The sequence below is a fragment of the Mytilus galloprovincialis genome, chromosome 10 (genome assembly GCF_965363235.1).
Source record: "Mytilus galloprovincialis chromosome 10, xbMytGall1.hap1.1, whole genome shotgun sequence".
NCBI classification, from domain to species: Eukaryota; Metazoa; Mollusca; class Bivalvia; order Mytilida; family Mytilidae; genus Mytilus; species Mytilus galloprovincialis.
In genome coordinates this window covers 6,682,849-6,827,027 of record NC_134847.1, presented here as the reverse complement: position 1 = coordinate 6,827,027, position 144,179 = coordinate 6,682,849, and the positions used below count along the sequence as shown (strand labels likewise).

The 144,179-nt window shown below is 32.7% G+C and overlaps 5 protein-coding genes, 1 long non-coding RNA gene and 1 pseudogene across 9 annotated transcripts in view; 4 read left to right on the top strand and 3 right to left on the bottom strand.

Annotated features, from left to right (window-relative positions):
* The first annotated feature begins 5,926 nt into the window (after positions 1 to 5,926).
* On the top strand, positions 5,927 to 17,892 carry LOC143049753 (uncharacterized). 3 transcript variants are annotated; one of them, XM_076223466.1, is made up of 5 exons: positions 5,927 to 5,996; positions 9,073 to 9,156; positions 10,119 to 10,278; positions 12,311 to 12,484; positions 13,799 to 17,892. In XM_076223466.1, exons 2-5 carry the CDS (start codon positions 9,106 to 9,108, stop codon positions 17,026 to 17,028), a joined length of 3,615 nt encoding a protein of 1,204 aa, XP_076079581.1. In that variant the 5' UTR covers positions 5,927 to 5,996; positions 9,073 to 9,105; the 3' UTR covers positions 17,029 to 17,892. The 3 variants fall into 3 exon arrangements, with proteins under 3 accessions (XP_076079581.1, XP_076079579.1, XP_076079580.1); XM_076223464.1 differs by having other exon boundaries at positions 5,941 to 6,046; XM_076223465.1 differs by lacking the exon at positions 5,927 to 5,996 and adding an exon at positions 6,053 to 6,156.
* Positions 17,893 to 25,244: 7,352 nt separating this feature from the next.
* On the top strand, positions 25,245 to 27,018 carry LOC143048946 (uncharacterized). The gene is made up of 3 exons (XR_012969951.1): positions 25,245 to 25,391; positions 26,267 to 26,435; positions 26,780 to 27,018. It is a non-coding gene; the product is annotated as an uncharacterized LOC143048946 (long non-coding RNA).
* Positions 27,019 to 54,764: 27,746 nt separating this feature from the next.
* Positions 54,765 to 62,128, top strand: LOC143049752 (uncharacterized). The gene is made up of 2 exons (XM_076223463.1): positions 54,765 to 54,854; positions 59,904 to 62,128. The coding sequence occupies exon 2, from the start codon at positions 59,955 to 59,957 to the stop codon at positions 61,929 to 61,931; it is 1,977 nt and encodes a 658-aa protein (XP_076079578.1). The 5' UTR covers positions 54,765 to 54,854; positions 59,904 to 59,954; the 3' UTR covers positions 61,932 to 62,128.
* Positions 62,129 to 66,132: 4,004 nt separating this feature from the next.
* On the bottom strand, positions 66,133 to 78,562 carry LOC143049750 (ammonium transporter Rh type A-like). The gene is made up of 10 exons (XM_076223461.1): positions 78,341 to 78,562; positions 74,248 to 74,440; positions 73,507 to 73,657; positions 72,671 to 72,815; positions 72,017 to 72,180; positions 71,317 to 71,454; positions 70,229 to 70,362; positions 68,694 to 68,875; positions 66,936 to 67,089; positions 66,133 to 66,327 (listed from the first exon to the last, which is right to left on the bottom strand). Exons 1-10 carry the CDS (start codon positions 78,480 to 78,482, stop codon positions 66,315 to 66,317), a joined length of 1,416 nt encoding a protein of 471 aa, XP_076079576.1. The 5' UTR covers positions 78,483 to 78,562; the 3' UTR covers positions 66,133 to 66,314.
* A 3,925-nt stretch (positions 78,563 to 82,487) lies between these two features.
* Positions 82,488 to 85,172, bottom strand: LOC143048844 (uncharacterized; annotated as a pseudogene).
* A 15,086-nt stretch (positions 85,173 to 100,258) lies between these two features.
* LOC143049749 (pyruvate dehydrogenase E1 component subunit alpha, mitochondrial-like) lies at positions 100,259 to 114,472 on the bottom strand. The gene is made up of 9 exons (XM_076223460.1): positions 114,379 to 114,472; positions 108,355 to 108,405; positions 106,566 to 106,739; positions 105,309 to 105,435; positions 104,788 to 104,879; positions 103,732 to 103,980; positions 102,567 to 102,703; positions 102,187 to 102,295; positions 100,259 to 101,533 (listed from the first exon to the last, which is right to left on the bottom strand). The coding sequence occupies exons 1-9, from the start codon at positions 114,427 to 114,429 to the stop codon at positions 101,369 to 101,371; spliced, it is 1,155 nt and encodes a 384-aa protein (XP_076079575.1). The 5' UTR covers positions 114,430 to 114,472; the 3' UTR covers positions 100,259 to 101,368.
* Positions 114,473 to 128,958: 14,486 nt separating this feature from the next.
* The window catches only part of LOC143049740 (steroid 17-alpha-hydroxylase/17,20 lyase-like), a 19,701-nt gene continuing 4,480 nt past the window's right edge, over positions 128,959 to 144,179 (top strand). Inside the window, exons 1-7 of one of the 2 annotated variants that reach the window (XM_076223437.1) lie at positions 128,959 to 129,137; positions 133,280 to 133,428; positions 134,485 to 134,562; positions 136,786 to 136,884; positions 138,320 to 138,413; positions 140,804 to 140,959; positions 141,830 to 142,041. In XM_076223437.1, coding sequence (XP_076079552.1) covers positions 133,281 to 133,428; positions 134,485 to 134,562; positions 136,786 to 136,884; positions 138,320 to 138,413; positions 140,804 to 140,959; positions 141,830 to 142,041 — 787 coding nt within the window. In that variant the 5' untranslated portion in view covers positions 128,959 to 129,137; position 133,280. Of the gene's footprint in view, positions 129,138 to 133,279; positions 133,429 to 133,649; positions 133,669 to 134,484; positions 134,563 to 136,785; positions 136,885 to 138,319; positions 138,414 to 140,803; positions 140,960 to 141,829; positions 142,042 to 144,179 lie in introns of those variants that run through there. The other variant, XM_076223438.1, reaches the window with a different exon arrangement.

The window sequence follows — 144,179 nt, the reverse complement described above, 5'->3', positions numbered from 1 at the left end:
ACCAATAGGGATATATGTAAAATCGATTTTGGATTAACAAAACTTGCAGCAATGTTGACCTCCCCACCCCCAAACTATTTGATTTAAGTTTGTTTTTATCCTACATCGATCTTTTGATGTCGTCCCTTAGTTTACATGACTTTATTTATATTGTGTTTAGGTTTGTTTATAGGGAACTACTTATGATAAGTCAATGGTATTTAGTATGCAGTTGTATTAGCATTGGCACATCTCATTTCCATTGAGATTGTTTTGCAATGTACTTTCAGTCATGGTTCATTGATATTTTTAACATTTGCATTATTGAAATTACAAAAAAGCTAGACCTATCTCTGTGATAACAGTTTTTTTGATTGCTAGTGTAATTTTCAATAATGCAAGTGTACAAAATTTCTAACTGATTAAAAAAAATAATACAGTTTTCCCCCTCCTTTTTAAATGCCCAGGACATATTCAACTGTTTAAGGAAAGTAGAGACAAAATTATGAAGACAGAAGCAGGTCTAGTAATCCCTTGACCTGTCTTAACTTTTTGTTTTTCTGTCAAATTTTTCGTGGCTTCTATGAAAGGGAATCATTTAATATTTAGTCTGATAATGTTAAGTTGTAGCCAGTAAGTAATTTAAACATCTAACTTGTAGCAAACTCCTTTTTACTAATATTTTTAAATTTTACAACACTCACTGCACAAGAAAATTTTATTCAAACTTTTCTTGGCTACTTTTGGAGTAAATGATTTCAATATTAGGTTTGGGAGTGACTATTTATGCTCAGTTATTATACATGTTACATCAGTTAGTTGCATGCAGTTATGCACATCCATACCTGGTATTATTGTTCTTGTTTAAACTAACAAAAAGGTTGAAAATTTCACAATTTGCATTTGTTATAAATATGTCATTTTGCAAAAGAACATGGATTAGGAAGTTGTTTTCATTTTAAGAACATGTTCCAATTGTCATATACAAGTCAACAACACTTTCAATAGGGTTTGTAGTTGGCTTGTTCCAAGGCAAAATTTCTAACCATAATCAAACATGGCCTTATTTATTCTCAGCCACCATTCATGTTCAATTGCTTTACAAAGCATACCAAATTAATCGACTCTCGCCCTTAATATGCATGAAATATTTGCCACTGGAAATATTTTCATTGAAAAAAGTAAATCTTTTGTCCTATATTTTAAACTTTTAACAATTATGACTGGAAGGAACAACGGATAGGGATTAACATTCTACAAACACACTCCAGTTAATATTTCATAAGTTCTGTGGACACCATCCCCATGTAATTGATTATTTTAGGGCTCCTGTGTCATTTACATCCATTTCATTTGAACCCTTGTAGATAGTTGTCTCATTGGCAATCATACCACATATCCTTATTTTTATAACAAGACATTTCAAATTTGTATTTTATACATTGTGTTATTATTTTCTATATGACCTTTAACTGGTTTTGTCACATTTCTGGATACGACACATGTTATAGTGTTTTGTACACTATAGATACTTGATTTGATACACACAACTGAATTTTACACACGTTCCACAGATGTGACACTTTTTCATGTAAATGATTGTCACACTCAACCCTAGAAATGACACATATTCTTGTGTGTTACACATGTTACTGGAGCAGAGCAATATTACTGAATGTAACATGTTAACTTGTTGACACACCTGTTCACAGAGGTGACACATGTACTTGTAAGATACTTGTAACTGGAGTAGAGAAATATTATACGTACATGTATATCGGATTTGGCACGTGCTAGTGTGTGTTTCACATCTTTCTTGTTGTCACACCTGTTCAGTGAGGTGACACATGTTCCTGAGTGTTACAAATTTTTACATGTTACCGGTTGCCATACCTGTTCCTTGAGGTGACACATATTTTGAATGTTACAAACAAATTAAAATCACAAACATACTGAACTCAAGAAGAAAATTCATAACCGAAAGTCCTTTAATAATCAAATGGCAAAATCAAAAGGTAAAACACATCAAACGAATGGATAACAACTGTCATATGCCTGACTTAATACAGGCATTTTCTTGTGTAGAAAATTTTGGATTTAACCTAGTTTTATAGCTAGCTAAACCGCTCACTTGTGTGACAATCACAACAAATTTCAAATCCGATTATATTGACAACGATGTGTAAACAAAACAAACAGACAAAAAAGGTAAAAATGTCAAAATAGGGGTACGCGGCAGTCAAAACTGTGTCATAATTTTAATTACTATAAAAACACAAATATAAAACAAAGAAGCACAAAAGGGCAAATAGACTGAAATATGACCAGATGTTACAAATGTTAGTATATGATGCATGCTACTGTTTATCACACCTGTTCAGTGAGATGACACATGTTCCTGTGTGATACAACTGTAACAGGAGGAGAGACATATTACTAGATATGGCACATTCTACTGTATGTACCTTATTACCGGTAGTCACACCTGTTCTTTAAAGTGGCACGTGTTCTTTTTTTTACCACAGTTGACATGTTAATGGAGTAGAGAAGTATTTCTGGATGTGATACATACTACTGTGTGTTACATGCTACTGGTTGTCATACATATTCTATAGTAGGAGTCTAGACACATGTTAATTGATTCAGGATGTGATACATACTACTGTGAATTACATGCTACTGGTTGTCATACATATGCTATAGTAGGAGTCTAGACACATGTTAATTGATGTAAATGTAACGTTTAATTGAATGATGATTAATAAATGAAAAGTAAGATGATAGTCCTTTGTCTAGTGGTATATATTACAAGCATATCAGGATGAGACCAAATTAATGTTATATGAAAAAAGAGGGACGAAAGATACCAAAGGGACAGTCAAACTCATAAATCTAAAACAAACTGACAACGCCATGGCTAAAAATGAAAAAAGACAAACAGAAAAACAATAGTACACATGACACAACATAGAAAACTAAAGAATAAACAACACGAACCCCAATTACGAAACTGACATGTTGAGCTTAGAGTATTTTTTTTACACCCAAGTACACTAGGTAACAGTCCACAGGAAGACATGTGATCCTACTTTGATACAGTATTCTGATTCTACTCTTATTCCAAACCGATTTTGGGAATGATACCACTAGATCACCAAAAAATATAAACGATTAACTTGTAAAGGCATGTGTATTGAAAAAAAATATAAAGAAGAAGATGTGGTATGATTGTCAATAGTTCCTCATCAAGAGACCAAATAACACAAATTACAACTATAATAGGTCACTGTTCGGTCTTCGACAATGAGCAAAGCCCATACCGCAGTCAGCATTTAAGGATTTGGGTTTGGGTTATAAAGGCTAGCTTTATACGGTATTGTTTCATGCAATATAAGGGTTGTTTCATTTTCATGCAATATTAGGGCTGTTGTTTCCTCAACAATGAAAAAATCCATATTAATTTACATGTTCTTGTCCTGAAGATGCATATTAATTTGCCACTGGACGTAAAGCAGCCAGACATCATCAGCATCGTCCACAACAATTAAAGATTGATTGGTATTGTTAACGTCCAGTGGCAAATATTTTATGAATGTTAAGGATAAGAACAAATTAACAATACATCTAGTAGGTAGGTCAGGTAACGAGGTTTTACTATGATAAAAGCAGAAAATTTGGACTGCCACTAAAAAAATAGGGCCAATAGAAAAGTGACAAAAAGCCATGATTGTCATTGCAGAAGGTAACATACGGACCACCCAAAGAGTTGTTAGAAGGGTTCTTAAAGTGCAGAGTGCATCGCAATCTCTTGACACAAGTCATCAGATGTAACTTGAAGTCTTCCCCGTTCTAACCAGACGTGGCTTTGTATATATCTTGCATAAGATACAAGGTGTCCCACTTTGGCAAGTTATTTTTCTGCTGGTCGCAAGGAGACTAAGAGTGACCATATTACTATTCCCCTATTACCTCTGGGGCTCCTCAATGAATGGTGTCTCAGTAGCGGATCCAGCCATTTTTAAAAAGCCGGATAAAAAGAGGGGCGGTTGCAATTATGTGTCCCAATTAAAAGCATTGATCGTCAAAAAAGGGGGTTCAAACCCTTGGATCCCCCACTGTGTCTTCTGTTTGTATATTGACTTTGGGCATATACGTGACTCAGTGCACAAATTCAGTTGACGTGCATAGGCGGATCCAGGGGGCACTGGGGGGCCCTGCCCCCCCCCCCCTTTCGTGGGAAAAAGTTGGTTGATTATATAGGGAATCATTGAAGCATGACTGGAGCGGGCCCCCTCTTAGGTCAGTCAGCGGGCCCCCCGTTAGGAAAAGTTCTGGATCCGCCACTGACGTGCATATGCAGCGTGATGTATTCAGTTCCCAAATCGTATATACTAGCAAGGATGTATGTAGTAATTTCATATAGTGGCAGCTGAGGGTGAAACAAACAATTTTTTTTTCTCAGAATCAAAAACAAATTATTTTTTTCTCCAAAAACTGGAAACAAACTTTTTTTTCCATAAAAAACCATAGCCCCCCCCCCCCCCCCCCAGAAAATCAAATGGTTGCTGCCTAAGGCAGCCGCTCAGTACTCGATTTGATTTTTAGGGGGCTAGGACGAAGTTTGAAAAAAAATGCAGCTAGCTAGGACAGGAGTTTAGTTGACTTTTAAGTAAAAAATAAGTCAGTATGAGCAACTTGGCGCAAACAAAGCAGAATGACAGTTTATGTAAAAAAAAATGTCAGGATAAATTAATAAAAAAGACAGGACCGAATAGAGTGACAAATAAAATGGCAGGACAGAGATTAGTTACAACTAAAAAGAATGCAGGACAAACATTTTCTTCCCATGTGTTTTGAGTTACAAAGAAAAGGCAGAATGAGCAACTTGACAACAAAAAAATATGATGATGGCAATTTATGTATAAAAAAAAGTCAGGATAAACTAATCATGCTAATACACAAAAAAAAACAGGCAGGACAGAATAGAGGGGTCCTACTAAAATGCGCCCGGTAGCGCTCGGGTGAAGAAAAGGCGTCCGGGGAAAAGATTACGCGCCCGGGGAAGAAAAATAGCGCCCGGGGAAAATATATAGATATTTTATTGGCATGAGACAACTTTGTGTTGATGAAATAAGTTATGCACATTATTTTTTTTAAATTTTAGACAAGTAATTTTCAAATTCAGATAATAGACATTTGTAATAAAACAAGTATGCATGTTTCAACTTTAACAATAATATAATTTATGAATACTATTTCGAACGACTGATTATAATGGATCACAGTTTATGCGGAAGATTTATAAAATGTAAGACATCAAAGGCATGTTTTTTAAAAACGATATCAAAATGAAAAATGTAAAAAAAAACGACTTAAATTTCACAGATAAATATTAATTTAATCAAAATTAAAAGAGTTACACATAATACATCTGCAAATAAAGCAGTACTATACATGTACCGTAGTTAAAACAAGGGGGGTAAAAAGCAGGAGTTTGGTTTAAATTTAAAAATAAGCATTAAAACCCTGATAAGCATAGCCATTGAAACAGTTTTAGTTTCATAAAAAAGATATAATAAATGTATATCAGCATCTGCATAAAAAGTGTTCACCATGCAGTTGCGAAAATATTAGACTTCAGGCATCATATCCACATTTATATCAAGGACAAAACAAGCAATGATTATTTATTCTTTTAAGGAAAACATTTATTGTTTCAGTGAATGAAAATAAAACGTCAGGACAAAATATTTCACCCTAGCCCCGCCCCCTCCAAAAACCAAGTGGTAGTTGCTATAAGTCTAACTCATGATATAAAATCATTCAGGATAATAACACACCAGAAATACATATTCTATTGTTGACATTTTTTGTTGAAATTTATTTATAGGGCGAGGTGTCTTCGGGCCGAAAATACACAACACTGGGCACGCTTGTTTGTTCGTAGAAATCCGCCATATTGGAAATGATGTGGATATAAATAATCATATAGGTTTCTCGATTGTTGTTGAATATAGGTAGACTAGGAATATGATGATTTATCAGAGATTGTATGAGTGTAACCAATGTAATCAATATAACCATTATGGCAATGGGGGTTACAAAACAAGGTGCACATTTTGTGCCTAATATGTAGCTACGGTTCAGAGCCTATGAGGTTCATAGATGATTTCCTGGGTAAATCCGTAAATCTTAGCTATAGAAATACAAAAAAGTGAGAGCTTTGAACTCAAAATCTTTAAATAGTTGTCACTCCCAGATTATGTACATGTATACAATACGATCTGATCAAATTTAGCTATAACAAATTATTTCCAGATAGTGTCAATCCTGAAATCTCAAGCTTAAAAACATCTGATCCCGAAGTCCCAATAAAGGTCCTATCCCCTCCCCTCCTCCCCAAGTCCAAATAATTATGACATCTTGAAAGTCTATTATATATTTTTCTTTGATACCTTACATCGACAGGAAGGCCTCAAGGCCCTAATCCAAGATGTCATAATTATTTGGACTTGGGAGGAGAGGGGGGGGTAGGACCTTTATTGGGACTTTGGGATCAGATGTTTTAAGCTTGGGATTTCAGGATTGACACTATCTGGATCCGAGAATTCTTTTTTGGAATTTAGGGATGTCAGGATTTTAATTAATTTATTTAAATTTGGGACCAAAGGATTTTCGTGTTTTTAAGCCCAGGATTTCGGGATCAGGACCCCTTCTACACCCCTATCTTTATGGCAGTGTTTGTGCGTACCCGCATGTTCCCGGGTCAACATGAATGAACTAAGCAAAAGTCAGTACGAGCGGGGGGGGGGGGGGGGGGGGGGGGTTCACGGGTATTTTTTAACAGTCTCTCCTGGAACACTTTCATCATGTTCATACATATTCAGATTTGATGCTGCTGGCAGAGGTTTATTTTTAACATACATGTGTCAAAAGAAGTGAATATTATGCTATGGTAATATTACCTGTAAAATAAAATTTAAAATTCTGACTGACCAAATCCCTATACAAATGAATAAATTTGAGGATCATGCATGTTTAATGAAGGAGATCTATGTCACGGAATAAACGTTCCTTCATAATATAAGTTCCAAATGGAAACAATATTCTGGAATATTATTTCCATTTGAATAAACATTACACTAAATGTTCCTAATGGAATAAATGGTATGGAATATTTGTTCCAACAGGAACATATATTATGACATTGTTTACAAATGTATAACAAAGTTTCCAGTGGAACTTCTCATACCTGCCAACTTTCACAATTTAGGCGTGTACTACACGATTTTGACCCTTTGTCACGATTGCACGATCGTGTTCCTGAAAAACCTCTAAAACACGATTTGGTGAAAATTTACACGAAAAATATTGTTGTTCCCGATTTTGAACTGTGTCCAATGGAGGAAAATCGTGTTCAGCCATCAAATTGTGCGTTTCTCATGATCAAATTAATCAGCCAATCAAAAACGGTTTTCTCTCAAGATTGTTTTAACATGCTAGATATTGAATTGTGTTGTATTCCTCTGTTTGTTGGTCAGAATTGTAAAAACGTGAACATGGCAAATGATTTTTCAACTGCAAGGAGGTTCTTACACTGAATAAGAATAAAAGCATGGCTGATTGACAAACTTCAATGATGCAGTACTACCATGAATATAATAAATAGTAGTTTATTCACTAATTTATTGACATAACATGTACACTTACTGTAACATAATTTTATTTATGTATTCAATCATTTAAAGGATAATGTACTCTTCATTATTTTCCACATGGAAACCCCCCCCCCCCCCCCCCCCCCCCCACATCAACATGAGGAATCCCTTAAATGAGGTACAACCCTTAGTCAAGGGGTCACTCTTGTAAAAATTAAATAGGAAAATGTAGATTTGTTAACTTAGAAATGGGAAATTCTGACATTATATTTGGAACAGCTTTTCTAAATGAAGAGTCCTATTATTTTGAATAATAAAGAAGATATAAGGCCAAGAACATATCAAAATTCTTGGACATGTGTTGACCATATAATACCAGATAGACAATGATAGATCATAAGCTGTACAGTTCTTTGGGAAAAGTTTCTTCAAATAATATGAATGTTTATTTGTACTTAAAAAGTGGTTTTTAATGTCCTAACATTGAGGGGGGATCCCTATGTGTTGTTCCCAACCTGATAAAAGTCCTTCTTTGTGTATAATTTTAAATTGGAAAAGTCAACAACTATTTAGTATCCTTACACATGAAAATAATTCCTGGTCTTACAGCTACATGTTCATATTTTCTGCTGATATAATAACTAGAATCATGCAAATAAACTTAAAAAAAGGGATGTAAGCTCATCTTACAAATCATGCAAAAATGACACTTTTTCGCGCAAAATAGTCGTCGCAAAGAATTTTAAACTTTGAAATTGTTGTCACGCGCTAAAACCCCCATGGGCATTTTCAAAAGTTGGCAGGTATGACTTCTGTTACATGTAGGTGGAACACACATATACATTGACAACTCAACAGTCAAGATATAGATTTTTTTTTTAAATCTAAAGAGTGATAATCTTTAGGGATTAATTACTGAAACCACACACTTATATACATGTACATGTAATGTATTCATTAAAACAAAATATAAATAAATAATTATTCATTGAATTAATGACACACAAACCTGACAATGAATATTTATACATGTATTGATAAAAAAAAATGTATTTTACTTCTCCCGAAATTCATAAAGTTTTTAAACAATATATATTCCATCATTCAGAAAAAATACAACAATTTACTGACACTGTTGATCTACTGCCTACCCAATGTTTGTAATACAGTCACAGTCTTCACGCTGAGTGGCTGCCCAGGCTTAAAAAATTACTCTTGGGCCTGTAAAAATCATACATTGTATCTGCAGGCCAGCAGAATCTAACTAAAAAAAATTAAAAATTGGGCTCCAAGCCTGTAGATTTAACAGTTCATCGTGAAGACTGCAGTCATGACAGTAGGAACAAACTATAAAAATAAGCCTTGTGACGTTTATTTAAACCTCTATGAATTCTTGTACATTTTATTTATATATATAGTTGTTTTTAAATTTCAGATAAATGAAGAACCAACAACACTAACTGCAGCCATGGAAACAGATACATTAGAAGAATTTGATAAAGACCTGTTCCTTGAATATGTAACTATTTATGGTTTGAATTATAGAATCTATACCATTTAGGACAAATTAAATATTAAAAGTTTAATCAATGCTTAAGGTGGCTCGCCGGTCTAAATCAAATTTTTTATTTAATATAGGATTTCGCTTTATTTTTGTATAAACATGATAAATGAACTATATCTAATCCTTAATAGAAAAATAAAATAAAAAAATGGGGTCACCATTCATTTACGCTCACAATCTGCCTTTGAAAGAAGCATACATTTTTGTAAAGATACCTTATTTCTGTTGAACTAATCATGCTAATAGGAGAAATAGAGGTGATATATATTGAAATAAAAAAAGAATTTTATTTCAGAAATCGCTCAAATTTGACAAAAGTTTAGTTTAAGTACAGCTCATTTGAAAATTATGATAAAAAAATATAGGTCACTGACGAGTTAAAAAAGATACTTCAATTTTAATGCCAAAAAATGGCGTTCCTGCACCAAAGGGAGATAATTTGGAGCTTTTTCAGTTATATCTACATTTTAAAAGTCATCTCGGGCCAACCAACACGAATTGATTTTCTAAAATAATTTTTGTACCATATGATAAAGTAACAACTACTAAAAGTAAAAAAATAAAATTTGTAATGAAAAATAAATGTTTAATTTTTATACCCTTGAGCCTCGATATCCTTAATTGAAATATACATAGTTTGGGACAAATTTGAAATAACTTGAAAGTAAACAAAATATACATAGTTTGGGACAAATTTGAAATAACTTGAAAGTAAACAAAATATACAAGTACCATATATCATCAACATGTACATGTATTATGTTTCAAACAACATGACTACCGGTAATAAGATATATATCACAATACATTAAAGAAATAAACATTGTCTTGCATTTACAAATTAATTTTGTACTAAATTATGGTTTCTCCACAAACATATGTCAAATTGTAAAACATCTGTTTTGTTTTTTTTGCAGTCAAGGTTGACAACAAATAAAATGCTATTAGCAGTCACACTGGATACCGGTACCATGACAATGACTTCTTTTGCTTCACAACTTGGGAACAGCTTTCTACAGCAGAGTGTGCAGTATGCAGGAGTAGATTTTCTAGATGAACTACAGGAGTTTCTGTCAGGTGAAAATTATTCCATTTTATGTCATTTGGTATAAAGCTTCTTTTGGTCAAGCCTTACCATGGTCTTTTTGTATTAGTTAAAGTCCTGTTTGCAGAATACTTATGTCATCTTTTAACATGTTTACATGTAACGAAAACAGACTGAAATTATAATTACAACAAGACCAACCTCCACCAACACATCAATCCTCATGAAAAACCCATATATGATCACACTGGAAATTATGATCCTGATCGATGGCCTTGACTAGGTATGGGCACAAAACACATATATAATCTAACATGAACAGCATAGTAGAAATTGTGATCCTGATGACCTTGACTCAGATACAGACACAAGATACATTGGGTTTTAACCAGTTTTATGTCTACACAAACCTCATTCTTTGCCTTTAAGGTAGATTCATGGTATACCGCCATCTTGGATTGTACAATCACAGTACAAAATCGGTCTAGTTATTTGCCCAAATCTGCAAATTTGGAGACAGATTTGCAATTTAATGGTTAAACTGTTTATTTATTTAAAGAAAACTTGTTGATTTATTGTATTATTCAAAATATTTTAACAAATATCAATGTTTTTGGTTTTTAAAATCATTTTTTCAAATGAGCCATTTAAGGGGAGATAACTCTTTTAGTTCGAAATTTATACATGACTAATAGGGGAATTTTTTATTTTTACTTGTAGTAAGAAAACAAGTTCGGTGACACCAATTTTTCTTTTTATATTCTTAAAACATATTATGAAACCTATCTTCTCACAATTTATTTCAAAATTCTATCTCATGGAAATTTTTTTATGCACACTAATGTGTTTTTTCATGAACAAACTAACCAAATTTAGGCAATTTTCAAGGTTCATAGCTTGAAAAATAAGACTGTGACCCATACTTTTTATTATATTTTTGAAAAAAGCATAGTAAAATCTTCATTTTCGTAAATTATAAGAAAATTCTGTCTCAAAAATGTATACTTATGATCTACCTTAAAGACAATACATGTGTGTTGGATAGCCTTTTTATGAAACAATGACCGACATGACCTATCAATAATTACTGTACTTGTACTTTTTTTTCGCGGGTACTTATTTTCGTGAATTGTGTATTTCAAACAAGTTCGCAAGAATTTTTTTTTGCGATTTTTTTCCAAAGATAAAATTTTAAAAAAATGTTTGATTGTTATAATAATTGCCTCATGTGTAAATATGAACTGTATTTTAAAAAGTAAAAGAGTAAATTGCCGTTGTGTATACTATATTAAAAGTAAAAGCGTAAATCGCCGTCTGGTATACTGTACTAAAGTAAAAGTATAGCCGTCAGGTAAAATGTTTGTAAAAAGAGTTCCAGTATATACATGTAAATGAATTGATTTCAATTTTAATTCATTAGTTTGTCTGTCATACGTTCTAATTATAATAACAATTTTGTTTGTCAATCAATCATTAGCAACAATAGAAAAGTCGTATGGTTCAAATTGATCTCAAGTCATTATTTTTCTTTGATCCTTAATTGGTTTCTACTTGTCACCTGTTGATATCAATCTAGTTTGTTTATTTCTCGGATTAGCAGAGTTGTCAACATTAACATTTACATGTCATTGATGTAAGGTCAAGTTAACATTCATTAACACTCATATCACATCTTCTTATATCTCTATAGATGAACAGTAACATGAGTAAGTTTTCAGTTAAAAATAAGGATTTAGATTCGCATGTATTTATTTCGGCGATTATAAACCAACTGCGAAATTCGTGAAATTAAATACACCACAAGTACAAAGACAGTAATCAATGTATGTAATATGGTAAAAAAATCCTGCACAATATCCCTACCAACTTGATGACTATTATAAATATTTTAAACAAGTAAAAACTGTTTTTTTTATATATCTGACTATAATTTAAAAACCAGATTCAAAATTTGCTGTTTAAACTACTAGCAGAAAGCTACAATTTTGTAGTTATTTTATATTGAAAAGTCCTTACAGTTTTCTGAGAATTTAATGATTTACAATTATATATTATATATTTCAGACCACTATAAGACAAAGAAACTGAAAATAGAGAATAAGTTGTTGAAAGATGATAGCAATGATGAGGACCAAACAGTAAGAGACAGAAAGAGAAAGCAAGAGGGATCACCAATGACAACAGACAAAAAGCAAAAAGTGACGGAAAAAGACCTTAAATCAATGTCTCCAAAAAAAGGTATTGTGATACATGTGATAGGTAGACCAACAATGAACAAATAAAAAAGAAGATGTGGTACAATTGCCAATGAGACAACTATCCACAAAATGACACAGACATTAACAGCTATAGGTCACCGTCCGGCCTTCAACAATGAGCAAAGCCCATACCGCATAGTCAGCTATAATAGGCCCCGATAAGACAATGTAAAACAATTCAAACGAGAAAACTAACGGCCTTATTTATGTAAAAAAATTAACGAAAAACAAATATGCAACACATAAACAAACCAATTTTGCATTTTAATAGCAAGTTATAAATAACTGAAATGACAAATGTAAAACAAGTTCAACATGAAACTGGTTTTCTTTTCCGGACCATTGTTAAAAAGAGAACAAGGAGACTTGCGTTGAAAAATTGGAAATAAATCCTTTGAGTGACATGTGACACCATTTAACCACATTTCATTTCATAAATAATACAATAAACACACCTATATAAATTAGTTTATTGTTGCACTCAGCCAATGATTGCTTTTCTGTTTAAGCAGTCTGCACCAAAAACTTTTTCAACTACTAGTCTGAAGACCAATATTCTGACATTTTTCTTATTTGGCCAAACAAAGTTTTGCAAAAAACTTACTAGTCCTAATGAAATTTTACTAGTCTGGGGCATCGGACTAGTGGCTAACCGTGCAGACTGTTTAAGTAGCAATTTTAAGGTGAATTCCGAATATTGTCTGATCAGATAAAGTCCAAGAAACATGAAAAAAGAAAACAAGATGGATGAAATTTAATTGTATATCTTTCGGCAATGATGAATTTTAATCACCAAAATTTTTGTTTTTTAGCAAAATGCGAAAAAATAGGGACTGCCAGCAGAAACCTGAAATATAATGTTTTTGAATTATTTTACCACTATTTTACCTCTATTTTACTTTGGTTGACCTAATGAATAACAGGAATATATACAAAAGCTTGAAATATAGTCCTTTTCTACCATGCTATACTATACACACTATACTTGACTTTATTGGTAATTCATATATTTTCCCTTTGATCTTACTGCCTAATATTTTCGAGTATCAACGTACTGGCTGTATCACTGAAAATATTAGGCAATACATTGTGTGACGTCATAATTACCGATAAACAGAATAATAGGTAGTTTCTTTTTGATACTGACTATATCATGTGGAATATCTAGACGAGCCCGTTACTATTATTCTATATTTATCGGACAGTTATGGTCAATATTCACAGTATGCAAGAAGGTTGAACAAGTATTGTCAAATGTTTTAATTCATTTTTTTTTTACTTTTTTACTTTTCAGACATGACGAGACTTACAACCATTCAAACAGATAATGCAATGTCAAGAAGTGGAAGGAAAATAAGAACACCAAAATGGTTGCTGGGAAATGAAATATCAGTAACAACGGGGAACGAGAAAACTACAAATGTCGCCATTACAAAATCTAGGTTTAATGAATCAGCTGATCAAATACAGAGTTCAGTTTCCAGGACAAGTTCAGTTCTTAAAAATGTAAATAAATCAGAAGCAACAAAGGAAAAAATAAATCCAAACAAAACTTCTCTTTTAATCGTGAAAGAAATGAAAGTTGAGATCCATGATAAGAGCACCAGTCAGGAAAGCAATAAAAATAAAAATAAGGAGGACCTTGTAGATAGTAAAAATAAACAGGATGTCAAGATCCGTAACAGTGAACAGAACACAGAGAAAAGTAATAATACTCAGGACACTACAGATAATGGACATACACAGAATATCGAGAACACTTACAGTGCACAGTACACCATGAAAAGTAATAATACTCATGACACTACAGATAATGAAATTATACAAGATGTCGAGATGATAAACAAAGATGATGATATTGACCAGGAGATCAAAGGTTATAAGGTCACTGACAATGGAAAAGAGATCAAAGCAGCTGAAAGCTGTGAAAAAGAGGCTAATGATAAAAACAAAATACCGGAAATTCCAGTGGAGGACAATGGACAAGATGAAAACCATAGAGACATTGAACACGAGAAATTAACATCTAATGATTCTGATGAAAAACTTTTGCATTGGGCCTATGGGGTTGCCATCGACTGTGAAGACAAAATGAAAGAAAACAAGGGAATATTTAAATGCCGAAAGTGTGATGAGGAAATGTCATCTTCATTGGAGAGGGTTCGACATGAAGTAAATGATCACAACTTTATTGTAATGTTGAAAATGAAAGATCACTGTGCTAAACCATATAAATGTCCTTTATGTAGAAGATGTATGAAGTTTGAAGAATCTATGCGTACACATATCGTTGAGCACGCTACTGCAGATGTAACAGACCTCACTTGTAATGTTTGTAAATTACAATGTATTAATAAAGTACGGTTGAGAGATCATATGTTAACGCATGGAGAGGCAAAATTTCCCTGTCCGAACTGTGGAAAGAAGTTTAGGATGAAGAAATATGTCCGTCGTCATATGATTGAAAGCTGCTGTTCTAAATTTTCAGCTGATAAAAATGAAGAATGTGAAAATGAGCTACCAACCCAAGCAGATACTAGGATAGACAGAAATTTAGCAGTTAATAATTCATCTGATGATGTTACTGTAATGAAGGTCAATGATAATGGAAGTCAGATTATGTCGGGTCAAGTGGAAAGCGTATCCGTATCAAAGACTGAAGATTCATTGGATGAAAATTTTGCTGTTGGTGGTGATGCAGAAACTTCAGATTTATCTGGTGATAAATCGTCTTTGAAATTGAACAGTGATGAAATATTTGCTGATGAAAATGAACAGGCTGAAGGGAACATTATATCATCTTCCCCACTAACCTGTGAGATTTGTCAAGAAACATTTATGAAGAAGTGGAATTTACAACGCCATATGTTTCGAAAACATAGTAATGAAGATTTTAAGTGTGAAGTTTGTCAGCAAGCTTTCAAGAAAAAGTTTGCTTTGCATAATCACTTGGTACGAGAACATAACTTTGACAAAGACTTTAAAGTCATTTGTTCAAAGGCTGAAGTTCAAAGTGAAAAATTCAAATGTAGAGAATGCAATGAAATATTCTTTTCTTCAATGGAAAGAGTCCGTCATGAGCTTTACGATCATGAATTAGCTGTTCTTGAGAGGTACACTGGACCTGCTAAAAAAGGGAAATTTAAATGCCCAATATGTAAAAATAAAAGAGAGACTGTTGAAACCATGAAATCACACATTCGTGATCACTTCGAAACAGATGTCAGTGAATTAACATGTAGCGTTTGTAAGTTGCAATTCAAAACTAAAAACAGACTTCAAAATCATTTACCAATACACAGTGAACCAAAGTATCCCTGTCAGAAATGTGGTAAAAAGTTTCGTATGCTTAAATATGTCAAAAGACATATGCTAGAAACACATAAAATTGCAGGATCTGCACTCAAAAAAGGGAAACAAGATCTAGACAGTGAAAAGACTAAAGAAATTAAGAAGCAGAAGAAAACACCAGGAATTTGTGATGTTTGTGGGAAAGTGTTCTCTTCACTTGCGTCAGCTTTACAGCATAGATCAGTTCATACCCAAGAAAGAAAACATTCATGTAAAGTTTGTCAGAAAAGATTTCGATTAAAATCTGCTCTACGTAATCACATGAGACTGCATCAAGACAATAAAGACTTTGTTTGTGAAGTTTGCGGAATGTCATTTAAGATGGCGCAAGGATTGCGAATGCATCGACTTCGGTACCATGAAAGAGTACAGTATAAGTGTGATCACTGTAACAGGAAGTTCAAATGTATAGGTGGCAAAAAGTATCATTTTCTGAAAGAACACAGAGAAATTGCTGAGCTGGCAGGATTAAAAATGTATCCATGCAATTTTTGCGATCGTATTTCATCTAGTCATCAGGAATTCTTACGACATGAAAGTTCTCACATTGATAATAAAATACATGTTTGTGACCTTTGCAATAACAGATTTCCAACAATTTCACAGCTGAATGAACATAAAAAGTCACATTTTGGCAGACAGAAGAATTACATGTGCTTAATCTGCTCATTCAAGGCAAGCTCGCCATATAAAATTAGGCGCCATCTTGCCTCCACAAAACATCTTGAAAATTGTTCAGCTAAAGGTTATAATTCAATAGCAGCAATGAACATGGATGATCCTGATATTGTTAAAGTACCGATGAAGCGAGAAAGATGTTTGTCTGAAAATGATGTCAAAAACGAGGATGAAAATTTATCAACAGACTTTAGTGTTTCTGAAGTAAATGAACAAAAATTACTTAATCAGATGGATATTTCAGTAGGAGAAGATGGGAATTCACAGACTGAAGATAGTGTTGTAGAGGTCAAATATGTAGAAATTCCATACAACATAGAAGAAGGCTCTCATATTATTTACTCAGAGGATAATAATTTGGTCTATAGAGTTATTGAAGATGGTGAAACAGGCAGTTTAGTTGAAGGGGAAAATACTATTATTTACGATACCTCAATAAATCAAGCTGTGGAATCCATTTTGAAACTACAACAAAGTTCCTCTACAAATTTATGATTTACTTTTTGTGAAGATAATTATAAGAATCAAATAACCCTACAATAATGAAAATTCTAATTTTGTTTATTTTCTATCAGTACAATTTGACAATTGCCCACCACTCTTGCCCAAAGTTGCTTCTGAACTAAGCTTTAAAAGATGTTTGATTGGGAGATCTAATAATCATTGTAATTACATGTATACATGTTTTGTACTTGATTGATCTTTCAAAAAACACCTCAAGGATGTACTTAGGTGAGGTAGGGTGAAAATTAATAAATCAAGAATATAGAATTGATACTATAACATGTATAAGCTGGTAGAGCATCCGTTAAGGATAATAATAAGCTAAAAATATTGATAGGTCATGGACCTCCTTTTCCAGATATTTGGGATTTAAAATATGGTGGGAAAAGGCTGACTCTGACTTTTACCTTATATTGCATTAATATTATTTTGGTCTCAAACCAAGAAAGAAAATCAAGAATCTTCTAAAATTTTTGTAAATGACCTTTCATGAGCTATTAAGTCTGATATATATATGAAAAAATAAATGGGTGTTGTGGCATGTATCGGGCAAAATATTTTACCTTGTATTGTATGGAAAAACACCAAGGAGTCGAACATTTGACACAAATTCCAAAACCTCACCCAAGTACATCCTTAAAGATTAAGATTAACAATTTTTTGCTCCATTGTCATAATATTACGCTCCCTGTCCTGGTAAATTGTTTTTATGAATATTAGACGGAAAATTTGATTAATTCCCCTAGAAACCTTATCATGCATGCATGGCTGTAACATGGATTTGTTTTATTTATTGTTGATTTGAATTGCAAATATATATATATATTAATGTTTTCATTAAACTATTTACTTCAATGTTATAATTTGACGCATTTAAATTTCAATGTTTATCAATTTAGCATGCTTACTTATGATTTGCATACAATTGTTAATGAATTTTAGAAAACCAAATATATTATAAACAAAGAATATTTTTTCATGAATGAGAGAGTTGTTTGTTTCTACCAGCTGATAAAAAATACCAATTTCCCGTTATTTTCCAAGGCAAATTTATAAAGAAGTGAAGTTCATGAAAACAGACAAAAATAAAATGCTATCAATCAACAAGTGAAAAACAACTGCCATATTCCTGACCTGGTACTGGCAAAAAAATCATATGTTGAGAGTAAGAACCTCAGTGATAGAAGTTATAGATGTCTTTAGCTTAATTTGCACCCAATGATTAATTTCCATTCAAGACTAGCAACATCACTAAAAAAACTCGTATTTTGATGTTGGTGTCCTCTCAATGAAAATGGATGGTTGTCAAATGTGGAATGAAAAGATAAAATTGAGGACGGAAAATGGACAATGTATCCAAGAGAAGACAACAACCAAGGACACAATAGGTTTTCAACGCATTGAAAAAGTCAGTTTTCCTACTTATAAAACATCAATTTAATGTCATATATTGAATTATTAGTTATCTTGGTGTAATCAGTGGTGTACAGAATTTTACACCGTTGTTGAAAATTTGTACACCCTGAGGCGCAGCCAAATAGGTTTATGAATTTTCAACAGCCGTGTTAAATTCTGTACACCCCTGATTTCACCAAGACAACAAATTTATTTCTTAAGAATAAATCCTTTACTAATTTTTAAACCAGGATGTTAAATTGAAAAATAGTAATGAAAAAATTCCAGTGTAACATTTTTTCAACGTGATATTTACACTTACTTTATTTTTTTATTTTTGGGAAATTCGTGTTCTTTTGAATTTTCATGAAAAAATATTAATTTTTTTTTTAACAATCAAGTAACCAGTGAAGGCATATGTAAGATACGTTATATCTTATGCTGCAAAAATACTGCAATCTGTTTGGTTAAATTTTTCTATTCAATTTTTCTCCTCAAATTTTTTTTATTTTTTTATTTTTTTTACTATTAATCTTTATTTTTTTGGACATTTTTTGGTTAAATTTTATTTTCCCGGGTAAACAGGGGTGGGGTATTATTTACATCGGGGTATTAAATAACCAATCAGATTGCAGTATTTTTGCTGCATAAGGTGTAACACCACTAATTCGGACCCGTCCAGAAAGCACATACCAGAAAGTAATACATATTTAACGCAAAATAGTTCCTACGCATGAGTGTAACTTTCAAAATTTGTAGGATATTTCGGTATTTTTGGAATCAAATGAAAGCTGAAGGACTGGTGATCATTGTAGAACACTTTTGGACTTTTAATTTTAAATATTAAAAAAACTGCACCAAATTTTAAAAAGAGGGTACGTTTTGTCTGTTTGTCAGATCTGAAGTACCTGTTTTGGTACATCCGAAGTTCCGGGAACCAGTTCTTTCTTATATGCCATTAAAGGTATATGTTGATTTTTTCAGTAGAAGACACCATAAAGTACTTTGACATGCAATGATTGCCACTTTATTTGAACTTAAAATGAAAGAGGTGTGTCTGCTTGAAATGGAGGAATTTAACATAGAAAGCTATGGGACCATGAATTAGTGGTGTACATCAATAAGATATAAAGTATCTTGCATATGCCTTCACTGGTTACTTGATTGTTTTTGAATATATATATTTCACAGATGACTTCAATCCCCTCAATCCCTTTCCCCAAATGTGACCTACAGAAAAACATTCATCACAGAGTTTGAACTAGTTAGCATTTAAACCATGACAGGTGCTGAATGTAGATCTTGATCTTCGTACCTTTCAGGAACACGTGAGATGACCAGTTTTTATACGACCGCAAAAAAAGTTCGGGGGATTTTTTGTTTACAATTTTAGGGGATTCATTTTATTTTTTTGATTTTTCAAATTTGAAATGTTTCAAAAGTTTCAAGATGAAATCTTCAATTGCACACTGATAGTAATAAGCAATAGATTTACAAGAATTTTGACCACATTTATTTTGTGTTAGAAACCTATATTATGTCAAAAACTTGATCACAATCCAAATTCAGACAATATCAAGCTTGAATGTTGTGTCCATACTTACCCAACTGTTCAGGGTTCAACCTCTGCGGTCGTATAAAGCTGCACCCTGCGGAGCATCTGGTTTAGGTTGGGTTCGAGTTGCTCAGTTTTCGGTTTTCTATGTTGAGTTTTGTGTACTGTTGTTTTGTCTATTGGACTTACTTTTTTTAGCCAGGTTGTTGGTTTTTGGTGAATTTTAGTATCCTTTTGGTATCTTTTGCCTCTTTTTAAACAAATTTGTTAAAAGATAGATTACAGTGTCCAAAGTTTCCTGAAAGGATCAAACGACTGTTCACTACAACAGCTGACAAATTTTCGAGTTCTTGTTTGAAAAATCCTGGTCTCCATGCTTTTTCATGCAACTCTACAGCCTCTTGTGATATTCCGTCGGTAGGACTTCGTCCCCAAAATGTGCCATGCTACAACATTGAGAGACTGTTTGAATCAGTGGGTGTTCGTTTCATCAATGTCTAATGCTTGATTAATTGGATCTGATTTTCAGCTCACATATTTTCTGTTTAAAATCTAGTCGTAAAGCATACAGATCTATCTTTTTCTAGGGACCTGTTTTGTCTTGAATTGGTTGAAAAATTATTTGATATAGACTCAAATTGTTTCAGATGTTAAATTTTCGATCTGCTGATAACATGATTACATTCTTTTCCTGTGAATTCTGTAGAGACTGAGGTTCTTTGTTTAAAACTAACAAGACACACATTTAACAACAAATCATTACCATAGCCGTATTGGTAAAACTTTTAGAAATTTTTAGTCCTCACTGCTCTTCAACTTAGTACTTTATTTGGCCTTTTAAAAACATTTTTGATTCCAGCGTCACTGATGTGAGTCTTTTGTAGACATCCATTTTTTTCTATTGTAATGAAATTCGACTGTCATACAAATTAGATCGAGGTTAAGGTTGGTTAATCCACTATTTTCTATTTAAAGGAAATACCTGTATAAATCAGGAATATGACGGATGTTTTCTGTTCGGAAGAGGTAATGGAGCGTTTGATTTTGGATAGACTCATCAATAAATGCAACAGTAGTATACCGCTGTTCGAAAGTCATAAATCAATTAAGAGAAAACAAATCTGGGTTACAAATAAAAATTGAGATGACCTCGAATAAAAAAAAATAAAAAGCCAAAATAAGACTACGAAATTGTGCATTGTGGACCAACATTCCTAAATGTATTGCCAAGCATACCTACGGTAATCTTTTAATGAGGTAGAAAAGCTATAGTATTTCAAAAATTAGAGTTTTGTTAAACTGTTTATTTATAATCTTACCATATCAATGATAGTTCATGTAAACACAGAAGTTCTGACAACTGGGCTTGTGATACCATCGTGGAATAAAAACTTCACCAGCAATAACATTACTTTAAAGTGCTTAATTGTTTTATTGTTGTCAAAACATCAATAAATACCTTGTCCTGACTTAATAACAGAAAATTGACCATTGTCACAAAACACTAATTAGTTTGTTTAAAAATCATTCTTTTCACCATTTTTACAGGAATACTTGGTCTCTTTGTTAATTATTTAGACAGGAAAGAAGTATTAAAACATTGTCTATCTAAACTAGAGACTCTCAAGAGCCTGTGTCGCTCACCTGTATTTACTGACATAATTAATAATAGTATTAGATATAAGATGTGGACAAGTTTGGTTACATTTTGTCTTGGTAGTTTCAGAGGTGAACATTTTTGTAAAAGTTTACAAAAATTTAAGAAAAATTGGTAAAATTGACTATAAAGGGCAATAACTCCTGAAGGGGTCAACTGACCATTTTGGGCATTTGACTTATTTGTAGATCTTATTTTGTTGAACATTATTGCGGTTTACAGTTTATCTCTATCTATTATAATAATCAAGATATTAACCAAAAATGGAAAAAATTCCTTAAAATTACCAATAAAGGGGTAGCAACTCAACAACGGGTTGTCCGATTCATCTGAAAATTTCAGGGCAGATAGATCTTGACTTGATAAACAATTATAACCCTTGTCAGATTTGCTCTAAATGCTTTTGTTTCAGAATTATAAGCCAAAATCTATATTTTACCCCTATGTTCTATTTTTATCCATGGCGGCCATCTTGGTTGGCTTGCCGGGTCAACGGACACATTTTTAAACTACATACCCTAATGATGATTGTGGACAAGTTTGGTTAAATTTGACTTAGTAGTTTCAGAGGAGAAGATTTTTGTAAAAGATTACAAAAATTGACGAAAGGGTCAATTGACTATTTTGATCATGTTGACTTAATTGTAGATCTTACTTTCCTGAACATTATTGCTGTTCACAGTTTACCTCTATCTATAATAATATTCAAGTTAATAACCAAAAATGGCCAAATTTCCTTAAAATAACCAATTTAGGGGCAGTAACCCAACAACCGGTTCTCCGATTCATCTGAAATTTCAGAGCAGATAGATCTGATAAACAATTTACCCATTGTCAGATTTACTCTAAATGCTTTGGTTTCAGAGATATAAGCCAAAATCTACATTTTACCCCTATGTTCTATTTTTAGCCATGGCGGCCATCTTTTTTGGTTGGCTGGGTCACCGGACTTCAAACTAGATATCCCAATGATGATTGTGGCCAAATGTGGTTAAATTTCGAACAGTAGTTTCAGAGGAGAAGATTTTTGTAAAAGTTAACGACGACGACGACGGACGACGACGCCGGACGCCGGACGCGAAGTGATGAGAAAAGCTCACCCTTTGGGCCAGGTGAGCTAAACAGGGAACATTAAGTTTAAATAAATATCAAAGGTTATCTCTGTAATCACCTTTTTAAAGAAAAACACAAAGTTATATACCTTTAAACCCTTATGATCGATGTTAAAATGTTATAGTTGTATTGAATAGACTTTTTACTTGATACTTAAATTCAATATGGAAACGAACAGTTATAGCATATGCTAGAATCTTTTGTGACTTCATGATGTTTTTCAAAATGTTTGATATTTTTTTACTGAATTATACAATTTACAAAATTAATGTAATGGGTAATTTTATGCTCTACTTTGCAAAACTAATTGTAATTTAATGCATTACTTTGATAAAGTAATTGTAATTTAATGCATTACTTTGATAAAGTAATTGTAATTTAATGCATTACTTTGATAAATGCATGTAATTGTAATATATTGCATGGTTTTGTCAAAGTAATTGTAATATATTGCACTACATTGCAATGTCATTCGCTCCATCCCTGGTGTGCATGTACCTTGTCCTTTTTTGCTTTGTCATGAATGGGAATATACCCCATATACCTCGTTTTTCTATTAAAATATCTAAGCATACGAAAAGTAAAAACCGATTATGTATGTGTTGTAGAACATTCTATATGATTTCTGTAGGTTATTTTAAGTTTTTTCCCTGATTGTTTTACTTATATGATATTGAATATGAAAAAATCCCAATTACTATAGATATTGAATTCGCTTGTTTTAATTGTTATTGAGAATACATGTAAATTTAGTCATGGATGTATTAATCCCGAGGTTTTGTAGCTCACGCAAAGCTTGCTGCCTCACCAGCACATAGCATCGTAATAAGCTTCGTATACATGCAGAAAGAAAATAGTAGTAGAGTTGATTCATTTATTTTCGTGGGTACTAATTTTCGTGGATTTAGGAAATCTTTCATATTCCTGCATATTCAAATTCGTTGTTTTTTTGGTAAAGTGTGCCTGCATTACTTTAGAAAATTTAAATTTCGTTGAACATTTTAAATCGTGTGTCCCCTGAACCAACAAAATCAACGAAAATTGGTATACAACGAATATTAATGAATCCACAGTATTTACATACTGAAATTCTTATTTTTTCTTCTTTATGTTGTTATTATTGATACATAAAAAGTAAAACTACAAAAATACTGAACTCCGAGGAAAATTCATAACGGAAAGTCCTTCATCAAATGGCAAAATCAAAAACTAAAACACATCAAACGACTGGATAAAAAACTGCCATATGTCTGACTTGGTGTAGACAGTTTCTTGTGTAGGTAGCTTTACGTCCTAATACCATTACTCAGGTGATGAGGTTTTTGCTTTGCTTTTATATTGAATATTACTTTGTTGTTAAGTATTTGTAATAATTACTATTGTATTGTATCGGATAATATTTTTTTTATTTTGTGCAAGTTTCCCAGTCAACAGACTAACAGTGGGCCAACGTTGGCAAATTGTCGGCCCGTTGGTCGACCGTTGGAGTTGGTTGCACAACATTGGCCCAACGTTGGCAAATTGTCGGTCCGTTGGTCGCAAGATTATGTTGGCTGCTCAACAGAGGCCCAACGTTGGCAAATTGTCGGTACGTTGGTCGCACATTGGTGATGGCTGCACAACATTGGCCCAACGTTGGTATGTTGTTGTAAATTCATAATATTATCTCATGCTGGTTATAAATAATCGGGCAAATGTTGGCATTATGTTAGGAGCGACATAGGGTGGATATGAAATTTTGTTAATAAAAATTGATTAGGGAGCTACCATTTGATTTTTATGGCGGGGCTAGGATGAAAAATTTTCTCCTGCATTTTTTTTTAGCTGTAATCTCTGTCCTGCCTTTTTATTTTTCACTCTGTTCTGTCCTGCCTTCTTTTTTTTTAGTTTATCCTGACTTTTGTTTACCTAAATTGTCGTCCTGACCTTTTTTTTTTTGCAAGTGTCTCATCCTGCCTTTTTTTTTACTCAAAACTCCTGTCCTGCCTATTTTTTTCAAATTTCATCCTAGCCCCCCCCCCATAAAAATCAAATGGTAGCTCCCTTATGAAATATTTTACACTTTATTTCTCTTGGGAGGCAGATAATTTCGATTGCTGCAGGCTTTATGAAAAGTTAATGTTATACCGTTATATATAAGTGTTTATCAACTGAAATTACATTTACAATTCTATGTTGGGCCAATGCTGTGCCAACGTTGATCATATATTATAATCGTTATATAAGCCAGGTAAAATTTATACTGGAATATCATTTATGTCATTACTGTAATAAAAAAAAAGTATACCGTAAACATAGATTGCCTGGTTAAAAGTTTAAATTTTTTGCAATCATTTTTTATAATAACTTTATTCACTTTAAACTTTGTGAAACATAATGATTTAGCAATTATATGCAGAGTGATATTTGATATAGCCAGTCTGTTAATCAAGCACATTCTGATAAGGTTGACCATATGTTCGACCAATTTCAAAGATAGTTGCTATGGTTATTAAGTTTATAAGAAATCTGAATGTAATGGGATGGTCACTTGTGTGGTTATTTCCTGTTGTGTATGTGTAACAAAGCAGTAAAATGAAGAAAACAATAGAGAAAATCATATCATCTGAGGTTGAAAGAGAAAGAAAGTAACATGTAAGTTGTAACTTTAAAAAAATCTGATATATATATACGATTAAGAATGACAAACACAATATGAATTTTGTAATTTGAGGGATGTTGTTAAAAATTAAAACATATACATGTATTAATTTCAATCATTTTATAATGTTGATCTTGAAGTTTGTACGATACGCGGGAATTATTTGCTAGATTTTAAACCATTTCAATCCTATTAATCATCATGAAATATTTGCCACTGAACATTAGTATTTTCAAACAAATTGTAAATTACCAATATTTTAATAGTGTTTTTTTCTAAAATCTATAACGATAACATTTATGACCATTACTGAAGTTAATAGAAAAAATCTGTCTTATGATGGATGTTTCTTAATTTTTTTCCGTAATATTTCAGAAATGTGGCATAATGATTTCTACTTCGAATTCATTGAAATATAAATGAATTTGTTAGTTTTATTGTATGTCTAAACCGCATACAAACATATACGATATATTTGTGAAACCTGATCATCTACACACTTACATGTGTAACAGTGTTTTAGATATCAAATAGAGTATTTATTTCTTAATCTTATTAAAAAATCTTATCTAAATTCATTGCAAGAATATGTTGTAATTTGTATATAATTATACGGACTCGGCTGAATTTAGTTTTTTGTCCTCGGTAAAACTTTTGCAAAACAAAACCGATATTTGAATAATTTGTAGGAGTAAATATCAGTCACAAAAAGCTGACGTTTGAAATATAAAAAATAGGGGGGGGGGGCGTTAAAAAATACTATACCACGGATATTTATAAAAGAAAAAGACTATAAATTATTGTTTGAATTACTTGAAATATCTTTTCTTTTTAATATACAATTTTACATTCTAATATAATTTTTTAGGTCAGGTGTTTGAGTACTACAGTACTAAATCAGAGTGCAAAAGGGGAAAAAAGAGAACTAGACATAATAAAAATTATTGACAACATCCTAGCTAGAAAATACATGGGAATTGAGATGGGGAACAATGCATTCTATCATTTGATAGCCCAGAATGGATAACTTTAAGAAAGTAAGTTAACATAATAGCCATCCTTTATATGCTACATCTGATTCAAATTTCACAGATATATATACATTGTATATATGCATAACATGTTTAATACTACCGTTAATGCTAGTGTATTTAGATTTGACTTTGTATAATTTCAACAAGTATTTCTGACCATTAGACAAATTACCAATATTAAAAAAAGAAAAAAAGATTGGTAATTTTTAAGATTTTATTTTGTATTAAATAGTGTTTAATATATCTAGAATATATACATTAATTTATATAACATATCTAGTAGGGAGATTACGCACGCATGCATTAGGCAAATACACAGTTCAAATTTACTTATTACTTTATTACAGAGTCGGTTAGAAAAAAACGTAGCTCACTGCTGTCAAAGAGAATTCAGATAAGGAGCTAGAGGATGCAGCTAAAGATTGGCTGCGGTTTAGCCTTGACAGAGAAGGTGGCAGGAAACAGAGGAGGGAAAGAAGGAATAACATAAATAATAATGACACTGTTGAAATTCAAATTGATTAGGACCATACTCGTGGTGACGACCAGTGATATCAAATTTAAAATAAATACAAATTCATCTTCTGAATTATTTAATTTTCAATCTGGATCTGGAACCAATACAACTTAAATTACATCTTATAAAAAATATTTGTATGGGCGACTTACCATAAGCCAGACGTCATTTGTGCAGTTAACGAAATAAATGAAATTGATATGAAAAAAGAAGATGTGGTATGATTGCTAATGAGACAACTCTTTACAAGAGACCAAATGACACAAAGTTTATCTGGTCGATCCACCAAACATTGTCAAAGAAATATCTTAGTGTCACCAAAATAAATGAAATTAAAGAGGCAAAATTCATGAAAAATACAAGGACATTAACAACAATAAGTAATACACAAATACAAAATTGCTACCTTAAACCTTGGCAGTTTGGAACACAAAAAAAGATCAAATATCATGTGCTCCGGTATATTTATCATATCCAGCTCCTCATGCAGCATCCATTGTGATTTGGTTGATGCAATGGACGAACGTATTGCCAACATAAAAATGAGAAATATCTACCTTGGACCAACATAGTGCCAACACAGAAATAAGACATATTTACGTTGGACCAACGTAGTGTCAACATAAGAAAAGATATTTCTACGTTGGACCTACGTTGTGCCAACATGGAGTTTCGTTTTTCATACAATGGGCCAACGTTGGCTCTATGTATTGCATATAACCGTACAACGTTGGGCCAACATGAAGCCATCATGTTGGGCCAACGTAGGCCCACTTTGCACTTATACGTTGGGCCAACGTTAAAATACAACGATGGGCCAATGCAATGATATACGTTGCGCCAATGTTGGGCCAACATACTCATGTTGTCTGGGAATTGGTTTTATGCTTTGGGTTACCAAGTTAACACAATTGCCGTTATTATAGTTAATAACTTAAACAGTCTAGTCCCACATCTGTTTGTCAATTAACTAGTGAGGTAAAAGTCACGTAGATTAATGGTAAATCTATAGCTCACATACATTGAAATGACAAAGACTGAGTGTTATCTAAAGCTACTTATTAACTTTCTCTATTACTTCAAATAGGTTTCCAGTTTTCCGAAAGTATCAAATGACGTCAACCAAAAATATACATATTTTAAGGTTATCTCAGTCGTCAAGATTAAACCTGTTATATGTACCTTATATGTCATACAAATCGATTGCATGTATATTGTAAACGTGATCACTTAGAACATTTTGTAAATGTGCATCATTGTCATTAAAGGTAAGAAATAAGGTTTATTTTATTCATTTTTATTTTTGATCAGAAGACATTTTCTCGCTGTCAAGTGACATCTAAGATATAGTAAATATTTTGTCAAAATTTCAGGAAAATTAAACGAGCCAATTTAGTTTTAGTCAAGAGTTTTAATACTACCTTGGGTATATATTTAAAATGTTTGTATTCGAAAGCGGAACCAATGTCGTGTATGACATGTTTCTTCTACACACACTGATAACCAAATACATGCATAGTTTGAACTGAATATAGATATTGAAGAGGTTTTGTATTATAACCCCCTGTTGTGAATATAACAAACCAAAATAAAAGAAATATACTGAAATTCACTATATGCGTCGAGGTTATAACAAAAAAATGAACAGTAAATAAAATAAGTTAATATAAAAAAATCTCTCAACAATTTCTCTTTTGTGTACATGCAGAAAATTTGTGAATAAACTCATCATATATACCAGGATTCAGTTTTCATATTTACGCCAGACGCGCGTTTCGTATACCAAAGACTCATCAGTGACGCTCGAATTAAAAAAGGCAAAATAAAGTACGAAGTAAAAGAGCATTGAGGACCAAAAATTCTTAAAGTGAGCGACAGAAAATGGCCGTTGTTATGCTGAGCACAGACTATAAATAGCACAAATGAGCTATGTCACTTTCGTGTATGAGTTTAAATAGTTTCTTTTGTAGAGAAGGCGTCCGTCGTCCTCCTCTCGTCCGTCGTTAACTTTTACAAAATTCTTCTTCTCTTAAAAGAAGGACGAAAGATACCAGAGGGATAGTCAAACTCATAAATCGAAAACAAACTGACAACGCCATGGCTAAAAATAAAAAGGACAAATAGACAAACAATAGTACGCATTACACAACATATAAAACTAAATAGTAAACAACACGAACCCCACCAACAACTAGGGGTGATCTCAGGTGCTCCGGAAGGGTTAGCAGATCCTGCTCCACATGTGGCACCCGTCGTGTTGCTTATGTGATAAATCCGGTAAATAGTATAATTCGGTAGGTCACATACATGAAAGGGAAGGGGATTGTAGGTACGACGGAAAGAACTTATCCGATATCATTTGTGAAACGGTTATTCCATAACGGTCAACCAACTCGTGATGGCGTCCGTAAAATTAACGAAGTGATGATTTCAACTTCACCATTTGGTGAACTCTTGATTTAATAGCTTCCTTGTGAGCAACAACCCTCTATCAAGAAAATCATGATAGGAAAAGCAAGCACGGGAATATCGTATCAATTTGGAGATATATACTACCGTATGCAGGTGCTGCTGGAATATTGCTACTTAGAAATGGAAAGTTCACAATTGGAAAGCTGAAATCATCTCTTTTGTCGTAAAAATTTGTTGTCAACCGACCCTCATTGTCAATTTCTAGATGTAAGTCAAGGTATGAGGACGACTTAACTGTATCTGTTAATTGTATCCTTTATATCTTATTCAATGGGATAGATGCCATCTATCCTCTTGAGCAAGAGATAAACTACTGGACCGAATTTAACCAAACTTTGCCACAATCGTTATAGGGGTATCTAGATTGAAAAATGTGTTCGATGACCCAGCCAACCAACCAAGATGGCCGCCATGGCTAAACATAGAATATAGGGGTAAAATGTAAATGTTTCAGATGAAGCGGACAAGCCATTCTTGGCTTTCTGCCCCTGAAATGGTAATTTTAAGGAAATTTGGCTGTTTTTAGTTATTATCTTGAATGTTTTTAGCTCACCTGGCCCGAGTGGCCAAGTGAGCCTTTCTCATCACTTGGCGTTCGTCGTCCGTCGTCGTTAACTTTTACAAAAATCTTCTCCTTTGAAACTACTGGGCCAAATTTAACCAAACTTGGCCACAATCATCATTGAGGTATCTTGTTTAGAAATTGTGTCCAGTGACCCAGCCAACCAACCAAGATGGTCACCATGGCTAAAAATAGAACATAGGGGTAAAATGCAGTTTTTGGCTTGTAACTTAAAAACCAAACGATTTAGAGCAAATCTGACAGGGGTAAAATTATTTATCAGGTCAAGATCTATTTGCCCTGAAATTTGCAGATGAATCGGACAACCCGTTGTTAGGTTGCTGCCCCTGAATAAGTAATTTAAAGGAAATTTTGCTGTTTTTGGTTATTATCTTGAATATTGTTATAGATAGAGATAAACTGTAAACAGCAATAATGTTCAGCAAAGTAAGATTTACAAATAAGTCAACATGATCAAAATGGTCATTTGACCCCTTTAGGAGTTATTGACCTTTATAGTCAATTTTTAACCATTTTCCGTAAATCTTAGTAATCTTTTAGAACAATCTTCTCCTCTGAACCTACTGGGCCAAATTAAACCAAACTTGGCCACAATCATCATTGGGGTATCTAGTTTAAAAAATGTGTCCGGTAACTTGGCCAACCAACTAAGATGGCCGCCATGGCTAAAAATAGACCATAGGGGTAAAATGCAGTTTTTGGCTTATAACTCAAAAACCAAAGCATTTAGAACAAATCTGACAGGAAGTGAAATTGGTGATGATTTATCTGCCCTGGAATTTTCAGATGAATCAGATAACCGGTTGTAAGGCTGCTGCCCCTGAATTGGTAATTTGAAGGAAATTTTGCTGTTTTTTTTGTTATTATCTTGAATATTATTAGAGATAGAAATAAACTGTAAACAACAATAATGTACAGCAAAGTAAGACCTAAAAATAAGTCAACATGACCAAAATGGTCAATTGAACCCCCTTAGGAGTTATTGCCCTTCATAGTTAATTTTTAACAACTTTCATAAAATTTGTATATTTTCACTATAATTTTTAACTGAAACTACTGGGCTATGTTCATAATAGATAGAGATAATTGTAAGCAGCAAGAATGTTTAGTAAAGTAAGATCTACAAACACATCACCATCACCAAAACATAATTTTGTCATGAATCCATCTGTGTCCTTTGTTTAATATTCACATAGATCAAGGTGAGCGACACAGGCTCTTTAGAGCCTCTAGTTAAAGATAGAGATAAATAGTAAACAGCAATAATGTTCAGCAAAGTCAGATCTACAAATAAGTCAACCTGACCAATTGGTCAGTTGATCCCTTAAGGAGTTATTGACCTTTTTAGTAAATTTTCCGTAAATTTTTGTAATCTTTTACAAAAATCTTCTCCTCTGAAACTACTTTGAAAAATTTAACAAACTTGTCCATAATCATCATAAGGGTATCTAGTTTAAAAAATGTGTCCGATGATCCTGCCCGTGAACCAAGAAGACCGACATGGCTAAAAATAGAACATAGGGTAAAATGTAGCTTTTTGCGTATATCTCTGACTCCAAAGCATCGAGAGCAAATTTGACATGGGGTAAAATTGTTTATCAGGTCAAGATCTATCTGCCTTAAAATTTCAGACCAATCAGGCAACCTGTTGTTGGGTTGCTGCCCGTGAATTGGTAATTTTAATAAAATTTAGCAGCTTTTGGTTATTATCTTTAATACTATAATTATAGATAAAGATAAACTGTAAAAAGCAATAATATACAGCAAAGTAAGACCTACAAATAAGGTCAACATGGCCATGGGAAATTGACGCCTGAAGGATGTATTGCCTTTTATAGTCAGTTTTTAACAAATTTCATAAATTCTGTAAATTTTTATAAATTTTTATAAATATTTTCCACTGTTACTATACTGTGCCAACTTCATTACAGATATAGAGAATTGTAAGCAGCAAGAATGGTAAGTAAAGTGAGATCTACAAACACATTAGCATCACCAAAACATAATTTTGTTATGAATCCATCTGTGTCCTTTGTTTAATATTCACATAGATCAAGGTGAGCGACACAGGCTCTTTAGAGCCTCTAGTTAAAGATAGAGATAAATAGTAAACAGCAATAATGTTCAGCAAAGTCAGATCTACAAATAAGTCAACCTGACCAATTGGTCAGTTGATCCCTTAAGGAGTTATTGACCTTTATAGTAAATTTTCCGTAAAGTTTTGTAATCTTTTACAAAAATCTTCTCCTCTGAAACTACTTTGAAAAATTTAACCAACTTGTCCATAATCATCATAAGGGTATCTAGTTTAAAAATGTGTCCGATGATCCTGCCCGTGAACCAAGAAGACCGACATGGCTAAAAATAGAACATAGGGTAAAATGTAGCTTTTTGCGTATATCTCTTTGTTAAATATACACATAGAGCCTCTAGTTTTTCCCCCGTGAAATCTTTGTTTCTCCAAAACAGTCCAAAGAAATAAAAAAAAAAATGTTTTTGTAAAATTTTATAGAATACACGAGAATAAAAGAGAATAAAAGAAAAGACAGAAGAAGAGAAATAAAATAAGGAAATACAAAAAAAGTTTTTGTCAAATTAATTTTTAACCGTTTACACCAGGTTTTAAATAGCTATAAACATCCTAAATAATTATCTATGTATATCTTCATAGTCAAACGACCAAATTTTGCAAATTCATATTAACAAGTGCATATTGATTTTCATTTTACAGCATGCCTAGAAAAAAGAAAATGTACTAAAGTAACAAAACAAATCATCAAAATGTCAAAGTCAGATAGAATAAAATCACTTGAATTTTACGCATATCTGTGTCAGAAAGTGGGATCAGAAGAAATAGTAAAGTCAAGGCGGTTGCTATATACTATAGGAGATATAGCCATGGATAATAATTATCCCCGCATAAGCAATGGTAGTAAAGGGGAAGGACTTAATTTTAAAGGTAGTGACACCGATGTTATGTTTATAGAACCTGATTTTAGAGTATACGAATCAATGAGTGATGTCATTGATCGTTGGGGAGTGTCATTGCTCATGGACACCAACGAAACGCCACCATGTTTCACATACCTCAATATATTACCTAAATATGGCGTAACGTTTGTGTTTACTGAACAAGTGCGAGAACAAAAAAATGGTAAGATGTTACTTTCAAGCGAACTTTTCAAAATACATCGTTTAAGACATTTAGTATTAACAAAACCTATGTTAAATAATATTCATGGTCCATGTATATCGGATGATTTAGAACAGAATGATATTGCATATTGCATCAAATGTGATAAATGGATATCACAAGCACAACCATGGATCAGCAGACCACGTACAGAATGGCCACCACCTGATCTTATTTCACAAATAATATCATTAGGCGTCTTATTTGTTCCTATTGGTTGCAAAGGATCCGTTAATGAAAATTTTGAATGGAGGATATCGTTTTCAGTTGCAGAAAAGATGCTGATATTTTCCTTCTGTCATACCCAGTTACTGTGCTATGCTTTATTGAAAATCTTGTTGAAAGAAATAATAGAGAAGTTACCAGGTTTAAAAGGGTTATTGTGCTCATATTTCTTAAAAACTCTAATGTTTTGGATATCTGAAGAATTGGATCTGTCTGTTTGGCGACCAGACAACATTATTCCTTGTTTTATTGCATGCCTACAGAAATTGTTATACTGTGTAGAGTATTCAACACTATTGCACTATTTTATTCCTAACAATAACCTTTTCTATTCTCGGTTCGACATAAGTAACAAACGGAAATTAGTCGGTCTTCTTCAGAATGTATATCAGAAAGGCATTCACTGTTTTTCATCTTCAGTAACTCTCCATGATTATCCTATTTCTTCATGTAATATGAGAAGGCAATTAAGCCCAAAAACGATATTGGCACAAGAAACAATTCATCTTTTTTCCTTTGGAAGAGCTAAAGGAAATATTTACAGATTGATGAATAACATTATGCATCATTCCAAAAGTTGTACGTCGAGAAGCATTTTTAACTTATTTTTTGCAGATGCACACCATTTCGTATCTGAGACACCAAGTATTCATTGCATACCTACTAACAAACAGCAATACTTCAAATACAAACTTTACCGTAGTCAATTATTGATTGGTGTTAATTCAGATGCTTTATCAGGATGGCTGCTGTTAGCAACATTTTTCTATAGTCATAAACATTACACAGAAGCATTAATCATAACAGACCATGTCTTGTCAAAGTACACAGACAAAACAATTCCTGTTCCGGTGGAAACATCTTGTAATATCGTTGTATTTCATGAATTACATGATAATGTAATGGAATTAATTAAATATGAAAAGACAATCACTATAGTAAAAAACTTAACAAATCTTGACATCAACCTTGATTCGAAGTCATTGGCGGTTTTACCAGAATTGCAACAGGACGCTCAGGACCCTTTTATGGTATATGCTTGCAAACCAATGGCACATTTCATTCACTTTCTGAGCTATTACTATCGTGGAAATGTTGATGCATACGAAAATGCATTTATGAGACTATTACGGGAATGCATCGATAACATGAATAACAAACAAACCGGTTCTGAGCGTATGGGTAAAATGTTCCAGTTATTTTATACAATGTACTTCCTGGGAATTTCTGCACAGATGATTGGAGAATCGGATTTGGCGAAAAATATCTTTCGGTCAATAGCTATATGCGATGTCTATAATTCCACTTCTGCAGCATCTAGACTGTCGAAACTCATTTGAAATTATTTGTTTCAAAGTCATTATATATAAGGATAATGATTTAACTACTTAAAACGTGGAATAGTAATAAACAATTAATTTGATTAACATTATTTCACTGTATATGAAAAATTTTCACGATTGAAAAATAAGGTCATCACAGTTTGGCGACATTTTGTTCAAGCTAGATCACAAAATAAAGATCGAGTGATGTTCTTACCCAATATGTTCTTTTTTACTGGATGGAGGCGTTTTAACTGTCAATTCCCGTTCGAATGGTTTTACACATGTATTTTTTTGGGTCCCATTATGGCTTGCTGTTTGGTGTGAGTCAAGGCTCCGTGTTGACATATAATGGTTTACTTGTACAAAGCTGAGTTGTCTCATTGGCACTCATACCACACCTTCTTACATCTAATTGATTATAAACAAGAACAGAAATGCATTGTATTATATCATTTGATGCAGTTAAATTGTCTTATGGGAAAAACGCTTGCTCTCACTGAAGCTAACGGTAAATATTTGAAAGGATTGTTAAACAAAACAAATTCATTCGTCATTCGTCAAAATCGTCCCTCGTAAACGTTCCTACATAATTGAGATCATATTTCATAATAGACCAAATACATGTAACAATTTAGATTGAAATAATACATTCTAATTTCTAAATTGAAGAATATTGTTATAGTTGTTTGACCCATATTTACTTTTAAACGAAATACAGAAGGCTTAGTGTTCTACGCAAGAAAAAGAAACCGATAATGGGTTACGGGCGAAAACAGATTTCTTTTTTCATTTTGATGATTGAAGGTGTTTAATTTAATCAAAATTGTTATTAGTAAAACAAAACAAATGTCAACGGTGATGTTTTTAAATTAGACAAAGTAAAGAAAGAAAAGATAATTTAAATTGTTCATTTTAAAACTTTGAAGTTTCAGACAAAGTTAAACTTGGAGTTCAGTATTTTTGTGATTTTACTTTTCAAATTGATTGGATTATAATTTTAGGTCATTTTTTGGTTAAAGTTGAGATATATAAACACCGTAAGATGGTGACAAGGGAACGTCACCATCTAAAAACGGATAATTAACGATAGGAAATGAAAAATCATCCCTTTTATCATAAATTTTAGTATTGAGCTTTCCATTAGTGATATAGATATCAAGATCGAGAAAAGGGCAGTGGTCATTTTTAGTATTAGCTTTATTTAAAGTAAGTTCAACAGGATAAATTTCATTAATATACATACTGAAGTCGTCATTATTGAGAGCCAAAATATCATCCAAATATCTAAAAGTATTATTAAATTTGTTTATTAGATGTTGTTTCGATGGGTCTTTGCTTATTTTTGTCATAAATTGTAACTCATAACAATACAAAAACAGGTCCGCAATAAGTGGTGCACAGTTAGTCCCCATTGGAATTCCGATAATCTGACGATATACGGAATCCCCAAAGCGAACAAAAATGTTATCTAGTAAAAATTCAAGGGCATATATAGTATCAAAGCATGTCCAATTAACATAGTTTTTTTGTTTATTGCTACTAAAAAATGACCTAAAAGAGTTTGAACATATATATTCACATTCTGATTTTTTGAATGCCCATTTAATTAGGTGTATGAATTTTTTCTTAATGAGAATGTGAGGCAATGTGGTATACAGGGTAGAAAAATCAAAACTTTGAACAGATTCAAAATCACCAATATAAGCATGCAATTTATCAAGTACTTCCAACGAGTTCTTGACACTCCAAAAGTAATTTATTCCACTATTTTCGAAGGCCTTATTTGAACAATTTATTATCAGGTTTTTAATTGTACCAAGTGTGCTGGTAAGAAGAATAGACAATTTAGTAGTTGAACAATGGCTTGAAGACGAAATAAATCTATATTTGTAAGGGGTTTTGTGTAGCTTCGGAAGCCAATACATAGTTGGGACTTTCATTGTATTTGGCTCTGCTTGTAAAGCGGTGGCTAAAAGTTTATGTTTGTTACAGATTTCGTTTTCTGAAAATGGAGTCAGTTGGAATGTTGGTGAATTGGTGATTTCCTTTTTCAGAACCTCAATGTAAAATTTACGTCAAACAATAATAATATTATTAGCAGCTTTATAAGACAATACATGTATGTTGTATAGCTGTGATATAGCCTGCATGTGGGTGCTGATGTGGCATTAAGCAATCATCAATCAATGAATGTATGTTATGAAACTAAAACTCACAATAAAAATCCTGCACAGTACCCTGACCAACAGAATGACTACTAAAAAATGTTGGAACTAGGGAAAAAGACAGAATATATATATAAGCTGGTTCAAAATTTGCTGTTTGTATACTACAAGCAGAAAGCAATTTTGTACAGATATTTTCATTTGAAAAGTCCTTACAGCTTTCTGAAGATTTATCTTTTGACATTTATAGCCCAGATGGTCGTATGGTCCAGCGGGACGGCTACAGTGCAGGCGATTTGGTGTCACGATATCTCAGTAGCATGGGTTCGAATCCCGGCGAGGGAAGAACAAAAAATTTGCGAAAGCAAATTTACAGATTTAACATTGTTGGGTTGATGTTTAGTTAGACGAGTTGTATTGTATATATATATATATATATTTTACAAACAAGTCTAAACAAGTGACTTATATATATATATATATATATATATATAAATTTCAAGATTTTGATAGTGTTGTTATTTGAATAGATTGACGTGATTCATTTTACATCATGCTATTACCCCTAAAAGATATCTGTTATCCGAAATATCTAATATTTGTTCATTTTATAGTTATTTAATGGTGATGTTGTACCCTTTTTGACTTGTTATATATTCATGAGTAGTGTACTGTATCATATTACATAATCCATCCCCTGTAAGATTAATCGGTGACTATTTATTCAGTCATTTTATATATATATATATATATATATATATATATATATATATATATATATATATTTCAGACTATTATAAGACAAAGAAACTGAAAATAGAGAATAAATTGTTGAAGGATGAGAGCAATGATGAGGACCAAAAGAAAACAGTAAGAGACAGAAAGAGAAAGCAAGAGAGATCACCATTCATAACAGACAAAAAGCAAAAAATGGCAGAAAAAGACCTGAAATCAATGTCTCCAAAAAAGGGTATTGTGATACATGTAATAGTTAGACCAATTTATACTGGTTACATATAGTTTTATTAGGGAACATAAGTATTGTCCTCCACGCTGAGGGTCTGGTCTGGTCATATTTGCCATTCATGTCTTAAGATGAAAGCTATACATCCTTAACGATTAATTGAGATTTAAGACAGATTTTATTTTTGAAGAGAAATAATTTCGGTCATTTCATTGACTCAATGTTTAATCTTGTGATCACTTGTTTTTGTTTATAATTCCTTTCCTGTAATAAAACTGCCAATCCAGTACGTGATAATACTGAGGGCCCTCCTAATAACTACAGGAAACATTGGCTAATGATCACTAATCATTTTTTATACGACCCCAAATCTTTTGCGGTCATATATTGGTATCACATGGTCGTTGTCGTAGTTGTCCAAAGACGGATGGTTTCTGAATAATAACTTCAGTATAAGTAAATAGAAATGAATTAAATTTTAACACAATGTTTATAACCATAAAAGGAAGTTTGGGATTGATTTTGGGGGTTATGGTCCCTAAGGTTTAGGAATAAGGGGCCCAAAGGGGCCATACATCAACATTTATCTAGTTTCTGGTCAAAAAGATATGTATTAGTATTTCAATTGTTCTGAAATTGTTCCAAAATGTTTAATACCATAAGTAAAAGGTTATTTTCAGGGGTTTATTGGGCAAACAGTCTAGGAATAACGGGCAAAAAGGGGCCAAAAACAAGCATTTTTCTAGTTTCAGGACAATAACTTGTGTGTAACTGTTTGGACTTCTAACATTTTACCACAAGGTTCCATAAAACACAGGGAAGGCTGGAATTCAGTTTGGGGTTAATTTTCCCAAATATATGTAGGAATAAGGGGCCAAAAAGAAGCATTTTTCTAGTTTACAGACAATAACTTGTGTTTAAGCATACGGATCTCTATAAATTTTTACCAGAAGGTTCAATATCATTAAAGGAAGGTTGGGATAAATTTTTGGGGTTATGGTCCCAATAGTTTTGGAATGAGGGGCCTAAAAAAGGGGCCCAAAATATAATTTTTATAGTTTTCAAACAATTACTTATGTTTAAGTGTATGAATCTCTCTGAAATTAAACCACAAGTTTCCATACCATGAAGGGGTAGTTAGTATTGACTTTGGGGGGATATGGCTCAAAATGTTTCGGAATTAGGGACAAAAAAGGGGAAAAATAGGTATTTCTAGTCAATAGACAATTAAGTCAATTTAAAAGCAGTGTAAGGGAGGTAATTCTAAAACTTATACAATGTTGGATATGTTTGGATTTACCTCCCTTATACTACTTGCATATTATGTATAAAGAAATGTCAGGTTTTGGACTAATTGCAAAAATAAGAGGGTGGTAGTAGTTTTCAATTTTTTTTACTTCAAATCTCTCAAATTCCAAATTTTTGAAAATTTAAAAGAAAAAATCTTTAATATTGATTCTGATGAAAAACAAATATTGCGCAATAGATTTGTAAGATCTTGATATTTGTTTTGTGTAAGAAACTCATATTATGTCAAAAATTTGATCGCAATCCAAATTCAGAGCTGTATCAAGCTTGAATGTTGTGTCCATACTTGCCCCAACTGTTCAGGGTTTGACTTCTGCGGTCATATAAAGCTGCGGTCTGCAGAGCACCTGGTTACCTGTGGTTTTAATTAACACCTGACATTGATCACAAGCTCAGAATAATATCTTTCACAAATTAAAGTTCTCTGACAAATGTATTCATTATTTCATTACTTTTCAGCAAAGTCAATCATTAATTCAGATTAAAAAATAAAACCTTAATTAAACTGATGTAGAAAAAAAAAATTTTTTATGAGTAACACATGTGCTTTATTTACTATGTAATAAGCATGCATAAAATTGTCTTGTGCAAATTAATATTTAATCGTATTTAAAAATGCAAATTGATTTCATGGTAAATGAAACGAGTGCAACTTTGATCTGTTATATTCAAACGCTTTTAAAGATAATAAAATTAAAAAGCAAACAATTTCCTGTCAATTTGATAAACAAAACAAATCCCGGAAATGAATCCATAACTATTTGTACTTTAATATTATCACAAAACTGGTTTTAATTTTGTCAAATGGAAAGAAACGGAAAGCAATTTCACTAGGAAGTTGGCCTCAGCTGGCCCCTAATCAAAAACATGTACTAGTTCAGTGAAAATTGACATCATACTGAACTCAAAAAGTTATAAATGAACTAAAATTAAAAAATCACACAAAATCGAAAAGTGAAGTAATAATGCTCATTCTAATGCAATTTTAATGTTATTTTTTTTAGGGTTGTATATTGCTATCATGTAGTCGTCTGTGTCCTCAACGATAGACATTTATTTTCCAGACAATAACTTTAGTAAAAAAAATACAAAAATTTAAAGACATTTCTTATTATCCTTAGTTCCTATTGTACAAACAATACATTGTAGTAATCTGGTTTCTTTTTCCTATGTCAGACAATTGTGGTCAATATTGATAGTATATAAGGGACGACATCAAAAGATCGATGTAGGATAAAAAGCTTAAATCAAATAGTTTGGGGGGGGGGGTTAAAATTCTGCAAGTTTTGTATATATTTAAAATCGATTTTAAGATATATCCCTATTGGTAAATCAATTTTCCCCAAATTAAGTTAAGAAAGGGGGGGGGGGGTCAGTGAAAAAAATATGTGAATTAAGTTTTTTTATTCTACATTGAACTTTAAATGTCGTCCCCAAGAAGGTTGTCAAATGTTTCATTCTTTCGTGTTTTTTGTTTTTTTTCACTTTTCAGACATGACATCCATTCAAACAGATAATGCAATGTCAAGAAGTGGAAGGAAAATAAGAACACCAAAATGGTTGCTGGGAAATGAAATATCAGTATCAACGGTGAACGAGAAAAATATATATGTAACTAAAGCTCGGTTGGATGAATCAGCTGATCAAATACACAGTTCAATTTCCAGGACAAGTTCAGTTCTTAAAAATGTAAATAAATCGGAAGCAACAAATGAAAAAATAAATCCAAACAAAACTTCTCTTTTGAAAAATATCGTGAAAGAAATAAAAGTTGAGATCGAGGATAAAGGCACTAGTCAGGAAAGCAATAAAAATAACAAAAAGGACGAACTTGCAGATAGTATAAATAAACAGGATGTTAACAAAGGACAGAACACCAGGAAAAATAACAATACTCAGGACACTACAGATAACGGAAATACACAGATTGACAGGAACATAAACAGTGCACAGCATGATAAAGATGATGACATTGACCAACAGATCAAAGGTTTCGGCAATGGAGGGGGTAATAAGGTCACTGACAATGAAAAAGAGATCAAAGTAGAAAGCTGTGAAAAAGAGGCTAATGATAAAAATAAAATACCGGAAATTCAAGTGGAGGACAATAGACACGACGAAAACCATAAAGACAACGAACACGACGAAAACCATAAAGACAACGAACACGACGAAAACCATAAAGACAACGAACAAGACGAAAACCATAAAGACAACGGACAAGACGAAAACCATAAAGACAACGAACAAGACGAAAACCATAAAGACAACGAACAAGACGAAAACCATAAAGACAACGGACAAGACGAAAACCATAAAGACAACGGACAAGACGAAAACCATAGAGACAACAAACACGAGAAATTAAAACCAAATGATTATGATGAAAAACATTTGCATTGGGCTTATGGGGCTGCAATCGACTGTGAAGATAAAATGAAAGAAACCAAGGGAATATTTAAATGCCGAAAGTGTGATGAGGAAATGTCATCTTCATTGGAGAGGGTTCGACATGAAGTAAATGATCACAACTTAATTGTAATGTTGAAAATGATAGATCGCTGTGCTAAACCATTTAAATGTCCTTTATGTAGAAGATGTATGAAGTTTGAAGAATCTATGCGTACACATATCATTATACACACTACCATAGATGTAACAGACCTCACTTGTAATGTTTGTAAATTACTATTTATTAATAAAGTACGGTTGAGAGATCATATGTTAACGCATGGAGAGGCAAAATTTCCCTGTCCGAACTGTGGAAAGAAGTTTAGGATGGAGAAATATGTTCGTCGTCATATGATCTGCTGTTCTAAAGTTTCAGCTGATAAAAATGAAGTAAATGAGCATAACTTTATTGGAATGTTGAAAATGAAAGATCACTGTGCTAAACCATTTAAATGTCCTTTATGTAGAAGATGTATGAAGTTTGAAGAATCTATGCGTACACATATCGTTGAGCACGCTACTGCAGATGTAACAGACCTCACTTGTAGTGTTTGTGAATTACAATTTATTAATAAATTACGGTTGCGAGATCATATGTTAACGCATGGAGAGGCAAAATTTCCCTGTCCGAACTGTGGAAAGAAGTTTCGGATGAAGAAATATGTCTGGCGTCATATGATTGAAAGCTGCTGTTCTAAAGTTTCAGCTGATAAAGAAGAAGATGGTGAAAATGAGCTACCAGCCCAAGCAGATACTAGCATAGACAGAAATTTAGCAGTTAATAATTCATCTGATGATGTTACTGTAATGAAGGTCAAAGATAATGGAAGTCAGATTATGTCCTGTCAAATGGAAAGCGTATCCCTATTAAAGACTGAAGATTCATTGGATGGAAATTTTGCTGCTGGTGGCATGGGGATGCAGAAACTTCAGATTTGTCTGGTGACAAATCTTCTTTGAAATTGAACAGTGATGAAATATTTGCTGATGAAAATGAGGAGGCTGAAGAGAACATCATATCATCTTCCCCACTAAAAAAGGGAAATTTAAATGCCCTATATCTTAAAAATAAAAGAGAGACTGTTGAAACCATGAAATCACACATTCGTGATCACTTTGAAACTGATGTCAGTGAATTAACATGTAGTGTTTGTAAGTTGCAATTCAAAACTAAAAACAGACTTCAAAATCATTTACCAATACACAGCTAGTGAACCAAAGTATCCGTGTCAGAAATGTGGTAAAAAGTTTCGTATGCTTAAATATGTCAAAAGACATGTGCTAGAAAAACATAAAATTGCAGGATCTCCACTAAAAAATGGGAAACAAGACTGAGAAAAGACTAAAGAAATTAAGAAGCCAAAGAAAACACCAGGAATTTGTGATGTTTGTGGGAAAGTGTTCTCTTCAGTTGCTACAGCTTTACAGCATAGATCAGTCCATACCCAAGAAAGAAAACATTCATGTAAAGTTTGTCAGAAAAGATTTCGATTAAAATCTGCTCTACGTAATCACATGAGACTGCATCAAGACAATAAAGACTTTGTTTGTTATGTTTGCGGAATGTCATTCAAGATGGCGCAAGGATTGCGAATGCATCGACTTCGTCACCATGAAAGAATACAGTATAAGTGTGATCACTGTAACAGGAAGTTCAAATGTATAGGCGGCAAAAAGTATCATTTTCTAAAAGAACACAGAGAAATTGCTGAGCTAGCACGATTAAAAATGTATCCATGCAATTTTTGCGATGGTATTTCATCTGGTCATCAGGAATTCTTACGACATGAAAGTTCTCACATTGATAATAAAATACATGTGTGTGACCTTTGCAATAACAGATTTCCAACAATTTCACAGCTGAATGAACAATGATGAACATAAAAAGTCACATTTTGGCAGACAGAAGAATTACATGTGCTTAATCTGCTCATTCAAGGCAAGCTCGCCATATAAAATTAGGCGTCATCTTCCCTCCACAAAACATCTTGAAAATTGTTCAGCTAAAGGTTATTATTCAATAGCAGCAATGAACATGGATGATCCTGATATTGTTAAAGTACAGACTAAGCGAGAAAGACATTTGTCGGAAAATGACGTCAAAAACGAGGATGAAAATTTATCAACAGACTTTAGTGTTTCTGTAGTAAATGAACAAAAACTACTTAATCAGGTGGATATTTCAGTAGGAGAAGATGGGAATTCACAGACTGAAGATAGTGTGGTAGATGTAAAAGCGTAGAAGAAGGCTCTCATATTATTTACCCAGAGGATAATAATTTGGTCTATAGAGTTATTGAAGATGGTGAAACTGGCAGTTTAGTTGATGGGGCAAATACTATTATTTACGATACCTCAATAAATCAGGCTGTGGAATCCATTTTAAAACTACAACAAAGCTCACCAACAAACTTATAATTTATTTTTTGTGAAGATAATTATAAGAATCAAATAACCCTACAATAATGAAAATGTTTTTTTTTTTCTATCAGTACAATTTGAAAATTGCTAATCCCACCACAAGGCAAGGAAACTCTTGCCCAATGTTGCTTCTGAATAGAGCTTTTAAATATATTTATGATTAATTTTTTCTTAGTTACTAGTAGGGTTCAAAGTACACAATTTAGAAGTATTTATTTTACTTTCATCTATTTTAGTGGCAGATCCAGAACTTTTCTTAAGGAGGGCCCGTTGACTGACCTAAGGGGGGGGGGCGCTCCAGTCATGCTTCAATGATTCCCTATATAATCAACCAATTTTTTCCCACAAAAGGGGGGGGGCCCTGGATCCACCTATGTATTTAAGGGACGACTTATACTATTTTTCATATAGAATAACCTTCAGTCATTTGTGATTTCGATTGGGAGATCTAATAATTACATGTATACATGCTTTGTACTTGATTGATCCTTAAAAAAAAGCCTTAAGGATGTACTTATGCATACCCGTAGCCAGGGGGGTTCGGGGGGTTGGACGACCCCCCCCCCCTTGAAAACAAATAATGAATGTTAAAATCAACGTTCAGTTCGAATTGTGACTGTTAAAGTCGAGTTTTTGAGGCCAAATAACCCCCCTTTGGAAATTCCTGGCTACAGGCCTGCTTAGTTGAGGTTAGGTGAAAATTAGTAAATCAAGAATTTAGAATTGATACTATAAGCTGATAGAGCATCCGTTAAGGATAAAATAAGGTAGAAATATTGATAGGTCATGGACTCCTTTTCAAGATATTTGGGATTTAAAATATGACAGAAAAAGGCTGACTCTGACTTTTACCTTATATTTGCATTGATATTATTTGAGTCTCAAAACAAAAGAAAGAAAATCAAGAATCTTCTAAAATTTTGATAAATGACCTTTCATGAGCTATCAAGTCTTTTACGAAAAAATAAATGGGTGTTATGGGGCAAAATATTTGACATTATTTGGTAAAAACAGGAAAAACACCAAGGAGTCAAACATTTGACACGAATTTCAAAACCTCACCCAAGTACATCCTTAAAGATTAAGATTAAGTATCTTAAGTAAGCTCCATTGTCATAATATTACCCCCCCCCCCTGTCCTGGTAAATTGTTTTTATGAAAATCAGAGGGAAAATTTGATCAATGCATGAACCTCTTAATTAATTCCCCTAGAAACCTTATCATGCATGGCTGTAACATGGATTTGTTTTATTTATTTTTGATTTGAATTGCAAATATATATATATATTAATGTTTTTTATTAAAATATTTATTTCAATGTTATAATTTGACTCATTTAAATTCAATGTTTATCAATTTAGCATGCTGACTTATGATTTGCATACGATTGTTAATGAATATTAGAAAACCAATGATATTATAAGCAAAGAATATTTTTTCATGAATGATAGAGTTGTTTGTTTCTACCAGCTGATAAAAAATACAAATTTCCAAGGCAATTTATAACGAAGTGAAACTTCATGAAAACAGACAAAATAAAATGCTATGCTATTACCCAACAAGTTAAAAACAACTGCCATATTTGTGACCTGGTACAGGCATTTTCCAAAAATATGATAGGTAGAGAGCAACAACCTCAATGATAGAAGTTAGATGTCTATAGCTTAATTTCCATTCAAGACTATACATTGTAGCAACATCACCAAAAAAAACCTCATACTTGGTGTTCTCTCAATGAAAATAGCTGTCAAATGTCGAATGAAAAGATAAAATCGAGACGATGTATCAAAGAGTAGACAACAGCCAAGGACACAATGGGTGTTTAACGCAGTGGAAAAGTAGTTTCCTAATAGACCACTTTCGAGTTCATCCGTCACCGGAAAAAAACTCGTCAATTATACGCGCCTTTATGACGTCATTTACCAGATAGAGGGGGTCGCCTGTATCCCTGCACTATTTACGTTCATCAAGCGTCTTAGTGATCGTCATTGTGCAGGATAAACTAGAAATAATGGTTGTTCTGTAGGTACTTAATGACAATTCCCTAATGACATCAATGCTGATTGTCAATTTTGAGAATTCAATTTGTCGTATAATTTGTACAATATAGAATTATAGTTTTCCAACCACTCGCTCAACATTCGAATGGAAGTGACGACGCCCCTAAACGCACAAATGACGTTCACTAAAACCAGAGTTTTTGACGGAAATGCATCGAACTCGAAAGTTGTCTATTTATATAAACCATCAATTTGATGTTTTGTATTGTACATGTAAAGTATCTTACATATATGCCTTCACGGGTTACTATATATGCTTATGGAATATCTATTTCACAGATGACTACAATCCCATCCCTTTTTCCTCAAATGTGACCTACAGAAAAAAGATTTATCACAGAGTTTGGACTAGCATTAACACCATGACAGGTGCTAGATCTTCTTACCCTTCAGGAACACGTGAGATAGCTCCGGTTTTTAGGTTGGGTTCCAGTTGCTCAGTCTTTGGTTTACTATGTTGTTATTTGTGTTGTTTTGTCTGTTTGTCTTTTTCTTGTCTAACCAGGGCGTTGACTGGTTAGTTTTTAGTGATTGTGAGTGTCTTTTTTGGTATCTTAAGCCTCTACTTTAAACAACTTTGTGAAAAGATCGATTACAGAGTCGATTGTTTACTAAACCAGATGCGCATTTTCTACTGACTTTTTTTTTGAAAAATTCAAAAATGCAACTCTACAGCCTCATGTGTTATTCCGTCGGTAGGACCTCGTCCCCAAAAATTTGCCATGCTTCAACATTGAGAGACTGTTTGAATCAGTGGGTGTTCGTTTCATCAATGTCTAATGCTTGATTAATTGTATCCGATTTTTCAGCTCCCATATTTTCTGTTTAAAATCTAGTCGTAAAGCAAACAGATCAATCTTTTGTTAGGGACCTGTTTTGTCTTGAATTGAAAAATTATTTGATCTAGACTCAAATCGTTTCAGATGTTAATTTTTCGATCTGCTGATAACATGATCAAAAACTTTCTTTTCCTGTAAATTCTGTAGAGACAGGTTCTTTGTTTAAAACTAACAAGACACACACGTAACAACAAATCATTACCTTAGCTGTATTTGGTAAAACTTTCAGAAATTTTTGGTCAATGCTCTTCAACTTAGTACTTTATTAGGCCTCTTAAACATTTTTGATTCGAGCGTCACTGGTCTTTTGTAGATTTTTTTCTTTTGTAATTCGACTGTATTACAAATTAGATCGAGGTTAAGCTAGATTAATCCACTATTTTCTATATGGGTCAATTTCAAAAAATTTCGAATTTTGCTGGGTCTTCCAAGTGCTCCACGAAACCTCTTTCTAAATTATTAACATCTATTTTATCGGCAATCAAAGACAGACTTCAAAGTCCTTCAAAGTTATTGTGAAACTGCCTATTCTAGAGGTGGGGTGAATCAGATGTGGATACTTAAAAATTTTAAAGATCTTTTAGAGTAAATACAATCAAACTCTCTTTCATCTTGTAACAGTATTAAAACATTTGACTTTTCTACTCTTTACACAAGTATTCCACATTCCAAACTAAAAGACAAATTGAAAGAGTTGGTATTGCTTTGCTTATAAAAAAAAGGATGGCCAACGTAGATACAAGTATCTTCAGTGGCGGATCCAGAAATTTTCATAAGTGGGGACCCACTGACTGACCTAAGAGGGGGCCCACTCCAGTCACACTTCAGTGATTCCCTATATAAGCAACCAAATTTTTTCCCAAAAAGGGGGGGTGCCCGGGCCCCCTGGGCCCCCCTCTAAATCCGCCTCTGATCTTGTCTTAGGGAGGGATAAATTCTACTTTGTAAAGGATCACTCTGATTCAAACAAAAAATTCAAACAAACAAAAAACTGATATTATCAAGATGCCTAATTTCTTGATTGACAACATATTTGTTACGTTCGGAGGACGGGTTTTTCAACAGACTGTCGCATTCCAATGGAAACAAATTTATTGTGCCCTCTACTTGCCGACTTGTTTCTTTATTATTATGAGGCTGACTTCATGCAGGAAGTTCTTAAGAAGAAAAATAAGAAGTAAGCAATATCCTTTAACTCTACCTTCCACTATATAGATGATGTTCTTTCACTAAATAATTCAAAATTTGGTGACTGTGGAACGCATCTATACCATCGAACTAGAGATAAAGGATACTACAGATACAGTTAAGTCGGCCTCCTATATTGACTTACATCTAGAAATTGACAATGAGGGTGAACAAAACTTTACGACAAAAGAGATGATTATAGCTTTCCAATTGTGAACTTTCCATTTCTAAGTAGCAACATACCAGCATCACATACATACGGGGTATATATCTCCCAATTGGTACGATATTTCCGTGCTAGCATTTCCTATCATATTTTCTTGATAGAGGGTTGCTGCTCACAAGGAAGCTATTAAACCAAGAGTTCCAAATGGTGAAGATGAAATCATCCCGTCGTAAATTTTACGGACGCTATCACGAGTTGGTTAACCGTTATGGAATAACAGTTTCACAAATATATCGGATATGTTCCTTACGTCGTAACTACAATCCCCTTCCCTTTTATAAATGTGACCTACCGAATTAGACTACCGAATTTGTTATCACATTAACAACACGACGGATGCCACATGTGTAGCAGGATCTGTTTACCCTTCCGGAGCACCTGAGATCACCCCTAGTTTTTGGTGGGGTTCGTGTTATTTATTCTTTAGTTTACTATGTTGTGTCATGTGTACTATTGTTTGTCTGTTTGTCTTTTTCATTTTTAGCCATGACGTTGTCAGTTTGTTTTAGAATTTATGAGTTTTACTGTCCGTTTACTATCTTTTGTCCCTCTATTGAAATTGAAAAAAATATTAAAACTTACTTATTCAAACAACTATCTACATAAGCAAATCAAAACAAACTTTACTTAAAGAACAACATATCAAAATATGCAATATTAATAATGACATACAAAAATTTCTTGAATCATTTTTTGATAGGTGGTACAATATTTTGTCTCTCCTGTTACCATTTTCAAAAGAAATTTTGGGTTATTAAGAAAAGGTTTAGGTGAAATTTTAAACTTGTTTTACGTAGCCAATTAGATGGTTTTCAAGAGAATAAACTTTTATATATATATATCCTTTCTGTGAAATAATAGATTGTTTGCCAATTTTCCAGGTTGTACTGAAAAATGCCTCTAAAAAATGTTTTCAAAGGTTGTAAAAACTACCACCAGTAATGCAAGTCTAAAAAAGCAATTCATATTGTTCGGCATTTTTTCTCTCTTTCAAATAAACCCAACATCAAGTAAGTCCCTCATAAATTAGTTTACTTTTCTCATTTCATTGGTAACAGGAACGTACGTTATGATATGTCACCATATAATAGCCTATCCTGTTGCCTTTTTGTCTAGCCTGTTACCGATATCAGTATTGCACCTGCAAATGCTCAACTGGGAAGATTAAGACGGTATAACCTTAAGATGAGTCCAAACAACGAAATATTTCATTCATTTTGCAACTATATTTTAAGATAAAAAATTTAAAGACGTTTCTGTCTACAATTGTCCATCATGTTACTGTAACCATAGTAACAGAATAGACATATTTCCTCAGTTTTGAATGCTGTTGTGAAATAACTACTCCATTTGGTGAAGTGATTATGGTTTTCTGTTGTAAATTTGGTTTCCAACACCATGAACACGTTTTTGCACTTGGTTGGTATAATTAATCAAAATTTTTGTTAACAGTATAAACATATAAAAAGTACCCTGTATTTTGTTTCACTAAATGTCGCGTTTTAAATATTAATGTAAACACGGTAGGTATAGTGTCCGGCTAGGATCGTGGTTTTTCGAGTGATTTGATCGGGTTTTTTCGAGTGTGACCACTTTTTTTTTCGAGTGAATATGATCAAAAATGTAAACAAACAGACTTCTTTTCTAACAAGACATGATATAGAAGCTTGAGTTTGATATACAAGGTTATATATGATATGTTGGCATTTAAGATATAATGATAGTATCATTCTTACTTTGTTTTTCGTTTAAAAAGTAAAATTTAGCCTTAAAATGCTTTTATTCCAAAATACCGAATAAAGCCATTTTCTTGCACATACCAATGCAAATGTCGACGGAAATGCATACATGGAATCTATATATCCTTAGATATACAGACACTTTACAAAAACTATTGTTATTGCATTGAAAACGACATTTTGAGAGTAAATTCAGTTTTTCATGACCGGGATTTTTCGAGAGCAGTTCGGGCTTTTTCGAGTGTGTCCTTTTTTTATCGAGTGATTATACATATTTCTTATAGCTAAACCTAATGTGTTTACGTTTAAAAACTATAAAATAAAGGCTTAAATTAAGTACTTCCAAGGTACATGGTGTATCAACACTTGCATTTTATCATGAAATATGTATCGTTCATTTGTATATATTCTTTTCTCACATCTAATAAATTGCATGCACAGTATATCTCCGTGATGTCAACAATCTAATGTGAGTGTCCGGACCATATAAGTATTTGGACCTCATGGGATAACTATTACTGAACATCAAAATGTCGACTTGGAAGATAACTTCCTAAAATGTCTTAATGAACTGTTAAATAAGAGTTCAACTGTTTTACTAACTGACAAAAAAATATCGATATAATATAGAGTCTAATAATTGATACTAGAGACGGACAGAAAACAGATACACCCAACTTAAGACAAGTAATTGAAAGACAATGGGTTTCAACTTGTAACTTGTGCTGTTTTGGGTAGCCTTTGAACTATAAAATAAATACATTTCATGTAACTGTCATTGTTATAGATATGTTTATTGTATTATTGAATCGTTTCTAATGTATACCTATATGGTTTCAAATTGGGTTTCCCCTTGGGCACTTATATTTGTCGCCACTTTATTACTTTTTTCGCCAAGTAACATAAATATATCTTTCGTTTGAATTTTTTTCTACCCCACTCCACCCCTAAACCGTTAGTTTTCCCGTTTGAATGGTTTTGAATTAGTTATTTTGGGGGCCCTTCATGGCTTAATGTTCTGTGTGAGCCAAGGCCGCGTGTTGAAGGCCGTACCTTGGGCTATAATGGTTTACTTTTATAAATTGTTATTTGGATGGAAAGATGTCTCATCGGCACTCATGCCACATCTTCATATATATATCTATCATATGGTCCGACAATATGAGTACAGTTTGACCATATGAGTATACGCATATGGTCTATACTCATATGGTCGTGACCATACGCGTATGGTCTTTATACTCATATGGTCGGGAACATAAGCATATACAATTCGAATTGAGACGTATACGTACATACATATATTGTATAAGATGAGATGTATGTTTGTTCTCAAAAGAGATGTATGTTCTTACAAGAGTATACATCTTAGATGTTTCATTATCTATTTGTACATGATAACTTCCTTTCAATAAATGAAAAGTGTCTAAAAAGTGGAAAATATGAATATTAATCAAGACATTACAATGTTGGTCCTGATGTCGTTCGAAGCACTGAACAATCTATCTGGAGATAGCATATGATATACACATTTTGTATTTGTCTATCATTGCTAAAGGATCATATTTAGGCTAATGAACTATTCATTTCATTGTTGATTTTATCTGAAATTTTATTCAAATTTTGTGGTCAATGGCAATAAAAATGGGGTGGAATTGGATTAAGTGTGTGTGTTTTTATGTTTTTTTTCTTTTTATTAATAGGTTTCTTTTTATTAATCTCCGGAGTTTACCACAAGAAATATTATTAACTTTGAAATCAGAAGTAGCATGAAATGAAGTTAAAGTTCCCTGCATAATGTTCTGGACACCGTTTTGTCAAATATCAAGTTATTTCTAAATGAACACTGGAAAGCAGTTGTATAACGCTCTCCAAACAGAATGTGTGCATTAAATTGAAGAAAGATTCATTTTTATATATTTTTGATTACTTATTGGGAATATATAATATTGTCCTTCACTTAATTACAGTTATAAACTAGAAAAAAAAGTCATTTTTTAAAGCCTAGAATACGGTAATACCTTAAAATTTTCTGTAAAAAACCCGGACCATTTGTCTAAAAACCAGAACGAATTCACAGTTAATTGCTCTCGAAAAAACCCGGACAATAACAAACACTGATTTTTTTTTATTAAATACAAGGAAATTAAGCTTCTTTGTTGATAAAAACATATATAGTATTCAATATAAGATGGGTAGTAATGTTAAAAACTGTTATAAGTACGAAATATCCGTTAATTGAACTTAACTCATCATTCGAAAAAGCCCGAACTACACTCGAAAAAAATGGACCAAATCATTCGAAAAACCACGATCCTAGCCGGACACTATACCTACCGTGGTAAGGTTACTTTGCACTTTTGACATCAACACTGACTGATTCAATATTCATAGGGAGAACAATTTAACGGCTGATTTAAGCATGTTAAGTAGCGGTAACAGGATGGCTATGAAGTTCATGCATGTCATTGATTGAATTAGTTTGTAGATGATATGTTACATCTATAATACTAAAATTACGAGGTCCAATTTGTCAGCCGTCATCGGGTAAAAACGACAAATCAAAGAATTCAACTCTATATATAACTAATATAGGACAATGGTGTAGATTAAAAATTACACCACTCCAGACTCTTTTGTTTTCCACATAATTAATATTGCCAATAATTAACAAGTTCCGGTCTAATCCGATACCGATACCAATAGTATATTCACCTGTTAGCTATTACCTTATCTGTACGTTCCGCATTTGACAGGCGCACCACCAAACGGTGTATTTAGGATTTTGCTATATACACGGTCATAATCAAAGGGCTGACACTACTAAATTCAATCATTGTGAAATTGTTCCCAATTGTAGCTTTATTCAGCAATCAGCAAGACTTTCTAAGATAACTAATATAGGACAATGCTGTTGATTAAAAAATACCCCATTCCTGGATAGCCTGGACCTTTTGTTTTCCAAATAATTAATATTTCCAATAATTGATAAGTTCCAGGTCGACGGGTTCAAATAGAAAGATTTGAAAGCAGAGAAAACTGTGTATCTTATAATCGACATGACTTTATCAGATGACAATACCAATTGCTAAAATAAGGCTTAGGCATAGTTATATACTTTAATTCAGTCACGGACCCACGATATCACGGGTGTGTACTTGTATAATTATGAAGAAGCTACGATTTTTCGTTATCTTAATTATTAACGTTCTTAAAAAGTCCCTTTTGCAGATATCAAGGCGATCAGAAAATCGGAAAAAATTATTTGAAATGTGTTTTTCTGACACTGACACAAATACCCCCAAAATCGGACTTGAATACATTTTAATATTATCAAAATAGATGTAAATCGTGTTTATAATCAATGTTCTGATGTTCTGAATCATAATTCCGACAAGCTTTCATTTAAACCATTACAACTGAAATATGCATTAGAAATAAACAAATTAGCATGGGTGTACTGAAAATTCGTCATTTTTTGAAAATGACCCATATAAGGGAATTATCTGTATAAATCAGGAATATGACGGGTGTTTTCCGTTCGAGAGAGGCGGTGGAGCGTTTGATTTTGGATATACTCATAAATAAGGGCAACAGTAGTATACCGCTGCGAGTTACAAATAAAAACTGAGGTGACCTCGAATGAAAAAAATAAAAAGCCAAAATAAAGTACGAAATTGAGCATTGTGGACCAAAAATTCCTAAACGTTTTGCCGAACATAGGTTCGGTAATCTTTTTATGAGGTAGAAAAGCCATAGTATTTCAAAAATTAAAGTTTTGTAAACTGTTCATTTATAATCATAACCTCTCAGGTCAGATGTGACTCTGTATATCTTTTGTATTTTTGTAATGTCCAGTAATACTTGAATTGTCATTTCACATGTGAGGTCTTCTTCACGCACATTCATATTTGTGGTTAGTAGTTCTTAATTGTTTGTAGTAGTGGATCTCGAAGGTAATTCCACGCTTCACATTCTGTAAGCAAATGTTCTAATGTCTTAATGAATCCACAGTATTTACATACTGAAATTCTAAACTTTTCTTCTTCATGTTGTTATTATTGATATATAAAAAGCCAAACCACAAAAATACCTAACTCCGAGGAAAATTCAAAATGGAAAGTCCCTTCTCAAATGGCAAAATCAAAAGTTAAAACACATTAAAGGAATGGATAAAAAACTGCCATATTTCTGACTTGGTGCAGACAGTTTCTTATGTAGGTAGTATTACGTCCCAGTACCATTACTAAAGTGATGAGGTTGTTGCTTTGCTTTTATATTGAATATTACTTTGTTGCTAAGTATTTTTAATAATTACTATTGTATTGTATATGATTATATTTTTTTTATTTTGTACAAGTTGGGTTTTATGCTTTGGGTTATCAAGTTAACACAACTGCCGTTATTGTCGTTGCTAACTTAAATAGTCTAGTCCCACATTTGTTTCGTCAATTAACTAGTGAGGTAAAAGTCACGTAGTTTAATGGTAAACTCAGATGCATTGATATGACAAAGATTGAGTGTTGTCTAAAGCTACTTATTTTAACTTTCTAATTACTTCAAATAGGTTTTCAATTTTCCGAAAGTATCAAATGACCTCAGACAAAAATATCCATATTTTTATGTTATCTCAGTCGTCAAGATTAAACTTGTTACATTTACCTCATATGTCATACACATCGATTGCATGTATTGTGGACGTGATCATTTATAATATTTTGTAAATGTGCATCATTGTATTAAAAGGTAAGAAAAATAAGGTTTATTTTATTAATTTTTATTAATTTTACGAATGTTGTTATCTTTTTTTTTTTTATCAGAAGACATTTTATCGCTGTCAAGTGACATCTAAAACATAGTAGGGGGACGACCATTTGATTTTCGGAGGGGGAGGGGGGCAGGAGGATTTTGAAAATAAAATAACTCAGCAGGTCTAATCGAAAGTATGAGATGGCACCAGATTCTTCATAAATTCATCTTATTTCCCCAAAAAATCGGGAGACACTTCCCAATTTTTTAAACAATGAAAGTAAAGTTTATTTATGGTTTCATTTAACTTGAGGTATATTGTCCCAGGAAACCTTACCTCACTTTTATTTTAACAGGGCCGGAATTACATTGAGGCAAATGCCTCATATAGGAAATTTCAAAACCAAACGCTTGCCTTATATCAAATTGCGTTCACGGCGAGTGCCTTGTAACAAGCATGCAAGTTCTATTTTCCCTAAGACGTAGCCCTGATTTTTCGGGATCAATGTTCCTTATTTATTTGTCTTTTGTTCATTGATTGCCCTTCTGTATTCTGTTAGTGTTACATTCTTTTGTGTAATCTAGTAACTTTGTTATGAACTTGATCATGAGTTTAAGAAAAAAACAGCAGTCACAGACTTGACTATGTGAATAGTTATCAAAGGTACCAGGATTATGATTTAATACGCCAGACGCGCGTTTCGTCTACATAAGACTCATCAGTGACGCTCAGATCAAAATAAGTATAGAGCCAAAAAGGTAAAAAGTTGAAGATAAGAAAATCCTTAGTTTTTCGAAAAATTAAAAGTTTTGTAACAGGAAATTTATAAAAATGACCATATAATTGATATTCATGTCAACACCGAAGTGCTGACCAATGGGCTGGTGATACCCTTGGGGACGAAACGTCCACCAGCAGTGGCATCGACCCAGTGGTGTAAATAGATATCCCTTTCGATTTCATCCGTCACCGGAAAAAACTCGTCAATTATGCGCGCTGATGACGTCATTTACCATATAGAGGGGGTCGCCTGTATCCCTGCACTATTTGCGTTCATCGAGCGTCTTAGCGATCGTCCTTGTGCAGGATAAACTAGAAATAATGATTGTTCTGTAGGTACTTAATGACAATTCCCTAATGACATCAATGCTGATTGTCAATTTTGAAAATTCAATTTGCCGAATATTTCGTACAATATAGACTTATAGTTTTCCAACCACTCGCTCAACATTGGAATGGAAGTGACGACGCCCCTAAACGCACAAATGACGTTCACTTTTTTTGACGGATATGCATCGAACTCGAAAGTTGTCTATTCCATTTTTGCTTTATCATGAAAATTGGTCTTTTGATGTTGTCCCTAGAAAATTAAGTCTTACACTGAATTTATACATTTTGCTTTGAGACCAAAATATTGTCAACAAATTATTAAAACAAAACTTGCATTTTCAGATTATGAAAGGGTCTTTGGAACACCCAGAAAGCATGATTTTGCATCATTTGTTCTATAGCTTCTTGGCTTTCAGTGGCTCCAAAACCCTTAAATTTTTTTTTATAGATGTATAATTTCATACACATACAAACAAAAAACCAGAAGTTTAATTTTTTTTATACGTCGGTTACAACAGACGTGAATATAGATATTAATACTCCCTTAACTTGAAACTGTGAATCGTCGAAGTTTAGATATGTTACCTATGGCCATGTTATTACAGGGGACCTCAATATCGTCCAGGACAGAGAGGTTAAAAACTTTTTGAAAAAGGACCCAAATATCGTCCTCCATCTAAAATAGATTGGAAAGAGTGTCGTCAAGTCACCAAAGATGCTCTTTCCTCGTTTTGTAAAAAGTGGTGTAAACGAGAAAAATCTGATAAAAAATCTCTTGATTCTTATTTAAATAAATGTATGAATGCGGTAGAATATCACAGTTTGAAAATAATTTAGAAGTAAATAATAGAGTACATAATACACCTATTTCCAGAATAAGAAATACACTTCAAGAACTTTAAAAGCGTTTTTGTGTTTGTACCGGCCGACAAAGCAGCCAACAATGTGGTGGTGGTATGCCGTAAATACTACACGGACGTTCATAAGAATGAAATTTTAAATTCACTTACATTCAAGTCCATCCGCTCCACAGAGAGTCATATAGTAAACAAACATATCACAACCACATCAAAGCTTAAGGCTTCTTCTGAACATTTGAAGGTTCCCTACTATGTATTGGCTACCTAAACTACACAAAAAACCATTTAAATATCGTTTCATCTCGGCCTCTAGTAAGTGTTCTACAACTAATCTTTCAGTGCTCTTATAATAACTAGTTCATTAACTACTATTAAAGAGCTTATCATAAATATTGTAATAAAATATATGAACATAGTGGTATAAACCATTTTTGGAGTGTTAAAAATTCTTTGGATGTTTTAGATAAATTACGTGCTTTTGATGGTCCTTTTGATTCTGTTGACAGTTTTGATTTTTCTACTCTTTACACTACACTTTCACACTATCTTATTAAATCAAAGTTGTCCTATTTAATTAAATGGTCGTTTGGTAAAGCTGAATGCAAATATATTTGCTGCAACTCATTTAAAGCCTTCTTCTCTAATGAGAAAGGTAAATATGCTAGATATACTTACTGGAGGTGTGATGAGATGATTGAAGCTGTTAATTTTCTCCTTGATAATATTTATGTACGTTTCGGCAACAAAGTTTATCGACAGGTTGTAGGTATCCCCATGGACACTAATTGTGCCCTTTTAATAGCAGTCTTGTTTTTGTACTGTTACGAATCACAGTTCATGACTAAACTCAGTAAAGACCCAGAAATTGCATTTAATTGATAAATTCAACAACGCTTACCGTTATCTTGATGATATTTTTTCGTTAAATAATCAAGAATTTTCTCAATATACTGCGGAAATTAGATGGTGATGTTCCTTTGGCATCATCTTACGGTGTTTATATTTCACAACTTGTTCGCTATGCCCGTGTCTGTTGTGACGTTTTTGATTTTAACGAACGCAACCTATGTATTACTGGTAAATTATTAAACCAGGGATATCGTTACCATGAATTACTTAAAACCTCTACTAAATGTTTCCATAGATATAAAGATTTGGTTTTGAAGTTTGGTTGTACCTGTAGAAAGCTAATTTCAAACGGGATAGCACATCCTCATTTTTACGGAAATGTTGTTAACCGTGCCCGGAAATTTAGAAATGATCCATGTAAACTTGTCGCTCCTTTAAATAAACTTATTTTAAAAGGTTACCTATTCAACACTGTAATAAGATCATTGAATATTGTTTTATTGGTATAAATATTGATTTTGTTATCAGTAAATTAAAGGCTAACTAAATATTACTAGTATGTTATATGCATATACATATTCATGGATCTTCAATCTGTCGATACCTGTAACTTGGCATTGCACAAGGTCATGTTTTTCTCTGGCTATTTATGACGTCTTTACACTATATCCATTGTATGTTGGATGTGTACGGATTGATAGTTTAGTCTTAGTTGCATGATGTTTTTATTAGTTGTTAGTGGCTTTGAACTAGCTGTCAGATAACTGATAGTACTCTCAGATCTGTTCATTGTGTCTTTATGTGTCGGGATTTATAAGTACCGGGCCATGTCCACTTGTATGTTTGTCCATCTGATGAGTTAAGCCTTTTTCAACTGATCTTTATAGTTCGTTCTTATGTTATACTGTTATACCACTGTCCTAGGTTAGGGGGAGGGTTGGAATCCCGCTAACATGTTTAACCCTGTCGCATTATTTAGGTATGTGCCTGTCCCAAGTCAGATGAAAGAGAGTTAGATTGTATGTACTCTAAAAGATCTTTGGAATTTTTAAGTATCCACATCTGATTCACGCCCCCTCTAGAATAGGCAGTTTCACAATAACTTTTAAGCCCGTCTTTGATTGCTGATAAAATAGATGTTAATAATTTAGAAAGAGGTTTCGTGGAGCACTTGGAAGACCCAGCAATATACCGTTGTTTGTAAGGACACTTATGTAGTTTAGGTATCCAATACAGTGATGGTAGATCCAGTTCTTCATCTTTGGTTGAAATTCCAAAGGAACACAGAACAGACCTATGATTATCCAGGATTTCCTCTTTGGTAAGTGTCGTGAGGGTATATGTTGAGTTTCCAAGTGAATTGTCAATACCTAATTCGTTTATCAAGCAGTTAATGTAATGTGTTTTACATACAAAAACGATGTTGTTTTGGGCTTTATCTGCGGGGACAACAACATATTTGTCATGGAGGTAGGATAGGTGTTTTGCAACATTTGGGTCTTTAAAGATTGACGTAGCATGGGCATTGATAGACCCATTCAGTTTCTACAAATAAGGTCGACATGATCGAAATGGCTAATTGACCCCTTACAGAGTTATTGCCTTTTATAGTCAGTTTTTAACAAATTTCATAAATTTTCTAAATTTTTCTAAATTTTTCTAAAATATTTTTCACTCGTACTACTGGGCCAACTTCATTACAGATAGAGAGAATTGTAAGCCGCAATAATGGTTAGTAAAGTAAGATCTGCAAGCACATCAACACCAAAACACAATTTTGTCATGAATCCATATGTGTCCCTTTTTAATTATGCACATAGACCAAGATAAACGACACAGGCTCTTTAGAGCCTCTAGTTTTTTCCCGTGAAATCTTTGTTTCTCCAAAACTGTCCAAAGACATTAGTAAAAAACAAAGTTTTTGTCAAATTTTATAGAAAACACGAGAGAAAAAGAGAATAAAGAAGAGACAGAAGAAGAGAAAAAATGAGGAAATGAAAAAGAGATTTTGTCAAATTAATTTTCAACCGTTTACACTAGGTTTTAAATAGCTATAAACATCCTAAATAATTGTCCATCTTGTACAAAGTTTGAATTTCTATTTAATCATGCTATTAAAGCTATATAACCCTATAAGTAATAGAGCATGACTGTATATCTGCATAGTCAAACGGCCAAAGCTTGCAAATTCATATTAACAAGTGCATATTTATTTTCATTTTACAGCATGCCTATAAAAAAGGAAATACACTAAAGCGATAACAAAAAAATCATCAAATGTCAAAGTCAGATAGAATAAAATCACTTAAATTTTACGCATATCTGTGTCAGAAAGTGGGATCAGAAGAAATAGTAAAGTCAAGGCGGTTGATATATACTATAGGAGATATAGCCATGGATAATAATTATCCCCGCATAAGCAGTGGTAGTAAAGGGGAAGGACTAAATTTTAAAGGCAGTGACACCGATGTTATGTTTATAGAACCTGATTTTAGAGTATACGAATCAATGAGTGATGTTACTGATCGTTGGGGAGTGGCACTTCTCATGGACACCGACGAAACGCCACCATGTTTCACATACCTCAATATGTTACCTAAATATGGCGTATCGTTTGTGTTTACTGAACAAATGCGAGAACAAAGAAATGGTAAGATGCTGCTCTCAAGCGAACTTTTCAAAATACATCATTTAAGACATTTAGTATTAACAAAACCTATGTTAAATAATATTCATGGTCCATGTATATCGGATGATTTAGAACAGAATGATATTGCATATTGCATCAAATGTGATAAATGGATATCACAAGCGCAACCATGGATCAGCAGACCACGTACAGAATGGCCACCACCTGATCTTATTTCACAAATAATATCATTAGGCGTCTTATTTGTTCCTATTGGTTGCAAAGGATCCATTAATGAAAATTTTGAATGGAGGATATCGTTTTCAGTTGCAGAAAAGATGCTGATATTTTCCTTCTGTCATACCCAGTTACTGTGCTATGCTTTATTGAAAATCTTGTTGAAAGAAATAATAGAGAAGTTACCAGGTTTAAAAGGGTTATTGTGCTCATATTTCTTAAAAACTCTAATGTTTTGGATATCTGAAGAATTGGATCTGTCTGTTTGGCGACCAGACAACATTATTCCTTGTTTTATTGCATGCCTACAGAAATTGTTATACTGTGTAGAGTATTCAACACTATTACACTATTTTATTCCTAACAATAACCTTTTCTATTCTCGGTTCGACATAAGTAACAAAAGGAAATTAGTCGGTCTTCTTCGGAATTTATACCAGCAAGGCATTCAATGTTTTTCATCTTCAGTAACTCTCCATGATTATCCTATTTCTTCATGTAATATGAGAAGGCAATTAAGCCCAAAAACGATATTGGCACAAGAAACAATTCATCTTTTTTCCTCCGGAAGAGCAATAGGAAATATTAACAGATTGATGAAAAACATTTTGCATCATTCTAAAAGTTGTCTGTCGAGAAGCATATTTAACTTATTTTTTGCAGATGCACACCATTTTGTATCTGAGATACCAAATATGCATTGCAGATCAACCAACAAACAAAAATACTTCAAATATAAACATTATCTTAGTCAATTACTTATTGGTGTTAATTCAGATGCAATATCAGGATGGTTGGTGTTAGCAACATTCTTCTATAGTCATAAACATTATCTAGAAGCATTGATTATAACAGAGCATGTCTTGTCAAAGTTCACAGACAAAACTTTTTTGGTTCCGGTGGAAACATCTTTTGAAATCGTTGTATTTCATGAATTACATGATAATGTTATGGAATTGATGAAACATGAAAAAACAATCACCATAGTAAAAGCATTAACAAATCTTGACATCAACCTCGATTCCAAATCATTGGCGATTTTACCAGAACTACAACAGGACGCCCAGGACCCTTTTATGGTATATACTTGCAAACCAATGGCACATTTTATTCGCTTTCTGAGCTATTACTATCTTGAAAATGTTGATTCATACGAAAATGCATTTATGAGACTATTACGGGAATTCATCGATAACATGAATTACAAGCAAACCGTTTCTGAGCGTAAGGCAAAAATGCTCAAGTTATTTCATACAATGTACTTCCTGGGAATTTCTGCACAGATGATGGGAAAATTGGATTTGGCAAAAAAATTCTTTCGGAATGTAGCAATATGCGATATCTTTAATTTGACTTCTGCAGCATCCAGACTGTCGAAACTCATTTGAAATTATTTGTTTCAAAGTCATTATAAGGATAATGAGTTACCTACTTAAAGCGTGGGATAAGAATAAACAATTGATTTGATAAACATTATTTCACTATATATGAAAAGTTTTCACGATTGAAAAATCAGGTAATCACAGTTTGGCGACATTTTATTGTTAAAGCTAGATCACAAAATAAAAATCGAGTGATGTTCTTACCCAATATGTCCTTTTTTAATAGATGGAGACGGTTTTTTTCTAATTCTCGTATCATATTGTCCTGTAATAAACCTCAGTCTGATATATGTCGTGTACATTTTATTATTTTGTACAGGTTATTACGTGTACAAAAATTTTGTAAGAGTAATTACTTGTATGATGCCATCATACAAGTAATTACTTGTACAAATGCAATTGTACCAGTAATTACTTTAACAATTTTTGTTGAGAAAAAGATAATAATTTAAGCTAAACAGCGTGTTGCCACATACAGACTAATGGTGCAAAGTGACAAAGTAGTAAAAAGCAAAAATAAAATAAAACCCTTCTACCATTTATTTTCAAATATATATCTTGATAAAAAGTAGTAAATGTAATATCATATATTGGAAACAAAAGTAAAGCATAATAAATCATATTCATGTAGTTGCTGCATTATATACTCTTTTTAATACTGAAACTGAAAATTTTCCAAAAAGATGCCTGAATAAAAAATAATTGCTGGTTAAAAATGGAACGTGCCAATATTAAGTCTTTTTCAGATATTGTCTCATTTGACTTATATCTCAAAAATTACAACAGTGCAAAACTGAAAGGGAGTTAAAGTGATACTGAATGGGTCATGATCTATCTGTTATGAAAATTTTAAACAAGTTCGAACAGCCATTTTTAGGTTATTATTACTATTTTTTGCAGTTTTGATTTATGTATTATCTCTAATATAATGATAGAAAGAGAGAAAGCGCAATTGACAAAATTATTCAGCAAAGTAATATCTGCAAATCATTTGAGGTCAAACTGATATTAAAAAGAGCATTTCTGGATTTGTTGCTCATAAGAGCCTGATATCGCTCGCAAGTAATATCAGTTTGACCTCAAATGATTTGCAGATATTACTTTGCTAAATTTTTTCTATACTGTTTTCCATCTTTACACTTTAGTTTTTACATTTTTTTTTTAAGTTTTGCTTATATATTTGTTATACAAAAAGTACAAACATGTTGAAAGTTCATACCTTTAGGTTTTAGTCATAAATTATTTCTTTAAAGGAAAACGGTTTGTTGAGAACATCAAATAGGCAAAGCTAGAATAATGATTTGTAAAAGTTAATATATTTTTTCTGTAAAAATTGTACGTCTAGTAATTATTTGTACAATTGTATTTGTACAAGTAATAACTTGTATGATGGCTTCATACAAGTAATTACTTGAAAAATTGTATTTGTACAAATAATAACTTGTATGATGGCTTCATACAAGTAATTACTTGTATAAAATGTTTGTACAAGTAATAACCTATACAAAATAATCACATGTACACGACATATATACGGTTAAACGGTCAATTCCCGTTCGAATGGTTTTACATATGACATTTTTTGGGGCCCTTTATAGCATGCTGTTCGATGTGAGCCAAGGCTCCGTGTTGACCTATATTGGTTTACTTTTACAAAGGAGAGTTGTCTCATTGGCACTCATACCACATTTTCTTATATCTAATTTATTATAAACAAAAACAGAAATGCATTGTATTATATCAATTGATGCAGTTAAATTGTCCTAAGGGGAACACGATTTCGCTTGCTCTCACTGTAGCTAATGGTAAATTTGAAAGAAATCAATATTTGCAAGGATTGTTAATAAATTAAAACTGTTATGATACGCCTGATTCCAACGAATGTCAAGGGTGATGTTTTTTATTATTAGACAAAGTGAAGAAAGAAAAAAGAATTAAAATTGTTCTTTTTCAAATTTGGACGTTTCAAACAAAGTTAAACTTAAATTGATTGGTCTATAATTTTTGTCATTTTTTACCTGTTTTTTACTATTCAACCGTTTCGTTTCTTATACATCATTGGCTTTCAAATATTCGGCTTTAAAAATTCCTCGTTTTGTTGAATCCAGCTAAACGCTTCAAAAGTTATTTCTACTGGTTATTTTTTAAGACAACATATATGGTCTTAACAAATAGAAAGATATCAGTTTATTCGTGGTATTCACACAACGTGTAAATTCCATCTCTGGCGTTTATTGATCATATGGCATTTAACACTTCATATAAATGCAAAATAATAGCAAGTATACAAAAACACAAAATCGATGTATCCCTCAATGCTGTGTAAACGAAATTCAAAATATTTTTTCCCGCTTTGCCACTAGTGGATACGTATTTGTGTACCCTTCTTGATAACCTGAGATCACCAATGAATTTAGTATGGTTTGTGTCGCTCAATCTTTAGATTTATGTACAGTGCAACCTGAAAAAAAATAGATCCTTTGTCTAAACTTTTGTTGAAAGTATTTGACGATAACCGGGTTTACTATCTATTCTTCCAAATATCAAGTTAAAAACACATTTATTGCTTCGCGTGTCTTAAAATTTAGACGTCACATAGGAAGAAATTTTGTCGTTTAATGTTTATACAAAACAATTCTATAGTTTCACATGGGCAATATTGGCATACAAGGTTAAAAAATCAAAAGTATGTTAGAATTAGTTTAAGAAATAGACCGAGATTTGAAATTGTCCAGAAGTTCTTTAGAATTTATAAGAATCCAAAAAGAAGTTTCATAAGTCAATATCAAGTTTTCGTGTTTATATCAAGATACATTCTACGGTAAGAAAATGTGAACTATATATGGTTCAGAAATGATTGTAGGATGCAATGTTGTCTATTCATTTGACCTTGAGATCATTTTATGATCTTTTATGGTTCATATGCTTAATTCATGTTAAATTTTTGTTATAAGGTCTGATTCGCAGATGTTTTAAACACGATGTTAACTGTACATATCTGTCTTGCAGGGTTCGTTTGACCATGACCTCATTTACATAGATAATTTATAATGCTAACTGTATAGATTGTCAATATGAATCAAATCATGACGTGTAAAGCAGGTGAAACATTACAGCTTGTGACTCATTTTGGTGTTCTGTGGATTTACTTATTTTCATTGGTATCGATTTCTTTGGATTGAGGAAATCTAGCATTTTCGTGGATATTTGATTTCGTGGTTTTGTTAGTGACGGCATACAGAGCCTATGGAAAATTTGTAATTCGTTGTACATTTGAATTCGTGGTTTACTTATTCCCAAGAAACCCACGAGCATTTGTATCCAACGAATTAAATGAATCAACAGTATATTATATTTAGATATTTTGAAGGAAACTTGCACCTTGCTCTGTAATATTTGAAACATTTGTTAGAATCAAGTATTGTTTCAGAATGAATTACGTTTAAATTAATACACTTCATTCAATCAATAGAACTACATTGTATTTCAACAAAAAAAAAGTCCGATCTTAAGATAATGGTATCTTGGTTTAGTAATATATGATAAAGGTAGAATTGTACTTTGCAAACAGGCAAGTGCAGCTCTGAAATCTGCATATCGCAGTTATTGGTCTACCAATATGTAAACAAAAATACGGTTTAAGTGATTTGTAAGTAAATGAAAATCAGATATAGTTATAGAATTGGCACACAAGTACAATGAATGTGTTGACGGTGTGATCAAAACTCATCAAAATTAGAATTAAAGGAAAATGGACGACGCAATGACCAAAGCAAACAAAAAACGTTAAGACATGCTCACAAGTGACAACGTAATGGATTAAAGATTTAGAAGCTCAGGAAACCCACACCCCACCATGGTGAGCCCTTTGAGACCGGACGTTTTAGCAGTCCTACTCTACCACTAACAGTCACTGTGAGACTTGTTTTTCTATATAAACGGCCATAAATGATGATGGTGCCCAGAAATCTTTCAATGTGAGGAACAAGGAAATTGCTCCGGAATATTGAACACACTTTTTTTTCAGCGAGAGCTGCTAGAATTCTAATACATAAATACTAGAATGCAATATAGAATTTATCTCCTTAAGAAGGAATTTCAATTTTTTTGAAAGACATCAAGACTCGCATTGCACCAGCTTGAACGCAAAATACGAAGTTAATTGTAGCTAAGTAGTACTGGTCATTCCTGTAGTAAATAAAAGAAGTTCAATTGTTGTATACAACAGTATTCACTATATTCAACATAAGACATTCAATAGCAATCAAGAAAAAAGCACACTATTTAAGAAATGTTTTTGTCTCCAATTTCCATTTTACACAGTAATGCAGTACGTCACAACTGAAACCACCTTTAGTGTACTAGCTTTCTGTTTGCTTGCATATTCCATTATATTAAAGGTCTGAAAGTGAAAATATAAGTATAACATCATTTTATAACATAAATATATACCAAATGATGCAGGAAATGCTTACCATGATTCATTATCATTCGGTAGATATTAATTTTGTCGGTACAGGTGAACCATGATTTTAAATGTTCAGCGAATTATAAATTTGTATAGGCTTTGTATGTAAAGATTGGCAAAACTACGAAATCAAGTATCCACGAACATGCAAGCGTTTACCAAGCCACAAAAATTGATACCTACGAAAATAAATGAATCCACATGTTTGGATGGTGAGTTCATTGATTTATTGAACTGAATTTTTCGTATGTATACATGCTTTTTTTGTTTAAATATTACAATTTTAATTTCAACATTTGTACTACACACATGTATATATACTAAATGTTTCAAAATTACATGAATGCAAAATATATCTATGTGTTGACAACTTGTGCTTTGGAATTGTAATTTGTTCAAGGTAAATTTTAGGCGTGTTTCTAGCAGCCATCTGCCCCCAAAATGTCACAGCATGGATTAAAAGTACGAACGAGACATTATACACATGATTATATTCTAAATTCAATAAATTGCTCCAAATCAAACTAGCAATTGATACATACGTTCTTGGATCATCACTGCTATTGATATAATTCCTCTCGCCATTTGTAATAACGCCTGATGGGTAACCTTCTGCAGATATGTTCCAATGTACTCGGTCGTCAAACAACGAATCCCCATCAGGTCTGTCACAAACCGGAAGTTTCAAAATAAAACCTATAAAACAGATACTAGAAAAAGTATAAACGACCAAAAGGAAGAAGATAAAATTATTTACATTATCAAGTACTATTGAGTTTGATTAGAATAAAAGCTTACCATAGTCAAACGTAAAGTATCATAATAATTGTTCTAATAACCAAGGCCAAAATATATTCGGATTTCCTGTCTCCTGTAGGCCACAAAACATTCTTGTTTCCGGCCTCCTGAACGCTAAATTATATTCTGGTTTCGAGGCTCCAGAAGGCCATAATACATTCTTGTTTCCGGCCTCCTGAACGCTAAATTATATTCTGGTTTCGAGCCTCCAGAAGGCCATAATACATTCTTGTTTCCGGCACCCTAAACGCTAAATTATATTCTGGTTTCGAGCCTCCAAAAGGCCATAATACATTCTTGTTTCAGGCCTCCTGAATGCTAAATAATATTCTGGTTTCGAGCCTCCAGAAGGCCATAATACATTCTTGTTTCCGGCCTCCTGAACGCTAAATTATATTCTGGTTTCGAGCCTCAAGAAGGCTATAATACATTCTTGTTTCCGGAACCCTAAACGTTAAATTATATTCTGGTTTCGAGCCTCCAGAAGGTTATAATACATTCTCTTTTCCGGCCTCCTGAACGCTAAAGTATATTCTGGTTTCGAGCCTGCAGAAGGCCATAATACATTCTTGTTTCCGGCCTCCAGAACGCTAAATCATATTCCGGTTTCACGCCTCCAGAAGGTTATAATACATTCTTGTTTCCGGCCTCCAGAACGCTAAATCATATTCCGGTTTCACGCCTCCAGAAGGTTATAATACATTCTTGTTTCCGGCACCCTAAACAATAAACTATTTTCTGGTTTTGAGCCCCCAGAAGGTTATAATACATTCTTTTTTGCGGCCTCCTGGACGCTATATTATATTCTTGTTTCGAGCCTCCGAAGGCCATTATACATTCTTGTGTCCGGCCTCCTGAACGCTAAATCATATTCCGGTTTCACGCCTCCAGCAGCCAAAATATATACTTGTTTTTGCCTCTCCTGTACGCTAAAATATATTCTTGTGTCCTGCCTCCTGAAGGCCAAAAATATATTTTAGTGTCCTGCCCTAACTGACAAAAAATGAGATTGGTATATGTTTTTTATATAATAGTTTACATAAGACTCTGTAATACGATAAAAGCTTCAATTCATAGTAATGTTCGTTATGAAATTTTGTATATGAAGGTGGGCTTTTAACATAAATTTGATATTTTGGCCTAATTCGTCGAATGTTTAAAAACATGTAGAATCTATTCGGCATATATAATATTCAAACTCATTAAGTTGTATGCAATACAGTTGAAAATCGACATGGGGAATATGTCAAAGTAACAACAACCCGACCAATGAGCAGAAAACAGCAGAAAGCCATAAATTTGTCTTCAACACAGCGAGGAATCACGCACCCTGAAGCGGGATTCGCCTGACCCTAAAACATGTGTACTAGTTCAGGAAAATAGAAGTCATACTTAACTCCAAAACATATAAATTAACAAAAATAAAACTGTTTATCAAAGCGTTGATTAATGTGTATAATATGGCGTATAATTGATCTACATATAATGTTTAAATGCTGTACCTGTGATTGTCCCGCCTATCAAGGCAATAGCTAACGTGATTATTAAAGCAACCATCTGGTACCCTCCTTGTTCCACCCCACTCCTGCCTAGCCCTGGTTCCCATGTCGAATTCGTGTTATGGTAATGTTTGTACTCGGCGCTGTTGAATGCAGGTGCTCGGCCGTGAAAAATTACAAATACACTGTACAAAAGAAAACAGTTCATTTGAAGTCAAATGCATTAGTAGTGGTGAGTATTTTTCTCGCCAGCATCGAACTGTGGAATACGGGACATAGGGATGTTATAAATCCAGCAGCGTCAGCTGATCAAATTGAATGCAAGATGATGACTGAGTGATTGCAAACCTGATTTCCCTGCATGAAAATCATTTGCAAAACTGGACCCGTACAGGATCAAATAAAACAAAAATGTTGTAGGGTTTAAAAACGGAAAGGTCAAAATCGATCTAAGACTCATTATCGCTACCCAAAGTTCTACATTCATTAATGATAAAAGCTAAAATAGCTAAAATCGATCTTGACCTTCACAAAATCACAGGAATCTATATATATATAAATTTGACAAGATTCCGTCATAAGGTTTCAAGGTATTACACAGACAACGCTTTAAATATCACTTTGCGATACTTTAAGGTCTACAACTACCAATTAAACATGATAGAAATTTAACATTCCATCTGTTGTCTTTCAAAATTATGTTTCATAATAATATAACTCATTATCTTACCTATTTTAATTTTAGTTTCTTGTGTACAATTTGGAAATTAGTATGGCATTCATTATCACTGAACTAGTATATATTTGTTTAGGGGCCAGCTGAAGGACGCCTCCGGGTGCGGGAATTTCTCGCTACATTGAAGACCTGTTGGTGACCTTCTGCTGTTGTTTTTTTCTATGGTCGGGTTGTTGTCTCTTTGGCACATTCCCCATTTCCATTCTCAATTTTATCCTATACATTTCCAGGAATATGATTGGTTAAAAGCGTCCGCGTGCAAACCGTGTATATTTGATATTAGGTTAGTAGGGAGGCGGGGCTTATCTAATACACGGTAAGTAGTGGAGTTACGTCCCTTTATATTCCTTATTAGGTAAGAAGGGGGCGGGGCTTCTTTCATACACGGTTAGTAATGGTGTTATGTCCCTTTATAAAAAACAAAACGGTACTGAGAAAAAAATCTTAAAAGTTCCAACAGGCGAAGAAATTGATGATTAAGATTGATATAAATTCATAAAACACATTTAAACCTTACAAGTCGTTATTGTTGGCGTCTGTTTTTGTAAGATCAATGGAAGTATTTTCTTAGTGCTAACAGTATTGAAGACTTGCTCATTTTGAGAATCACTAGTCTTAATTTCACGCGTTAAGATAGTCGGTAAGATAAATTCGTTACATAGTGTGCTAGTGACGTAATACGGTATATATGGGGTCAGTTAATTCCATATGGGGATTCGAGCTTCGCTCTCGTCCCATATGGAATTTACTGACCCCATATATACCGTATTCGGTCACTAGCACACTATGTAACTAATAATACCTGTCGCTCCATTTTTCATATGAAGACAGAGCTGCCAATACTGCACTAGCGATGCCTGCAAGAACCCCTGGCATACCATGTAGATTATGTACACCACACGTGTCATGAAGCTTGATTTTAGATGACAAACAAGGCTGAAAAACAAATTATAAGTGTCTTTATACACGTTCAAATAATCAAGATTAAAAGCTCGGTTTTATTAGGTTCTTTGTAATACTTCAGTCAATTGATAGTCCCTCAGGGACGAACTGAGACAGATTTCAAAGAGACATACTGATAATATAAAAGAACTTTTTTTTGTACTGAGCACCCCTCTATTACTGTTTACAATCTAAAACAATTAATGATTAAGTATCCTTACTTAAAACTGATAACTGAGGCTCCGTCTTGATCGATCTAGAGGTATATCAGCTTCAGCATAATTTCTGATATCAATCTAAAACCGATAGTCGCGATAAGTTCAGTGTTGCCGAGCACACGATAACTATTAGCTTTAAGCTCCCTATGCATTGACAGACATATCAGTTTCTTGTCGAATCTAACTTACTGCAAACAATATAATATCGGAATCCGATCATAGGAGTCATGTTAAACAACTATTAACTAGAGCATCATGTTGATCTGGAGGCAAACAAGCTTCCTGTCGACTAAAGTAGATTATAAATATTAATCTAAAATCGATAGTTGATAACAGTGCTACCACTTAACTGATAACATATGATATCACCCACGGTGATTGAAAGGCTTGCCAGCTTCTTATTGAATTTTTGGTACTTGCTGTAAAATAAAATATCTAAAACTGATAGTCGTGAAGTGTCTCACATACCAGCTTCCTGTTGACTTTATACTACTGGTTCATGTCAACAATCTAAAACCAAATGTCGTAATGGTCCAGCAAAACAATTTAGAACTAGAGCTCTACATAGATTGAAAGGCATATCTATTTTTTTCATCAGCATCCTGTTTACATTTAAGAGTAACAGCAGTCTATATTTAAAGAGACAGGTCGGACTAACGATTATAAGTGCTCCCCATAGATTGAGAGTCATGCCATTTTCCTCCTTTTTCCTGATGATTTTTATACTTACTGTTATCAATCTAAACCCGATAGTTGATAATAGTCCTGCCAAACAACCAATAACTAGGGCTCCCCAAGGATGCAAAGGCATACCAGCTGTTGATCCTACAGCTACCCCTCCAGCAAGTGTTGCATTCTGTATATGAACCTACATTGTAAACACAAACATTGCCGATAATTTGATGGAAGCTCATATGATCGTTATATACTTTTTCAGTTCAGTTGCAATTTGTTTGTCGATTGATGTACAGTACTGCTTGTTGACGGCGGGTGCCACACGACGGGTACCACATGTGGAGCAGGATCTGCTTACCCTTCCGGAGCACCTGAGATCACCCCTATTTTTTGGTGGAGTTCGTGTTGTTTATTCTTTAGTTTTCTATGTTGTGTCGTGTGTACTATTGTTTGTCTGTTTGTCCTTTTCATTTTTAGCCATTGCGTTGTCAGTTTGTTTTCGATTTATGAGTTTGACTGTCCCTCTGGTATCTTTCGTCTCTCTTTGACATTAGACGTAAACCAAGTTAATGTCAACAAACCAACCAACCATTTATATGATCACAAAAAAGCAAACAAAAAGATGGAGATTTAAAGATTTTAGTCCATGCAATATACACGTTCTTTTTTTTCAAATTATCAGTTAAACTTTCAAAATTGGTCAACACGTTTATCTATTGAATGAAAGGAAATCATGAGTCCGTGTTTACACTTACCATTTCTAATTTCCCATTTTTATCAACTATTGACGATACTGCAAAGGTTATAATAGTGCAGGCAACCAACGACAAATAAGTATTTATTACAGCCCGGTACTGTTCTCCACCGGAAGCAGCTCCTCCATTAAAACTTGGCCAATACAACCACAGAAATATGGTTCCTGTTAAATCAAAAAAAGAAATAATATATCTGTTCTTTAAACCTGGAATTAAAGTATTCACAAACGTTATTTGATATAGCATTAACAAGCGAGAGCGAAAATGCTGTTTTATGTGTCTTTTTGGTATTAAGTTCTATAAACCTTTTTTACTATAATGAGTTTGAAAAAACTGATAATTTACCTGCAACATGTAGTACTCCTTCAGTACTTTACAATGAATGAACTTTTGGTATACAATAATGTTTTATTTTTTACATTAATCTTTACTTCAAGTTTAAATTCACTGTTTAGTTTTGTGTTTATTATAACCGTTTCTGTGGTGTAATCATGGCTGTCATGGAAGTTTGTACAAATTATGAATTGTAAAATGAGACAACCTTATAATAGTCAAATAATTTGGAATTTTATGCAACACTTTCAGTACTTTATTTGTTTTCAGTTCATCAAAATTAAAGCGTTAAAATATAAAATTGTCAATAAATATGGTTACCTATCATGGAAAATAGATCAGAATGGTAAACTGTCCCTTCATTTTGATGTTCGTCCAGATTGTTACTGTATAATACTCTTGCTACCGCAAGCCCAAAATAAGCACCAAAAGCGTGAATAAAAATAGATTCACCAAGATCAACTACCTAAAATATAATTACAAAATAGATCATATTCAAATTTTATGTGGTTACTTATAAGAAATAACACCTACTATATGACCAAAAGTACTCTCGCTAACGCTAATACTAAATTGGTTCCGAATGCACGCCCGAACAAACTAGATTCTTCTCATGTATTTGTTTGGTTGTAATACATTTTTTTTAAATTCATTTCTTTATCTTTTTCAATTTTTGAACTTAAATATTATCAGACTCGGATTTAGTTAAATTCATTGTATTTAAAGGGGCATTAGCTACGAGATATAAACTTAAAATATGACATTTTTTTTCATTCATTAATGAAAGTGATAAAATAAAATAATAATTCGCTTTTATCAGATAATTTGGATCCATTTTGTCAAAATAAGCTAAGAAACACTACTTTCAAGTGAATAATTTGACCTCATTGAATCCATAATCTTGTGACCTTCACTGTAACCGGTTACCCCTTAGGTGGAGATGGAAATAGGCGAATTATAAAAAGTGTGAAAATATGTTTACTTTTATGCATAAATCCACTTAATTGCTTGATATCACTTAACTTTACTTTTCTACCAACGCAATATTTCCGAAGATCGCGAATTAATAGATATATCTTGTGACCAAACATGTACGCGTTCAACATTTTTTACGAAAACAAAAACAAAATTATATGCTTGACTACATTTGAACTTACATTTAAGAGTTGAAGGCCAATATGTTCATTGAGTTGTGACAATACAACTTCTATCACAGCCATTATAAGTAGTTGTAAAGCACTCGTTTTACCAAGAACAGCCCCAAACGAAATAAGGACCGTGGCTGCTGCAAAGTCAGCCGTCAGCATACTGTAAAAATATAATACAAAATAATGTGTTCAGTAGTTGTCGTTTGTTTGTGTGGTTCATAGTTGTTTGTTGTTTCTCATTTTTTTATATATATATTCAAGACCGTTGGTTTTCCTGTGAATTGTTTTACATACATTGTAGGTCATTTTGGGCCCTTTAAATAATTATAACTTGCTGTTCAGCAGTGTGTTGGAGACCGTTTTTTTAACATATAATGTGCTGTCTCATTGGCATTCATACCACATCATATTTGTTCAAAGTATATTGTATCATTCATGAACTTTCTTATAATGAATCCATGATATCTGTTCTGACAAATATTCTATACACTTTATTCAGTGAGGACATTCTAGGAGACATAATATTACATAATATTTCTTCCACTTGCTATTTATATTGTGATGGAATATTTTTTTCATGTGCTGATCACGTGCATGCCAGTTTCGAGGGGTCCACTGTTTATGTTCCCCACACCTTTTCAAAGTGACTGGATCCGCGTCCACCTGCATAAAATCCTGTTCCTTAGTGTTGTCACATTTACAAATTCATCAGATAAAGTATGATCTTAAATAATCTGTTTTACAACTTACTCACTTAGACCTATGCTGAATTTTCCGCCATGCAAGACGTTGCCATGAATAAAGCCTCTAACAATAAGGGCCCACTGGATAACAAATGATGCTAGGAGCAAGTTGATCCCGATTGCTGAGTAGCCATACCGCTTTAGGAACGTCATCAAAAACCCAAAACCAATAAATATCATTACATGCACATCCTGGAACACTGAAATAGAATTCAAATATAATCGAGTTTGTTCAAAGAAGAATGAAGAAAGAGTTGTCCCTATGCTGTGTGACCAAGGCCTAATTGTTTCCTTTGTTTATTACCTAAAAGACTATTGATTTGTTGTTGATGTTTAACACCCCTTGTAGCGCTTTAGGCAGTTTTTTTTTGGTAGAGTAAATAAGAGTATTAGGAGAGAACCGCTGACCTAAAAGGTTCGTTCAATTTTTAATTTTTTCTGATCAACTTATTTTTTCATTTAATAAAGAATTCGCCAGTATATGTAGTAATTTGGACGGTATTTTGGTTAATCTCATTCAAATGCTTTAAGTTTTTTCGTTTGATTGGTGTTCGGTTTAGTTTGTGTTTTTGTTTTTTCTCCTTTCTTTTCGTCACATCTCTTTCTTTTTTTTTTATTGATGTGTCTTATAACATAAAACACTTGTCCTAAATCAAATAACAGTATAACTAAATAAAAGTTGATTTTTACAATATTGAAGTGAATTCAGGAAAACTTCTTACATAAATGATCAGTTTTTCTGTGTTGTATTTTTTTTTATATATAAGACTTCAGGAGCCTGTAATGCAGTGGTTTTCGTTTGTTTATGTGTTACACATTTGTTTTTCGTTTATTTATTGTACATAAATTGGGCCGCCGTTAGTTTTCTCGTTTGAATTGTTAGACATTGTCATTTCGGGGTCTTTTTTAGCTGACCATGCGGTATGGGCTTTGTTCATAGTTGAAGGCCGTATGGTGACCTATAGTTGTTAATGTCTGTCATTTTGGTCTCTTGTGGACAGTTGTCTCATTGGCAATCATACCACATCTTCTTTTTTATATTCAACCATGCGATGTATATATCATATGTATAAACTATGTATGTTTGGCAATCTATGATTTTATTTGTGTAACTGAATTAATCTCTGTACTGAGATTGTGTATTCATTCATTTATTATATAATAATCTATATTTTGTTGATGTATCAAGTTATGCATACAGCCAATGTACTGGTACATAAACAAGGGGTGTTCAATTAATGATAATTGATATAGGAAGATGTGATATAAGTGTCAATGAGACAACTCTCCATCCAAGTAACAATTTATAAAAGTATTTTGTTTTAATTTTCAAGTAAACTTTCTACATGACGTACAGAAAAGGGTTAGGTAGTTCATCTTTCTGATCTGGACGGAGTTTTAAATTAAAAAAAAGTGAATAATGTACAAAAGTACAGAATAAAAGCCAATAATTAAAGATAGAAGACTAAAAGGCAAAACATAAAGAATTGAGAATAACTGGGTGTGGAATTATAAGATAACAGAGAGGCTTGTTTAGGGGGGGTATCAATATCCCATATCCCATTAAGTTTTTATCCCAATATCCGTATCCCTATAATGTTTACCCCTAATATCCCAATAAATATTTTTTACAAATATCCCATATCCCTAAAACTATTTTGAAATATCCCAAAAAATCATTATAAATTCATTCCCAAGCCCATTTTTTCCCTCATCATCACAACGTCAACAATTTTGACTCTGGGAAAACAAACTGTGTTAAAGGAAATTTTGTGCATACTTCTAGTGTTAAATAAGAATATACAATGTATGTGTCCAAAAGAAGAAGTGTTCCATCTTAGAGCCTTGTATAACAAGCTCTTATATGTGATGTTAAACGATAAATTTAGTGTAAGGGGTCTAATTTCAGACTTTTTTTTAATTGTTCAAACCGTGATGCATATGACTGTAAAATATAATTTTGCTAGCATTTTTCTTTCATTGATAAGAAACTTCATCCTATACGTTAACCTATGTTGGAAAGAATAGAAGGACGCAACCCTGTCTCTTGTCCAAGATTGCCCTGACATCCAACGGCTGTTTTGCCAGACAAGCTGGAATGTATAGGACGTCAGATCACGTCATATCAAAAAGTGGATATTTAGCATGCAAGTTCAATAACTCAAAATTTAACACAAGAAAGCTTTCTGCTAATGTACCTACATTACACTTAACTGTTGCAATATTTTTACCGCAGGCAAAATTTGCACAGCCCTTGTTTTGCAAAGAAATAAGACAACATTTGACTCTGTGATCTTGACCTTTATGAATTACATAGATCCCAATATTTTTGTTACTTTTTTTTTTTAATTTCCTTCCTCACAACACCAGTAATAGAAAGAAAATATATTAATGTACATTGATTATTTAGTAATTATTCGTTATTAACATAGTTTATACAGCGAAATATCTACTTTTTGATATGGGACGTGCTCTGACGTCCTTCGGCCTCAGCTTGTCTGGCAAAACAGCCGTTGCACATCAAAACAATCTGTGAAACGTGGAGATCTCTGAAGATCCTTGCCACGCCACGTAAAAAATAAGAGGTATAAAATATCATGTAATCATATAAAGCATCAAAACAAAGGAAAACATTGACAACAATAAGGCTTAACAAATCTAACAAAAATCTATGATTATTTCAAGAAAATTATCAATGCATATGAGCATATAATATAAAAAAAGATGTGGTATGATTGCCAATGAGACAACTCTTCACAAGAGACCACGTGACACAGAAATTAACAACTATAGGTCACCGTACGACCTTCAACAATGAGCAAAGCTCATACCTCATAGTTAGCTATAAAAAGACCTGAAATGACAAATGTAGAACAATTCAAACGAGAAAACTAACGGCCTAATTTATGTATAAAAAATGAACAAAAACAAATATGTAACACAGCAACAAACGACAACCACTGAATTAAAGACTCCTGACTTTGGACAGGCACATACATACAGAATGTGGCGAGGCTAAACATGTTAGCGGGATCCCAACCCTCCCCTTAACCTGGGACAGTGGTGTAACAGTACAAAATAAGAACGAACTATACTAATCAGTTGAAAAAAGCTTAACTCATCAGATGGATACAAATAGAAATACATCTAACAAAAACAGAGAGTGGACGTGACCGAGTACTTGTACATCCCATCAACAAAAAGACACTAAGTACAGATCTGAGAGTACTTGCAGTTACTGACAGCTAGTTGAAAGCCAATTACAACTAATAAAAAGTAATGCATCTGAGACTAAATTATCAATCATTACACATCCAACATCCAATGGCACGGTAAACAACATCTTCGTAAAAATGAGGATGTGCTATCCCGTTTGAAATAAATTTTTCACAGGTAGAACCAAACTTCAAAACCAAATCTAGAATTTAGTAAAGATTTTAAGTGATTTGTGGTAACTAAATCCCTGACTTAATATTATTTACCAGTAATTATTATACATAGATTTCGTTCATAAAAATCCAAATCGTTACAAAAGACACGGACATAGCGGAGGTGTTGTGATATACAAACACTGTACGATAGTGCCAAAGGAATATCACCATCCAAAAAAGGAAAATTAACAATAAGGAACGAAGTATGGAAAGCAAAACAAATACTTTTAAAATTATCAGTACATATGAGCATATAAATATCGAAAATAGATCAATACTTTTCGCTTGGGTTTGGATGACTTTTAAATAAAACGACCATTAACTCAATTAAAATCAACAAAGCACTAAAATTAACTTTAATATTAAACTTTTTGGGGCAATTTTATCAAGTGAGATGTAAATATTTCTGTACTTAACTTTTAAATTCCACTTATTTTTTTTCATGTTAAAACTTCAATATCCTTATAAATGCATCAATATCCCATATCCCATTTACTTTTAGGACAAATATCCCGTATCCCTAAAATTAAAATGGCAAATATCCCGTATCCCAATATACCCTATACAAGCCTCAACAGAGGAAATGGTCTAAAATAATAATAAAAAAATAGAGAAATGAATCCCAACATACAGACCTTCATATTTGCCATAATTATCCTCGACACTTACTTGGATACATTGCTGTGACGGGAGTTTTTCCACTTCTTGACTTTGCTTGTGCTGGTTCTTCATACTCAGCCAAAAGTCCAAAAATAATCACAAATATAATTTGACATGATATCAATAAAAATGAAAACTTTAACTTAGCCATGCTAATATATTTTATCTTCCTCTTTATTCCACCAAAGACGAGTTCCTAAACTAAAGCAATTCAGAAAGCAGAAGATACAAAACCCGCGACGATAATGTTCTTTCCTACAGCTTCAAATAAAGTACAAAGCACTGTATTATATTTTCCCTTGTCCTTGAAATGTACATTAAAGTAACAATAAAAAAAAAACACTTTTGATGATAAAAATCAGATATGGGTATATCGTCACGCTTCTGTGCCTTATATATGTCAATAATGTTAATATCAACAACTAATAATGCACTGTGACCTTACTATCTATGACATAAATGAGATACTAGTTGATTAACTGGACCACAGGTATATCATAACAGTTACACTGACATGGTTTTATACAGTTTGCAGGTCACTCTAAGTAAGATCTGCATATAAGTTAAATTGACAACATAAGGAGTTATTGCTCTTTAAAGTCAATTTTCACAATTTTTCGTATTTTTTTTTACTCTTTAAATTTACAAAAATCTTCTCCGCTTAATCTACTGAGCCAAATAGAATTATACTAAGCCGCAATTTCAATATAAAGGTATTGATTGAAAAATGTATCCGATGACCCGCTCTTCTAACCGACATTGCGGCCTTTGCTTAAAATAGAACATACAGATTTACTATAGAAGTCTATGGGAAAATTGTTAAAATACTTTTATTTATTGTTTTAAATTCCGAACTTCAATATTGTTGATCAGATGTTTCATTCAAATTACACGTAGTTTATGTTTCAAACATGAACCATTGTCTACTAGTAAAATGTTATGGTCATGACTAACATAAGTCATCAAACTTTAAAACTCAGTGACACAAACCTGTAATTGCTTGCATCCACCTCATCTGAGCTTTGGAAGATAGTTCTCTCATTGGCACTTATAACATAACTGCGAGCTGTATGTTTCCAATATTAAGGCGTCGGTTGACAAAATAACTACGATTGACATACTTGGGTAGAATTGCTACGGATGATTCCAACAACAAAATTAGGCGTGTGATACACCGTTGTGTAGAAAAATCAATTTAGATTTACGGCAGACAAGTGCCTGTGTAAAGACATATATTTTTTTTCTATCTAAGGTTTGTTGTCCTCTCTACGGAGTACTAAGCTTCCTTCACCAGTAAAACTGAATAATTTTGAAGATATTACACATATTTTATTTCAAATTGCAGTAGTATTGGTCATTTTTGTCATGACAAGCATAGTGTTTGATGAATTTAGAATAAAGATAAATTCTTTAATTCTTTGTTTAACGCCACTTTCAACAGTATTGTGCTGAGAGGGGGGGTCTGTGCTTTTTCGTGGCTGTAAATTTTAATTGGTCGAGGAAGATGGAATACCCAGAAAGAATCACCTTTGGTAAAAAAAAATTGACAATGATTGGAGTCGAGTACACCTGCATCGTGCGGGGTTCGAATTCCCAACCTTTAATGTTGTTTGACAACTTAGACCCCTGGGCCACCGTGGTAATTATCATAGAAACTTTATAAAAATCTTAATTTTGACGGATGTTTAAATGTTTTAAATTTGTAATTCAGACGGCACTGTTCACACATATAGACTACAATTATTATGATATTTCATTTTTACTGCACCAGATGTGCAGTTCGACAATTTATGTCTTTACATGTATGCCAAACTAATTCAAAATCCAGAACCGATATTAAGTTTTCTCATTGTTAAATATATTGATGGTCGTTATGTGTGAAATAGTAGGTTACATACTTCTGTTAGTGGAAAGTTTTGTCATTGGCAATGATATCACATCTCCTTATTTTTTTTATATTACAAGGTATAATGTTTTGACATTCAACGACTGAGAATATACAATAAATAAACGACGAACAAAGAGGGTGTGACGCCCGTTAACATGTTTAAACAATGTTAAACCCGCCACATTCTGTATGTGCCTGTTCCAAGTAAGGAGCCTGTATAACAGTGAGTGTCGTTTGTTTCTGTGTATCATATTTGATTTTGTTCATTATAATGTACCGAAATGAGATCAGGTCATTAGATTTCTTGTTTGAATTGCTTTCAATATGTTATTGTTTCATCTGGTCTCTGGTGGAGAGTTGTCTCATTAACAATCTTATTTCTATCTATTGGTTGTTGTCCGTTAATGACATTAATCTGATTTGAATACAATGCACTTGTCAATTGTTTGTCATCTTACTTTCCGGAAAAATGATTTTTCTATGGAAGTTAATTTATAATTATCAAATTACACGGTCAAGACTTGAACCACTAATATGTCCCGGCCCTGCAATGCTAGAATGTTTAAAATGGCACTGAACTCAAATTACCTGCTGTGGTCAGATAATTAATTTCATGAACATTACATTTATTTTGATTCAAATCTTAAAAAAGTTCAAATGAAATAATCACTGAAAGAGAGAGGGACGAAAGATACCAAAAGGGACAGTCAAACTCATAAATCGAAAATAAACTGACAACACCATGGCTAAACAGAATGAAAAAGACAAACAGAGTAACAATAGTACACATGACACAACATAGAAAACCAAAGAATAAACAACACGAACCCAACCAAAAACTAGGGGTGATCTCAGGTGCTCCGGAAGGATAAGCAGATCCTGCTCCACATGTGGCACCCGTCGTGGTGCTTATGTGATAACAAATCCGGTAAATAGTCTAATTCGGTAGGTCACATTCATGAAAGGGAAGGGGATTGTAGTTACGACGTAAGGAACATATCCGATATCATTTGTGAAACGGTTATTCCATAACGGTCAACCAACTCGTGATGGCGTCTGTAAAATTTACGAAGGGATGATTTCAACTTCACCATTTGGAACTCTTGGTTTAATAGCTTCCTTGTGAGCAGCAACCCTCTATCAAGAAAATTATGATAGGAAATGCAAGCACTAAAGTTTGTACAAATTGAACGCTGTCGACCTTTTGCATTTTTCTGAATATGCAACAAAGTTACAAATGCTCCTAGATGAAACTGCAATATAACGGAATTTGACGAGACTGTCGTACAAGTGAGAGGTTTAACGCTATAAAACCAGGTTCAATCCAATATTTTCTACATTTGAAAATGCCTGTACCAAGTCAAGAATATGACAGTTGTTGTCCATTCGTTTTTGATGTGTTTTGTCATTTGATTTTGCCATGTGATTATGGACTTTCCGATTGAATTTTCCTCGGAGTTCAGTATTTTTGTGATTTTACTTTTTTTGAAAGTTTTTTGCATTTTGTATATTGTCAGATATTATTTTGTTTTTTGGAATGTCTGTTGACGGAACAGCTTTAAAATGGTGTTGTTTAAAACTAATACAATGCACTTGTCCATTGTTTGTCAACTTGAATACATGAGACATCGTTTTTCACTAAAACCCCTACATGGAACATGTTAGTACAACTTTATGACAAAAACATATTTACATTGGAAAATGGCAAACAATGGTACAATAATGAATACTGGTATGTGACAGGAAGTACAAATTATAGTAACATGATCAAGCAAGTTTATTAAACTGTTTTAATAACTTTACCAACATTTTACTATTCCAGTAAGAGTATCTGATGTACATGTATTAATCAATTTCTTTAAATTTTGAAATATTTGGGTTATAACATATATTTAAAGGTAAAAATTTAGCTCTGACATTGACACAGGTACATATGAAGAAGTAATGAAACTCATCACCAAATTCCCTAGCATTACAGAGATTGCAAAGTCTTTCAGTTCTATCAATAATAAAAAATCTGCAATTTTCAATGGGCAATGAATTACTAATTACAGAAGAACTGACATTTATATAAATACATTCTTAGATCAGATGGTGGAACACTGATAAATATTTCTCAAAACAAAAATCAGATTTGTATATTCTATAATTATGATATTTTGCAGTTCAGTATAAGTGTATATTTCAACCATTTTTTAACATTCATACTAATATTATCAGATTTAGCAATTATTTGATCATCCCACATTAAATCCTAACCCTAACCATTACCCTTACCCATGTCGCCGCGATATAGCCTTGTTGTGCTAATGCGGCGTAAAGCAACCAACAATCAAAACCCTTACCCATTCATATATAAAGTACCAGTATTTTAAAGTTAAAGTTTAAAGTTCTGATTCACGGTGAAACCAATACAGACTAATTGGCAATACCGTTTTCTCCAAAAATTATCCTTATCGACGATAAACCAGTTCCTTAACGAATTATAACCTTGATTTATAATTTGCATTGAACTTTCAAGAATCGATTAAGAATGTCAAAAAAGCATTTGGACTGCGTTTAAAGTAGTGTACAACGATTAAAAAATTGAAAACAACAAGTTTGATAATTCTATGCGTCCGAAGCGCTTTTCTGGATTTGCCTTCATCAGGAACGCTCTAAGCCAAACATTTGAAATCCGAAGATGTATAAGTACCGAAACCGTTGAAGAGCTTTATGACAAAAATACCTAAAATAAATAGCCAAATTCGTCTAAAGTCAACTTTGCCTGAGGGAGTTGAAACCTTATTTTTTTAATAATTTCAAAATTTATAAACGGACAATTTTGAAAAAGTTTGTTAAAACATGTCAGTACCGAAGTACTGACTAGTGAGCTGATGATACTCTCGGGGACTGATAGTCCATCATTAGAGGTATCAACCCAGTGATGAAAAAAATTGAAAACAACACGTTAAAAGTGTGAAAATAAAACTATTGATTTACTACAATGATCGCGACAAAAATTATGTCAAATGTCAAAGCAAATTTCGTACAACAAAAGTTCATATCCATCCTGATTCGTTATAACCATATATTTTCCATCTTTGCTCACGTCAATGTATGTTGGATTTATAATTCCGTCTTTTTTCTCCAGCAGTACTTTGTGTTTTGAACCATCTCCTGAAATTTGCACAATATTCTTTGAATCCTGTCCGGTTACATAAATGTTACCAGATATGTTGTCATTTGTAATTCCACGGGCGTCCTTCAGGTCAAGGTGAGAAAATCGGAATTGTTCTTTTCCGTTTTCAGATATTTTAACAATTGATGATTTGTCTGCAATATACAGTATATCTTTATGATCGCAATGAATGTATGTATCTACATCAATTCCTTTTTTAATTTCGCAAAGAGCAATTCCAAATTTATCATAAATGATAATAGTGTTTAAGTCTGCTGCATATAATTTTCCCTCAAGTTACTGAAGTAAATACTTCGTAGGTCTGCCTTGACAGGAATGATTCGAGTTTGATAAGTGTTGGTAGAGTAGATTTGGATGAAATGTATCTGGCTTTTACCATTGTTCAGGACTGCTATTTCATTGGTTCCTGATTCTGTAATGTCGTATGGTAGGAAAGACAGTTTGTTTGTTCTCACTTTGTTACCCTTTAGATCAAAGATTTCCAAAGCGTTCTCATTGCAACAAGATGCTATTATGTTGTCTGTCGTGAAGCAAGCTTCATAATGAGGTTCCTTAAAATTTGCTATGGATTTAATCAGCTTCAAACAAACAGGAAACCGCTTGTAAGCCAAGTTCATTTTACTGTCTGTTGTTTCCACATTGGTTACACGACACGCTTCATCAATCATTTTAAAACTCTCGTCGAAAGAGGGATCGATGTTGACGTCTACATTAACATAATGATCAAACGTTTGATCTTCGAAATGTTTCTTATGTTCAAATAATCTCCCCTTTAATTTTCCAGTCTCAATCATAACCTGTGCATCTGATGCTTTTTCAATGCAAGTTTCCAGTAACCGTATTTCATTGTCCAGTTGTGTTTTAAAACTTTCGAAAACGGTTTTTCTTTCCTCTAACTTTTCTATTTCGTTATCGAATTCTTTCGTCAACTTCCTTTTAAGTCTACCAATGATCGTTTTCACTTTTTGTTCCAAAGATTCCTTAAGACTTTCAACTTTCTGGAAAGCACCTTTACTCTGAGAATTCAGCGTTTTAAGCCCATTGTTGGTATTTGAAAGGATAATGTTAACATCGTCTGCCATTAATGTCATTACTTTTTGTAGATTTTTAACCGTATTTGAGTCCCGGTACATATGTGCTGCATCCTCAATTGTGCAGACATTTTCGCATTTCCGATGTTCGACGGAAACACAAACGGAACAACAAGGAATCTCATGATCTGAACAATACAATTTAAGTTTCTCAGTTTTATGTTTTGAACAACAGCTTTGAAATGTAAGTGGAAATAGAAAGCCACTTTCAAATTTCTCTATCGGAATTACTTCGTGGTTTTCAAATATTTTATGATGTTTATGATAACGATTACAGTTTTGACAAAGGGTGTCCGAACAGTCGATACAAGCAAAATTCGCTACAGATTTCTCGCCCATTCTGTCACAAGATGTGCAAACTTTTCCAGCATTTTTCAGATTGATGCTGTCAATAAGACTTATTAAAAGAAAATTTTCAGGCAAACGATTTGCCCAGTCGTTTGCTGAAATTCCCGATTCAGGGATCTGTACAACCGACCTACATATAGGACATTCAGCACTTTGAGTTTCACCTTGTTCAAACGCGGAAGTAATATAAGCCCCAATACATTTCTCACAGAATGTGTGAAACATGGTAAATATTTCGGTTTTATTAATACTTCTAAACAAATCGGACATATCGTTAAATCTATCACATCCACTTTTGAAGTAGCCATTTGAAGATGTATTTGGTAAACTCCAAACCTGTATCCAAAGATTAGACAAGTATAATATTTATAGTTCTAAATAGAAGGTAGATCTGTCATCCAGTCTCAGATCGATAAGAAATCCAACTAACATTAAAAACAGTGACGGGTATCCACTAAACAGGTAAACCGGTTCATCACACCCACCATTTAAGCAGTTGCTAGCCTACTACTAGTATTGTCAGTTTTGCTTCTATATATTTGCAAAACAAAAATGGCTAAAAAAATCATATACGTGTATATACATTTGTTCTTTTTAATTACAGAATATATAGACAATAAAATTTATTTGTTGAAGTATATAAGGCAATATTCAATCAGTGGCGGGTCCAGAACTTTTCATAAAAGGGGGGAGGGGGATAGGGCGCTGACTGACCTAAAAGGGGGTTCCAGTCATGCTTCATTTAAATATGATTTATGTTATTTTTAGCTCACCTGGCCCGAGGGGCCAAGTGAGCTTTTCCCATCACTTTGCGTCCGTCGTCCGTCGTCCGTCGTCGTTAACTTTTACCAAAATCTTCTCCTCTGACACTTTTGGGCCAAATTAAACCAAACTTGGCCACAATCATCATTGGGGTAACTAGTTTAAAAAATGTGTCCGGTGACCCGGCGAACCAACCAAGATGGCCGCCACGGCTGAAAAAAGAACATAGGGGTAAAATGCAGTTTTTAACTCAAAGGCCAAAGCATTTAGAGCAAATCTGAAATGGGGATAAATTTGTTTATCAGGTCAAGATCTATCTGCCCTGAAATTTTCAGATGAATTGGGCAATCTGTTGTTGGGTTGCTGCCCCTGAATTGGTAATTTTAAGGAAATTTTGCTGTTTTTGTTATTATCTTGAATATTATTATAGACAGAGATAAACTGTAATCAACAATAATGTTCAGCAAAGTAAGGTCTACAAATAAGCCAACATGACCGAAATGGTCAATTGACCCCTTTAAGCGTTATTGCCATTTATAGTCAAGTTTTAACCATTTTTCGTAAATCTTAGTAATCTTTTACAAAAGTCTTCTCCTCTGAAACTTTTGGGCCAAATTAATCCAAACTTGGCCACAATCATCTTTGGTGTATCTAGTTAAAAAAATATGTCCGATGACCCGGCCAGCCAACCAAGATGTCCATCACGGCTAAAAAAGAACATAGGGGTAAAATGCAGTTTTTGGCTTATAGCTCAAAAACCAAAGCATTTAGAGCAAATCTGACATGGGGTACAATTGTTTATCAGGTCAAGATCTATCTGCCCTCAAATTTTCAGATGAATTGGACACCCGTTGTTGGGTTGCTGCCTCTGAAATTTTAAGGAAATTTTGCTGTTTTTGGTTATTATCTTGAATATTATTATAGATAGAGATCTGATAGAAACTGTAAACAGCAGTAATGTTCATCAAAGTAAGATTTACAAATAAGTCAACATATGACGGAAATGGTCACTTGACCCCCTAAGGAGTTATTGTCCTTTCTAGTCATTTTTTAACAATTTTTATAAAATTTGTAAATCATGTTTGTAATACCTGATTAATATATATTATTTTACAGGAAACTCTTTGAAATATTTCTTGCGTAAATAGACGCCATCTAATTTCAAAACCATCGATATGATCTCTGAAGAATCCCATAGGTCATGAAAACTGATGTAAACATAAATATAATATCACAGGCAAACACGTGCTTCGATTTTTCTAGGTCTGTTCTATTTCTTGTCATATATTACACAATACATAAATGCAAGTTACTTAATGATAGTTTGAATCCAAAACAAAGTCGAAAAACGTATTTTTTCAACGTCGAATAGGTAATGCCCTTTTACAAAAAGCACCAAAATGTTCTCTTTATTTAATTATTCGACGATATAGGAGTAAAGGAATTAATATATTTCTATACAAATGTTAATTCTATGGCAAGTCGTTTTACTATTTATTCGAATTTCAAGATATCTCATTATAATATAAAAGATGTCTTATATAACCGGATTTGTTATCACATAAGCAACACGACGGGTGCCACATGTGGAGCAGGATCTGCTTACCCTTCTGGAGCACCTGAGTACACCCCTAGTTTTGGTGGGGTTCGTGTTGTTTATTCTTTAGTTTTCTATGTTGTGTCATGTGTACTATTGTTTGTCTGTTTGTCTTTTTCATTTTTAGCCATGGCGTTGTCAGTTTATTTTAGATTTATGAGTTTGACTGTCCCTTTGGTATCTTTCGTCCCTATTTTATATAATATATAAAATATCTCCTTTAATATATAAGATATCTTATATGATTTCATTTTTATAAGATATCTTATAAAGATATCTTATAAAGATATCATCTACAGTTAATAAGATATCTTCCAATGTTTATAAGATATCTTATAAAGTATATTAGATATCTTATAAATATTTTTTATATAAGATATCTTCTCAAGTTTTTAAGATATCTTCTATAGTTTATAAGAAATCTCATATAGTTCAAAAGATATCTTATATAATGAAGTACATATAGTGTATATAGTGAGAGTGAGAGATTCCTTCATAAACACTATAACGAAACTTCTGATTAGTTATCATAGTATAAAGTAATATCTTTCAAGATGAGAGAGAACAAGAAATGAAGAATTATCCTTCAATTACCTGGAAAAAAGCCGATAAAGCCAAGCAAGCCAATCGTAACACAATGGACAAAACTTTTTATAGAAAGAAAGTTCAAGAACAGCTAAATGGCAACGAATATTACACAAAGCTTTGGTAAAAAAAATGATAAAAAAACGACAAGAAAAATTAAGAAATTGGTCAAGGAATGCACAGAATCAGTTGTTGTCCATTCGTTTGATGTGTTTTATCATTGATTTTGCCATTTGATTAGGGACTTTCCGTTTTGAATTTTCCTCGGAGTTCAGTGTTTTTGTGATTTTACTTTTAACGGATAATGAAATTGCTTATATGTATGACATTACTCCGAGAGAATCAAAAATACACAACAGCAGTACAATTCAAATAGCTATAAAACATCAAAATAGTAGATACATTGAATCTCCCAATCCCATCGATCTTAACCTCAGACCAATAGTTGCCTGCGTTGAAACAACAACTGGAAGAAGTATTTACTGTTTGGATCTAATATTTAAAAAAAGTTATGTCCGCTAATACTCGGATATGTCAGACACCTTCTGAAGTATATTCTTAAAACAGTTTCGAATGATACACACCTTATAACATTTGATGTGCCCAGCTTGTATACAAATATTCCGACGATCTATACCGTGAAATTGTCGACGGGAGATTCGATACGGAATTCACTGTTAAAGCTTTGAAAATAATCCACGAGGGTAAAAATATTATTTTGATGGTGAATACTAAGAACACAAATTAAAGAAACTAAAATGTGAAAACCAGATGATCCGCAGGGCGCAGCTTTATACGACCGCAGAGGTCGAAACATGAACAGTTGGGGCAAGTATGGACACAACATTTTAAGCTTGATACAGCTCTGAATTTGGATTGTGATTAAATAGTTGACACAACATAGGTTTCTGACACAAAATGAATGTGGTCTAAGAACTTAAACTTGAAAACTTAAAAATTTTAAATTGGACATTTACCTATTATGGTCCAATATCCAAAATCTAAATACATGGTTAGATTCAGCATATCATCGTCAACTTTGTGATTGTTTGGCTTTTTAAATATTTTGATATGAACGTCACTGATGAGTCTTATGTAGACGAAACGCGCGTCTGGCGTACTAAATTATAATCCTGGTACCTTTGATAACTATATAGAACCCCAAGAATTCAATTTTTTATGAAATCAAATAATGTTCAATTTTAGACCCTTTAGACCTCAATGTTGACCAATTTGATAACCGGGCCCAAATATTAAAAATCTAAATACATGGTTAGATTCAGAATATTGAAGAACCCCATATATTCAATTTTTGTTGAAATCAAAGTTTAGTTTTTGACCCTTTGGACCTTACTGTAGACCAATTTGAAAACGGGACAATACTGTGCAATTGAATATTTCTTGCTATTGCGCAAAACTGTGCAATTGAAAATTTCTTGCTTTTGTGCAATATTGTGCACTTAGATATTTCTTGCTATTGCGCAATACTGTGCAATTGAAGATTTCTTGCTATTGCACAATACTGTGCAATTGAAAATTTCTTGTTATTGCGCAATATTTAATATAATAATTTTGGACCCCGATTTGGACCAAATTGAAAACTGGGCCAATAATCAAAAATCTAAGTACATGTTTAGATTCAGCATATCAAAGAACCCCAAGAATTCAATTTTTGTTAAAATCAAGCTAAGTTTAATTTTGGTCCCTTTGAACCTTAATGTAGACCAATTTGAAAACAGGACCAATAAACAGCTGCGCCATGAGCGCATGATACGCCCGATGTCTTGTGTGGAAGTTTTATGCAATAATCATAAATAGTTTCTGAGAAAGTTTTAAGCAATAACCTTTTTTTTTTAGACACGGCGGGACATGTGAAACCTCCCACCCTGTTTTTTATTTACAAAAACTAAATATCACTAAAATAAAATTTTTGATCAAACCAAAAAGTATACAGATCTTAAGATTAATATAACAAAGAAGTGTGTATCTGAGCCAAAATTTGTTCCTGTGAAAAAAGTTCCAGTGGAACTAATTTCACAGAAAATATGTTCTGGGAGAACTTTTTTTACAGACAATTTCTATATAATTTGTTCCATCTATATGAAATAAGTTCCACACTTTACCTGGTGAAATAAGTTCTGGGTTGGTGAAATTTGTTCCTTACCTAGTGAAATAAGTTCCATGTTTGTGAGATTTGTTCCTTACCTGGTGAAATAAGTTCTGGATTTATGAGATTTGTTCCTCACCTGGTGAAATAAGTTCCTTGTCTATGAAATATGTTCCACTGGTTAAACAAGTGATCTTATATACTGAGCACTTGTCATCAGTGAGTTTAAAGTCATAATAAAAATGTGTATTATATTGATAAGGTAATATATAAAAAATGTAAACATCCAATTTTGATCATGTGGAGTAAAGCAAAAGGTCCGAGACCACAATTGTCGTCCCTTGATTATATAGTCCCTAGTGTTGACAGTGGGTTACTTGCCATTAATTTTTATAACCCTTCCAAATTTATTTCTCCATGTTTAATGCCTCAAATTGCAAGTAGGGGGGGGGGGGGGTGAAATTACACTGTAAAAAAATTTGGGTCCAGAATTTTAAAGGAAAGTAGTGATTTGGTCCAGGTGAAAAAGGTTGAAAAATAGTACTTCGGAAGCTGTCAAAAGATTTCAAGACGCCCTAAAGATAAAATTGTCCATATTTTGAGTTAGAGGTGATGAAGTTTTCTATAATTTTGATATAATTTGTCCCAAAAGTAGTACAACACACTGTAAAAGTTTTTTTGAGAAAGCGCAGGTGGGATTTTTTTTTATTTTCATTTATGTTCTAAAAGAAATGCACTACGAAATAATTGTGGTCTCGGACCAAAAGTTTAATAACATACTCAATTAATAAAACTAAAAATGACACTTATGAACCAGGAAAGAGTAGAATAAGAAATAATAATAAAAGTCATTCCGAAAAAAAAGTATTATAATAGTTAAAGATGAGCATTTGTACTTTTTAAATAAGGACAAAGTGACTGATCAATTATATTAAAAGACATAAAGAAACAAAAGAAACGCTCTTTAAAAACTGTGCAATGACCATAGCTAAGTACATGTATGATTAGAACACCCATGACAGATCAACAGGAAACAAGGAGGTGGAATACCACATAAATGATAAAACATAGATACAAATTATGAAACATTATCATCGCTTTTATTTCTTATCTTCATCCTACAGTCATGCCTTCAATTGCAAATGTACCCCATACAAGCACAGTACTTACTTTCTGTGAAATAGGTTTGAGCAGACATTTTCATTGATTTCTATAAAATACCTTCGTTCAAAACTAATATCACACAAACTTATTTTATTTTTTTTTAAATTTTAATATTAATTGGAACAAAACTCATGGTGCTGTGATTTTTGTTCCGGAACATATTTCACACTTGGTTAAATAATTAGTTCCGGAACAAATTTTATATTGCTGGAACATATTTTCTGTGACATAAGTTCCGGTAGAACATATTTCACATGAAATTTGTTCCAGCGGAACAAATGTCATGCCGGAACAAATTTTTTGTTACATGTACAGTTTCAAGCAATAATCATAAATTGTTTTTGAGATACGGCGCGACATGTAAAAAAAACCTCCCTTTTCTACAAAATACTCAATAACTCAAAAATAAAATTTCCGAGTCATCACCAAAAAGTATACAGATCTTAAGATTAATATAACAAAGAAGTGTGTAAAGTTTTAAGCAATAATCATAAATCATTTTTGAGATATGGCGCGACATGTAAAAACCCCTCCCCCTTTTTACAAAATACTCAATAACTCAAAAATGAAATTTTGAATCATCACCAAAAAGTATATAGATATTAAGATTAATATAACTAAGAAGTGTGTAAAGTTTTAAGCAATAATTGAGAATCGTTTTTGAGATACGGTGCGACATGTGAAAAAAAATCACACCACTGTCTTAGTTACAAAGTGCCGTAACTCAAAAAGTTTAAATCTTATTTTCACCAAAATGTATACAGATCATTTGACCATCAAAAGAAACAACTATATTAAGTTTCATGAAATTTAGATAAGTCGTTCTCAAGTTACGGTGCGACATGTTTACGCCAGACAGACGGACGGACGGACAGACGGACGAACACCGGACATTTGTATACCATAATACGTCCCGTGAAAATTTTGACGGGCGTATAAAAATTAAGAATCTGAATATACGGTTAGATTTGGCATATCAAAGAACCCCAATAATTCATTTTTTGATGTTTAATTGATGACCCTTTTGGTCCGTAATAAGTTGGGACCAAAACTCCCAAAATCATTTCAAACCTTCCTTTTGTGATTATAACCCTTGTCTTAAAATTTCATAGATTTCTATTAACGTATACTAAAGTTATTGTGGAAAAACCAAGAAAAATGCTAATTTGGGACCTGTTTTTGGCCTCTTATTCCTAAACTGTTGGGACTAAAACTCCGAAAATCAATCCCAACCTTCCTTTTGTGGTCATAGACCTTATGTTAAAATTTCATAGATTTCTGTTTACTGATACTAAAGTTATTGTGCGAAAACCAAGAAAAATACTTATTTGGGACCTTTTTGGCCACTAATTCCTAAACTGCTGGGACCAAAACACCCAAAATTAATCCCAACCTTCCTTTTATGAAACCTTGTGTTTAAATTTCATAGATTTCTATTCACTTTTATTAAAGTTAGAGTGCAAAAACCAAATGTCTCCGGACGACGACGACTACTACTACGGACTCAATTTTTGCGGTCGTATAAAAACTTTAACCACAGTGTGAATGTTAGTATCCTGGTAGAAAATGTAAGTTCATTTATAAGTAAAATACGGAAAACTGATATTTTTTGTTTACAAAATTTACTTTTTGATAATACATTTTATCTGATGATCATAAACAAGCTTCTGTCCAAGTTTGGTACAAATCCAGGATAGTTTAAGAAAGTTATTAAAACTTTAAAAACTTTAACCACAGTGTGAATATAATGTTTCCAGGCAGAAAAACTACTATTATCTGGCTCAGGGGGTCCTGTCTGCCTTAAAAACGTTATATTTGTTTTACCGCTATGATTTAAATCGTTTGACCAAGAAATTACATTCGATAACTGTCCATCCATTCCATTTAACATTATCTATTTATAACTAACCGCTCCATTGATCATCATGAACCGCCCACATTCCGATCCTTACGGAGGTTTAACATTGTTATGCCGTCCATTTTCCGTCTCCTGGAAACAACAGGGAGTCGTTATTGTGATTTTCACTTCGACAGTTTCCGCTATTTCCGTAACATTCCGTCAACCAATCAGCGAAACCGTTAACTTCCATCTTCTTCGCGCGGTTTATGTAGCAGACACGCCCATCAAAAAATCAGAAACAGTAACTGAGATTGAATATGCATGTTCACATAAAGTTGTCATTTTCTCTCTTGCTTTCTCCTTGATTTTTGTGCAGACAAAAAAACTCGTGAAATTAATGTTAGTAGTCAGATATTAACTCACTCTTATGTAACTTTCAGCATTTATATCTAAATGCATGTGGGTATATTTTAATAGTTTTCTTATCACTTTTGCAGATGACCTTAATGATGCTTACTTCTTAATTTTATTTTTAAATTATATATTGTAGAATTCGTTCTGTTTATACACACTTTTAAAACTCTTACAGTCCCAAATAATTATCAAAACCCTATTTTTTCGAAGTAAAGTGCATTTTCCGCATACATGGAATACACATTCAAGACCTTATATATGCCTTTAGTGATGTCTTTGACTTTGTAAACATTAAGTTTACATAGTTGACTTATAAACACATTGTTATTCTATTTTCAAACTGTACCGTTAAAGTATATGACGTCATTAAAAAAAGTGTTATTTGTGACGTTTATATGTAAGACGTCGAAATGGAGTAACTTGCAGGTACTTGAAAATACCCAAATAAATGGAACATCGTATCAAAATCATTAAATACGCAACTGAGCAATATGCCGTGAATGAATAAATTGGCGCATATTAATTCATTTATTCATAATTTTATGACTATTTTATCATTTTTGTGTTGTATTATAAAATGTTTTCAAGTTTCACGTATGCCATCAATCCCGACATTTGGGCAATATCTTTTTCAATAAAGTCTTATTTTTTTTACTTTGCTAATACTTGAGATTTGTCAGTCGACAGCATGGAGAACATTTCAGGCTGCATGTTGGGAATATCAAGCCGAAGGAAACGGTCTACTAAAAACCTTACCCAGAATGAATTAGAATACATTAGGCATACATCTTTATAGTTCGTCTTAAAAACACGACATACGATTATTTGTGTTATAGGTGTTACATTAAGAACTATTCAACTATCTTAATAAAATCAAACTTTAGAATGACCTACTCCTTGATTTCTTAGATTTACATGCAATGTTTAATCTTTTATTTTTATTGGGGGGGGGGGGGGGGGGGGATAATAGCAAAACTCAGCGAAATATCAGATGGGGAAAAGAATCTCGAAAAAGAATTAAGAAATTGACACTGTAAAACAGACAAAGTTGGGATGTAAATAATATATAATAATATGTGCGATGATTGCCAATGAAATAACTGTCCATCATAGTCATAATTAGTATACGTCTACAGACTTAAACACGAAGCATTGGCGCTTCCAAAAATTGACTAGACAGTGTTAAACCATTAAAACGGGAAAACCAACCGTCTATCTATATGAAAAATGCATGTTTCCAATTAATTTACAATTTACTCAAAAACGAGCTCATTTACCCTACTTTTTTGATATGACAATTGGCTTGAAGTTTATTTGTCCCAACTTTTAATGAAGAAAACCACCGACTTTTTTTTCATAAACCAGATAAACATGCAGCAAATATGTTGGTTTTTTTAAATCAATTTCCTAAAATTAAAATGTACGTGTAAGGGTTCCGCTGATCTAGTGTCCTGCCAACTTTATAAATCTTATTAATTTGTTAAGAACTTTAACGACAGACTGTATGTTATGTTGACTGAAAGAAAAACTAGGTCCATTTATAAGTAACATACAGAAAAACAGGAAATATATTTTTACAAAATTTCCGTTTACTAGATACTATTTTTTATCATAAACAATTAGATTCTGACCATGTTTGGTAGAAATCCAGGATTGTTTCAGAAAGTTATTAAGATTTTAAAAACTTTACAGCCGATTGCATAGAGTGTGTAGACAAAGGTAATATCTTTTGTTAGCTTGCTTTATAACTGAACAGTGAAGTCATTATTATATTAGGTAAACTACCCTCCTTTAAGAGTAGACTAGCCCGACAGGTAACCAATCTAATGTATTTGTTTCACCAAATATATTACCTTTGTCTACACACTCATTCAATGCAATCAGCTGTGACAACAAAGTGAATGTAATGTTAAGGGCATACGATACAGTTTTGATGCCGTATTTACAGTTTGAATCAGATAAATATTTCCATATAGACTATTTTTTACCTGATTAAATCAAATATATGCAATATAAAATATACCTTCATGTGCTACTTTTTGAGTAAAAGGAGGTCGAAATTTTGTATATTTGCTCAAAATTTGAATTATTTGAGGCCGTATTTTCCCTTTCGAAACAAAGCCATAACTCTTGTTTTAAAAGATAAACACAATTTGTTTTTTGTTAAATAATTTGTAATTTCTGTATTTTATATATATAAGTATCCTAAAAAAATATTCATTTTTTATTCAGAAATAATTCATATTTATCAAATGATCATGAATTGAGAAAAAAAAACTTAATTTTTTGCTGTATATTTATCAAAATTAAAAAAAATCCACTATTCACAGTTTTATAAAAATTGGTCCACATAATCCCCCTGCAAAATCAAACAAAAGGTCGTTTTAAAAAATAGGGGTGCATGCACTCGTTTTCAAATTAAATCAGTTTGAATAATAAAAATCAGTCGAAAAATGCATCTTTTCCCGATATGTCACAGTTTGACGTCGCGAAAATAACATTTTACGTTAGCAACGTCATTACCTCCCCTGTAACTATATCGTATGCCCTTAATTGGCAAGAAAACTAAGTCTTTTTATGATAAACATACGGACAAAAAAGGGTTTTTTTTTTTTCTTTCTTTTTTTTTTTTTTTACAAAATTTACTTCTGGATACTACCTGTATCTAATGATCATAAACAAGGTTGTGTCAAAGTATGAGAGAAATACATGATAGTTTAAGAAAGTTATCAACATTTAAAAATCTTTACCCGCAGAGTGCATACTTGTGGACGTCTCAACCGCCGACAGCGGAATGCATGTTCGATAAGTTTCTCTCGAAGACTCGACAAAAATGAATTATTAATGGAGAATTGTTACACAAATGCAAAGTATAATTTTGTAACGAACACATGCATATGTCTTCACCGAAAATGACATTATTTTTATGTTTATGTTTCGAACAATGCACAAAAATAAGGAGATGTATTATGATTGCCAATGACACAACTGTTCAAGAAAGGCCAAATCAAAATGATATAAGCGGCAAATATAGACAACCACACGACCTTCAACAATGTAAAAAATAGTCGGTTTTAAAGGTCTCGCCCCGACATGAAAAATAAGAACCAATTCAATTATTGGTATATTAGAAAAAAAACTATAATCGGATAAAAACTAACGTTTTATCAAACAAAATATATTCTATTGGAGTCGCAATTCTCTCGCCTATGTATTCATTCGCAAAGGAAAAGAGTAGCCTCCGTAGCGGAACAACTTGAAAGTACTCCCGTCATTCTTTTTAAAAAATCCTGGAGAGTAAACAAAGTTCTATTGATAATTACTTTTTAGGACTTAATCTTTTAGACATACATATAAAAACGTTGAGGTGGATTCGCAATTATGGACGTCATGGAAAAAGCAAATTAATCAGAGAAAGTGACGAATGTTGATTTTTAGATACAGGACTGCAACAGTTATGGTAATCTTCGGTGAGGATAAAAAGGGGGGCATTTACTATATACCAGGTGCCACGTGCCACTAGAATATATAACAGTTTTATGCTTTGAAATATGTGAATCGGTCGGGAAAACTATTAGAAATATATGATAAGGTCAATAAAGTTCCCATAATCTCTTCGTCCGTCATCTTTTTGGGTGTTCCAAGCTGTATTTTTCAACCAATTTTCTGTCTTTTGAAACTTTGGTACCTGTATTACACTGTTACATTACATACCACATTGAACCCAAACAATATGAGAAAAGGTAACATTTTTACGAAATGTTTGAAAAGGTAAACGTTTTTAAAATATATATTATTTGAAAAGGATGGGGTAACAGAATCCTAATGGCACACTTGTTTATACACAAAATGTCTATACATGCATCTGCCTTTATTTTTCATTTTCTTTGCCAAAACACGTAGTTCATAGCTGGTTGCAAGTCAAAGTCAGCGTTTTTCATAGGAGTTATTTCCCTTTGATTACTTTGCGTAACGTCGCGTGAACTTTGATGACGTTAATCTATTCTCCCAAACAAATCAACAGGAAAAACAATGGCTACCATTGCAATGTTAATTTCCCATAGAGAAATTTTTAATGCTTCGTACACGCATTTAGATAGTTACGGGATGACAATAGGTACGTGAAACGTGTTGTAATTTTCTTTTCTTTAAGAAAATCACTGTTTGAAACAAATATTTGCTCAATAAAAAAATAATCGCAATTTTTTGACGGACAGCAAAGCTTGAACCAGACTATAAGTCCATTTATAAGTAAAATACGGAAAAACCAGATTTTTTTTTACAAAATTTACTACTTGATACTATCTTATGATCATAAACAAGCTTCTGTCCAAGTTTGGTAGAAATCCAGAGTGAATATTTGTGGATGCCAGAATGTAGGATTGCTATGTCTCGCTTTTTTGACTATAGTCAAAGGCTCTACAAAATGGTGGATTGGGTTTTATAGCTAGCTAAACCGCTCACTTGTATGATAATCGCATCAAATTCCATTATACTGATAACAATGCCTGAACAAAACAAACAGACATAATATGTAAAAATAAAACTAGAGGCTCTCAAGAGCCTGTATCGCTCACCTGATTCTACTTGGGTTTTTGAAATAAAATAAAAAAATATGAAATTTGGCTAAAAGTAACAACACTTGGCCAGCACCTCATAAGGAAAGGACATTCATGCTATGTTTGATTTCATTCAATTCAGTGATTCTTTAGAAGAAGACTTTTGTATGCATTTCCCATAGGGTCCTATGTTAAACTAAGTCCCCCCACTGGCGGACATCTTGGATGTTGCAATGACAACAAAGTAACAACACTTGGTCAGCATCTCATAATGAACATTCATGCTATGTTTGGTTTCATTCCATTCCGTGGTTCACTATATATATATATATATATATATATATATATATATATATATATATATATATATATATATATATATATATATATGTACTAAAAGAAGACATTTGTATGTATTTCCCATAGGGTCCTATGTTAAACTAAGTCTCCCACTGGCGGCCATCTTGGATGATGGATCCGCTACAAAGTAACAACACTTGGTCAGCATCTCATAAGGAATATTTATGCTATGTTTGGTTTCATTCCATTAAGTGGTTCTCTATAAGAAGAAACTTGTATGTATTTCCCATAGGGTCCTATGTTAAACTAAGTCCCCCACTGGCGGCCATCTTGGACGTTGGAATGGCGACAAAGTAACAACACTTGGTCAGCACCTCATAAGGAACATTCATGCCATGTTTGGTTTCATTCCATTCAGTGGTTCTCTAAAAGAAGTCATTTGTATGCATTTTCCATAGGGTCCTATGTTAAACTAAGTCCCCCACTGGCGGCCATCTTGGATGATGGATCGGCTACAAAGTAACAACACTTGGTTGGCACCTCATAAGGGACATTCATGCCATGTTTGGTTTCATTCCATTCAGTGGTTCACTAAAAAGAAGTCATTTGTATGCATTTCCTATAGGGTCCTATGTTAAACTAAGTCCCCTGCTGGCGGCCATCTTGGATAATGGATCGGCTACAAAGTAACAACACTTGGTCAGCACCTCATAAGGAACATTCATGCCATGTTTGGTTTCATTCCATTCAGTGGTTCTCTAAAAAAAGTCATTTGTATGCATTTCCCATAGGGTCCTATGTTAAACTAAGTGCCCCGCTGGCGGCCATCTTGGATGATGGAATGGCGACAAAGTAACAACACTTGGTCAGCACCTCATAAGGAACATTCATGCCATGTTTGGTTTCATTCCAAACAATCACTATGAAAATAAACAAATATGTAACAAAGAAGCACAAAATAGCATAAATAGAAAAAAGTAAAATCACTGAACTTAGAGGAAAATCAATTCGGAAAGTCCATAATCACATGGCAAAATCAAATAACAAAAGGCATCAAAAACGAATGGACAAGAACTGTCATATACCTGACTTGGTAAAGGCATTTTCAAATGTAGAAGAGTGAGTTGCTGCTGTATCTCTTACAACAGAAATATCCATTAAAACTTATAAATGGCAGTATAGAGAGAACAAATGATATGTCTACAAATCAACTTACAACATTGAAGGAACAGACAACCAATCATGATATCCTCCAAGTGGTGACTACTCATGACTCCTCATTACCAAATGCCTTCAAGTTTATAAAATCGAATCTTTAGATTTTACATCAAAGTGATACCTTGAAAACTTTGGTAAATGAAAAATCAATCATTTATAGAAGAAGACAACCTAAAAAAATTTGAAACCCCACCTCACAAAAGCTTGATGCGATATAGTTGAAAGCATATCATCAGTGAAAAATTGAGACAATTCACGCTGTGGAGTATGTTCCAGAGACAATTATAACTATCTAGAAATTGGCTGTACAAAATATTTCAATGACCTGATGACCCCCCCATTCTTCTCTGTTCTATTTAAAAGACTCTGGTTTTGTCAAATTAATTCACACCTAAAAAGTGTTAAAAGCTAAAATTTAATAATGCGCCTGTCCCAAGTCAGGAGCCTCTGGCCTTTGTTAGTCTTGTATTATTTTAATTTTAGTTTCTTGTGTACAATTTGGAAATTAGTATGGCGTTCATTATCACTGAACTAGTATATATTTGTTTAGGGGCCAGCTGAAGGACACCTCCGGGTGCAGGAATTTCTCGCTACATTGAAGACCTGTTGGTGACCTTCTGCTGTTGTTTTTTTCTATGGTCGGGTTGTTGTCTCTTTGGCAATTCCTCATTTCCATTCTCAATTTTAATTACCAGAACAAATAGTAATATACGGATTGTTGTCAGATCCTAGTGAAATTTTCCTTTTTGAGCAACCAGCTATGCTTGATTTTTTTGGTGGTTAAAAATCAAATCTTATTACAATTTCAGAAATGCAATTCAAATGTACAATGGTCAAAAGTTCTGGGTTGGTATTCAAATATAAACAATTAAATATTGTTGTTTAAATTTTATTGCATATTCAAATAAAAACAAACTCAATTATAAATAAAATGTATGACTTATAATGCAATATTTCATCACAAATGTAAAAGCAATATAACAACTCTAGCTTCTCAGAAGCTTTTGAATTTTCAGATGAGGCATGCATTATCATTTTTTTTTTTCAATTTTCCACAAAAATGTATACTGTATACATTTATTACAAATAAAACTTCTCAAATGTTGATTTTTTTTTAAAACAAATTTGCCTTTGCAGCAAACTTTGAGTACATGAAACTGAGATGATACATCTACCTTTTATTTTAATCAGCTGTTTAAAGTTTTTCTTTTTCAATTTAATCTCGATAGAATTGACAATTTTATGAAGTAAATATATCAACAAAACATAAATAACTCATTAAATAAAACTTGTTCCTGTTTACTGCCATTAAGATTTCAAATACTAAAAAAAGATCAGAAAAAATCTTTGTTAGCCTCTTGAACAAATATAAGTATTTTCTTTTTTGAAACTAGAATTATTTGATTCATTGAGATTCTAATTGAAATGAACAGATATTCATGGTTCATGTCTAGTCTGACCAGAGATGTTTTTTCATATTTCCGTAAACTACATTCAAGCATTCAAGGTCTATCTTAGTCTAAAAATACTTTTGTTACAAGTATATTTCTTTTCTCTTATATCTTAAAGTTTTGTTAGTTATCCATATCTTTTGATTGTATCACAAATTCTTAGGGGTGCAACAATACTAAAAGTCTTCGATAAGAATATCAATTCACTAAGTATAAAATTTGTGAGTGAAATAGTCAAATACAGGGTTTAAACTTAAAAATTCAACAACCATGTCCATTATATTTGTCCAATTATTGTACTTAAACATCAACAAATCTATAAATTTTCATATCATTAAACAGGCATTGCATGTATGACCTTTTTTAGTAGCTAGACTATCACCAAAAATATAACTTATAATCATATTAAAAACATACAACACTTGAATTTTTGTGATATGTATAAAAGATCATTGCACCCCTACAAAATCTAATCTTAAATAATATAAATAACAATAATTGACAGTAAATTGAGTATGGTCTGTGATGACTTTTATCGTGAAGCCACCATTGTTACAGGATCACATGTTCTGACTTTAAAATCTGCTTCCGGCTGTACATATATATGATCATACATATCCTCCAGTGGGGGACCAGTATCAGCTATAGCTTGCTTCTCTGATTCAGTTACTTCTTTTCTAACGTCTTGATCTATTTTCTGTAAAATAAAATCTCAGTGATAAAAGAAGGATCTGAATATGGGTTATAATAGTATTTTCTCTTTCGGTTTTTAGCTGAATGTTGTCTCCAAATGACCTTTATAGATCTGTCTTTGAGTAACCCTCTGACTTTAAGCACCAATCACTTTTTATTATGACATAAAAATTTCTGGAAACTTGTGTGATTTAATGTAATAGCGGATAAATTTGCATACAAATAAAAATATGAATATTCATTTCTGTATTGCTTGATTTTTACCACAATTTTCTTTTTACCACAATTTTCTTTTTACCACAATTTTCTTTATTTTTTTTATATTTTCTGCCCTTTATTCTGTACTTAGTGCCCATCATTCTCTATTCTGTTAAACCTATCCAGATTTTTTTCAATATTAGAACACATCTGCTTTTAAGGTTTATATTTTTAAATAACTTTTAAAGAAAAAAAATTGAATGTACAATGTATATAAAATTATGGAGATGAGGTATGATTGCCAATGAGACAACTTACTATCCACCAAAGTTCAAATAAAGATGATGTAAGCAACTATAGGCAACCATATGTCTCAACAATGAGAGAAACCAATACCATGGTCTAGTTATTTTCATCAGTGACTTATGAAGGAGATGAAACAATATCGTTTATTCATACCTTCATTTCGTCTTCTGTTACCAAATTGGTTTCTAATAATTTCTGTTTAAAACTTGTGATAGGATCTCTAGTTTGTCTTACTTCCTGTATTTCTTCTCTCGTTCTGTAGCTGTAAACAAAACAAAACTCATTACTGTAAAAGCAGAATATTTTTTGTGAACTTATTTTTGTTTATTCCCTGGAAAGGAGTATTCAACAAATTAAAACCACAACCAAATATAATTCTAATCAGTTGTTTATACAACATTAAAAGCTACAATAGGCTACAAAATTATCCAAAAGTTCTGTTCAAGCATTTGTATGGTTTTCCTTTATTTTTCTTTATTGAGGCATTGATATTATTGGCATTTTTTTTTCTTTAATAATATTAAAATACAAACCTTGTGCCGGGATCACTCATGCTGTGACCTGAATATCTATAAGTAGCACACTCTATAAGAAGTGGACCATTTTTCAGTACATAGTCTTTGGCAAATCTAGTGGCTTCCTTTACTGCTAAAACATCCATACCATCTACCTGAAATAGAAAATTGTCAAAAACATCATTAATTTGTTAATAAATATATAAAGGTGTTGGATACTAGTATCAATGCGACTTTCTTGCATACATTTTTTGTATATAAAAATGGAGATGTTGTATGATTGCCACAAGGACAACTAAGCAATGGACATGGACTAGTCATTATTATTCCTATTTTTAGAATTGTTCCTGTTTTACTAAAAGTTTGTTTTGATTTTTTTAGAATATAAAATCATTTTTGTAAAATATTGCAAAATTGTGTGTGATTATAGATCAAAATAAGTTTTTTTATTACAAAATTAAGCGTAACCTATATTTCTTAATTCAAAAACCTTCACAAATTCACACTCATTGTACAAGATCTTAGCAACAAAAAGAACTATATCATTTCTTTTTTTAATATATATATATATATACTTATGCTCAGGGTAAAAAAATCAAATATAAATGCCCAACCCATGGTTAAATGAAAACAAATATGGCTGCCATGAACTATTTTGATTCTAATAGGACAAACTCAGTAATTTTGTTAACCATGATACCCTATACATACAATACTGTTTTGGCTGTTCTGTTTTACCCAATTTTGATATAAGTAATATTATTTAATTCAATGTGTTTTTTTTAAAAAGCATTTCTCATATATATATTGTCTTCCAATGTAATTTTATTCGTTCTGAGGCGTACAAGAGGCTTAAAACACCTGGTATATACATTTGATTTTTTGTTAAAGAAACATATTTGTGAAGTCACCTTGTTTCGTTGCCATGCCAAGACAATAACATCAAATTCGAGGAATTTTCGTTTTATGAAATTTTACCATGAAAAATAAATTGAAATGGACTGATTTGTTTATTTTGCTATAGAATAGAGATAAATATACTGTATCTGCATTTTGGCCTTCGTAAACTGGGGATTTTGATGTCAAAAATTAAGAATATCTGGCAGTATAAATAAGTTGGTCGTAAGGCGAAACAGCCATTTTTGTGTATTACTGTGTCTTATCATTACAGAAGCTGACCTACCCTAAGCCCGGGCATATAATCTCCTCTGGTATAATAATCTGTGCTATAAGATGCCCGCTCTACACTGGTACCCATACCATAACCATTGTTCTCACAGACAAATATACATGGAAGCTTCCATAACATAGCAATGTTAAATGCCTCATAGACTTGGCCCTGGTTAGCTGCTCCGTCCCCATACAGTGTTATACAGATATTACCATTGTTTAGGTATTTCTGGGTGAATGCTATACCGGCTCCTAATGGAACCTTAATAAAACAAGATGCATTGTTAATCAATGTTTATTTATAAGAAGTTGTCTGGCAAAGCACCAACTTACTCATATAAAAACATGATCAGTATAATAAAAATTGAAGGTACAAAAAATGTATGTTAAACAGGAAGTTACTGCCCAGAATATCTGAACTTCAGTATCATAGAACAACTAAATATTATATTTCTAGATAAAGTATTAGATTGTTCCTTGATGCAGCACTGGTAATATGCAAAGAAATTTGTGTACTTAACGACACAGTATATAAACAGCAGGATACAATCCACTCTGCCACAGTTCTAATAATTCCATATTGAGGTAACATTGAATGTGATAAAAAATCATATATGTAGTACATTTCACTGTAACTCAGGTGAAGCTTGCTTTTTGTACCTGTCCAATGCAGGTGTGATAACATGAGGGCACATATTCTTGCATGTCCAAATGGCTCTTACAAGAGATCAGTGAAGTGAACCTGCTCCTAATTTTTTGATTTACAAGAAAAAACTATTGATATGAGCAGGTAGTTATTTGTATTCAATATTTCTACCAAAATTTAAGACTGCAAATAATAACTTGGCTGGTCATTGTCAGAGGAAGGAATATCCAAATAATAGAAAATCTTTATCAACCCATGATGGTAAAACATATAATACAATATAATAAATTAAGAAACAGTTATGTAAGTGCATGTACATGAGAGAGAAAACTCAAATAGGGGAGATAACAAATCAATATAAGTTGGATTATTTCCCTTTGAGCAGTGTGTATATACTTCTTTACAAAAATAATTAAGAAATACCTGTGCTCCTACAATGCCATTACCACCATAGAAGTTCTTAGCATACATGTGCATGGACCCTCCTTTTCCTTGTGCACAGCCTGTCTTTTTGCCTGAATAATAATGTATGATACAATTAATATCAAAATAAATTCTACATTATATCCAACTTCCTTTGCTTTCAGTGTTAAATGTATTCTTGGCAGTCATGATAACAAATAGCTGAAATTGCCTAACATTGGCATGAAAACATCCGTCATGAAGGGTTTATTCCATTAAGTTCTGATAGAGACTACAAGATGAAGCTATTTTTCACATTGCCAAATTTATGTTTATTTTAACATGTTTCAATTTACTGATTGACAAAACATGCATAAGTGACAAGGTTTGATTTCTGAATTAATTCAAAATGTATTGACAATCTATTTATCAAAACTCATATATCAAAGTCTTTGCTTTCCAACAAGATTAATGTATTATGATGAATTTATCAGATTTTCAATGAATTGTATTAGAACCATTTAGGCGACATGAATACCTACCAATTAATTCTGCCAGTACACCATGGACAGAAATACCTCTAATGTAGGCCCAACCATGGGCTCTATATGCTGTAATTACAGAGTCCTCTGGTGTGATGGAATTCTCCATACCTACACAACATGCTTCCTAGAAAAAGAATCAAAATGGTGAAAATTCAGCATATTTTTATATTATACATATTCATACACCATGCACAGCTTATGTAATTCATAGATTTTTTTTTAAAGTAGGTTATTCAAATTGCAATATTTTGTAAACTTTAATATAATGATATAATTACAGAGAAGAATGTAGTTGTCAGAATGTTCTTGTGGTCCATGTTTCCTAAAATATCTTACATCAAGTAAAAAAATCAGAGAAAGAAGGTTCTAATTCATTTGCTGAGCTCATGCATGTCTCTGCCATCTGTCCATAATACAGTTGACCAAATCTTCTGATCTGTTTTACTTTTGAACAGGTTCCCTGTTGAATCTTACCTGTCTAGAATACAGATGACAAAATCCTCTGATCTGTTTACTTTTGTACAGGATCCCTGTTGAATCTTACCTGTCCAGAATACAGATGACAAAATCCTCTGATCTGTTAACTTTTGTACAGGTTCCCTGTTGAATCTTACCTGTCCAGAATACAGATGACAGAATCTTCTGATCGGTTTTACTTTTGAACAGGTTCCCTGTTGAATCTTACCTGTCCAGAATACAGATGACAGAATCCTCTGATCTGTTTTACTTTGTACAGGTTCCCTGTTGAATCTTACAGGCCTGTCCAGAATACAGATGACAAAATCCTCTGATCTGTTTTACTTTTGTACAGGTTCCCTGTTGAATCTTACCTGTCCAGAATACAGATGACAGAATCCTCTGATCTGTTTTACTTTTGAACAGGTTCCCTGTTGAATCTTACCAGTCTATAATACAGATGACAGAATCCTCTGATCGGTTTTACTTTTGAACAGGTTCCCTGTTGAATCTTACCTGTCCTAAATACAGATGACAGAATCCTCTGATCGGTTTTACTTTTGAACAGGTTCCCTGTTGAATCTTACCTGTCCAGAATACAGATGACAGAATCCTCTGATCTGTTTACTTTTGTACAGGTTCCCTGTTGAATTTTACCTGTCAAGAATACAGATGAAAAAATCCTCTGATCTGTTTACTTTTGTACAGGTTCCCTGTTGAATCTTACCTGTCAAGAATACAGATGACAAAATCTTCTGATCTGTTTTATTTTTGTACAGGTTCCCTGTTGAATCTTACCTGTCCTGAATACAGATGACAGAATCCTCTGATCTGTTTACTTTTGTACAGGTTCCCTGCTGTTGTTTCCATTCTTCTGATGGTTTGCATCTGTCTGTAGTATTTCAATGCATCCTCCTTGGTACAGGTGACTGTAGTAGCGGGACCTTGCTCTAACTTGTGTAGTTTGCATTGCTGAAGAAAAAAGCAACTAAGTTAACAGCAAGGGATTACAAAAATATTGCAAATGACACAAGCTCAAATAGCATGAATAGATATAGTTAACACGGTGAAAGCAGTGAAAAGAAAAAAATTACAAAAAGCATTGAAAATTATATGAACAATCATTCACAATGCCTGACAAAACATGACACAGGGTAACAAAATTTCTAGCTTGATAAATGTGTCCAAATTATATTGATAATTCGTACTGGAATGATAATACTGTTGTTTTTTTTTTTTAATTTTTGCTTTTGGTAATTAATTTCTACAGCACTTGTCTTGATACACTGAGCTATTCTTAGAAGTAGAAGCTGACTCAGTTGCTTTTAATACAAGCCTTATCCTTCTTGCTTTTAATACAAGCCTTATCCTTCTTGCTTTTAATACAAGCCTTATCCTTTAAGACCTTGTGTACAAATGAAGTTAATGGTAACACTGATACAAACTGTTGTTGGGTCAATGTTTTACTGTTTGATCTAACTAAGCATGCTGAAAGAGTTACTCAGTAGAGGTCCTAATATCCACATTGGAATGTGAAACAGCTAGTAAATTGTATTTAAATAACGGAATTAAAAGTTTTCAAATGTTTTTTTAGCATAAAACCTTCCGACCCATGTTATACATTCTTATAACAAAAACAAGTCACTTTTCTATCAAAGCAGGTATTTTTTTTACTCATCTTCATTTGATCTTTGGCGTGAGACATAAGCCGTATGATTATCCAGTATTTAATATTCTGTCACCTGTGTATTGTTCAAAATATAAACATGTTGCATTTCAGTCAGTCATACCGGATCCTTTCGATACAACAACAAATTGAAGTTTTTAACGACCTTGACTGGCTATACAGCCCTTCATGGTCGGTTTTCAATACACTTGGGCTTTTACTTATTTTATAATAAACATTTGTAAATTTCGTACGTAGTAAATATAGCACTTGAAAATGTTCATTCATGAAAAAATGATAAAATATTGATGAATTAAATGCTGTTTCGCTTAGATTTCTTTTGATCCAAAAAGTAGTGTTTGTGATACTCATTTTCAAAATGAAGTTAAATTTATCTGAATCATGTGAATTGTTGGTGAACATTCAGTTCTTTTTAATTCAAGCTGTAATCTTTTTTAAAGAGTAGTAACTCAACATTTCAAAAGCAACTTCCTAGAATCAGTATTCAATCACTAGTACTACATGATTTTGGAGCAAAACAAAATTTGCGATAGTTTGCTATAGATTTGAGGCCAATGTCTTAGGAAAGTATAGCTATAGCTTGTGATAGCAAACTTTCCAAAAATGCTGTATGGTTTCAAATCTAAATTATGTAAGTTGAAATTCTTTTTTTACACATTCTTTTTTAAATTATTCATTACTATTAATTAGACGCTTTGACCACTTTTGCAAATCTATAATATCTGTATCTAGTACTATCAACCATTTCAATTCCTATGGAAATATAATATTTAGTATTGGCCTGTACTAGACCTGTTTTCATAGACACATAGACCTGAATATAATTTAAAAAGCCTAGACTGATGTCCATATGGTTAAGTGTAAAGACTGGTTCTAAATTACCAGAAAATATTTACTTACTGCCACTTCAAATGTTGCCTCTGTTGATGCACATCTTGTCCCAACAAACAGCTAAAAAATAAATAGAATATTCCTACATGTACACTGAGTACAGACATGCATAACCATGATGACAATTAAGCAAAGATAAATGATAAACACAACAAACAATTCAAATACATTATACTTGTCAAGTTTGACTGGTTCATAGTTTGAATTTATTTGGACTAGCAAAGTGTAATTGACAGTCATTACTTGTCTCATAATTATGCTAATTAAAAAAATAATCTGTAATGGGGTGGAGTCGGGATGGTTTGGTGGGGTCCTGGGGGACTTTTGCCAGATTTTGGAGAAAAAAAAGTTGCTATTGACCTCACGAAGTGATCTGAACCAGCTATGGGGGTTTGTAGGCATGCCCCCCTCCCCCCAAGAAAATTTTGGAATATTAGATGTAAAATCCTGCATTCTGAGGTTACACTTTTGTATCTGGAAATGTATATATAACTTTTCAAAAATATAGAATTTTTTCTCCATGTAATGTAAAAAATTCTACTTTCCTTTAAAAATCAAAGAGCTGAATAGCTCTGAGGGGAAAGATGGGCCCTTGTTTCTTTTCTTTTTTTTGGTGAGGGGGGGTATCTTTTGATAGTCTTCATATAAAGAATAAAAAAAGAACAGCTAGAACACGTAGAAAGGTTGACAATATTAAAGTCAATTGTTGTTAATCTAATTTTGTTTTCTTTAGTTTAGGATTCAATTTGGACCAATGGAAGAGATCTGCATCTTCTAAATCTAAACATTGGATTAAAATTGATAGTTAATTATGTAAAATTCAACTGAACTCTGTCATTTAACAACAACTACAATGTTTTCTGAAATCTTAATGGTGTACGACTGAAATGCAGGCTCGGTCATTTTCCATTTTTAGTGACAGTACTTTTTAAGATTTTTTATTTTTTTCTTAAGAAAGTTAGGACTGAAAAATTCAGTTTTGAATTTCCATTGATAAAGTTCCCAGTTACAACTCTCATCACAGGGATACAGGCACTAATAAAAAACAATATGATTGATGTAAACTGTGTGAATAGATATAGGAAGATGTGGTGTGAGTGCCAATGAGACAACTATCCATCCAAATAACAATTTTAAAAAAGTAAACCATTATAGGTCAATATACATGATATATATATGGCCTTCAACACGGAGCCTTGGCTCACATCGAACAACAAGCTATAAAGGGCCCCAAAATTACTAGCGTAAAACCATTCAAATGGGAAAAGCAACAATCAGCTTGTTACCAGGTCCTACATTTTCACCTATTTGTAAATTTAATGAATAGATACATTATGTACATGTAGGATTGAACTATAAAATGAAACATTTTTTTTTTTTTTTTTTTTTTTACCATAGAATGATTTATTTGTTGGTATACACACAATTTAGTTTTAATGGAAGACTACTTATCATATAGTAAATGTCACATTTTAAGTTTTATTTTAGTGGATAATTACTCATCAATTGAGGTGCTCCTTATTTGGAGGAAGATTCACAAAAACCGAATTTTACAGAAAAAATGAAAAAAAAAATCTGCCCAATCTCATGTATCTCCACGAACATTATTTACTTTGAAAGTTGTTGACCTACAAATTAAAATATTGCATGTTGATGTTTGAATCATCTACAGCAAACATAATTATGTTAAAATTTAACAAATACCAATTCATAATTAGTGCACGAACTCTGAGAATGATTTAAATAACCAGTGAAGGATATCCCTGCTTCTGCATAGTGTGGCATTCCAGCAATGACGTCATTATAAAATATAATGTAGGTTGGATATATTTAGAATATCTCATCATACTGATTTTTCCGGATTGTAAAAGAAATGTAAATAGTGTAAAGGAGAGCTCAAAATACGATTATTTTGCTAGAAACAGAAGGGAAATGTGTAGAAAAGTGTTTAAAGTCAATATTTTCATTTGTGAGTTTTCATCAATCTCAGTCAGTAAGATTTGTTGGGGGTTTTCCACACTATAAAAACAAAATGAATGATGTGAGGGATGTCACTCTGGTCAACGCTATAGGGGATTGACGGCTTGAAGCTGTCTTTCCCCAAAAACCCTTCTCAAAACTGTTTAAGACTCTTTTCTTTGAATTTAAGACATACATGTGAAATAAATGTATACATGTAGATATAAACCCCTTGCCATCACATTTTGTTTAAATTAATTTCTCATTCAAATTTGACTTCGGAAGATAAAGAGGTCATCCTTTCTGAGACCAAGAAACGAAGAAAATCAATCAGTTAAAATTTTATTCTGCATAATTTTTCATATTATTTTTCAATTTGCTAAACAACTCTTGTTTAAATACAGATACAGATACAAATTTGCCTCCTTTTCCCTGCTCCTTACAGTAGCTACAAAACATAACCAGCTGATCCTAGATTCTTGTACTGGAGCCAGGGTCAGGGACGACCGTACGTTCAATGAGTTTTAAATTCTTGGACCTGTTTATCCTTGTATTTTTTTTGCCTCCGTAACTTGGTCCGACTTGCGAGACAGCCTTTTTGGTGCCTTTCATAGTCTCGCACTTTCAGACAGTGAAGCCATGTATATTGAACGATGTTTGTGACCAAAATTATGTGTACACTTTTGAAATGAAACAAAACTGGTTCCACTTCTTCATAAAATTAACGGTAACCAGTCACTGTAGTCGTCCTAATAACAAATCGTCTAAAATACACAAGATGTCAAGCGGGCAGTTACAAATAAATATCTTCTCACGCAAAAATGTTCAATGTTTTTTTTACAGTACTCGCAAGGACATACTGAGAGACATGACCGACACAGTCTACGCCAGACATGGGTTTACTGACACAGTGGCCGACACAGTGCCCGACGTGTCAGGTAAATTAATCTACCTAACACCTGCGGTGTTTGACCTCTTCACACAACTATTCAAAGTCATAAACGACACCTGATTTTACGTATGGACAGTGATCAGTTCTTATCAGTTATTTTACCTGTAGCTGTATCTTGATGAGATATTTATAGAAATGTATTCATGGTGTATTTTTGATTTGTATTAATTTATTTTTCAGGTTGAATGACAGATTTTACAATCAGTTTCTTATTTTGTTGATTATCTTTAAAATTTCGTCATAATTATGAAAAGCCTTCGATTACGCTATTCAAAACTGACAAATTACAATGTACTCTCGTGTAAAACCACGTGTCGTGTGATTTAATGGGAATAATATTTTATATGTACATGATGTAAATATTTCTTTTCGATTTTAAACTTTTCCCCCCGAGTACCTTTTTTTCTTTTGAATGAATGAAGATTACGATGTTCTAAAATATAGCTGACTGATGTTTTTCATTGGTGTTTGTTGTTTTGTTTATTATCATAAAGCAATGTTTGGTGTATGTCCTTTTGTTTGATTTACTGTTAACCAATACGCATGTACGAAAAGGCAGCAGATGATTTGTGTAGACTTGTGTACGACCATGTGTCGTGTGATTTTAAAATAGGAAGTTAATTCTTGCGTATTTATTTGCCACAAAAAAACTGTTTATGTGTTACATATTTATTTTTCGTTAATTTTTTTTACATAAATAAGGCCGTTAGTTTTCTCGTTTGAATTGTTTTACATTGTCTTATCGTGGCCTTTTATAGCTGACTATGCGGTATGGGCATTGCTCATTGTTGTAAGCCGTACTGTGACCTATAGTTGTTAATGTCTATGTCATTTTGGTCTTTTGTGGATAGTTGTCTCATTGGCAATCATACCACATCTTCTTTTTTATAGTTCAAGTAGCAAATAACATAAATTTATAACCCAAAAGACGAGATCGTGTGTCTGTTTGGTTTATTATGTAATAAACCACAGGTACTCTGGTCATGCTGGTGGGCAGTTGATTTAATTATTTTTATCTTTCTTGTTCATTCGTAAAATAAAAGGTACCACTGGAATCGATATTTTAATCATTTCTAGAAGAAGAAAAATGCAATTAACTATGACCCCCTTTATAACTATTCATGCCCGTATGAAAAGTCATTATACGGACATGGATATTAAATTGCTGATATCTTGAAAACAGATAATTATTGGATACTGAAGTTAATTTTTTTAACAAAAATGTACAGTAAATCCCCCCCCCCCCCCAAAAAAAAAAATATACCATTTTCGTGTTCTCATTTAACCCCATTCAAAAGAGGATCAACTTGAAAAACATAAGTGGTTTTTTTTGTTTGTTAACAAACTTTCAAGATCCGTTTTTACACTCGAAAATAAATATAAATAAAAACCGGACAAATTTGATTACAGAAATATGTGATATTTAATGTACATTGTACATAAAATAAATTTATCAAGCAGTTTAATTTGTCAATAATCTTCTTTCAATCCTGATTACTTTCGATGAACCGGTCTTCTTAACAACTGATTCACTTCATGCATTTTAGATAGCACTCTTTCATTGAAGGCTTTTTCACAAATAACTTCTGGAAATACTGTTACTACGTATCTTCTCAGAAACTCCCTTTTTTGTCTGTTTAGGGGATTCTTATTTAGTTTACCTCGACCGTAAAACGTATACATCGTTCTTAAGTTGTCGGACGTAAATAGTTCTGGGAACAGAATTGGCATAATGTGGCATGCAAAATTTCCTGGTCCTTTAGATGAGTAAATAGCTCTTGACAGATCGTTCTCTGAGATTAAAAATTCTTCTGGAATGTCCGAAAATAAACTGTACGGTACAGTAAAGCTTTGTCTCATCGGCGGGGTTGACATGTTAAATCCAAATGTTGGCGAAAAGGTATTTCTTTGCTCAAGTGTTGTAATGTGAGACATTGTCGGAGTCAAAGGTATATCCGGCAAACGGGATGAATGTGATGGTAACGGAGACAGTACCTCACTTTCATTTTCAACAGCATCTATCAGTGACCGACAAGCTGTAGAAATTCTTTGTGTATGATTTTCCAACTCTAAGAAAGGAACTCAATACTAATTCATTTTTAAAAATTGTTTGTTATAAAAAAAAAAAATGTTACCTGATGACAGCATTTCTTTGTTTACATTGAATATGACATCATAACTTAAATAACGTCACAACTAAAATCCCTAACAACAGAACCAAAATCGGAAACATTATGTTCTTTGTCTACATTGAATATGACGTCATAACTTCACAACTAAATCCCTAACAACAGAACCAAAATCGGAAACGTTACGGTATCTCCGTTTCTCTTTTTAACATGTTTGATTTATAAAAAAAAAAATCATACAGACTTCGTCCCCATTCACAGGTTATGCCTGCCTCTGTATCTGTATCTGTATGTTACACAGTGCAGGATCCTATCACGGATATATGCGCACTGGAAGGAGAGCGGGTTGGTTAGTCCAACTGTTGGAGGGCAGCCGTGAAACCCTCAACTGTCTTTTGACATGCAGTTACCTCGTCCAGATGGTTCCACTCTACTATTGTTTTTGGAAAAAAAGAGTTCTTCCGAATGTTTGTTTTTGCAGTCTATTAATTTATACGGTCTGCTATTTCTGGTTTCTTGTCTTTCTACGATGTTTGAATATGCATATTATTAATAAAAATATTAAATAGCATAGTTCACAAAAGAAGCCCGAGCAAAGTCCCCCACATGTGCAACTAACTAGTATAGACATCTATGGTATGTACAATCTTATTATAAACTTTCAAAGATATAACTTTCATGAACATAACTTGTTTTTATAAATGCAATAATAAAATGAGCAATCACATACGTAGATTAAAGGCAGTCTTCACGCTGAACTGCTAAATCTACAGGCCCGCAGCTCAATTTTTGAAAATTTTTAGTTGGATTCTGTTGGCCTGTAGGTCTAATTTTTACAGGCCCGAGGGCCGAGACCAATTTTACCAGCCTGGGCTGTCTGGGCTGCCACTCGGCGTGAAGACTGTGAAGGCATTTAAATATCAATCAATTGGTCGTCTATCAATAAATACTATGTTTAGTCTAAATATCAATTGAAGTGGCATTTATACATACTGTTTTCGGTGTAGAAGAATTTCGTAAAGCCCTCCCAACAGTCGACAACATTTTGGAAATTTTGGAGGTCAATAAGCCGCTTGAATCAGTGAAAATTAATTTGTAACGTTTACAGTTTTATTAAAAGATAAGTCTTTTGATATCTTTTTGCAGTTTAAATAAGTTTAACTATCTTTTTAAAATTATTTGTCTATTTATTATGTCATTTTCCTTTATACAACAAAGAAGTTTTTTGCTTACACCATTAAAAAAATATAATTCTAAAATTAGACCGTACAGGCGAGTGCAGTTTTAATTCCGTACAAACTTCATGATGGAATAGCAATCTTCCGTTTAAATTTATCACAGGTACTTGTTTCTATCCATTGGAAGACCCACTATCAACTTATATTTACGTTGATAGTGGGTCTTCCAATGGATAGGCAGTTGACTGTTGTCAGGCTTTTTATGTTGTATAAAGCTTGTTGGAGTTGAGATAGCTTGTTAATAATAGATATAAACTGTATCATGAAATAATGGACTCATATACTTCAAATCAGAAGCTCTTTTACAAACGTATTACTATACAAAGAACTGGGCAACTCAAGAAACTGACTAAATTAGTTATTGATGGATAAATCTTGAGTCCTCAGAAGAAATAAGGGATGGCTGGGCATCGTATTTCGAAAAATTAAGTACATAATCATTATAGATCTACCATGTCTACAAGATCATCATTTTGTGATCAGCGATCAGCATCAAATTGTGAAGTGTAATATACAAAATATTTTGACACTACAAAATTCAGGGAATAAGGGAATGCAATATGCAACTTTAGATGAAGTTACAGCAGCTAAAAGCAAAATGAAAAATGGAAAGTCACCTGACGAGTTAAATCTAACCAGTGAACATTTGAAATGTGGTGGACAAATTGTACCTATAATATTAATAAGCTCTTTTTGATCGTGTTTTACAAGAAAGAGATGTACCTGAAATTTTTCAGTCTGGAATTATCTTCCAATACACAAGAGTCATGGTAAACCCTTGCAGGATCCAAATTCTTATCGGCGAATTACAGTATGTAGTATATAATGGGAAAAGTTTTTGAGACTATACATTTGTCTAAAATTTCACCAGACTTAGATATACTTCAAAATAAATTGCAACGTGGTTTTGCTAAACGGGTATCTCCAACAAATGCAGCTTTACTACTTACTGAGGCGCTAGCTGACGCAAAGGATCGTAAAAAGAAAGTATTTGTAGTCTTAATTTATTGATGCCTCTAAAGCATTTGATGTTCATATCCAACTAAGTTAGACATCACGTGACTTTTGTGACGTATAATGGCCGCCATTTTGTATTATATTTCCCCATATAAAATGCATATATGCTTCAATAAAGTTTAATTTTCTCATAAACCTGATCCGTTTTCTTACTTTTGCAAATCAATCCTTGATATTCAAACACATTTCTATCAAACAATGTTGGTCCTAACAGTTTAATTTTTGATTAAATTCGGTCAAATCGGAATCGTAAAACATGCACTTTTTCTCGTCATTTCTCCGTTGACTCAATGCTAAATTACCGATACCCATGTCTACTTTTACATCAAATAAAGAAATTCTGTAAATAAAACACAAACTTTGCAAATCGATTAAGTATATTCAAACATATAGCTGGCGAAGAATACTACTTAAAACAGTTTAATTTCAGGGCAAATTCGGTCAAACATCGATTTAAAAAAGGGAATTTTCCGAGATTTTTCAAAATTGCGGCTCATGTATCATATGGGAATGTTGCATCAAATCAATGATTTCTATAGTAAGACTTCTAGATTATATTTAATTTTTCATAAAGAATCTCTGATGTTTCTGTTATTTTCCTTTAGTGATATTTCGATATCATTGATTTCAAAATTTCTTAATAAAAAAAAAATATTTTAAGTGTGACACGGGAACATTTATTTTGATATTCATCCCGGAAATACTGATACCAGAAAAAAGTTTACAATATCAATAATAAAAAAAATTCTCTTCTTTTTTTAAAGGTGTTTTTCAAATTTTCTGTATGTTTTATCTTACTTTAGAAATATATTTATACATTCCTTTTAGAACCATAAAAAATGTTTTTATCCTAAGAGAAAAAAAATCAATGTCCAATTATAATAGATAAATATTCTATACCTTTAAAATTTCATTCCTTGACCGAACAGGTGAAATCTAACTAGGGTTATAATGTTACATCATAATATATTGTCAGGTAGACGTGCAACCCAAAAGCAACAAGGTGACATTTAACATCCTGTCAGTGTGTATACATGTATTACCAGAGTTTAAATTTTGTGATATACAAAAGTTTTCATAAAAGTACAAATAAATATCTTCTCCTTCGCGTGTCAAATCAGAAGAAGTATGTTTCATAATAAACTTTAGGAAAATATGAATATTATGAAAATTTCTTTAAAAACTATTTTTTGCTTAAAAGGCATTCAAATATTTATATGTTTCTATAATTATTTCAAAGAAATATTCTGATTCAAATTTTGATTTAAATGAATTTCGATCATTGAATATGAATTTATTGTTATTTATTTTTTAATTCAATATTTAAAGCTGAATCTAGACAATGAATCGATGTTAAGTTTAAATTGTGTAAAAAAAGAGAGTTTTTTGTATACATTCCAACAGAGACGTATATTAATACGATTGGTCTGGTTTTAACAATTGTATACCCGATAATATCTATCTATGGAAGAAGAAATAGGGTGCGCCAAATCAGTTGAGAGCTTCAAAACAGCTCTACAACGCCGACAATAGGCGCTCTCTCTCCCGTCGAGTAAAAGCCAGTATTGGTACCTTCGACGTAACGATACAGATACAGATCGACAGAGTTATCGGTCCTGACATGATTCTTTAATGTTAAAACTTTTTCAGTCTGGAGTTAAGGATGAGGATTGGTTTGTAGTATATAAATGGTATCAGCAAATGAGATCAAAGGTTAAGTGATGGACATTTCTCAAGAGCTTTTGATGAGCAACAGGGAGTTAGACAAGGTGGTATTTTGTCTCCTACTCTGTATAAACTTTATATTAATTAATCCATTATTAGATTGGTATCAAAACAAACATTTGGGCTTCCGTATTGGAACGATACATATTGCCTCACCAGCATGCGCAGATGATATTGTATTATTAGCGGAAGATGCTATTTCGTTACAGACAATGTTAAATTTACAAGAAACTTTTGCAAACAAAGATAGATATTTTATTAGTGAAGCTATGAAAAATGTGTGGATGAATTTTATTTACACAAAAAACCTATAGAACATGTTGTTTCATATACTCATGTTGGAATTAATCGAAATTCAGTAGAAAAATGTTTGGTATCAGAAAGAATTAAATTAGCTAGACGAATCTGCTATTCCCTAATGGGTGCAGGTATGCACGGATATAATGGAGTCAACCCAAATATAGTCATCAAATTATGGAATACATATGTTCGCCCACGAATAATTTTTGGACTAGACTGTGTAACACTTACCAGAAAGGAATTGGATGAATTGAATTTTTTTTCACAAATCACAACTTAAAATTCTGCAAAACTTGCCAGAACGAACCGCTGATGCAGCAATATATATTCTGTCTGGCCAGATGCCAATAGAAGCGTTTTTACATAGACAAATTTTAGTAAACTTTGGCAACATTGTGCGAAACAATGATATAGAGAAGGAGATATGTGATTAGACAACTTGTGATGAAGGATAACACCTCTCATAGCTGGTTTATTTATGTGAACGATATACTCTCATTGTATAAATTTGAATCTATTTTTGACATCTTAAATTCGATTCCAAATAGAGAAAGTTGGAAAAACTATGTGAAAAAGAGAATAGAAACATTCTGGAGACAGAAGATAACGAATATGGCAGAAGGAAAGTTTACTCTTTGCTTTTTACATCCCATGTCAATGAATTGTGGATCTGTTCATAACGTTTGGGCCAACACAGGACTTGACTCTATTTCTATTATGAAAGCTAATGTAAAAGCTAGATTACTTACAGGAGTGTATATGTTACAGGGAATTTGTGAAATCAGTGATTTTGTAAAATCACTGAAATTTCAGGGAATTTGAAAAATCACTGAACTGATTAGTGATTTTATAAAATCCCTGATTTTGACTAGTGATTTTACAAAATCCCTGAAATAATTAAGATCTTTTTTACAGATTCACTGATTAAATTCAGGAAATTGTAAAATACAGTGTCATGCCAAAAAATGACTTACGTGTCCCCGTCTTTCCACCAACAATACAGTAAGGTCCACATTTAATGGTCGCACATTTTCTCTAAATTTTGAAACTGATATTACTTGAAAAACAAACAGTATTATTTATTTACTCACATGAAACAAACCGGGATGCGGTATTCAGTACGTAGGTGAAACTGGGCGATATTTATCTAAACGCACGCAAGAACACCTGTATCGTTTTAAAAGACCCAATAAATTCAAAAGTATCATTTATCAACATCGAAGCACAGTCATCCTATTAAATATTTAACAGTTCAACCTTTAGAAGTAGTAAATAAGCAGCCTGGTGAATCTCATTCCAAGTTTGTACGATCACGAAAAATAAATGAATTAAATTGGATTAAAAAATTACAGACAGTCTACCCTCTCGGTCTTAATGATAATATCATGGGAATTGGCAATATATCAAGAACCGATTCTGTTAACATTTTGGATATAGTTTCTAAAACTGTTCGTAAAAATCGTTCTCATGGACGCAGAAAAAATCGCAATCAAAGAAAATTTCGGACCAACCATACAAATATTTCGGACCTAATTTCCATTTCAAAAAACAACGGCAGACATTATCTGTTAACCAAGCTTTGTTCTTTACCTATAAATAAATTAAATAAAATTTTAGAGGATTGCAACACAATTTCATATTACAGTCCTAAGTATGAAATTGTCCAAATTATAATGGCATATTGTTATTCTAAACTGTTTCCAAAAATTGATCGCCCTGAAGATCATAAAAAACATTTTATTAAAATAAAGTATGTCAATAAAGGTTTTGATTTTGTAAATATTGCCGGTATTTTTAACGACCATTCTGTTAAAGACCAAATTCCTGGATATTTTGATAATACTGAACTCCCTCTCATTTGTTATATTTACAAGAAATCTACCCGAAAATATGTGTTTAATTATAGCCAATTGTGTAAAGATGTAAATATCACTGAAAATACACCTATGTCGTGCAATTGCAGTAATTCAGAATACACCTATGGACCAATTTCCCATGTTATAACAGGAGACCTTAACATCGTTCGCGACCGAGAGTTAAAATCATTCCTCAGTAAAGGACCTAAATATCGTTCCCCGTCAACTATTAACTGGAATGAGTGTCGTAATATCATCAACGACTCACTCCGCGCCTACTGTTTGAAATGGGTAAAACGGGAAAAAGCTGACAAAAAATCTTTGGACTCTTTTATTAATTCAGTAATGAAGATAGTTGATATTCGAATACAACATTTTAAAGAACATTTTACCCTCAACAAAAACTATAAAAACCCTATTTCGCGTATCAAAAATAAACTAACAGAACTAGCCAAGGAATTTGTTTTTGTCCCGGCTGATAAAGCTGCTAATAATATCATTATTGTTTGACGTAAATTTTATATAGAGGTTCTGCAAAAGGAAATCACGAATTCACCAACATTCCAACTGACTTCATTTTCAGAAAACGACATCTGTAACAAACATAAACTTTTAGCTACTTCTTTACAAGCAGAACCAAACACAATGAAAGTCCCAACTATGTACTGGCTTCTGAAGCTGCACAAAAAACCTTACAAATATAGATTTATTTCATCTTCCAGCCATTGTTCAACTACTAAATTGTCTGTTTTACTTACTAGTACACTTGGTACAATAAAAAACCTGATAATAAATTGTTCAAATAAGGCCTTTGAAAATAGTGGAATTAATTACTTTTGGAGTGTCAAAAACTCGTTGGAAGTACTTGATAAATTGCATGCATATATTGGTGATTTTGAATCTGTTCAAAGTTTTGATTTTTCTACCCTATATACCACTTTGCCTCATATTCTTATTAAGAAAAAATTCACATCCCTAATTAACTGGGCATTTAAAAAGTCGGAATGCGAGTACATATGTTCAAACTCTTTTAGATCATTTTTTAGTAGCAATAAACAAAAGAACTATGTCAATTGGACATGCTTTGATACTATTTATGCACTTGAATTTTTACTTGATAACATTTTTGTTCGCTTTGGAGATTCCGTATATCGTCAAGTTATTGGAATTCCAATGGGGACTAACTGTGCACCACTTATTGCGGACCTGTTTTTGTATTGTTATGAGTTACAATTTATGACTAAAATTAGCAAAGACCCATCAAAACAACATTTGATACAAAAATTTAACAATACTTTTAGATATTTGGATGATATATTGGCTCTAAATAATGACGACTTCAGTATGTATACTAAAGAAATTTATCCTGTAGAACTTACTTTAAATAAAGCTAATGATAACAATGACCACTGCCCTTTCCTCGATCTTGATATCTATATCATAAACGGGAAGCTTAATACAAAAATTTATGATAAAAGAGATGATTTTTCATTTCCTATTGTTAATTATCCATTTTTAGATGGTGACGTTCCCTTGTCACCATCTTATGATGTTTATATATCTCAACTTGTACGATTCGCTCGTGTATGTAACAATGTATTAGATTTTAGCGAGAGAAATTTATGTATTACTGAAAAATTATTACACCAGGGTTTTCGATATCACAAACTGGTCAAAACATTTACTAAATTTTATCACCGGTATAAGGAAATAATTCGTAAATATAACTCAACATGCAGACATCTTATACGTTCAGGTATTTCACATCCAAAATTTTATGGAAATATTCTTTATAAAGCACAAAAATGTCAGTATTCTCCTCAGAAACTAACAAAACCTTTAAATAGACTTATTAAAAGGGGATATAGTTACGATACTGTTGTCAGGTCATTAAAGATTGCATATTTTGGATTTAACATTGATTCACTGATAGGGTCTTTGCATCGGAACTAAACACATTTATTTCTAAAAATACAGTTGTTGGCATGACACGGGTTATGTTCTTCTCATATATTTTATGATAGTATGATACTAAACCCCTAACGGGAGGGATTGTACCTGATATTCATATGATGAAGACATAATCTTTCAATCAGTTTAATTGAGGTCTGGAGCTGGCATGTCAGTTAACTGCTAGTAGTCTGTTGTTATTTATGTATTATTGTCATTTTATTTATTTTCTTTTGTTACATCTTTTGACATCAGACTCGGACTTCTCTTGAACTGAATTTTAATGTGCGTATTGTTATTCTTTTACTTTTCTACATTGGCTAGAGGTATAGGGGGAGGGTTGAGATCTCATAAACATGTTTAACCCCGCCGCAATTTTGCGCCTGTCCCAAGTCAGGAGCCTCTGGCCTTTGTTAGTCTTGTATGATTTTAAATTTTAGTTTCTTGTATATAATTCGGAGTTTAGTATGACGTCCATTATCACTGTACTATTATGCATATTTTAGGGGCCAGCTGAAGGACACCTACGGGTGCGGGAATTCTCGCTACATTGAAGACCCATTGGTTGACTTCGGCTGTTGTTTGCTCTATGGTCGGGTGGTTGTCGCTTTGACATATTCACCATTTCCTTTCTCAATTTTATTCATTTTTATTAAGAATTTCTGTGAAAAAAGACTACAACAGTAGCACTCAATAAGTTTGAGGTTAATCTAGTCTTTATTTTAATATTAAGTGAGCGGTTCTCATGCACAAAACAACTGACATACTGTAGAACAATGGCTCAGGCACAAATGTATTGAAATCAAGAGCAAACATACTTCAAATAATTGAGGTAAAATTTAAGTGCAACATATGGAACCAGGGAAAATATGATAAACACTTTGGAATATTTTGTCAATGAGCCACAGAAGAAGACAAAACAAGCTCTTATCACTACCATGTTTGAAAGAAAGTTACTGTTTATTTTAGTTTTTCTGTATTAATTACTGTAGAAAATAAAACTAATTATATATTTTTTTTTTAAATCAAATATAAAAACTGAACATTAGGTTGATTGCTGTCATTAGAGAAGAAAAACACATATGTAAGGTATAAGCAATTGAGTGGGTTAGAGAATGTGATCCAGTGGCAAATATTACATGCATATCAGATCAAGAGCATCTTATTGCTGCATGCAAATTGATATATAAAAAGCAAATAAGTGTTGTATTATTAATTTGCTGCCTACAAAATAACATTTATATTCACAAAATAATAATAAAAAAAGACAACAGAAAATATTGGTAATAATACTTTGTTTTGTACTTGCATGTTTATGAATAGGTTAATCTAACCAAGCAAAAATAAACAAAGTTTTACCTACTTTGGTCATTTATCAGACACATGTATTCTATCACAAAGTGGTATAACTTTGAAAAAGTTTCTAAAATTTCTCAACTCTTTTAATCCAAATAAAGTAAATATTTTGTTGATAAATGAAGGTATGAAGTTCTTCAATGTGGAGATTTGAAAAAATTGTTAAAAAACGATATTCATCAGATAAAGATGTTTTAAAAATATTATGTATGTCTTGAAGACATGTACAAATGATGTACAGCATAGTTAAGAAAATTCACATATCAATAGATTATAGTGGTAGGGATGTCGACCAAACTTGTCTTGCAAAAATAAGCAAATTCAGAGTGGTCTAAATACCCGTTTATATGCCTTTTAGTCATTATCATTATACACAAGTTCTAGCTCATAGTGTTTATTAAACAAATATATTTCTAAATCATTAGTGATCATTTGGTCTATCTTTATATTAAGAAAAACACATTTCTAATAGCATGTTATACTTTATTGTAATCAGGGATTTTACAAAATCCCTAGCTTTATTTTCAGTGATTTTGTAAAATCCCTAACAATTTCAGGGATTTTACAAAACCCCTGAAACTGTTAGTGATTTTACACAATCACTGATTAGTCCAGTGATTTTACAAATTCCCTGTAACATATACACTGCAATCAAATCGTAGTAGATTTAACAAGTACGAAGAAAGTGCGATATGTCCGTTGTGTATCATCATGGATGAGATCGAAGATACTGAACATTTCTTGCTACAATGTGCTAGCTAGTACAGATACTGTGAGGAATCAATTTATTCCAAAGTTAAGAACTCTGCTTTATGACTTTAATCATGAAATAAGAAATCTTGTCTTCTAAAACAATTCAATGCTATTGAGAGTGATTTTGGATGTTTCTAGTCCACAAGTTCTGATATTAATACAGACTTTCTTATTTATGGAGAAAATTGAGGCCATAACAAGAGGAATGGTATATGCTCTACACCATAAAAGATGCTCTATACTGGATTTAGTTGGCAGCTAGGATGGCAATGTCACTTAAAGTCATTTAAAATCATTTAATAGTTTAAAATAAAATAAAGAAATTTATTAAGTTACTATTAATCAAAAGTTTAAGGTTTAATATGACAATTTAATGTTAAGTAAGCCTTGTGTTCTGATATATTTGTTGCAATACTTATATTTAAGTTTGTAAGGAAACTTAAGGGTTGATATAAACGGCTAAGTTGTTCTATTAAGTTAAGAAATTATTTTTCTATTAAGGTATAAGGAAATTATACTCGGATAATAAAATATTTGTCCCAAATAGGTGATAAAGTAACTATTATGTAAGCTACTGATTTTCTCCCTAACTTAACTTGCTGTGTGTTTTTAGTGAAGTAGGTCAAGAGATATAAGGCTAATGGTGCAGTGTAAGGAAACTTGAGTGAAGTACCAATAAAGATGTGCATATTGGTTTAATTTAGAATGAACAATAGAAAGTTGAGTTATATGCTGAGTTACAAATTGCCACAGTAACATTGAAAATTTGGTGGTACACGAAGTGATTTTAGATTTTAGTATATGCCACAGTGCATAAACTTTTAAAGTAATAGACATTGATTAGTGTGTAATTGACATACCATGTGTGATTTATATGGAGTTCAAATGTATATAGTATGGTGATGGAACAGTTTCCTGCACGTTTACAAAAAGAGATTTGACATTAAGTTATTTTAAAGTTTTATGTTTGAATTCAGCTCCCAGCTGGGATCGCAGCCTTAGCTCATTTTGGATAAGACCAACTGCCGTTGCGTTGTAAATTAGTGGTGGGCACGCCAGGCTGTGTTGATATTCTTTATACCAGTATCTAGAACAATATATTTAGGCGAAATAATACTGGTTTGTGCACCGATCATATTCACTGTATAATATTCCTGCACATGCACACAGTTGCTTACAGTAAATCAGTTGCTTATCCGTGCTACACTACAAAAGTAGTGGTACTCCAGATAGTGGAGGAAAGAATAGAGAAGAAGAAGATGTCGTTCTTTTATCACAGAGAGGACATCAGTCAGAACTACTTCTTGGGTTGTGTTATCGATTTCATTTTTTGATGGAGTGTGCAGCATGAGTAATGGCTTCTTCTTCATCTCTGTAGTTTGAACAATGTAGGCGTGTTGGTAAACTAGCCTCTGATAGTTGATCTCCATTGGGGTACTTAATGTATATATACCAGCCCCTCCTTTTGTTGTGGCATTTGTGGCTCACCCATCGGTATAATATCTCATCCAGGTAGAGCTTTCTGGTGTTTTCTTTGTAATGCCCTTGTCTCTAGTGTAAACTAGGCTGGATATTTTGAGTCTGCCTGATGAGATTTTTTTTCAGTTTGGTATTCATTGGGTGGTCTTGTGTTACACCTATACTTCTTTATTGTAGTGAAGTTTGGTTTCTTTATATGATAAAAGATATTACAAATCTAGAGTCAAAATATTGGTCATATTGGCTACCATTAAAATTCAGATTAAATTTGCAAAAGCTTTAATTGGATTTAATAAATCAGCTGTCAATTTAGCAGTACTAGCTGAACTTGGTATGTATCCAGTTTTTATAGAAGCTTTAAAACTGTCAATTGGCTTCTGGTTGCATGTAATAAAATCCAATAACAATTGTTAACTTAAAGATGTATATTGTTCAAACCTGCAATTAGCCAATGGATTTGCTAAAAAGATTGAACAGTTGCTACATTAAATTTTTCACATGTTTGGAAAAATCATGATACTTATGATTTCAAAAAGGCGTTTATTATATGAAATTCATACCAAACTTAATGATAGATATATCTTAATTATTGGAAAGAAAATATATTTTGTGATAATAAATCAGTACACTGCTGAGAACATATAGACAGATTAAAGACAATTATAAATTGGAAACCTATTTAATGTTAAATATAGACAGAAAAGTAATAGGGCATTTTGCTAAAATTCGCATTAGTAATAGTGTTCTTAGAGTTGAACAAGGGCGTCACCATAAAACCCCTGTAGAAGAAATAATTTGCCATTTGTGCCTATTAGAAGTAGAAGATGAATTTCATTTCACTTTAAAATGTACAAAACTAAATATAATTAGAGACCAATTGTTTTTCAAAATTAGTGAATAGTTCCATCTTTATTATTAAAATATGACTAATGAAGCAAGATTTAAATTTTTGTATTCGTGTGGTGAGACTGATATAATTAGAATTATTGTTAAATTTATAAGCGACATGTACATTTCTAGAAATGCTTTATTAAGTACTTAATAACTTTGAGGTACCACCTCCTCATATATATATATACATACACAATGTTTATGAATTTAGTATGATATATATGTTTGTATGTTTTGTATTGTCTTGGTATCAATCCTGTAATTTTGAATTTCAAACCAATAAAAATTACATACTTACTTACTTACTGTTAACACTGATATGTGTTGGCCTATATCATGGCTTTGCACGCCCTTCTCTTGCCTAATGGTGGTATGTTTTTCATATCCTCCTCCATACTTTTTATTGGTGTTGATTTCATAGCACGTACCTGTGATGATACGTAGTGCAAAGAAGATCTAAGAAAGTAAGATAATTTTCTGTGTATGTCTGTCTTAAACTGCATGTGGTCCAAAGGAAAGAAAACAACAAAATATAATTATAACTATGAAGTATATGATCATCGGTACATGTATTTACTCGAATAATTCTGCACCCTCTAGCGGCCTATAGCCTATCTATGTAGCAAAGTCGAAGATAGGCGGAATATAACGACTGACGGGCATTATTCGGGTTATACGTGTATATATGTTTACAGGAAGACAATGATCAATTGTCATGGACACGCCTCATACAAGATGGCCTCATACGTGCAGCATGCTCAAGTGAAGCTTAGTATACCAAGTTTAAGAAAGCTTATAGTTATTCAAAAATTACAAAGATGCATGTGGCAATGGTGTATATATACACAATACATTTTCATTATCGAAAAACAATTAAAACCAGATGTTCCACAGGGCGCAGCTTTATACGACCGCAGAGGTCGAACCCTGAACAGTTTGGGCAAGTATGGATACAACATTCAAACTTGATACAGCTCTGAATTTGGATTGTGATTAAATAGTTGACACAGTATAGGTTTCTGACACAGAATGAATGTGGTCTTATGAACCTTTTTTTTTTGTTGCTTTTGAGCAATACACTTTGCTGTTGAATAAATAATCCCCACAAAAGAGTTTGCATCAATATAAACTACTCGTTTTAATACATCATGAAATATAAAATGACAGTCATGGTTAAAATTGATATTAATTAATAGTAACTTCTAACATGTCTAAATATAAATTTACAGCTAATAATATCAAGACAATCATCATTTCTTAATACATAATTTTAAGCAGTGTAAGGGAGGTAATCAAACATATATATAACAGTATACTTTAAATGGAACTGGCTTACCTCCCTTGCACTACTTTTAAATTGTCTAAATGGTCCTTTAACCAGAAAAGCGCTTGTCTTTCCCCTATTTTGTCCCTAAACTGCTAAATGGTTTGAGCCACCACCCCTCATAACCATCCCTTTGTAGTATGGAAACTTATCGTATAATTTTAGAGAGATTTATACACTTAAACACAAGGTATAGACTGGAAACTACAAACATGCTTATTTAGGCCCCTTTTTCGGCCCCAAATTCTAACCCTCAAAATCAATCAAAACCTTTTACCTGTGGTATTAAACAGTGTGGTACAATTTCAGAGCAATTGAAATACTTATACACCAGGTGATATCCTGAAAGTAGAAAAAATGCTTGTTTTCGGCACCCTTTGGGCCCCTTATTCCAAAACGGTTGGGACCATCATCCCCAAAATCAATTCCAACCTTTCAAAGTATTGAACCTCCTTATAAAATTTCATAGAGATCTATTCACTCAAACTAAAGTTATTGTCCGGACACCAAATGTGTCTTCGGACGACGCAGATGCAGACGACAACGACATCATACCATTATAAATACGAACGCAAACATTTTTTTGCGGTCGTATAAAAATCGACGAGCTTTAGAAATAGGACGAAAAACTAGGCCCGTTGTTAGTTCTCCCGTCTCGTAGCAAGTTCAAATGAATTTAATATTTTTCGTTGATGTAAAATTATTGTTTAATTCTGCATTTACACCCGAAATTTTGGGGTTTAGTTTTTTAAATTTAAAAAGTTGTCTCCGACTATTCAAAGAAATCAACATATGCTAAACGCTGAAAAAATATAAGAAAATCTCACACTACTAGCTGTTTGTTCAATATGGGAGCGGAGTAGCAGAACACTTTATTTGTACAAGTCCATTTTATTTCTTATACTCCGTCTTCTTTTTATTTCTTTTAGATTTCTTTTCTGTATGCATCTTTTCTTTCTTTATAACTCCTTTTAGCAATAATACTACATGATCATTTTGCACACAGTTTTGTTTGCTAAAAGTACATGTATACAAATTTCGCTGCTATTTGCTGATATATATCATTGACAAGAGATCGAAATAAGTCGATAATTGCTTATGAAATATCACGAGTGCACAGTAAAAAATATTGTCACCTGATCATGTTTTGAATATCAGGCAATAATGAGTAACAGGAGGCATAGTTTCCTTTTACAATGTTTTATCAGTAAGAGTTTAAACTTAGAAGTATGTGTATATACCTCTTTACTTTTGTCCATCCATAAATTATGTCCTTCATTCGACCATTAGATTGTTTGATGTTAAAGGTTCAATGAAATTAATCAATAATTCTATTTTTTATGATTTTAAGTTCACGTTATAAATACTTTTTTGAATGCAAAATTTACAATTCATTTAAAAAATGAAATTCGCCACATATATAAACATGATAAATATATGTACGTACCGAGCAAAAAATAACGAACCCTCAACATGAATATGAATAAAATTTAAGGACATTTAAAGAAAAGGTACAAGACGAGATACATGTATATTTGTACTTATGTATATCACTCAAACAGTGAGTGTATATAAAAGAAAGGCTCGTCTCGTACCTGTAATTTAACGCCAGTTATTAAACCGTTCTAATTCGTAACCCCGGTTAGTCCAGTTCTAGTCATATGCATACAGTTGATGACAAATATTTACACAGACTACACATGTACTGAACTGCACAATACAGTGACACATTTATTTATAAATAGCGGAATATTTGATGAGATTATATATAGAATAATCTACATACAGATTGTGTTTTTGCCGGAACTCTTATTAATAATTGGGTGTATTATCGATCTACAGCTAGGAGTCCTACAAGAAAAGGTAAATGAAAATTATTTTAATAACATGTATTATAGGGATTACCTAGAACAAGGATGTATATTAGATATTTGGTTATAAATGCTTGCCTTGATATATAGTTTCAGCCCAGTGGCAAGTATTACATGCATATATCTACCTATTTAAAGATGAAATGGTAAAATGAGTCACTTTTTGGGAATGCCAAAATAGCAATTTGGAGCAATTTCATTTAGGTATAGCCTGGTGAAATGACGTTCCAGCTAAATGTAAATCAAGAAGGAATATTCGCTCCTTTAACTTTTATTTTAGCAGTCCGGCAAGACCGAACAACAAACTCCAAACTAAATGTAAAGTAACATACAAACTATAACAATATATATAAGCACAATCAATTAAGGGATTAAGCAGATTAACTGAAGACAAATTAGAAATTGCAATAGGTTAAAAGAGTAATTAGTGTCCGATACGTATTTGTAAATTATAGTCCAAACTGTCACAGAGAATAAATAATTTGAATAATCTTGATGGAGTACCCAGGTCGACAACGACCCGTTCAGCATAAATAAAGGACATTTTTTATTAATTATTTTAAAGGTCTCCAAGGCAATTGAGCGCATTCTACGAGTTTTTAATGATGGAAGGTTTGAAATATGCAGGAGTGTTTCGTATGAGCTCTGATGGTCTTCATAAATAAATCGAAGCGCTCGTTCTTGTTTTTTTTCTATTTTTCTGGTATTTTGTTCCCCACAGAAGTGCCAAGTCAAACGGCAGTAACTAAAGTTAGACATAATAATAGAGTAATAAATTGTTAGTTTACTCAGTTTGTTTAGATGTTTCCCAACTCTTTTCAAAACATTTAATTGCCTTGCAGCCTTTTACAAATATTTGAAATATGTAAATTGAAGTTTAATTTAAAATCAATCGTAACTCAACGTAGTTTAACCTCATTCTCACATGATATAGAAATACCATTCAAATCAAACAATCTTTTTATCATGTGTTTTTTTTTGCCAAGAGAGATAGCTTGAAATTTCTCTGGGTTGGCCTGCATTTTATTGGAAGAAAACCACTGTATCAAATAATTGATGTCTTCCTCAAGAGCAGAAATAACATCTTGTACATGTAAGGAATTTCCAGAATTTGACAAAGTATTGTCATCAGCATAATTATATAAAGAACATTTTTTTACAAAAAAGAACAATTCATTAATAAAAATATTAAATAGGATGGGTTCAAGGATGGAACATTGTGGTACCCCTTTAAATATGTCAAGTATACCACTTAAATTTTTGTTTACTTTCACACACTGTTTTCTTTTTGTTAAATAACTATATAACATATCAAGTGAGGATTTGGAGAGACCATAAGCTTTTAGTTTCAGTAGCAGTAAGTCATGGGGGAGACAGTCAAATGCTTTTGACAAGTCCATAAGGATAGCTGCAAGGTATTTATTTTGATCTAAGGCTAATTTCCAATCTTCAATCACTCTTAATAAAATTGACTGACATCCAAAACCAGATCTAAAAGCTGCCAAAAAAGGACTGAAGATTTTATCAAAGTACTGTACTGATTGTACTTCTATGGCATTTTCAAATTTTTTTTGAAATAGCCGGTAAAACACTTACCGGTTTATAATTTCCCTTTTCTAATACACTATTCTTTTTGTGAATAGGTGCAACTTGAGCATCTTTAAGACGGTCAGGGAAGGTCGATGATGATGATGATAAATTAACAATATCTGTAAGGGGCAGTGGCGGATTCAGAAATTTTCATAAGTAAGGGCCCACTGACTGACCTAAGAGGGGGCCCGCTCCAGTCACGATTCAGTGATTCCCTATATAAGCAACCAATTTTTTTCCCAAAAAGGGGGGGGGGGCGGGCCCCCTGCCCCCCTAAATCCGCCTCTGAGGGGTTTTACAATAGCAGGTTTAGCAAAATGCATTAATTTAGGTGAGATACCCTCTATACCAGTGGCTTTTTTAACATTAATTTTACGTATACGTTTTTCAACAAAGTCTTGATAAATAGGGGAAAATTAAAGGTAAAATTGTTTTGATCAAGATCTGAGATATTATCTTTAATTGCCAAAATACTCGGGTGATCATCAGACTATTTGGACAGTTCCAAACTGTCACAGAGAATAAATAATGAGATAAATAGAGTAAATGCATTTAAGACCTTTGTCCAAAATTATGACACATAATCCGTGTACAACACTTTTGCCTGAATTTACGACAAAGTACAAAATGTATAGAATAATAAAATAAATACAAAACCTAAATATACATTAAAACAATTGAAATACTAAAATGTTGTTTAAAAACTAATTTCATTGCACTGTCCAAATAGTCCGGTCATAGAGGTAATATATCAATGTGTTCAATGGGTGATAAATGTTCACTGTCGGGGGAAATGTATATATTTCTGTAAAATCTGTGTACTGATTTTTTTATCCCATGATATGAATGATCCCATGTTGTTTAAAGTCTAAGGGAAGTACCATTTGAAAAAAAATCTGACTCAGACAAAACGCCCATACCTCCCCCCCCCCCCCCCCCCCCCCGCTTTTTGACGTACTTGATGGTTGATCACTGAATGGTATACGTTATGACAGCTGGGAAATATATATATAAGTTGGATGTGATTTCCCCATGAAACATACTCACAGATTTTAAAAAGTAAAATTACAAAAATAATGAACTCCGAGGAAAATTCAAAACAGAAAGTCTATTATCAAATGGCAAAATGAAGCTCAAAAACATCAAACGAATGGATGACAACTGGATAATAATGAAACACACATTTTTGTGTTGTTTTTTTTAAAATACCAAATCAGATTAATCTTCATAAGTTGCCTTTAATGATTACTGGATATCCAATATGTTAATGCCCCATTTATAGGCATTATGTTTTCTGGTCTGTACGTCCGGCCGTCCGTCTGTTCATCCTTCCGTCCTTCTGTTCGTCTGTTCGACCGTCTGTCCGTTTCAGGTTAAAGTTTTGGTCGAGGTAGTTTTTGATGAAGTTGAAGTCCGATCAACTTGAAATATAGCAAACATGTTCCCTATGATATAATCTTTTAAAATTTAATGCCAAATTAGAGATTTTATCCCATTTTCACGGTCCAATGAACTTAGAAAAGGATAGTGCGGATGGGGCATCCGTGTACTTAGGAAACATTCTTGTTTTTTTCTGTTTTAAAAAATTTCCAATACCTGACTTTACTCAGGTAATTGAACATACCGGATTCTTGACGTATCACGATATCTGAAAGCAAAATTTGAAACAAGTATATGATTTCTTATATATTTGATTCTCCGTGAAACATTTCTTTGGATCCATGAATACTTTCATCATAAATAATGTTGCATTTCTATATTGCAGAAAATGAGCACTAAAAATCGACGTCAGGCCATTATGATTTCGTAAGCAGGAATGGAATACGTAAACGTATTCATGATATTGTTACTAGACAATTTAAGCATCTCATTTAACAATCCCTACAACAACGCTCCAGACATCATGCATTGCTATTGACTATACAACACCAGATAAAACGTTAAATGCTAGACAGGTTTACGACTACAACGTCAACTGATAATCAAACCCGAGTAATCAAAGTTTCTGGATCTCATGGCAGACAGATTAAATTCATACTTGTCTTCAGGAGTTTTCCCTATTAGTCTTTGTTAAATTGGCATTTCACCCTTTAATTGTGCAGATGTACTTTTGTATCAACTAAAGAAATGCTTTATTTAAGTTTTATCCTGTTCAAAACTAGTAAACATTCCACAAAACATTTAATTGGATATAGGAAGATGTGGTATGAGTGCCAAAGAGACAACTCTTCATCCAAGTCACACTTTATAAAAGTAAACCATGATAGGTCAAGGTACGGTCTTCAACACGGAGCCTTGACTCACACCGAACAGCAAGCTATAAAGGGTCCCAAAAATAACGAGTGTAAAACCATTTAAACAGGAAAACCAACGGTCTATTCTATATAAATAAACGAGAAATTGGAAACACTCATGAACCAAATCAACAAACGACAACAACTGAACATCAGATTGCATATAAGTAAGAAGTCCACATTTAGCATTATTTATTTTTTAAAACTTTTTTGTAACTTTAATTGTGTTTTCATATACCTGTAATGGCAGAATGTTGAGTTCAGTTATATCAACGTTGAATATCCAGGAAGTTCTAATTGGATTACTAGTTGTACTTGTTGTATACAAACTCAGACAAAGATGGAAATATAATCTGCCTCCAGGACCAATTTGCTGGCCTCTGATTGGAAGTTATGAAGGTAATATCAATGTATTGGCCTCTGATTGGCAGTTACGAAGGTAATATCATTTTATTGGCCTCTGATTGGCAGTTATGAGGGTAATATCATTTTATTGGCCTCTGATTGGAAGTTATGAAGGTAATACCATTTTTATGGCCTCTGATTGGAAGTTATCAAGGTAGTACCATTGTTATGGCTTCTGATTGGAAGATATGAAGGTAATACCATTTTTATGGCCTCTGATTGGAAGTTATGAAGGTAATACCATTTTTATGGCCTTTCAGTGGCGGATCCAGAGGGGGGTATCGGGGGTTGGAACCCCCTTTTTTTTTGGACGATCAATGCATTTAAATGGGAGCGTATAGTTGGAACCCCTTTATTCTGGGTTGGGAACCCCCTTTTTAAAATGGCTGGATCCGCCACTGCGTTTGATTTGCAGCTATAAATGAAATACCATTTTTTGCTGGCCTCTGATTAGAAGCTATGAAGGTAAAATGTTTGCTAAATATAATAAACAGCTATGTTGAGTGACTTGCTGTCTTTAAGCCTTAAATAAAGGCAACAGTAGTATACCGCTGTTCAAAACTCATAAATCCAGGGACAAAAAACAAAATCGGGGTAACAAACTAAAACCGAGGGAAACGCATTAAATATAAGAGGAGAACAACGACATAACACCGAAACGTAACACACACAGAAACGGACCAAGCATAAACTATATTATGTTTCCTCTCTCTTACCTGAGATTGAAATTCATAGACCATAATCTAAAAACTATTTTCTCATCTGTAAAAAAATGCTTTTATAATCAGACTATATTTCTTTTTATACGAATGTTAGCGTTTTACATGCTTGTCAACGGTTTTGCAGCATATCAGAAGAACACGGTTCTTATTTTGTCCATAACGTTTTTGATTAGATTGAATTTGTTTTCTGTATAAGTATTTGTGTTTTCTAACTAAGTATTTGTGTATTATACCCAAGTATTTGATCGTTTTGTCTAGGTATTAAATATTTTGGTATACTCTTGTTTGTATAATTAAAAGATTAATGTGTAGTTTTCTTCAATTCTAGTTATCCAAGCCAAATTTCTACATGAAATATTTGTAAAATATGCGAAAAAGTATGGACCAGTGTTTACTGTTAGTGCAGGTTAGTAAAACACAGTTTGAGAGATATAACAGCAAAATGCATCGAGTGTGTAGGTAAAGGTAATATCTTTGGTAAGGTGGCTTGGAATTGAATCGTGAAGTCATTATAAGGTTAGGTATACTACCCTTCTTTCTGAGGAGTCTTGTCCTACAGACAACCGACAGATTGGTTATCTGTTGGACTAGTCTATACTCTTATAAGAGGATATTATAAATAACCTAATAATGACTCCACGGTTTAGCTAGCAAGGAAGCTATCCAATGATATCACCTTTTAACTACACACTCAATGCAATTTGCTGTAGGAAAACTAAGAGCTTGAAATACCTAGGTTAAAATAGTGTCAGTTAAGGAGAAAATGGTGACACTGTGTTTATAGATATAATTTGAAATGTTTATATATATGTATACCTGTATACTTTATTTCAGGTTTTCTTTAAGAATTGAATAACCCAAACATGATAAAGATCAATGTTTCGAATCAGTATAGTTTGAAAATCTGATAGGATTTAGAACATCAGAGCAATGAAGAATAATGACAAATTGTAAAATGGTAAATGGAAATGGAGAATTTGTCAAAGAGAAAACAACCCGATCATAGAGCAGAAAATAACACAAGGCCACCAATGGGTTTTCAATGTCTCTAATAGGAAAAGAAATTAAACCATTGTGGTGACGTCAGCCTATTCATTTACCGTGGATTCTTTTTCTAGAATCAACGCTTCCTAAATCTGTCTCTGAAATGAACTCAACATTTAATATTCTTTTGTTTCCTGTGTGTGCCTAATAACATTAAGTTTGAATTGACTAATTTACTGATTTCTGTTCACTTATAGAATTATTTTAAAAACTTACCTTTCATTTTTGTAATTTCTAAATTCCTTCACTGGGAATCGAACCCGTCCATGAATTCTGTAACGTGCTACTGACATCAACATGTCGACGAAACCTCTAGGCTACCAATCGGTTACGATTTAAATGTCTATTTTATACATATAAATGAATTTATGATATACATCGGTACAACAGACACACAGGGCTTGTACCTGTATATATACATAATAGACAAACGTATAGTATGAATTGGTAGCCACGAGGTTTCATAGTTAAGATAAATGATTTAAGGTACGGACTTATCTGTTAAGGTTCGAATCCCTGAATTCTCTTTGCTGTCCCTTTTCTCTAGTTTTCCAGTTTTTGTTCTTGCTTTGTATGTTATTGTGGATATTTTGTGTAATAAAAAAGAGTTTGGTCGTTTAATATCGAATTATTGTTGGCTATTCCACATGTTTGAAACAAAAATGACTACATTCTATTTGTCCTTTATTGTTTTACAAATTAACATAATATGATTACATCTGTTTAACTACATATTTTTATTTGGCAAATTTCTATGCTAGAAAATCGTGATGTTCTTAGAATTAAGCTTTTGCTAGAAATTTCGGACAAATACTTATGATATGTTCTTTGTCGGTTGTTTTCCCTTTGACACATTCTCCATTTCTATTTTCAATTTTAATAGAAATAAGTTCGAAATCAGTATATCTTATTTTGTAATAACAGATAACATTCAAATGCCGTAAAGTATGAAGATCTTTAATGGTTGGCGTTTTGTGTTATAAATTAATATATTTGTATTTTGTAACCATTTGATTGTTATATTTATTTATTGTAATGGTTCGTTTGACACGATTACAAATTATTTATATTCACTTACAATACCTTCTAATTAAGGCGTTAATTTTTAAAAGACATTAACACAATAGTTTAAGTTATAGATACAATGGATGAGCGTTGATTCATGAAAAACAAACCATTCGCCCTCCGGGCTCATGGTTTCTTTTTCTAGAATAAACGCTTATCCATTGTATCTATATCACAGAATATTCCTATTTAAGATAAAAGGATTCATCAAATTATGCAAAAAAAATTTCTAATTTCCAAAATGAAAAAATTTAAATTGAAAAAATAGGCGAACATAACAAGTTACCAACACAAAATAAATAAAATATCAGATAAACATACAAAAAACTTGAATCAAGTTGGAAATATATTCCCAAATAAAAAACAAAAGATACAAGGGTACATCGGAGAATTATGCAGGACGTCTTTGAGGATAACTCAAATGTCTATTCCTGTTAAATATCATCACATATAACACCTTTTATTTATCTATTGGGTAAGAAAAAAATGACAACTATGTACAGAAAGCTACTTTTTACAGGACCTTATCATATGGTTGTTTTAAACGATGTAAACAGTGTCACAGAAGCATTAGTCAAAAGCAAAGCTGATTTTGCTGACAGACCTTTCATTCATACAGGTATGTGTAAACTAGATACATAGATACATAGACCAGATACTGTCATACATAATTTTGACCCAGAAACTCACCTTATATAAGTTATATATATGCAGATTTTGATATTTTATGGCGATCATCTTGGAAAAAGCCGCCATATTGAAAATGCAAGATTTGGTCATAGCTAATATGTTTTGAAATAACAATTACTACTACCATGTCAAATTTGGTGGTTTTATCATCAAACCTACAATTTTTTCACCAGTCACCCGAACTATAATGGACTACGGCGATACAGTTGCGATCTCATGATAAAAAAATTACGATAATTTGCATTTCACCTAAGCAATTCAAATCTGTAATAAAAACAAACCTTCATGTGCTACTTTAAGAGATACTGTCATACATAAGGGCATACGGCGATACAGTTGCAATCTCATGATAAATATTTGACAAAATGTGCAATTCATCTAAGAAATTCATATCTGTAATAAAAGCACACCTTCATGTGCTACTTTAAGAGATACTGTCTTACAAAAGGGCATATGGCGACACAGTTGCGATCTCATGATTAATATTTTACAAACATTTGCATTTCACCTAAACAATTCAAATCTGTAATAAAAACATACACATGTATACCTTAATGTGTACTATAAGAGATAATAGAGGTAGAAATTTGAGACATTTATTTTTATCAAATTTTAAAAATTTCATTGAGGATTTATTCATTAAAATTTGTACAAACAAATAATTTTCGTACATAATAAAACTTAATGTCAATTTAATAAAGAGTTCATGTATTCGTTTTCGAGGTATATCAGTTTTAGTCATAAAAAAACCACAATGTCACAATTTGACGTCGCAAAATAGCATTTTACGTTACCAACGTCATTACCTCCCCCTCTATCTGTATCGTATGCTCTTAGAATGTTAGGGACTTTGTAACAAAATAACAAGCTTTTTAAAAGACTATCATACAGTAATAGTATACTAAAGACAGAAAAATGAAAGGTTCATGTCCTTGTATTAGAGAAAGTCATTTAAAATTTGGCGGAAAATGAATTTTGGAAAAACAAGCTATAGATAACAACTGCTTGAAACTTATCAATTCCCCTAATCAGAATCTAATGCATCATGGGTAATATTTTCAAAAGTGTACACCAAAACGTCTAATTGGTTAAAAATGTCATAAACAATGGAAATTTAACCAATGACATACTGTTATTTTCATTTTGGGTTACGAACAATGAAATTACCCATGATGCTTTAGATTCTGAAACGGAGCATCACTGAAGAGACATGTATTATCGAAATGCGCATCTGGTGCAAGAAAATTGGCACCGTTAATGTTGTTATTAGCATGCATTTGAATGACAAATCGTCAAAGATTTATATCTCTTTTTGTGGTAAATATATCAATATATTTTATATCTGTGAGAAATTGTGCTTTCAGCTCACATGTTCACGGAGGGAAGTAAAGATATAATTTTTGCTAAGTATACACCAACATGGAAACTGCATAGAAAAATTGCTGTAAAGGCATTAAGGTAGGAATTTGATAAACTGATTCTTGTAAATAGTATTTGTGGGTAAAGTTTGGATTAAATGCAATTAAAATCCTATGGTACTGACTTCAGGTTAAAGTTTTTGGTCAAGGTAGTTTTTGATGAAGCTGAAGTCCAATCAACTTGAAACTTTGTACACATGTTCCTTATGATATGATCGTTCTTATTTTAAAACAAAATTAGACTTTTAACACCATTTTCATGGTCCACTGAACATAGAAATTAAAAGTGTGAGTTTCAGGTTAAAGTTTTTGGTCAAGGTAGTTTTTGATATAGCTGAAGTCCAATCAACTTGAAACTTAGTACACATGTTCCTTATGATATGATCTTTCTTATTTTAAAACAAAATTAGACTTTTGACACCATTTTCATGGTCCACTGAACATAGAAATTAAAAGTGTGAGTTTCAGGTTAAAGTTTTTGGTCAAGGTAATTTTTGATGAAGCTGAAGTCCAATCAACTTGAAACTTAGTACACCTGTTCCTTATGATACGATCTTTCTTATTTAAAAACAAAATTAGACTTTTGATCCCATTTTCATGGTCCACTGAACATAGAAATTAAAAGTGTAAGTTTCAGGTTAAAGTTTTAGGTCAAGGTAGTTTTTGATGAAGTTAAAGTCCAATCAATTTGAAACTTAGTGCACATGTTCCTTATTAGTTGATCTTTTTACTTTTAAGGCCAAATTAGATTTTTTACCCAATTTCATGGTCCATTGAACATGGAAAATGATAATGCGAGTGGGGCATCCGTGTACTTTGGACACATTCTTGTTTCTGTCTATGAAGAAATAACATAAAAAATTTGGTGCACACTGAATAACGCGCGATGCGCGACGCGTTACATCCAGAATTAAATGATAAGATTATAGCTCTTACAGCTCTTACATTAATAATATGCTTTCAGATAAGAAAAAGAAAAACACAATCTATTACAAAAGTTACTTTATCGAGTAATCTCCACTTTTTTATAAGTTATCTACCTTTGATAACTATATCTATCCTCATATGGCAAAATTATAAAAAAACAAAAACCAAACTATTCTGAGTTTGTAAAAAAACCAGCCGTAAATATGATAAAACATATACTTTTCTATATTAAAATGAAAAGTCTTACACATGAACTACATACTTCTCTCGAAATTTGCACATTTCATTAAAGAACTAGACCGATCTATATATGTTTTTTCAAGGCCCAAGATTGAGGAAAACACCCTTTCTACCTTAATGTCTCGGAAGGGATGCTCTAGACACAAATATGAAACTCCAAACTATACAAGTTTTAAAGGGCTAATGATAAAACCATCATGGAACAAAAGTATGGTAAACTTATAAACACATATATAGATATAGGAAGATGTGGTGTGAGTGCCAATGAGACAACTCTCCATCCAAATAACAATTTAAAAAAAAGTAAACCATTATAGGTCAATGTACGGCCTTCAACACGGAGCCTTGGCTCACACCGAACAACAAGCTATAAAGGCCCCCAAAATTACTAGTGTAAAACCATTCAAACGGGAAAACCAACGGTCTAATGCTCAAATTTAAAAACTTCACTAAGAAGCAGAAAAATCAAGTCAGCACTGAGCAGACCAAAATGGAATAAACACATGAACTACCAACAGGTATGTCTCTTAAGGTTGCACATAACACTACAGGGAGATAACTCTGTAAAATCAGCTAAATGTTTTAATTACGTTGTGTTGTTAAGAGAATTTAAAGCTTCTCAATGATCAAAATAAGTGTTTGTCAAACTGCTTTATGACCAGTGTAATTTTTCTGATTAAACGGTTGGTTCAAATTTTTTGAAATTTTTATATTTTTGTCAAAGGGTGAAAGTAAATACTTTGTCAAAATTTAAAGAAAATTAAACGTGCCAAATTAATTTTTGTTAAAAATGCCTGTACCAAGTCAGGAATATGACAGTTCTTTGTCAATTCGTTTGTGATGTGTTTTGTTATTTGATTTTGCCATTTGATTATGGACTTTCCTATTTGATTTTCCTCTGAGCTAAGTATTTTTGTGATTTTACTTTTTATTATACACTCACCAACAGCCAGATGAAGCGACAACGGGTTATAACTTCATAATTAAGGATATGACGGAATTGATAAAACTACCGATAAGACATCTATTCTGGTATCTATATATTTAAAACATCGGACGCATATTGCTATTGGGTTGCAATATGAATATATCCTTTCTATCAACCAATTAGTGATTATGGCCTTAAAAGTTATATACTAGAAGTGTCGATTTTTGTCGTTCTCTCTCATTAAGATTGGTTTCCGTTATGCACCTGATCTCTTTGATTGTTATTGCATAAAGTATACAACAATTTTAGTAAGAAAAACACTTATTATTTTGTAGGCATTACATGGCAGGGAACCGTTTAGAGGAAGTTTTACATGCTTCAATGAATATATGTTTACCTTTAATGGCAAAAGAAAATCGAGCATTTAATCCAGAAAATTACATAGATTTAATGGTGTTCAATATTCTTAATGGTGTGTGTTTCGGCGAAAGGTAACCAGAAAATTTGTATACAGTACTAAGAGCATGTTTATTTTTAAAATGCCAACGTGCGCAGTTCAATAAAAAAGCTCCAGACTGTAAAACATTTGAATTCAATTAGATTACCTTTTTTGCAGAGGTTTATAGTTTTAATAAAAATTGAAATTTTGATATACTGATCAACTGGAGATACTGAATTTCAATTTAATGATAAACAAGCCTTAGGCAAGTTTATTATTTTTTAAGAAGTCATCATAGATACCGATAGTACAATTTTGTACGCATGACTCATCAGACTCAGTGACGCTCGAATTAAAAAGGTTCAAAATATAAAGTACGAATTTGAAGAGCATTAAGAACTCAACATTTAATTACTTAGATTTAGCATTAATTTTGTAAATTAGGAAAGATTGAAAAGCATACGATTCGAGCGCATTATATCCTTTGAAATGAAAATGGAGATCAGGAAAGTGGCAAAGAGACAACAACCCGACCAAAGAGCGGAAACCAGCCAAAGTCGATAAATGGGTCTTCAATACAGCGAGAAAATCCAAGGCATTCTTCAGATGACCCCTAAATAAAAATGTGTACTAGTTCAGTGAGAATAGTAATTTTTTGTTGGTATTTTGGTAGCTGATTATTGTTACAAGTATAAATGAAGTTTTAAAAACAATATTTATCCGAATCGAATTCATATACTTGTAAATGTTGTATATCTCATCAACGTTTTTCAGTGTTGAATTAAATGATCCAGAGTTTATTTTTGTTTGGAAGCGGATTTATTTTTTTCTCTAAAGTATAAATTAAAGTCTAATACAACATCTATCCCAATTTCATCTAGCTAAGGCTGTAATTGTTATTTATCTCATCGATTTTTTTCAGTGTTGAAGTAGATGATCCAGATTTTATAAAGTTTATGAAACTTAACAAGAAAATGAATGAAATGACAGGAAATGGTTTTGTTGAAGATATGTTCCCCATCATGTTTAAAATATGGACAACTAATAAGTATAGAACAATGAACAGCATGAATAAAGAGCTCATCTCTATCATCAAAAGAAAATTCGAGGAACACGAAGAAACATTTAATAAAGGTATGCCAGCAGTTTTGTTTATTAAATAGTCATAAAAGGTACCAGGATTATAATTTAGTACGCCAGACGTGCGTTTCGTCCACATAAGACTCATCGGTGACGCTCAAATCAAAATATTTATAAAGCCAAACAAGTACAAAGTTAAAGAGCATCTGGGATAAGAAAATCCTTAGTTTTTCGAAAAATTCCAGGTTTTGTAAACAGGAAATTCATAAAAATGACCACATTATTGATATTCATGTCAACACCGAAGTGTCGACTACTGGGCTGGTGATACCCTCGGGGACGAAACATCCACCAGCAGTGGCATCGACCCAGTCAGTGGTGTAAATAGTTATCAAAGGTACCAGGATTATAATTTAGTACGCCAGACGCGCGTTTCGTCTACATAAGACTCATCAGTGACGCTCAAATCAACATATTTATAAAGCCAATCAAGTACAAAGTTGAAGAGCATTGAGGATCCAAAATTCTAAAAAGTTGTGCCAAATACGGCTAAGGTAATCTATGCCTGGGGTAAGAAAATCCTTAGTTTTTCGGAAAATTTTAAGTTTTGTAAACAGGAAATTCATAAAAATTACCACATTATTGATATTCATGTCAATATCGAAGTGTTGTTTACTGGGCTGGTGATACCCTCGGGGACGAAACGTCCACCAGCAGTGGCATCGACCCAGTGGTGTAAATAGTTTTCAAAGGTACCAGGATTATAATTTAATACGCCAGACGCGCGTTTCGTCTACATAAGACTCATCAGATTTTAAGATTTGCTATATTAATACAACAATAATTACACTACGTGACTGTATGTTTCATTATTTTACGTTATTTTGATTGGTTACAAACAATCTTGCATCATTCTGAAATTGACCTTCATTTCAAAATGAAATGTTAAGTTCATGAAGACACGAGGTTCCTAAATAAAGTGAACAGGGTAAAAAAAAAGAAAAACTTGATAGAAATCGCATTTTATGATCCTAGCAAAATAACGTTATTTAACTAGTATGTCACGCTTCCTCGTTAATTTTATTTTATCCTGTTCTATGCTATTTATTAGTAATAACATTAAATTACCAGTGTAACTCTACTAGGTGTGTATTTTGACCTCTCTCCAGGTATGCTCCTAACCAAAACATTTGAAAATTTAATATTGAGTGATTATCATCCTGTTAAAGTAACTATGCTTCTGTAAATGAATTTGTTTGCGCTTTCTTTTGTCAACCGTTTGCTTCATTTTATACAGACCAAAAAAAGTGTTTTGAAACCTGCAGCTGTGATTTTGACGTAATATTACTTGGCTATAAATAATAATAAAAAAAACAGTTAAGAGGGTAATAAAGAGTTACTATATTATATTTTCACAAATTAAGTCTTGTCGATGAAATCAATTGAACTCAATTTTACATTATTAAAAAGTAAAAGGTTTTTTTTACCTGTGCATTTTATCGTGGAAACTCGTGTCATCACAAAAATATCGGACGATGAGGACAACTCAAAATGAACAGTCCCTAATTATATAAATTGAATGGCAAAAATTAAAAGCTCAACCCACCAAATTAATTGATACCAACTGTTATTCCTGACTTAGTACAGCCATTTTCGTATGTAGAAAATGGTTGATTAAAACCTGGTTTTATAGCTAGCTTAACCTCTCACTTGTATAATTTAAACATTTGTTTTATTTTTTAACCTCTCACTTGTATAATATAAACACATTAGCATTTGTTTTATTTTTAATTGGCTGATTTTTGTGGCAATAATTTCATTTATGTTGAGAGCAATAGCAAAATAAAATAACAATAGATGATTAGTGTTTGTTCCGCTAGATGCGACGACTGGATAGAAGGGCTGAAAAATTTGAACTGAGCGACATCTGTTGACAGCTTTTCCTCAAATTATCTCCATGTGATTCTCTTGTCGCATATCCGGTGTTTTAACGGACAAATCAGATGATTTATTTTATTGTGAAGTCTTGCAGCATGTCATTATATAACGATAACAAATATCTCATTCAATCATTTCCTAATATAGAAATACCAAAGTAGCCCAGGTTGCATACTGCGTCACCCCTGTATTTTAACACCCTCACTTGGCTAGGGAAAAAATCAAATGAGTTTATACAAAAGTTTTACATACAT

What these genes read in the sequence shown, in the direction of transcription:
- LOC143049753 (XM_076223464.1), top strand. An exon ending in ACTACAGGAGTTTCTGTCAG is followed by an intron (nt 10,279 to 12,310) that starts GTGAAAATTATT and finishes TATATATTTCAG; the next exon opens with ACCACTATAAGACAAAGAAA. An exon ending in ATCAATGTCTCCAAAAAAAG is followed by an intron (nt 12,485 to 13,798) that starts GTATTGTGATAC and finishes TTTACTTTTCAG; the next exon opens with ACATGACGAGACTTACAACC.
- LOC143049752 (XM_076223463.1), top strand. Translation starts at nt 59,955, where the DNA reads ATGTCAAAGTCAGATAGAATAAAATCACTTAAATTTTACGCATATCTG.
- LOC143049750 (XM_076223461.1), bottom strand. Translation starts at nt 78,482, where the DNA reads ATGGCTAAGTTAAAGTTTTCATTTTTATTGATATCATGTCAAATTATA. An exon ending in CGTCACAGCAATGTATCCAA is followed by an intron (nt 74,441 to 78,340) that starts GTAAGTGTCGAG and finishes ATTCTATTTCAG; the next exon opens with TGTTCCAGGATGTGCATGTA. An exon ending in TATGAAAAATGGAGCGACAG is followed by an intron (nt 68,876 to 70,228) that starts GTATTATTAGTT and finishes TCTTTTGTACAG; the next exon opens with TGTATTTGTAATTTTTCACG.
- LOC143049749 (XM_076223460.1), bottom strand. Translation starts at nt 114,429, where the DNA reads ATGTTGTCGACTGTTGGGAGGGCTTTACGAAATTCTTCTACACCGAAA. An exon ending in TGTACTGGCAGAATTAATTG is followed by an intron (nt 104,880 to 105,308) that starts GTAGGTATTCAT and finishes ATTATTATTCAG; the next exon opens with GCAAAAAGACAGGCTGTGCA. An exon ending in ATTATATGCCCGGGCTTAGG is followed by an intron (nt 102,704 to 103,731) that starts GTAGGTCAGCTT and finishes TTTCTATTTCAG; the next exon opens with GTAGATGGTATGGATGTTTT.